Source organism: Oncorhynchus clarkii, chromosome 28, assembly GCF_045791955.1.
Source record: "Oncorhynchus clarkii lewisi isolate Uvic-CL-2024 chromosome 28, UVic_Ocla_1.0, whole genome shotgun sequence".
Taxonomy (NCBI): Eukaryota; Metazoa; Chordata; class Actinopteri; order Salmoniformes; family Salmonidae; genus Oncorhynchus; species Oncorhynchus clarkii.
In genome coordinates this window covers 32,570,848-32,711,333 of record NC_092174.1, presented here as the reverse complement: position 1 = coordinate 32,711,333, position 140,486 = coordinate 32,570,848, and the positions used below count along the sequence as shown (strand labels likewise).

General features: G+C 44.3%; 8 protein-coding genes and 1 pseudogene across 24 annotated transcripts; 5 read left to right on the top strand and 4 right to left on the bottom strand.

Annotated features, from left to right (window-relative positions):
- Positions 1-5,536: 5,536 nt before the first annotated feature.
- LOC139387506 (spalt-like transcription factor 2) lies at positions 5,537-10,872 on the bottom strand. The gene is made up of 2 exons (XM_071133768.1): positions 7,111-10,872; positions 5,537-6,751 (listed from the first exon to the last, which is right to left on the bottom strand). The coding sequence occupies exons 1-2, from the start codon at positions 10,552-10,554 to the stop codon at positions 6,404-6,406; spliced, it is 3,792 nt and encodes a 1,263-aa protein (XP_070989869.1). The 5' UTR covers positions 10,555-10,872; the 3' UTR covers positions 5,537-6,403.
- A 10,591-nt stretch (positions 10,873-21,463) lies between these two features.
- Positions 21,464-22,333, bottom strand: LOC139386755 (free fatty acid receptor 3-like). The gene has a single exon (XM_071132569.1). It carries the CDS (start codon positions 22,331-22,333, stop codon positions 21,464-21,466), a length of 870 nt encoding a protein of 289 aa, XP_070988670.1.
- Positions 22,334-30,643: 8,310 nt separating this feature from the next.
- LOC139387076 (tripartite motif containing 110) lies at positions 30,644-37,745 on the top strand. Of its 2 annotated transcripts, none has more exons than XM_071133063.1 (8): positions 30,644-30,715; positions 32,456-32,995; positions 33,086-33,181; positions 33,329-33,562; positions 34,360-34,382; positions 34,486-34,631; positions 35,395-35,666; positions 35,899-37,745. In XM_071133063.1, the coding sequence occupies exons 2-8, from the start codon at positions 32,498-32,500 to the stop codon at positions 36,166-36,168; spliced, it is 1,539 nt and encodes a 512-aa protein (XP_070989164.1). In that variant the 5' UTR covers positions 30,644-30,715; positions 32,456-32,497; the 3' UTR covers positions 36,169-37,745. The 2 variants fall into 2 exon arrangements, with proteins under 2 accessions (XP_070989164.1, XP_070989163.1); XM_071133062.1 differs by having other exon boundaries at positions 30,674-30,854.
- A 1,700-nt stretch (positions 37,746-39,445) lies between these two features.
- Positions 39,446-41,842, top strand: LOC139387077 (cerebellin-1-like; annotated as a pseudogene).
- Positions 41,843-46,771: 4,929 nt separating this feature from the next.
- LOC139387075 (uncharacterized) lies at positions 46,772-50,542 on the top strand. Its single transcript, XM_071133061.1, has 2 exons — positions 46,772-47,061; positions 47,862-50,542. Exons 1-2 carry the CDS (start codon positions 46,876-46,878, stop codon positions 49,560-49,562), a joined length of 1,887 nt encoding a protein of 628 aa, XP_070989162.1. The 5' UTR covers positions 46,772-46,875; the 3' UTR covers positions 49,563-50,542.
- A 1,255-nt stretch (positions 50,543-51,797) lies between these two features.
- LOC139386704 (chromodomain-helicase-DNA-binding protein 8-like) lies at positions 51,798-78,281 on the top strand. 3 transcript variants are annotated; one of them, XM_071132531.1, is made up of 39 exons: positions 51,798-51,908; positions 52,853-53,124; positions 53,209-54,273; positions 54,443-54,712; positions 54,840-54,950; positions 56,608-57,101; positions 57,199-57,313; positions 57,456-57,680; positions 57,790-57,858; positions 57,975-58,030; positions 58,185-58,302; positions 58,446-58,523; positions 58,670-58,807; positions 58,924-59,045; positions 59,120-59,363; positions 59,543-59,719; positions 59,904-60,146; positions 60,272-60,431; positions 60,660-60,870; positions 61,254-61,449; positions 61,567-61,737; positions 61,847-62,140; positions 62,238-62,458; positions 62,617-62,819; positions 63,243-63,399; positions 63,488-63,577; positions 63,694-63,797; positions 63,893-64,016; positions 64,133-64,208; positions 64,293-64,567; positions 65,938-66,170; positions 73,832-74,494; positions 74,579-74,691; positions 74,877-75,104; positions 75,323-75,418; positions 75,604-75,747; positions 75,868-75,978; positions 76,088-76,192; positions 77,215-78,281. In XM_071132531.1, the coding sequence occupies exons 3-39, from the start codon at positions 53,308-53,310 to the stop codon at positions 77,560-77,562; spliced, it is 7,749 nt and encodes a 2,582-aa protein (XP_070988632.1). In that variant the 5' UTR covers positions 51,798-51,908; positions 52,853-53,124; positions 53,209-53,307; the 3' UTR covers positions 77,563-78,281. The 3 variants fall into 3 exon arrangements, with proteins under 3 accessions (XP_070988632.1, XP_070988633.1, XP_070988631.1); XM_071132532.1 differs by having other exon boundaries at positions 51,809-51,908; positions 52,853-54,273; XM_071132530.1 differs by lacking the exon at positions 51,798-51,908 and having other exon boundaries at positions 52,887-53,124; positions 64,293-64,624.
- Positions 78,282-79,366: 1,085 nt separating this feature from the next.
- LOC139387023 (TOX high mobility group box family member 4-A-like) lies at positions 79,367-85,850 on the top strand. 12 transcript variants are annotated; one of them, XM_071132987.1, is made up of 9 exons: positions 79,367-79,456; positions 81,533-81,598; positions 81,739-82,032; positions 82,142-82,396; positions 82,538-82,888; positions 83,540-83,620; positions 83,795-84,565; positions 84,658-84,812; positions 84,963-85,850. In XM_071132987.1, the coding sequence occupies exons 1-9, from the start codon at positions 79,451-79,453 to the stop codon at positions 85,018-85,020; spliced, it is 2,037 nt and encodes a 678-aa protein (XP_070989088.1). In that variant the 5' UTR covers positions 79,367-79,450; the 3' UTR covers positions 85,021-85,850. The 12 variants fall into 12 exon arrangements, with proteins under 12 accessions (XP_070989088.1, XP_070989086.1, XP_070989087.1 ...); XM_071132985.1 differs by having other exon boundaries at positions 81,736-82,032; positions 84,963-85,847; XM_071132986.1 differs by having other exon boundaries at positions 79,374-79,456; positions 82,535-82,888; positions 84,963-85,844.
- Positions 85,851-100,534: 14,684 nt separating this feature from the next.
- On the bottom strand, positions 100,535-107,246 carry LOC139386525 (uncharacterized). Of its 3 annotated transcripts, none has more exons than XM_071132130.1 (5): positions 106,825-107,246; positions 105,893-106,032; positions 105,379-105,463; positions 104,772-105,250; positions 100,691-104,735 (listed from the first exon to the last, which is right to left on the bottom strand). In XM_071132130.1, the coding sequence occupies exons 1-5, from the start codon at positions 107,087-107,089 to the stop codon at positions 104,019-104,021; spliced, it is 1,686 nt and encodes a 561-aa protein (XP_070988231.1). In that variant the 5' UTR covers positions 107,090-107,246; the 3' UTR covers positions 100,691-104,018. The 3 variants fall into 3 exon arrangements, with proteins under 3 accessions (XP_070988230.1, XP_070988231.1, XP_070988232.1); XM_071132131.1 differs by having other exon boundaries at positions 100,691-104,699; positions 106,825-107,201; XM_071132129.1 differs by having other exon boundaries at positions 100,535-105,250; positions 106,825-107,209.
- A 642-nt stretch (positions 107,247-107,888) lies between these two features.
- On the bottom strand, positions 107,889-123,799 carry LOC139387237 (calsequestrin-1-like). The gene is made up of 11 exons (XM_071133340.1): positions 123,241-123,799; positions 115,793-115,886; positions 114,980-115,080; positions 114,705-114,816; positions 111,680-111,753; positions 111,442-111,572; positions 110,727-110,772; positions 109,673-109,727; positions 109,448-109,548; positions 109,243-109,317; positions 107,889-108,872 (listed from the first exon to the last, which is right to left on the bottom strand). The coding sequence occupies exons 1-11, from the start codon at positions 123,475-123,477 to the stop codon at positions 108,669-108,671; spliced, it is 1,230 nt and encodes a 409-aa protein (XP_070989441.1). The 5' UTR covers positions 123,478-123,799; the 3' UTR covers positions 107,889-108,668.
- Between the last annotated feature and the right edge of the window lie 16,687 nt (positions 123,800-140,486).

Sequence of the window (140,486 nt, the reverse complement as noted above, 5' to 3'; positions counted from 1 at the left end):
GAGCATAGTGTTGTGTACTGACTGCACTAGAGGGCTGGATTCTGTAGGATGCCTTCAGACCCACAGAGATCATTGCAGCGTGGTCTGCATTTTTCATGCTGTGGGCTGAAGTGGGCAGTTGTCCCACAAACTATTTGGAAACCGTCCTCTTTCTGCTCTGTATGTGTTAGCCTACCTATTGTATTAAAAGCACATCTTTTTCACATTATTCACACACTCAGAATATGCTGCTTGAATATTAGTAGCCTACCTCTCCTAGTTCGGCATGAGAGTTCAAGTGCAGTCCGTTACACTACCCTGGGGTGTTGTTGAGGCTACTGTAGACCTTCATTGCAAAACACTGTGTTTTAGTCAATTATTTGGTGACGTGAATAGACGTATTATAGTTTTATCAAAAGGATCACTTTTTTTTATGTTTCACTATTTACATTTTTGTGAAATTCACTGAGGAGGATGGTCCTCCCCTTCCTCCTCTGAGGAGCCTCCACTGCTGTAGGCCTTTATAAAGGGTTACTAGTTATTACTAGTTAGTAAGCATATATCACCAACACTGTCTACAGTCACACATGACATCATTCCATAAAAGTATCAATACATGAGATATGTTGTGTAAGGCAGCAGTAAACATGTCGTCGTCACTGTCGTCGTCACTGTTGTCGTCACTGTCGTTGTCCCCTCCAGGCCAATTAGTGACAATTATTCAAATTTATGTTGCGCGGATTAATGAGGGCGAGTAAAAACTCTAGTCTTTTTCCCCTGATGGAAATAAAAAATAAAAACAGAATGGGTGCAGCTTATAGGCCCTAATGGGAAACGTGTTGCTCATGTGAGGCTGCATATAGGCCTATGTACAAAATGTCATGACTGTAGCTCAAACGGTCCAGGAGATACGCTTTTTCAAAGTTTTCAGTTGATTACTATACTGCCCCCCTTGGGCCAATCAGTGTAATTGTGTATATACCTAATCTCTATAGGAAGGCGCATGATTCATCCAATTTCCCTCAAAATCGCAGTATGGGTGGGTAACTGCATACTTGGATTGTGTCTGAGAGTGGGTGTTTCAAAAGATCAACAGTGATGGGTGTAACATCAGTGGGTGGCTCAACAGGGTTGGGTGTAAGATCAGTGGGTGGCTCAACAGGGTTGGGTGTAAGATCAGTGGGTGGCTCAACAGGGTTGGGTGTAAGATCAGTGGGTGGCTCAACAGGATTAGGTGTAAGATCAGTGGGTGGCTCAACAGGGTTGGGTGTACGATCAGTGGGTGGCTCAACAGGGTTGGATGTAAGATCAGTGGTTGGCTCAACAGGGTTGGGTGTAAGATCAGTGGGTGGCTCAACAGGATTAGGTGTAAGATCAGTGGATGGCTCAACAGTGTTGGGTGTAAGATCAGTGGGTGGCTCAACAGGGTTGGGTGTATGATCAGTGGGTGGCTCAACAGGGTTGGGTGTAACATCAGTGGGTGGCTCAACAGGGTTGGGTGTAACATCAGTGGGTGGCTCAACAGGGTTGGATGTAAGATCAGCGCTCCAATATTTGGTTATATTAGAGATGTTTATTACTTTGTCCATGTGAAAAGTAGGGAATTAGCTAGGGAAACTGACAGAGAATGAGGCCAAGGTTAGCAAAAAGGTTAGGGTTAGGCTTAGCTAAAATGCGTATCAGTTTAGGATAATTAACATGGCAGGTTAGGAAAATTAACATTAACATTAGGAGATTGAGGTTAAGGTTAAGGAAATGGTTAGGGTTAGGCTCAGCTAAAATGCTAGCGTAGTCAACAATCGACTCGTCGTGTAGCTCAATCAGCCAAGCAAAACGGTCTTGAGCAGCAACAAATCTTCCCAACAAGCTGATTTGAGTTCCATAGACCCACTTCTGTTGAACCTCCCACTTTTGCAGACACATCCACTTTCAGACACACTCCATGTATGCAGTTACCCACAACACCAAAATCAGGGAAGGTGTGTCTTTGACATCACATGTGACTAACGAATGGTTGATTTCATCATTGGGGATAAAAAAAAAAATCTTATGTCTTTCACATTCTTTCTGAAACGTTTAGTAGTCTGGAGACATGCTCAAATGTCCTGTGATAGATGATTGTTGCTCCCAGTTGAATGACACATTTATCATCAGGCAGGCATGCACAAGGGGCCCGTTGATATTGGAAATGAACGAGGGGTTAGGTTTACCTCAGCCCAAATGGGGCAGTTAGTTCACTTGGTCAATCCAATAGGTTCTCTCATGTTGAAGACCTGGCTCAACACTGCCACGTTGTGGTCTTAACCAGTAATATGTTATGAAATATTACCAAACAAATTCAAACCTGAAGGTTTTGTTTAATGCTACTTTTTTTTTTTTTACATAGTTGATGTTTCATCGCCTGAAACCTCCAAGTCAAGTGACACATTCCAATAATACCTTGACAGCCATACTTTAGGGTTTTTCTATGGGCTGTTTTGTCCACCACTCCTTACTCCTTCCTCTATGTATGGTGTCTGGATCAATATCTAAAAGTGGACACTGCCACCTGCTGTACAGACATACTAATCCTTTCTACTTAGTATACGTGTCATTCATGTGGAGATCACTGATGCTTTACATGTTATATTTTAGTCATTTAGCAGACGCTCTTATCCACAGCGACTTACAGTTAGTGCATTCATCTTAAGATAGCTGGGTGAGACAACCACATATCACAGTCGTAGCAAGTACATTTTTCTTCAATACAGTTGTTATCAGCAAAGCCATGCCTTTTTGTAAGTGGTAAGATGAATGATCACTAGCTAAATCCACACAGATAGACAGCACACCCACAGAAATTTCAGTACCTTACTACGACTGTGATCTGTGGACGTCTCACCTAGGAGTCTTAGGGTGAATGAACTTACTGTAAGTCAGTCTGGATAAGAGCGTCTGCTAAATGACTTAAGTATAAAACATGTCAAAGGTTAATCTGTGTGTGCGCTCACACTCTTAAATGTTCATTCATTAATGCGTACACCTTGGCAATCATTTTAACCATCAGAACCCTCGTAGGTGTGCTCCAGTCGCTACAGTCTGTCTCGAGGCTAGTTTAACTGACAGTATGACATCCTAGACCTGGGAAATTATTTCAACTCTTTTAACAGGAGGGCCTATTGCTTTATAACAGTTTAAATCATCTTAATGCATATCATCATAATCACCCATTTTTTTTGTTGTTGTATATTTTTTTTTAAATCATCATAATGCATATTCTCTGCCTATATTTTCATAATAATAATAATATCTGCCATTTAGCAGACGCTTTTATCCAAAACGAAGGTCATGTGTGCATACATTGTCGCATAGGATATTGCCCCTCTAAACTTCAGTGTATTTATTGCGGTGATTATATGGGCGGCAGGTAGTCTGGAAGGTTGCTATTTCAACTCATGAAGCTGACAAGGTTAGTCTGTCGATGTGAGTTTAAGGAAGGCACATAACCCAGATTGCTCCGGGGTCGCCTTAATAATGGCTGAGTTGGCATAAAGCCAACATTCTCCTTTATGTTATTTTGACCACTCACTTCAGGTTTAACATTTTGTGGGCTCAAATCAAATCAAACTTTATTTGTCACATGTGCCAAATACAACAAGTGTAGACTTTACCGTGAAATGCTTACTTACAAACCCTTAACTAACAGCAGTTGGCCAAACGTCTCTATCCAGAGTGCAGTTCCTCCATCATGACAACAAGCCACTGTTTTTCCCTCTATGACTTTTGATTGATTCTTTAACTAGCTATTTGTCAAAACATTAAATGGAAAAATGCCTTCAACAAATTTCAAGACACTAAAAATGCTTCCATATGCAAAGTAATTTTCAACCTACGGTAGTTTGCTTCTGAATAAAAAAAAGGTTTATTTATGAACATATATTGACGAGTGTCAATTTGGCCAGTCTGAAATATGGCTTTTTCTTTGCAACTCTGCCTAGAAGGCCAGCTCCCGGAGTCACCGCTTCACTGTTGAAGTGAGACTGGTGTTTTGCGGGTACTATTTAATGAAGCTGCCAGTTGAGGACTTGTGAGGCGTCTGTTTCTCAAACTAGACACTCTAATGTACTTGTCCTCTTACTCAGTTGTGCACTGGGGCCTCCCACTCCTCTTTCTATTCTGGTTAGAGACCCTTGCGCTGTTCTGTGAAGGGAGTAGTACATAGCGTTGTACGAGATCTTCAGTTCCTTGGCAATGTCTTGCATGGAATAGCCTTCAATTCTCAGAACAAGAATAGAGTTTGACGAGTTTCAGAAGAAAGTTATTTGTTTCTAGCCATTTTGAGCCTGTAATCGAACCCACAAATGCTGATGCTCCAGATACTCACATATTCTAAAGAAGGCCAGTTGTATTGCTTCTTCAATCACAACAACAGTTTTCAGCTGTGCTAACATAATTGCAAAAGGGTTTTCTAATGATCAGTTAGCCTTTTAAAATGATAAACTTGGATGAGCTAACACAACGTGCCATTGGAACACAGGAGTGATGGTTGCTGATAATGGGCCTCTGTACGCCTATGTAGATATTCTATTAAAAATCATCCGTTTCCAGCTACAATAGTCATTTACAACATTACCAATGTCTACACTGTATTTCTGATAAATGTGATGTTATTTTAATGAACAAAACATTAGCTTTTCTTTCAAAAACAAGGTCATTTCTAACTGAGCCAAAACTTTTGAACGGTAGTGTACATTTTCCCTTTTGTGAGTGGTAAGATGAATGAGCATCAGCTAAACAGATCCACAAAGACTGCACACCCACATAATATTCAGTACCTTACTGTATGTGCCCACACTCCTAAATGTTAATTCATTGATGCTTACACCTTGGCAATCCTTTTAACCCTCAATGACCAGTGACCACAGTCTGAGCCATCAGCCCCCCTTTGACCTTTCTCACACACACCCTGCTCTTGTTGTCATCATGGCTGAGGGGATTAGGGTCTGAAGTGGGGACAGCTGGTCTCCCCCCCCCCCCTATTCCTCTTCCTCTTGGTTGATGTGACAGACACAGAGGAAGGCAGGAGTTTAATTGTGTTGAAAGAGAGCAGGGATTAATGACGCCTGTGTGTGAGGAAACCTGGCAAGGCCGAGGCAGTTAGAGGCTACACACTGCTGTGCCAACACACACGCACATAGGCACATACGTACACATATGTAGCGCGCTCACACACACAAACACACACCCACTTGCACAAAAAAATAGCCAAATGCACACTTACGATATGCACAAAACAGCTGTGTGCATCTGGCATGTTTGTGCATGTGCCATTGTTTTGGTGTCACTAACAGCAGTGTGTGACAAATAAACAAATATCAAAACAGCTCTACAGGAGAATGTAGAACAGGCACGATAGAGATCCAAAACAAATAAAACAGCTCTACAGGAGAATGTAGAACAGGCACGATAGAGATCCAAAACAAATAAAACAGCCACAGTCAACAACAACAACAAAAAAGAAGAGCTTTTTTGTCTTTTTTTATCCCTATTATTTCACAGGAATACACTGAAAGTACAACTCACAACAATATCAGACATGGACCTCTGATTTTTTGTTTTTTTGTTATAAAGATACAACATGAACCAAAGACAACGAGTTACAGAGAACGGACATCACTGTGAGACCAAACGACAATCAGCTTATTCAAAAGATCCAAAGGAAAATGGGTCACACAGGAAACTGTCTGTCCATTTCTTTCTCCACCTGGCACACCACAACACCCACTCCTCTGTGCTTCTCTGTAAATCAGCTGGAAGAAGAGTCTGGAGTATTCACAAGTTCAAAAGTAAACCCAGATGACATGAAAGATGAGGTTTTATACGGTAGTAGGATGAGAGACTGCATCTCCATAGACTGCCAGGGTTGAAGCTACCATGTCAAGTTTAGTTTAGTGACCCTTACCATTCTGTTTCACCTCCTTTTCCCTTTTATGTTTGAATGAAGGAATTGTTTATGTGAGAACAATATCACATCCTCTCTACCTTACCTTTTCCAATACATGTCTATATCTGAGTTGATATCTATCACATAAACAGTGAGTCAGACTGTTCAGGAAAATTAGCCCTAAATCTAGAGTAGAGCTCTTTGCCTAACAGAGCTCTCATTTTAGAGCCCAGCTCCAACTCTTATTGTCTTAACAGTGACTTCTGACCTCCTCAATCTTCCAATCCTGTAGTTATGTCATGTTTTTTGCATCCTTCAACTTTCTCCTCTTTTAAAAGAAAAGGCCAGGGTGGCCAACTTACAGTTATCACAAATTAACTAAGCAACTTACTCACAGACAACAAACCCGACAGACTACTCAACTGAATTTGGAAGCAATACAATACAAAAGTCCCTACGGTTTGACTCAAAGGTACAGCGAATGTCCATTGATAGCACCAATTACATTGACTCTAGAGTAGACCCTTCGTCAGACCCATCTTCTGAACCCCTTCCAGTGGTTGGTTCTTTCGACAGCTGGGATCTAACGGGAGATTTAGCCAATCGGGGCACCTCCCCATCCTCTCCTTGGCTACCACTGGCCGGGCCTTGTGCCGGGTCGTCTGCCGAGTCGTTGCTGGTGTTGAGGAAGGCTTGGTACTGGTTCCAGAAGCCCACATTGCTTCTGGTGGCCGGGGGGTTGGAGGACGTTGTCGGTGTGTTAGCAGGAAGTCGCTCAGAGGCCGAGCGACCGCTCCGTACAGGGGGACGTGGTGCCTTGACAACCCCTCCATGATGCTTCATGTGTCCCTGTGGATGAATATGAAAATAACAGATTGTTTAAGTGCCACTCCGACCAACCTCTGAGTCCCCCTGGCTGGAAATAACATTTATATCACAAACATTTAGCTTGACTGATTACCCTCAGTCTGGAAGGAGATTTGTCATCAGTGAATGTTTCAGGTAAATGTAACCTGATGCCTAACAAACAGATTAAAGTAGTTTTAGTAGTAATGTTGGGTTCATTGGTTGCAATGTTTTGGACATCTAATTAACAATTCCACAGATTAATAAATCACTTCAAAGCAGCTATCATGAAGTCTATAAACATAAGAGATGGCTAAGTTCTCTACCAACCCACACACCAATCAATACTTTCATCCTCTCACCTTCAGTCCACTGCGGCTGGCATACTCTTTCCCACACTCGGCACAGCTGTAGGTCTTCTTCTCAGGGCGAGACAGGGGAGGGGGGAGAGTGGTAGCCAAACTGATGGGAAAAGTGCTTTCCAGTTGGTCACTGGCACCACTCATCCCATCCTCCTTCCCATGGGAGCCGAGGTACGCCCCCTGACTCATCCTGGTGTAGGGTACATCTTTCTGAGGAACTTCCCTAGCCTCAGCATCGCTTGTGTCTGTGTTCTCTGATGGTGGTGCCATTCTCGGGTCCGTATCAGATACAAGAGCTTGGTCATGCTTTGGTGCTGCAGGTGGGGGGGTTTCAACCCTGTATTCCTCTGTGGGCTTGGGGGTTTGGAGTTTAGGGGGGTGCTCTAAGTCTGGTTTGGGTGCTGGGAGGGGTTTGGGGTGCTCTGGGCTAAGTACAGGGGTAAAGGAGGGGGCTGGGCTTGGGTGTGCTACCGGGGCACAGAGGGTTGGTGTGCTCAGTAGATCCTCCAGGTTTGATCTAGGGCCGGGGAGGAAGACATTGAGAGGAAGGGCATGCTGACCCAAAAGGCAGTCTGACATCATTAGACTGGACAAGGGGGTGGTTTTGGTAACACTGGAGGAAGTGGGAGCAGGGCCAAAGGTACTAATGGTTGAATCAAGGTGTTCAGCATGGTTGTCATCGTTGACTGGGGAGCCTGTATCTCCTAGAGGAGGGGGTGGGGAAGGCACACTGACAAACAGGACTGGGGGGTCTGCGCTGCCGGGCGGAGGGGTGTGTGAGGTGGCGTTTAGGAAGGAGTCAGGGGTGAGGTCAGAGGGAGGGATCAGGTCAGGGCTGGAGGAGTGAGATCTGTTAGGCTCCCAGACACACTTTGGTGATGTCACACTGACCGATACTGGGGCAGAGCCTCCCACTAGGGTTTGAAAGTGTGTGGATGCTGCTGAGCTCTTTGACTGGCTGCCTGAGGCTGCAGTGGAGCTCTCAGTGGAGACCTTGGGGGTGTCATTGGACTGTGGCTGGGACTGTGGCTGGGACTGTGACAGTGCCAGGGAATGGGTCTGGAGCTCAGAGATAGTGTCAGACTCTGCTGAGGCCTCTGACAGAGACTCTGCACCGCCCTCCGGTGGCAGCTGCCCTCCCAGGTGCATGCGAATGTGGTGCTGCAGCACCAGGGCATTTGTGAACTTGCGCTGGCACAGCGGGCAAGAGTTCTGGGCACGAGAGTTCGGCGGGCGGGCACGGTGTGTTGCCAGGTGGGACCGCAGGCTGCCCTTGGTGGAGAAGGAGCGTCCACACAGTTTACAGGGGAAGGGGCGCTCGCCCAGGTGGGTGGCCTGGTGCAGACGCAGTGCCCTGGGGCAGCTCAGCACACGCAGACACACCCCACACTGGTTGGAGGCCAGGGAGCCAGTGCTCATGATGCCAAGGCCTGGGAGCATGGCTCCTGCCAAGGCGCTGCCCCCATTTGCACTCATGCCCAGAGCGGCCACCATCTCCCTGGTGAAGTTGGAGACAGAGGTGGGGGCATGGGTGGAGGACGGTGGGGTTGCCATCACATAAGTGCTGGAGGTGCTGGCGCCCATGAGGCCGCTACTGAACAACCCAGTAGAGGCCATGCTGCTGTGGGAGGTCTCCCCTGAGGAGGAGGCCCAGGGAGAGGAGGTGGGAGGCTCCTTCTCCAGCTTCTCCACCAGCCGCTGCAGCTTGGAGGTGTCTGAGGTGGGGGTAGAGGCGGAGGGGGAGGAGGTGGAGGCGTGGGCTTTGGGGTAGTGGGAGAAGGGGAAGGAGAGCTGAGAGTGGGTGGAGGAGAGGTGGGAGGAGCCTTGGGCAGGGGGTGGAGGGCGGAGCAGGCCCAGGGCAGGGTGTTGGTGGGGGGAGCCAGAGGGGAAGAGGAGTTTAGGGAGGTGGGCCAACTGGGAGTAAGCAGAGTGCGACATCATGGGAGGGTGAGGGGGCGTGTTCTCATCAAAGCGTTGCTGCTTTGCCCCCTTGAAGAACCCAGCGATGGCAGAGGTGGACGAGGATGGGACAGAGAGGAGGGAGGAGGACGCAGAGGAGGAAGAGGAGGATGTGAGTGAGGAAGCAGCTGAGGATATGGATGCAGCAGCGGCTGCAGCAGCAGCTTGGTTGAGCCGCAGGAGGGAGTGGGCAGTGGAGATGAGGGCCAGGTCCACACTGGGGGGAAGGGGGAGAGAGGTGGGGGGAGCACTGGTGGATGCCCCAAGAGAGAAGCCCCCTCCGGCACCTCCCACCTCCATACCGTCTCCATACGGGTCATCCTCAGCCCGCCGTTTACGACGTCTCTGAGCCTGTGCTGCACTGATACTCAGTCCAATGCTGCTCATGGGCTGACCCTGGGGCTCAGACCCCCCCGCTGGTCCCATGCCCGGCCCAAACAGGGAAGGGGGGAGAAGGGAGAGCGAGAGCTCTGGGTTCTGCTCGCGGTGGCGGAGGAAATGCACCTTGAGGTTGCCGCGGGTGGTGAAGCGGCTGAGGCAGACAGGGCACTGGTAGGGTCTCTCGCCCGTGTGGGAGCGCAGGTGGATTTGCAGGGATGAGTCACTGCTGAACAGCTTCCCACAGAACCGACAGGCATGCTGGAGACGCCCCAGGGAGGAGGACGAGGACCCTGATGAGGAGACAGACAGGTGGGGCTCCTGAAAGGAGGGGGGTGCCATAGAGGCAGTGGTGGGCAGGGGTGGGGTGAGGAAGGACAGGCCACCGTGGCCGCTGGCTGAGGTGGTGTTGGGGGATTTCTCATGGAGGTAACGGGTAGGCAAGGCCAGGGAGAGGGCCAGGGGGTAGTTGGACGAGGCCATGGTAGAGATGGCTGAGGAGGCAGAGGAGGAAGAAGACGAGGAGGAAGGGCGGACACTGGTCCCAGGGTAAAGATAAGACCCTGTAGCCCCTCCTGCACCCTCCATCTGGGTCTTGTGTGGCCGCAGGACATGGGACAGGGGGTGGCTGGGCTTGGAGGGCTTGGAGGCAGGCTGGGGAGGGAGCAGGGAGGAGAAGCAGGCCAGGAGAGGAGCTACAGAGCTGGGAGGCTGGATGGGTGTAGGCTGGGGAGGACTGGAGGCCCTCTCACTGCCCTCCAGAGAGAGCTGGGGAAAAGGAGGCAGGAGGATCTGGGGCGCCTCCAGGCCACAGGAGGCCCCGCCCAGCCGCAGCACCTGCCTGCAGATCTCCTCCGTCATCTGCATCTGGTGGATCTGCCTCTGCTGCAGCACTCGCAGCTCATCCAGGATCACCGCAATGCTCAGGTGGGCACGGGGCGGGGCTGCAGAGGTAGCACCCGGGCTGGGGGAGGGTGTCACAGGGCTGGGAGGGCCCTCGGGCACAGGGCTGGGGCTACCAGGGTGGGGCGGGGGGCAGAGGGAGGCTGAGGAAGAGGATGAGGAAGTGGTAGTGGTGGCTGATACGCCCAGTTTGGGAGAGGCCATGATAGAGCGGGGAGGGTGGGTCTGACTGGAGGGCGATGTGGAGGTGTTGGGGAGGTGCAGGCCTGTCTGGGAGAAGAGGGAGGGGTGGGGGAAGTCAGGGGAGAGGGAGGACTGGGGGTCTGTGAAGGAGATGGGGCAGGAGGTGGGCTGGCAGGGGCAGCAGGAGAGGGGGGAGCCCTCACTGGGTAGAGAGCGGGTGTGAAGCCCCCAAAAGTAGGGATGTGGAGCCAGGGGTGGCTGGTAACTCTGAGGAGAGGAGGAAGATGATGAAGAAGAGGAATCTGTGGTCAGAGGAAAGGAGGATAACTTCACTGCCAACTGGTCATCTGAGAAAAGAAGAGAAAGCAGACAAGAGAGAGAAAGTTGACTTAGTTATTGTCTTACTGAGCATGACAGAGCTTTGCATCTACTTTACACACTGTTACCACGTTCACTTATATAAAACTCGGGGAAGTCTGCAGTGAGCACTACTCAGAATGCCCTTTTTGTGAGTGTTTTCCACAGGTCGACCTTATCACACTCTGATGATGGTCAGTGGATAGCACAGAAATGCAACTCTGGCAAATCATAGAGGTAACAACAACCAGATAGAAGAGAATGGCCCTCTTAAAATTTTGATTTTGCAAGTAGTGGCAGATAGGTAGAAGCACAACAGCTAAGGACTGAAGCCCTCAGATAACAACTATACATTATGAGACCATTCTGTCCAACTCCTGATCCAGATTTAATTTCACGTTGTTCTCTTCTCCATCACCTCATCCTCCAAACTCCCCCTCATTCATAATTCTCCAAACTCCCCCTCCCCTTCTCTTTCCTCTTCACTTCATTCTTTATCCTCTCCGTCTTCGTCTGCACCCCCCCCCCCCCCCCAACTTACACCATGAGCAGCCTACCTTGTTTCCACGGCAACACAGTACTGAGGACAATGGACCCTAAAACTGCTTACAACCCTGACCCCTGAAAAAGACATGGAAACCATACATAGACATGCACATGCACTCTATCACACACTACTCTCTCTCCTCTCTCTGTCTTTCTTTCTCTTTGTTCGTTTTGTCTTTCATCTCTTGGTGCACCCTTCCCCCATTACCCTGTAGGGTATCAGGGGTCAGGCTGTAATTGGCTGGCATACTTGACCTTACATTCTTTCTCTTAGATTCTGGGCAAGAGGTGGAGGCAAAATAAAACACACAGGCTACCAGACAAGAAAACAAACATACAATGAACAACCACACACACACACACACACATACATACTTGAAATTCATTATTTGAATCCACAAACACACACACACACCTTCATGTACAAACACAATATTACTACACCCTATCACTACAATGTTACTACACTATTAGACCCCACTAGCCCAGTGTGACTGGTCACAGCCCCACAAGCACATATAGACACACACACACACTTGGAGATTCACAATAGTTCTTGTGTATGTTCATACCTCACTACTCAACCACAAAGCCCAGATGGACAATGGGGTTGCATGCTATTGCAGTTACACCTTGTACAGCACATATCATGGTCATCAGTTCCTCTACCATCTCCCTCTCATTGCTAAATCTCCCAAAACGTGGAATTATAGAGTTGATGAGGGTTAAATAAATAAATAAAATCTTAAATACACTGTATTGCCTCTAAGTTCTCATGTCTTTTCTATTCTTTATCTGCCCACTAACTGGGTGGTCTGTGTCTCTGAGCCTGGCAATAGGAGGGCTGGTGAGGGGATTGATCAAAATAAGATCAGAAAACAGAAAACAACAACAGAAAACAACGACTCCTAAGACACCATAAATTAAATAGTATTACATTATTGCTTACATTAATAAAAGGAACATCAAAGCACCGCCATAACTTTAGATTTTGAACTGTCAGTGATGGAAGTCAACATTTTCAATCAAACTATCACAAAAACTGTCCAGATGACACGTAGAATATACTGCCTCTTTACGTTTATTTTATATGCATGTGCCACTACACAATCACTGTTACGTAGAGAAAATAAAGGCATTAACTACCCACCATACTAATAGCTACTGTATTCTATTGTTAACTTGCATATCAATAGTAGTCCATTTCTCACCATGCTCTAATATCTGAGAGGCTGAAGGGAGCGGGCTCATGAGCTGCTGAGGCCGTTTCTGTTTCCGACGAGACATGCTTCAGCTGCACATGGGCCAACAGAATGCTTTCATTTTTTCTCCCTGCACACTGAAAAAGTAGTTAACTAAATTGTCCGAATTAGAAGCGATGCGAGGGTGAATTTTCCGCCACAAATGTTCAACTCCGTTGGTGGCATCTTGGTGTAAAAGAGAACAACGTGTGAAGACTACAGTCATATGTGTCAATTTCCCTCAACAAGTCTTCTTTTCTAAAACTCACCGTTAGATCCTACCCCCCTCCTCCTCCTCCTCCTCCCACAAAACACACACGCACACAGTCCTCTTGTTCAACCACTACATTTGCATTCAAATGGCGAATGAACACTTCTTTTGAGCCATGACTCCCTCCTCACTACACTTGCCTCCTTCTAGTAACCCACCTCACCCACAAAAGCCATCACGTTCTGTCCTTCAGATAAACACAATCGTGAGTATCCCAAGTGCTGTCTTTGATTTCAATATATACAACAGTTTTGATTTCAGTATATTCTAAAGTTTTGATTTCAGTATATACAAAAGTTTTGATTTCAGTATAATTTCAGTATATACTAAAGTTTTGATTTCAGTATATACTAAAGTTTTGCGTCCCCATGTGCTACAATGTATAGTCCCTATACATTTGATGAAGAACAGACCAATTAATTTACACCTCTCCCTTGATTAGATGTTTCTCTTTATATTGTATACAACGTGTGTGTGTGTGTGTGCGCGCGCGCGAGTGTTTGGGTACAAGTAGGCCTACCCATAAAATAGCATCCTCCCTTCATTATGTCCTATTCAAGTAGGTGTATCCAGTCAATTGCTTGGAAAGGATGATTGGCGGACGGTGATTGGTGGAACCCCAACTTGGAATTCGAATGACCCCCCTACCAGCTTTCGGATGCACGAGCTCCATTAACAGGCCCCTGAATGAACAGGAATTCACAACAATGGGGCTAGGACACAGCTGAATGAGCATCACCCTCTGCGAGCCTCTCGAATACACAGGACCACTGACGCGACGCACAATGCTTCCTTTTCAAACTCGAGCTCTACTGCTTACCACGTGGAAAGGTAATGAAAAGGAGGGATAGCCAGATTGAGGGAAAAATATATATATTTTTTTACTGAACCTACCCGTACAATACATTTGGTCCCCTGTGAGTCAAATGTTCTCTAGCCACAACAAGCGGTAAATTACTGTACGTAATTTCAACTATACGATTATAGGCCTTGAGTCTTTACTGCTGGATGGAGGAACGTTACCACGCACGCATTTTATATCAAGCTATTTTTTTTAATTAGGCAAGTTCTTATTGACGGCCTAGGAACAGGAACTGCCTTGTTCAGGGGCAGAACGACAGCTTTTTACCTTGTCAGCTCGGGGATTCAATCTTGTAACCTTTCGGTTACTAGTCCAACGCTCTAACCACTGGGATACCTGCCTCCCCAATTGCATACACACAATATATAGGCTATACTGCAGGCCTGTTACACAATCGATTTGCAATGACGTTTACACAAAACAAACTGGAAACAAGACAATACGGTAAAGAAATGCCGGGCCTTAGGCATGGTTACCTACCATATAGGCTAAGCCCCAGTGGCCACATATGGGTACAAACTCAGTTCCCTGTGTTATACTTAAATTTATCACATAGGCCAACATGAAACACTTCCATAAATGTAAAGTGTACAGTAGGTCTAGGCTAGCCTATATTGTATCAAATGTGTGTTCATGATTGTGCGTAATTCTGCAAATGTTTGTACATGAAAAATGCGAATTCTTTGCTCTGATGATTTTGACCGTGTCCTCCTGGTCTGCACACAGGCCCGCACATCTTGGGCTGACATCGCCCCCAAATACACACAAACACAGGCTTCTGTGTTGCACCCTCTGCTGTTACCCCAAATCAGTTTTACTTAATAATTGAAAATCGATTGATAACATCAATCTTGTACATATCAAGAAATTCAATTATAATTTATCATTGTGGATTGTAGGCCTATACAAACATCTAAATATTAAAATAAGAAAGCCTGGTATTCACCAAGCCTATTTAAGTGTATCTATAAAATACACTCTTAGAAAAAAGGGTTCTTCGTCTGACCATAGGAGAACCTTTTTGGTTCCAGGTAGAACCCTCTGTAGAAATGATTCTACTTGGAACCCGAAAGGGTTCTACCTGAAACCAAAAGAGTTATACCGGGAACCAACATGTTTTATTTAAAGGGTTATCCTATGTAGACAGTCGAAGAACACATTTAGGTTCTAGTTAGCACCTTTTTTTTCTTAGTGTAGGTTTCCGAATCACAGTTGGCACCATATGCTTTGAGTCAATAACGATACAAAAAAATATATTTAGGGGCCTATTTGTCATAATAACCCACATTTGTAATCCTTGCCTCCCATAATTTGTGTATTGAAAAGGGAATTTATGGTTTGGATCAACGTGTCTATGCTGCAGGATAGTGATGTATGTCCTGATTTGACTGTTTGATATGGCCTACACATTCATTAGCCTTACATTTTAGAATTCCCTTTTCAGAGGCTTACGATATATTTAGACAGCGTTTTATAGCTAGAAAAATATTTATAAGGTTTATACAAAGAAACATTTCAATCTGTTGTCCGTGTTTCGCAAACTATTTCATTCTATTAAAACATCGCCTATTGTGCCAACAAAGCATTTGTGTTTTTCGTTCCATCGCACCGTGACATTTAAAGCAACGATCTAACATTTTCATACAAGTCCGAACAGCGCGATAACTTCTGCTGTCCCGCTACTGTACCGGCGACCTGTTGCCTGCCTGCGCGCGCACTGATCATAACAAGTTATGATTTCATAAATTATTATGACTGCCCTAAAATATCGCTACAAATTGCTCATATCCCTAGTTTTCGTCGTCGACATGAATAAGATAAAGGAAATTACTCACCGTGTATGAATAGATTATATTTGATAGTGGTTTACAAAATGATAAAATATGTTGGGCAATAGGCTACGTCGCCCAGTCGGGACATCAACATAGCCTTTTCCGGCATACAGCCACAAAGATGCGCAGTCGTCCCTTTGACAGCCGGGCGGAACACCGCATTGTTAAATTATTTATTTATATCGTCGCCGTGAATTGAGACTATTTGATATCGTAAATGTAGTCCATCAATTCATTGTTTTGACTGACCCAGAGAAACAGCCGGGGGAGGAGATAAGCTACTATGCGGTAACGAAAGGGAATTGGATTAGTGTTTCTGTCACCCTCCTCCCCTTCCCCATTCAACCCTCTTTGTAGACTATTTGGCGAGGGCGGCCTGCTTCTCGGCCTGCGTCTGTGGTCTCTGCGGCACTGACGGCTGTCTGTTTGGCGGTCTGTCCCTCCTATCCGGACACTCTCCCTTTATAATTAATGACATTCGTCGCCACCGTGACTTGGCCTAGGACACAGTCTGACCCTGACTAGACGAGCCTACCCACTGAGCATTTTTACCGCCTCGCATATTGCTCTGAAAACCACAAATGTATCGAATTAAATAATCTTCCCGTATTAGCCCATTGTGCAAATCCAGTGTAACACCCATGCACAATTTGGATAAGGCCCAGCCTACCCCTAGAAGTTACAATGGAGGAATGTTATTTTTCCACCTGGCTATCTTTTGTGGTCACATTATAATGGTCCTATGTGTCTCCTTAGAATAGAACCTTCTATTTTATTCTAAATGCATACATAGTAGGCTACATAGAGGAAATTCATTAGAGACAATGAAAATAATGCAGTAAGCCTACAGCAAAATATGCAGCACATTTAAATGGCAAATGAAGATGTTAACAATAGTCAGTGCCACTGCCTAACTTTTAGTAGTCAAAATATCATCCCACATCTCAGACAATTACAGGTCTATGAAAATATAATGCCCTTATTCAGGCTTTGGTCAGACATGTAGGTCTACTGAACACCCCACCAATGCAACTGTTATTATCAGGCTGTGTAGGCCAATATATTACTATTAAACCCAGTAGATAGTCTCGCATTGTGTTTTAGATGGTAGTCACACTTGCATGTTCAAGGTGGGTGTATTTGGTCTACACCAGCCAAGCCGCAGGCAGTAATTTATGAAATCTAAAACCTTCATGAAGAGGAATGTGTCCACTAGGTGGCTCACTAAAAATGAAAAACAAGATTGTGTTTCAGCCATTGAATGCATTGGGCACCTCAAGTGGGCTTCAGTGAAGGCAATACCTGCAGCAATGACTAGAAGGATGGCATGGGGTCGAGGGGGACACAAAGACAAGCCATTCACGGTAAGGCCTACCATGTTCAGGTGTTCCTCCACAGCTACCCTGCTCTTATCGTCCAGTATTGAGTACAAATCAATGAACAGGAGGAAGGCATCGGGGCCTGGGGGACTCAGAGACACACTGTGCACTATCTCTGTCATCACCAGTTCCAGGACCTCCACGGAGAGAAGGTCTTCCACCATCCTAGAGTTTCCACTACGGTGAGTTGCCACTTTCCCCCGACAACCCCCTGTCTCCTTACATTGTCCACGGTCTCGCTGTTGATTTCAGACTCAACTCGGGCAGGTATGGTGTTGCCTGCCAGACACTTATCAGCCCTTTTCTTACCCAGGAGAATGATCCGCATCTCTGGGAGGTGACTTGGGTCAGCATCTCTGTCTGTCCCAGGGAAACACAGTACTGCGGCTCCTCGGCTGTGGAGCGCACTTGAGGTCACTGTCAGGGCTGCAGAGTCTCTGGCCTCGTTTAAGGCACAGCTAAAGACTGGGCTGTTCAGAAAAGCTTTCCAAGGACCTTCTATGCTAATTCTGTTTGACAACACCTGTATATAGCTTTGATTGTTGTCTGCTTACAATGTTTTGTTTTTATTGGCACCCCTAAAGATTCTTATAAATAAAAGCAAACAAAATTACATTTGCATTAACATTAATACATTTGCATTACTTTTTTAAGTTAATCTCATTTTAAGGAAGTATACGGTATTGTGGCCTAGGGTTAGGTGTGAAACCTGTTATCGATATGGTCATACTCTACGTACCATACCACCAAAAATTGACTATGTCATGTATTTTAATTCTGAAGTTGCATAATGTTCTTTCTACATGTACAGTCTTACCATGATTTTCTGTGTACTTCGTTTGGTGAACATCATAGAGACATTATAATACAAGTAAAGGACTTTGTAGATCTGTAGGGCTGGCATATACAGTGGGGCAAAAAAGTATTTAGTCAGCCACAAATTGTGCAAGTTTTCCGACTTAAAAATATGAGAGAGGCCTGTATTTCCATCATAGGTACACTTCAACTATGACAGACAAAATGAGGGGGGAAAAATCCAGAAAATCACATTGTAGGATTTTTTATGAATTTATTTGCAAATTATGGTGGAAAATAAGTATTTGGTCACCTACAAACAAGCAAGATTTCTGGCTCTCAGACCTGTAACTTCTTCTTTAAGAGGCTCCTCTGTCCTCCACTCGTTACCTGTATTAATGGCACCTGTTTGAACTTGTTATCAGTATAAAAGACACCTGTCCACAACCTCAAACAGTCACACTCCAAACTTCACTATGGCCAAGACCAAAGAGCTGTCAAAGGACACCAGAAACAACATTGTAGACCTGCACCAGGCTGGGAAGACTGAATCTGCAATAGGTAAGCAGCTTGGTTTGAAGAAATCAACTGTGGGAGCAATTATTAGGAAATGGAAGACATACAAGACAACTGATAATCTCCCTCGTGGAAGATCTCACCCCGTGGGGTCAAAATGATCACAAGAACAGTGAGCAAAAATCCCAGAACCACACTGGGGGACCTAGTGAATGACCTGCAGAGAGCTGGGACCAAAGTAACAAAGCCTACCATCAGTAACACACTACGCCGCCTGGGACTCAAATCCTGCAGTGCCAGACGTGTCCCCTTGCGTACATGTCCAGGCCCGTCTGAAGTTTGCTAGAGAGCATTTGGATGATCCAGAAGAAGATTGGGAGAATGTCATATGGTCAGATGAAACCAAAATATAACTTTTTGGTAAAAACTCAACTCGTCGTGTTTGGGAGGACAAAGAATGCTGAGTTGCATCCAAAGAACACCATACCTACTGTGAAGCATGGGGGTGGAAACATCATGTTTTGGGGCTGTTTTTCTGCAAAGGGACCAGGACGACTGATCCGTGTAAAGGTAAGAATGAATGGGGCCATGTACAGTGCCTTGCGAAAGTATTCGGCCCCCTTGAACTTTGCGACCTTTTGCCACATTTCAGGCTTCAAACATAAAGATATAAAACTGTATTTTTTTGTGAAGAATCAACAACAAGTGGGACACAATCATGAAGTGGAACGACATTTATTGGATATTTCAAACTTTTTTAACAAATCAAAAACTGAAAAATTGGGCGTGCAAAATTATTCAGCCCCCTTAAGTTAATACTTTGTAGCGCCACCTTTTGCTGCGATTACAGCTGTGAGTCGCTTGGGGTATGTCTCTATCAGTTTTGCACATCGAGAGACTGACATTTTTTCCCATTCCTCCTTGCAAAACAGCTCGAGCTCAGTGAGGTTGGATGGAGAGCATTTGTGAACAGCAGTTTTCAGTTCTTTCCACAGATTCTCGATTGGATTCAGGTCTGGACTTTGACTTGGCCATTCTAACACCTGGATATGTTTATTTTTGAACCATTCCATTGTAGATTTTGCTTTATGTTTTGGATCATTGTCTTGTTGGAAGACAAATCTTCGTCCCAGTCTCAGGTCTTTTGCAGACTCCATCAGGTTTTCTTCCAGAATGGTCCTGTATTTGGCTCCATCCATCTTCCCATCAATTTTAACCATCTTCCCTGTCCCTGCTGAAGAAAAGCAGGCCCAAACCATGATGCTGCCACCACCATGTTTGACAGTGGGGATGGTGTGTTCAAGGTGATGAGCTGTGTTGCTTTTACGCCAAACATAACGTTTTGCATTGTTGCCAAAAAGTTCAATTTTGGTTTCATCTGACCACAGCACCTTCTTCCACATGTTTGGTGTGTCTCCCAGGTGGCTTGTGGCAAACTTTAAACAACATTTTTTATGGATATCTTTAAGAAATGGCTTTCTTCTTGCCACTCTTCCATAAAGGCCAGATTTGTGCAATATACGACTGATTGTTGTCCTATGGACAGAGTCTCCCACCTCAGCTGTAGATCTCTGCAGTTCATCCAGAGTGATCATGGGCCTCTTGGCTGCATCTCTGATCAGTCTTCTCCTTGTATGAGCTGAAAGTTTAGAGGGACGGCCAGGTCTTGGTAGATTTGCAGTGGTCTGATACTCCTTCCATTTCAATATTATCGCTTGCACAGTGCTCCTTGGGATGTTTAAAGCTTGGGAAATCTTTTTGTATCCAAATCCGGCTTTAAACTTCTTCACAACAGTATCTCGGACCTGCCTGGTGGTGTTCCTTGTTCTTCCTGATGCTCTCTGCGCTTTTAACGGACTTCTGAGACTATCACAGTGCAGGTGCATTTATACGGAGACTTGATTACACACAGGTGGATTGTATTTATCATCATTAGTCATTTAGGTCAACATTGGATCATTCAGAGATCCTCACTGAACTTCTGGAGAGAGTTTGCTGCACTGAAATTAAAAGGGCTGAATAATTTTGCACGCCCAATTTTTCAGTTTTTGATTTGTTAAAAAAGTTTGAAATATCCAATAAATGTCGTTCCACTTCATGATTGTGTCCCACTTGTTGTTGATTCTACACAAAAAAATACAGTTTTATATCTTTGTTTGAAGCCTGAAATGTGGCAAAAGGTCGCAAAGTTCAAGGGGGCCGAATACTTTTGCAAGGCACTGTATCATGAGATTTTGAGTGAAAACCTCCTTCCATCAGCAAGGGCATTGAAGATGAAACGTGGCTGGGTTTTTCAGCATTACAATGATCCCAAACACACTACAATGAAGGAGTGGCTTCGTAAGAAGCATTTCAAGGTCCTGGAGTGGCCTAGCCAGTCTCCAGATCTCAACCCCATAGAAAATCTTTGGAGGGAGTTGAAAGTCCGTGTTGCCCAGCAACAGCCCCAAAACATCACTGCTCTAGAGGAGATCTGCTTGGAGGAATGGGCCAAAATACCAGCAACAGTGTGTGAAAACCTTGTGAAGACTTACAGAAAACGTTTGACCTCTGTCATTGCCAACAAAGGGTATATAACAAAGTATTGAGAAACTTTTGTTATTGACCAAATACTTATTTTCCACCATAATTTGCATATCAATTCATTAAAAATCACTACAATGTGATTTTCTGGATTTTTTTTTCTCATTTTGTCTGTCATAGTTGAAGTATACTTATGATGAAAATTACAGGCCTCTCTCATCTTTTTAAGTGGGAGAACTTGCACAATTTGGTGGCTGACCTAAATACTTTTTTTGCCCCACTGTAGGTAGGTTCCATGTGACATATTGTATATTAACATTTCTGATAAATACTATAACAAGGTGACAGTAAATGTAAGTGTTTTTGTGATACAAAATAAATTTCTATTTTTGCAAATATGAAATGTTTTTTTTCTCTGCATAAGTTGGTGCAGTGCTGAGACACCAAGTACCAAGTACTGTAGAACTTGGTGCCCACAGAAATACAAAATAAATTAACCACACAAATATGAGAGGATAGGAAGGTACCATAGCAGAAAGCCATGTGAATTAAACATTGGACGTTTTCATTGCACAAAATAATGTTCTCAGACACGATCAACTGGCTAGTCATGGGCCAGTCTGTGTATCTCCCTGATCAGTCTGTCTACTGCTCCTGTTACCATCTCCCACATTGAGCAGCCTCCTGCAGCAGGGGAATGCATCCACAGTGTCTCTGAGGTCCCTCCTCATGAAGATGTAGAGGAAGCAGTCAGTGAGAGGGCTTAGGTACAACAAGGCACTGGTTATCACAGAGGACAGGTCCCTGACTGGGTCTGACACTGAGGGGGCATGGGGCTTGATGGAGTAGTACAGGTTCCTGATGCTGTACGGGAGGAAGAGGAGTGCATAACTGCCCAGGACCAGACCCAGAGTTCCCAGAATCCTTCTCCTTCTTTCTGCCCCCCTGAAAGCCATACTCCTGGAGAGGGCCCTCTGAGTGACCAAGAACAGCAACACCAGGAAAGGGGCAGGCAACAGGGAGATGGCAGAGAAAATCGTCAGTGAATACCGCATGTCGATCAAGAATATGTAATCAAAGGTAACGTAAACCAGTGCCAGTGCCCAGAGGCTCAGAGAGACCAGGATGGAGTTTTTGACTGAGCGTCGGAGGCGGTACCACAGAGGACAGACCACCACCATGTACCTCTCCAGGGAGATCAACAACATGAAGCCCAGGCTGGTGCAGAGGCCCAGACGAACAAAGATCCTTGACAGGCAGCGGGCCATCATGAAAGGCAAACATGTGGTGTCAAAGAACCTACTGAAAATGAAGACCAGCGTCATGGTGATCTGGAGAAGGTCTGAGATGAGCAGGTTGATCACGTAGACAGGAGCCACTCGGCCGGCTTTGACCAAACTGAACAGGGCATAACTGGCCAGGCAGACGGCAGGAAATCCTATGAGGAATATGATCCAGTCCACCACAATACCTATCATGTTTGCGTAGTAGGGTGGATCCAGACCACATGGAAAGGCAGTGGTGTCGTTAATGTCAATCATCTGATTACCGATGAGTAGTATTTTTTTTTTTTTTAAGCTAAAAAGTAGAGATATGTCCTTTCCTGGTAATTTGAGATGTATAGGTTAGAGTCCTTACTTGGTGATGGATGGAGCAGTGATCAGCTTTGAAGAGGGTGATTGTCTTACCCAACCCCTCTACAATTCCCTGTGAGAAGTGAAAATAATTGAAGTACAAAAAAGTTAAATTCTTCAACACTTTTCAATTACTGTTTTTGTTCATCTGTTGCTCCCATCTTGCCTCCCATCTAAGATGGTGAAACTCCTCCCTATATAATCCCTAGATGTTTTACTCTGTTTTACATGGTTATGTGCTTACCTAGTCTCTCCGCATCTGTCAATACTAGTCACGTTTTGTCCTCTCTCTCTAGACAACATTTAGTTATTAAGACTTATCCACATTCTGGGCAGAACCATTCCAGTACTTACCCTGCTGTCATTATTACATAGAAATATGCAAACCATGTTTACCATTTTAAGGTCAGTGCTAGAGAAGGAAGTCAGGGGACTGACATCACTCTGTCTGCTGTTCTGGTGTTTCTCTTCCTTCCTATCCATCTCGCTCAGTCAATAATAGGCTATCAGGTTAGACATATTTGTTTATATCCATTTTGTGCATACTGTAAAACAGTGACTGGTTGGCCTGACAAAATGATAACATATATAATGATGGCATAAGGCAGATGCCATAAAAACATAGATGATGAGCATATGCAAATAACAAAGGGTATATAAAGACAGCATGCTCACCCCTATTGTTGTCAACCATGTCACATTGTGGCCAAAAAGGCACAGCTCAAAGCTGAATAGTGAGCTTTGCAGTGAAATGTAAATATTTTAGTGCATTGGAAGTTTTAAAAAGCCTCTAAAGTTTGTCATTTCCACTTTGAAATTTCAGATGAAAAATGTATGACGGAAATAATGAAAAATGTATGTACGCCTACAAAACTGTCCATAAATAATAATCTACATAATAAATCACATTTCTTGTTGCTGCAAGATTATTTTCCTGTTTTAGCAAACTGTGCTCAAATTAAGATCCTACACCTGTAGTTGTAGAGCAACACAAATGTGGTCACTTATGCCGTCACACTCTCTCTTTCTCTCTCACTCTCTCGGTGCCTCTCAACAGGCTAAAGTGTTTTTCAGCTCATCTGAAAACTCAAGAAAAATAAATAAAGCTACCCACTCTGCACAAACTGGTTAAATCAACATTGTTTCAACTTCATTTTTCAAGGTATTTTGACGTGGAATCTACCTGGAAAATACATTGGATTTTGAGTGCAAAATTTCAACCACAGGATTATGTCATCATGGTAACCAATTTTCAACATAGACAAATCTTGTATAAAATATGTTGAATTTGTACCTTTTGAAACAATGTCAGATCTTCAACGTAATATCCACTATACAAAAAAACTATAGGCTGGGCAGCACCTCCTACTTAACTCTTTCTTGAACTGCACTGTTGGTTAAGGGCTTGTAAATAAGCATTTCACGGTAAGGTCTACTACACCTGTTCTATTCGGCACATGTGACAAATAAAGTTTGATTTGATTTATCTACAGCTATCCCTTCCCATCCAGGGTTTTAACCAAGCCCAGCCCAGCTTACAGTGGCTTGCGAAATTATTCACCCCCCCTTGGCATTTTTCCTATTTTGTTGCCTTACAACCTGGATCAATTAAATTAAAATTGATTTTTGGGGGGTTTGTATCATTTGATTTACACAACATGCCTACCATTTTGAAGATGCAAAATACTTTTTATTTTGAAATAAACAAGAAATAATACAAAAAAACAGAGCTTGAGCGTACCAGGGTAGCCTAGTGGTTAGAGCGTTGGACTAGTAACCGGAAGGTTGCAAGTTCAAACCCCTGAGCTGACATGGTACAAAATCTGTTGTTCTGCCTCTGAACAGGCAGTTAACCCACTGTTCCTAGGCCGTCATTGAAAATAAGAATTTGTTCTTCACTGACTTGCCTAGTTAAATAAATGTCAAAAAAATCAGTACTTTGTAGAGCCACCTTTTGCAGCAATTACAGCTGCAAGTCTCTTGGGGCATATCTCTATAAACTTGGCACATCTAGCCACTGGGATTTTTGCCCATTCTTAAAGGCAAAACTGCTCCAGCTCCTTCAATTTGGATGGGTTCCGCTGGTGTACAGCAATCTTCAAGTCATACTACAGATTCTTAATTGGATTGAGATATGGGCTTTGAGTAGGCCATTCCAAGACATTTAGATGTTTCCCCTTAAACCACTCGAGCGTTGCTTTAGCAGTATGCAAAGGGTCATTATCCTGCTGGAAGGTGAACCTTCATCCTAATCTCAAATCTCTGGAAGAGTGAAATGGGTTTCCCTCAAGAATTTCCCTGTATTTAGCACCATCCATCATTCCTTCAATTCTGACCAGTTTCCCAGTCCCTGCCGATGGAAAAACATTGGTGTTCTCGGGGTGATGAAAGGTGTTGGGTTTGCGCCAGACATAGAATTTTCCTTGATGGCCAAAAAGCTCAGTTTTAGTCTCATCTGACCAGAGTACCTCCTTCCATATATTTAGGGAGTCTCCCACATGCCTTTTGGCAAACACTAAATGTGTTTGCTTATTTTTTTTTCTTTATGCAATGGCTTTTTTTCTGGCCACACTTCCGTAAAGCCCAGTTCTGTGGAGTGTATGGCTTAAAGTGGTCCTATGGAAAGATACTACAATCTCCGCTGTGGAGCTTTGCAGCTCCTTCAGGGTTATCTTTGGTCTCTTTGTTGCCTCTCTGATTAATGCCCTCCTTGCCTGGTCTGTGAGTTTTGGTGGGCGGCCCTCTCTTGGCAGGTTTGTTGTGGTGCCATATTCTTTCAATTTTTTTATAATGGATTTAATGGTGCTCCATGGGATGTTCAAAGTTTCTGATATTTTTTTATAACCCAACCCTGGTCTGTACTTCTCTACAACTTTGTCCATGACCTGTTTGGAGAGCTCCTTGGTCTTCATGGTGCAGCTTGCTTGATGGTGCCCCTTGCTTAGTGGTGTTGCAGACTCTGGGGCCTTTCAGAACAGGTATATAAACTGAGATCATGTGACAGATCATGTGAAACTTAGATTGCACGCAGGTGGACTTTATTTATCTAATTATGTGACTTCTGAAGGTAATTGGTTGCACCAGATGTTATTGAGGGGCTTCATAGCAAAGGGGGTGAATACATACAGTGGGGCAAAAAAGTATTTAGTCAGCCACCAATTGTGCAAGTTCTCCCACTTAAAAAGATGAGAGAGGCTTGTAATTTTCATCATAAGTATACTTCAACTATGACAGACAAAATGAGAGAAAAATTCCAGAAAATCGCATTGTAGTATTTTTTATTAATTTATTTGCAAATTATGGTGGAAAATAAGTATTTGGTCAATAACAAAAGTTTATCTCAATACTTGGTTATATACCCTTTGTTGGCAGAGGTCAAACGTTTTCTGTAAGTCTTCACAAGGTTTTCACACACTGTTGCTGGTATTTTGGCCCATTCCTCCATGCAGATCTCCTCTAGAGCAGTGATGTTTTGGGGCTGTTGCTGGGCAACACGGACTTTCAACTCCCTCCAAAGATTTTCTATGGGGTTGAGATCTGGAGACTGGCTAGGCCACTCCAGGACCTTGAAATGCTTCTTACGAAGCCACTCCTTCGTTGCCCGGGCAGTGTGTTTGGGATCATTGTCATGCTGAAAGACCCAGCCATGTTTCATCTTCAATGCCCTTGCTGATGAATACATGGCCCCATTCATTCTCTCCTTTACACGGATCAGTCGTACTGGTCCCTTTGCAGAAAAACAGCCCCAAAACATGATGTTTCCACCCCCATGCTTCACAGTAGGTATGGTGTTCTTTGGATGCAACTCAGCATTCTTTGTCCTCCAAACACGACGAGTTGAGTTTTTACCAAAAAGTTATATTTTGGTTTCATCTGACCATATGACATTCTCCCAATCTTCTTCTGGATCATCCAAATGCTCTCTAGCAAACTTCAGACGGGCCTGGACATGTACTGGCTTAAGCAAGGGGACACGTCTGGCACTGCAGGATTTGAGTCCCTGGCGGCGTAGTGTGTTACTGATGGTAGGCTTTGTTACTTTAGTCCCAGCTCTCTGCAGGTCATTCACTAGGTCCATAGTGGAGTTTGAAGTGTGACTGTTTGAGGTTGTGGACAGGTATCTTTTATACTGATAACAAGTTCAAACGGGTGCTATTAATACAGGTAACGAGTGGAGGACAGAGGAGCCTCTTAAAAAATAAGTTACAGGTCTGTGAGAGCCAGAAATCTTGCTTGTTTGTAGGTGACCAAATACTTATTTTCCACCATAATTTGCAAATAAATTCATTAAAAATCCTACAATGTGATTTTCTGATTTTGTCTGTCATAGTTGAAGTGTACCTATAATGAAAATTACAGGCCTCTCATCTTTTTAAGTGGGAGAACTTGCACAATTGGTGGCTGACTAAATACTTTTTTGCCCCACTGTATGCACGCACCACTAACGTTTTTTATTTATTTTTTGAAACAAGTCATTTTTTTCATTTCACTTCACCAATTTGGACTATTTTGTGTGTGTCCATTACATGAAATGCAAATAAAAATCTATTTAAATTATTGGTTGTAATGCAACAAAATAGGAAAAAGCCCAAGGGGGATGAATCTTTTGCAAGGCACTGTAGCTGTGATATTTTTCACTGACTATAACCAATGCGCTATCGGGATGATGACTGTTGAGAAATATCCACTTAATACTGTTGATTCACTGTTGCTATCAAAGTCATTACAAAGGGTAGGTTCAACAAAGCAAATTAAATGTCATCATACATTATCAATCATGTATTGTATCATCAATAGCTGCCCACTGCACTGAGGCTAGGTAACATGGTCACCACTGATAAATCCATGATAATTGAAAATTTCAATAATCATTTCTCAACGACTGGCCAGGCCTTCCTCTTGACTACTCCAACCCCGCAGCTACTCGCCCAAGCCTCCCCAGCTTCTCCCTCACCCAAATCCAGACAGCAGATGTTCTGAAAGAGCTGCAATACCTGGACCTGTACAAATCAGCTAGGCTAGACAATCTGGACCCTCTCTTTCTAAAACTATCAGCCGCCATTGTTGCAACCCCTATTACCAGCCTGTTTAACCTCTCTTTCGTATCGTCCGAGATCCCTAAAGATTGGAAAGCTGCCGCGGTCATCCCGCTCTTCTAAAGTCTTCGAAAGCCAAGTTAATAAACAGATCACTGACCATTTCGAATCCCACCGTACCTTCTCCGCTGTGCAATCCTGTTCCGAGCCGGTCACGGGTGAACCTCAGCCACGCTCAAGGTACTAAACAATATCATAACTGCCATCGATAAAAGACAGTACTGTGCAGCCGTCTTCATCGACCTGGCCAAGGCTTTCGACTCTGTCAATCACCGTAATCTTATCGGCAGACTCAATAGACTTGGTTTTTCTAATGACTGCCTCACCTGGTTCACCAACTACTTTGCAGACAGAGTTCAGTGTGTCAAATCGGAGGGCATGTTGTCCGGACCTCTGGCAGTCTCTATGGGGGTACCACAGGGTTCAATTCTCGGGCCGACTCTTTTCTCTGTATATATCAATGATGTCGCTCTTGCTGCGGGCGATTCCCTGATCCACCTCTACACCATTCTGTATACTTCTGCCCCTTCCATGGACACTGTGCTAACTAACCTCCGAACAAGCTTCAATGCCATACAACACTCCTTCTGTGGCCTCCAACTGCTCTTAAACGCTAGTAAAACCAAATGCATGCTTTTCAACCGTTCGCTGCCCGCACCAGCCCGCCCGACTAGCATCACCACCCTGAACAGTTCCGACCTAGAATATGTGGACAACTATAAATACCTAGGTGTCTGGCTAGACTGTAAACTCTCCTTCCAGACTCGTATTAAACATCTCCAATCAAACATCAAATCTAGAATCGGCTTTCTATTTCGCAACAAAGCCTCCTTCACTCACGCCGCCAAACTTATCCTATCCAGACTATCCTACCGATCCTCGACTTCGGCGATGTCATCTACAAAATAGCTTCCAACACTCTACTCAGCAAACTGGATGAGGTCTATCACAGTGCCATCCGTTTTGTTACCAAATCACCTTATACTACCCACCACTGTGACCTGTATGCCCTAGTCGGCTGGCCCTCGCTACATATTCGTTGCCAGACCCACTGGCTCCAGGTCATCTATAAGTCTATGCTAGGTAAAGCTCCGCCTTATCTCAGTTCACTGGTCACGATAACAACACCCACCCGTAGCACACGTTCCAGCAGGTATATCTCACTGATCATCCCCAAAGCCAACACCTAATTTGGCCGCCTTTCCTTCCAGTTCTTTGCTGCCAGTGACTGGAACTAATTTTAAAAATCGCTGAAGTTGGAGACTTTTATTCCCTCACCAACTTTAAACATCAACTATTTGTGCAGCTAAATGATCGCTGCAGCTGTACATAGATTGGGTGGACTATTTACAGATGGACTATCTACCTCATCCCCATACTGTTTTTATTTACTTTTCTGCTCTTTTGCACACAAGTATCTCTACTTGCACATCATCATCTGTTTATTTATCACTCCAGTGTTAATCTGCTAAATTGTAACTATTTGCTCCTATGGCCTATTTATTGCCTACCTCCTCATGCCTTTTGCACACACTGTATATAGACTTTATTTGTTCTACTGTGTCATTGATTTGTTTATTGTGTTATTGGCTTGTTTATTGTTTACTCCATGTGTAACTCTGTGTTGTTGTCTGTGTCACACTGCTTTGCTTTATCTTGGCCAGGTCGCAGTTGCAAATGAGAACTTGTCAACTAGCCTACCTGGTTAAATAAAAGGTGAAATAATTGTTTTACTTTTTTAAAATCAATGATGCTATTTAAGCCTATATAGCATTTGGGAAGTCTTCAACAGCTATTGTTTACATTCAGTCCAGGATTCAACTAAAAATATACAATACATATAGGCCAAGGGTTTCAAGCTTTGGTTAATTTCAAATGGAATCTACAAGTTAATAATAAATATGTTGGATTCACATCTCCACCTCAAAAATTAAATCTAAATGAAAGAATAGGATTAAATCAAATCAAACTGTATTTAAAGGACATTTAAAATTTGATTTGATTTAGTCCTGTTCTTTGACCTAGATTTTTGGTTGAAATGGAGACATGAATCCAACATATCAATTATTAATATGCAGACAAACTGGAATTAAAGCCAGACTCAGTGGCACAGATGGAGCTATCCAAGCAGCAGAAACATCTCCTTCAAATGTTGATATTTGGTAGTGTTGACAACCAAACACAATTCAATATCACTTTTGCAATACTGTAAATAGCCTATTAACACATTTTATTGTGACTTTGGGACTATAAGGTTCTATCTGCGCAAAGCATAGTTCTGAGATATTGAGCATCAAAGTTTTCACATCCCAGATGTCAAAAATATTTTGTCCTGAATTCTTCTTTCTTAAAATTAGTAAGACATCAATTGCCACATTTTGAGCTTAATGTAACAATAAATGTATTCTTATGTAACCATAGAAAGTGTGAATGTTCTGGAAATCTTCACAATTGCTATAATAATCTGCACAGAATCTCAAAACGTCATTGATCACTTGCAGCATGTATTTACTTAAATGTAATCTCAATTGCAATCCAGGTCATTTGGTTGTGGTATTAGATGAAGCATAGTGATAACACATTAGCTTGTTCTAAAAATAAGCAAAATATCTGGTATAACTTCATTCTAATGGAAAATCAATGCCAGATAAAAAAACAAATTAAAAAGTCACCTAAATGTGTTATCTGACATTTTCCATTGGAATTTGGTTGTGCTTTTAGATGGTTGAAAGCATAGCGATGACACATTTTCCATTGGAATTTGGTTGTGCTTTTAGATGGTTGAAAGCGTAGCGATGACACATTGAGAATTCAACAAACTTTTGGCTGTTTTTTTGAGTGGGTGAAAATAGGCTGGAATCTCATTGATCAAGGTATCTACCGAATATTACCCAATTATTTACGTTTACTTCATAGCGCTGCAGATGCAGGAAAGGAGATGAGAAGAGGAAGCCTCCTTAGAGACTTGAGATGGAAACTCGCTCTCTGAGTTGGTCATGTGACTCTGTGCTCTCAGAGGTCAGTCCCTCTGCTTAAACAGACATAGGTATGGGATTAACCGGTTTCTACACACATTGACAGGAAAACACCTAACGATGGCCACACTCTGACAGCCTTGGGACACAAACAGGTAGGGGGAATCTATACTGAATAATCAGAAGAAAGAACGAAGAGTTTCATCAGAATGTGTATAGGACAGTCGTAAACCGGAAAGCAGGATCACATAGGCAGGCAGGCCGGTAGTCCCGATTGTGGCGATGCCTTCCATTGTGAGTAGATTGCCACACACATTTACATATATTTTTTAAAAAAAAGTAAACGTCCCATGTCTGTCACGAATGTTGAATACAATTATATTTGAATTTACCGATTATCCATGGGGTTGGTCCTCCAGTGGGTCGATATTTGAGACAAAATATCCACAGGAAGTATTATTAAACCTACTTCAAAATGCGGGTCTCTGTGTGTGGCAATGAAGATTTGTTTGCTCACGGCCTACGGCACGTGCACAAGACGAAAGTACATGCATGCATACCAACGAAAGTCTTGCAGGTGTTTACGTGGTTTTAAGCATGTGCCGGGTGATATACATTTCAATGCCAGTACCAGCACTCTAAAAAGTCGGGTAAATAATACTTTCCTGTGGATATTTGGTCTAACAAAAATTACCCACCGAAGGACCAACTGCACAGACAACCAGTAGAGTAAAATCTAATTAAATGTTATTCAGCATTCTGGCTTGTAAGGAAACTTTCCATGTTTCTGGAGTGGTTTGTTTCAGGCTGTATACCAAGAATTGGTATCTCAGTCACATTTTTTAGGCAAGCAGGCGGGCAGGGAGGATGATCCCTTGATCCCTCCATTGCGACAGACAGGGATTGGGATGAGCATCAGGTCAGTGTTACAACTCCATAGGATGAGAATAAACTCTGTGATACAGGTTATACCAGTTCAATACAGAATTAACAGACCTGTCTGCCACCAAATAATATTTACAAATATATATATATTTCACCTTTATTTAACCAGGTAGGCTAGTTGAGAACAAGTTCTCATTTACAACTGCGACCTGGCCAAGATAAAGCATAGCAGTGTGAACAGACAACACAGAGTTGCACATGGAGTAAACAATTAACAAGTCAATAACACAGTAGAAAAAAAGAGAGTCAATATACATTGTGTGCAAAAGGCATGAGGAGGTAGGTGAATAATTACAATTTTGCAGATTAACACTGGAGTGATAAATGATCAGATGGTCATGTACAGGTAGAGATACTGGTGTGCAAAAGAGCAGAAAAGTAAATAAATATAAACAGTATGGGGATGAGTTAGGTCAAATTGGGTGGGCTATTTACCGATAGACTATGTACAGCTGCAGCGATTGGTGGGAGATCTTGAGGTGTTCTATCAATTGAGGACAATGGCCGAAGACCTTATAAACAGACTTAATGGTTGATTAGTAGGCAGATAAAGAGGCCGGTGTAGAGGACTACACACAGACTGAACAGGCTCTGTTCCTAATTCCTAGTATTCGTTTTTACATAAGTGACTTTGGTGTGAACACTCTTTAGAAAAAAGGATTCCAAAGGGGTTCTTTGGCTGTGTTTTGTTTGTTTGTTTATTTTGAATTATAAATGCTTGAGTATGGGGACAGCCAAAAACACTAGGGTTCTAGATAGCTCATTTTTTAAAAGAGTGTACTGTAAACGTACCTGTCCTCAGGACTCGACTCACCGCTTCTAACGGTCATCATGTGGCTTCTAAGAACTGTGGCTTGAAAATAAAATGTTGGGAATTAAGATGATTTCAACTGCTCATTATTTTTGACAACTTGACACAAATGTTGACATTGATGTTTTTGTTTACAAAGGTGCCTTTTCCTTTTTGTGTTCCTGTTGACAAAACGGTTGTCATGGCGTCCCTGGAGGAGGAGTTGACGTGTTCAGTGTGCCGCGACGTCTTCAGCCAGGCCCAGCCCTTGCCGTGCGGCCACAGCTTCTGCCCAGCATGTGTGCGAGACGCCTGGGGCCACGGGGAGGCGGGGGTCAGGGGTCGCTTCACCTGCGCACAGTGTCAGGAGGAACAGGGGGTTGTGGCGTGTGACTGCTGCCCCCCCGTGGGGGATGGGGACCAGTCTGGGAACGCTGCGGCGGTGAAGACCTGTCTGCGCTGTGAGGTGTCTCTGTGTGCCGAGCACCTGAAGCCCCACCTGGAGCGGCCCGCCTTCAAGACACACTTGCTAGTGGAACCTCTGGGAGACCTGTCCCACCGCAGGTGTCCTGCCCATGAGGAGATGTTCCGCTACTACTGTGCAGACGAGCGGGTGTACGTGTGTGCAGACTGTTTATTGGAGGGTGGCCACACACAGCACCGGGTTAAAGGACTGAGAAAGGTGGAGGAGGACCTGAAGGTCAGTTAGCGATGTACTTACTTACTGTACTTACAGCTGTTGTTATATTGTGGCTTTAACAGTTCTAAATCTGTGTGTATGTTTCCATAGGTCATCCTCCAGAGTCTTCTCCAGAAAGCAGATGAGAAGCTGAATAAAGGTGAACAGATCCTCCAAGAGCACCGGAACACTGACCGCACTATAACAGTAAGTAACCACACACTGTATGCTTATAGCAGTCCATCAATTTACTGTTCGTGCTTATGTTAGTCTATCCGGCCTTCTATTCTGCCCTGACGTTGGGTCTTGTTATGACCTTAGTCTTTGGTGGTGGTGGTTGTTGTCCGCCTGCAGGACTTGTCTGTGGCAGATGACTCCCAGGTGGAGCGTATGGGTATAGCCCTGCAGCTGCAGGTGGAGAGGCTGGTGCTGGCCCTGAGGGAGAGCACCAGGAAAGAGAGGCAGCAGGCCGTGGATCGCCTCCAGAACAACTGCAGCAGGGTTCGAGAGGACCTGAGCCAGACCCGGGACATCCACCACTACCTGGGCTCCTTGCTGGAGGAGACAGACCCCTTCCTGCTCATCTGGGTGAAATGTTTATTAATAACCCTTTTACCAGTTACCAATATGACGAGAGGGGAGAGGGTTTGAAGGAGCCAATTGGTATCTGGGGATGATTTGGGGACCATGGTAGTAAGAGGAGCCAGTTTGGGAATTCAGCTAGGCTAGTGGAGTTAACACCCCTACTTTTGGGATAAGTTCCATGGGATTATTTGTGACTACTCCAGAGTCAGTTTTACAATATGCCAATACATATCCAACCTCACAGTAACCATTTCAGGCAGTTATTCTCTGTGTGTTAGACACAACCTTTGAATAATGTCCAACAAACCAAATAGATCAAAGCCATCATCTCAAACCACCAGATTCCATACAGTACGTCACTATTCTGGTAATCATTCTAAATCTCAACATTCACCTTTGTACTGTACTGCAATGTTTTAACCACCTACTGTATTTATTTATGAGACAGCATCTGTTGTATACTACATAACGGAGGATTTAAACTAATCTGTTTACCTCCCTGTCCATCTGGGGGAGATTCACTGGGCCATTTGTGCAGGATTTGTACGATGGCATTAAAGGCTTTGTGCTTCAATTCATTACCGTCAATGAATGTCTATTTTCTTGATGGAACATTTGATTAACTTTATTAAAGGAATAGTTAAGGATTTTGACAATGAGGCCCTTTATCTACTAACCCCGGAGACTCTGGAGAAGTAGATAAAAGTCTTCATTGCCAAAATCCCAAACTATCCCTTTAACAGTTTTGTGTTATTGTCTTATAACAGTCCTTGACTCCTGTTCTTTTGTTCTGTCCACAGGCATTTCAATCTGATGACTCAAGGTAAATAAAAAATAGACATTCATTAGTATGATATTGTGTGTGTTTGTTTGTGTTTTTGAGTATAATATGATTTATGTCTAACCTGCGGTGCTATGTGTAACAGGCTGCTTGCGGACCTGAACTGTCCCTTGTTCACTCCTGACTCCCTCAGCCTGGACAGGAAGTATATTATGGAGGATATCGAGAGCAAGTACAGAGAGTTCATCACCGAGACACTGCGCTGTCTCACCGAACTCAAGAGGGAGCTCTGTGAGTGCACAGGCCAAACCTTCAACCCATATATTTGAGATGGGAGGAATTCAGGATGTTTATTCATTCATATATTTGTTTCCCTCTGCTTCGTACAGTGCATTCTGAAAGTATTCAGTCCTGTTTACTTTTTCCACATTTTAAAATGGATCAAATAGTGTTTTATCCTCTACACACAATACCCCATAATGACAGAGCAAAAACAGGTATTTCAAATCCCCCCCCCTTTGGTAGTGATTACAGCCTTGAATCTTCTTGGGTATGACGCTTCAAGCTGGGGACTTTCAATGCTGCAGAGAATGTTTTTGGTACGCTTCGAGATCTGTGCCTCTACACAATCCTGTCTCTGAGCTCTATGGACAATTCCTTTTGGCTTGGTTTTTGCTCTGAAAAGCATTGTCAACTTTGGGACCTTTATATAGACAGGTGTGTGCCTTTCCAAATCATGTCCCATCAATTAAATTTACCGCAGGTGGACTCCCAAGTTGTAGAAACATCTCAAGGATGATCAAATGGAAACAGGAGGCACCTCAGCTCAATTTCGAGTCTTATAGCAAAGGGTCTAAATACTTGTAAATAAGGAATTTGTTATTTTTATTTTTAATACATTTGCTAGAATTTCTAAACCTGTTTTCGCTTTGTCATTATGGGGTATTGTGTGTTCATTGATGAAGAAAAACTATTTAACGTGACAAAATGTGGAAAAAGTCAAGGGGTCTAAATATTTTTCGAATGCACTGTATGTCTGTTTCTGTTTCCATAGTAACAAGTCCGTTGACTCTGGACACTAACTCTGCCCATCCTCTCCTGAGCATTTCGGACGGCCTGCGGTCAGCCATGCGGGTCAAACAGCGCCTTCCGTGTGCCACTCACCCTGACCGCTTTGACCACTGGGCTCAAGTCCTGACCGTCCAGACCTTCTCCTCAGGAACCCATTACTGGGAGCTGGAGGCAGAGGGCTTCTGGGACATTGCGGTGTCCTACCGGAGCATCGGGCGGAAAGGGAAGGAGGGCACTGCCTTTGGAAATAACAAGGTATATTATCATCACCCATCTTCTACATATGGTCTTTAATAATAGGAACAGTTGTGGTAATAAGAGTAGTATTAGATATTAGTTTATTTGATGGTGGTAGCCAAGCCTTTTTGAATTTCTTTGTAAACTGATTGAGGAAGTTAATTGGTCTATTTAAATACAACTGACATCACGAGAGATTAGTTGGTTTCTGTATCGACTGCTAGATGATGGATGAGGTTTTGACTTGCAGATGTCTTGGAGCCTGACGCAGCAGCATGACAGGAAGCTGGCTGCCTGGCACAACCGCAGGAAGACCCGCCTTTCCAGCCGGATGTCAGGAAACCGTGTGGGTGTGGCCCTGGATTATGGCATAGGCACAATCACCTTCTCAGAGGTGGGGCCTTCCAACACCCTGACCCACTTGCACACCTTCAGCACCTCCTTCAACCAGCCTGTGTGCCTAGGGTTTGGCCTCTACAAGGCTGAGCTCCACAGCAGAATCTCTATAGTGAGGGTGTGAGGAATCATTCGAGACCAGAGAATAAAAATGATATTTCTATAGCTGGGACACCTTCGGGGTGGGCCTCAGGGATGGAGACTTTGTGGGAGGTTTCTTTCTGGAACATCTCCCAGGATCTCATGAGGGATTGGAATATGAACAAAAGAGCTTGTGTGAGCATGAATAATTGTAAGACTATATTCTTACAGCACTCAGGACTTGAAATACTGTGAACTATGACTTTGAATCAGTAAGGAATGGATGTGTATGTCTTTTGTCACAGTTTAGGGGTATTTGAAAGACCCAAGTAACTTGGACCCAAGGCAGAGTTTTTTTTGATCAAATACATCCAAACTACAGGACAATATTCTTAAAGAATTAGAAAAGTACACATTCAGTTGATAGTTCTAGATTATTGTGGTGTAACAGCTATGGGGTCCCATTCCCTTTCACAAGTTTGTTTAGACAATTTTTTTTATGCATACAATAATCAATATGCGTTCTATGTGGCACCCATGTACCAAGCTAAATACCATAAATTATGTTGTTAAGAAAAGGTGGAAGGTATGTGGACTGAACCATATTGTAATATAGATTACAAAATCATTAGGCATTAGAAGCTTTCACAAAAGTTAAATTACACTGTGTACAAAACATCATGAACACCTTCCTAATATTGAGTTTCACCTCCTTTTGCCTCCTCAGAACAGCCTCAATTTGTCGGGCATGGACTCTACAAGGTGTCGAAAGCGTTCCACAGGGATGCTGGCCCATGTTGACTCCAATGCTTCCCACAGTTGTCATGTTTTGCTAGATGTCCTTTGGGTGGTGGACCATTTTTTTATACACACAGGAAACTGAAAAACCCAGCAGGGTTGCAGTTCTTGACACACAAACTGTTGCGCCTGGCACCTACTACCATACCCTGTTCAAAGGCACTTAAATATTTTGTATTGCCGATTCACACTTTGAATGGCACATATACACAATCCATGTCTCAATTGTCTCAAGGCTTACAAATCCTTCTTTATCCCGTCTCCTCCTTTTCGTCTACACTGATTGAAGTGACAGCAATAATGGATCATAGACTGAGCAGGTGAATCTAAGTGAAGGCTATGTCATGAAAAGAGCATGTGTTCCTAATGTTTTGTACACTCCTTTTACGTAGGCTATTATATTGAAAAGTATTCACTTGAAGATGGTCAAGGTATGACCTTCAACAAAATAACCTTCAATATTGAAACATCTCAGATGCAATACTTTCACTGGCACTTTTCATTTTTAGAGAAAAAACGAGAGAGAGTGCGAGAGAGAGCCGTGGGTCCTCTGACATGGCTAATTAGATGCCTGTTTCAAAGGGAGGTGTCTGATACTGTAGAATGGGAGAACAGAGAAGAGAGATGTTACGAGGAATGTGTTGCTAATACTCCATCTCTAAGGACAAATTACTGACTTCAACTGACCTGGAAAGCAAGGAGGACACCTTTCAAACTGAAACAGGTGATATCATCATCTCTTTTTTTTATTATTAACATAAACCTAGACTCCAGGATTGTATTACAGTACTCAGTGAATAAATGCCTAGTTTTGCAAATCCCTACATTGCTTGTGTTTAAAATCTCGGATCATTCAGGAAAACTGTGTCCGTGTGAGGGAGTGCGTGGGTGTTTGAAGGGCGAGTGTAAGGTTGTTTTAAAAGGTTGTTTATAACAGGTTAATCACTAAAGTCAAAGAGTGTGACCATCAGAGATGTCCGTGTCTTTTTACACTTGAATTTACAAAATGTAGAGAGATTATTTTAGGAAAGGGAATCACATAAACAGAGTATAAAGTCTAAAATGTTGTTCTACGTGTAACTGCCAAAATAAAGGAAACACCAATTTAGTGTCTTAATAGGGCGTTGGGCTACGATGAGTTGCCAAAACATGTGCCTTGGCAAAGATTCTACAAGTGTTGGAGGGATGCGATATCATTATTCCACAAGAAATTCCATAATTTGGTGTTTTGTTGATGGTGGTGGAAAAAGCTGTCTCAGGGGCCGCTCCAGAATCTCCTGTAACACTCTCCCATAAGATTGTGTGACTGAGACGGCCAAGGCATATCGTGAAACATCAGCAAGTTAAGCAGTCTTCGTCACTAAAGCCACTGCCAAACGTGCACCAACAATCACCCCTCTTTCAAAGTCACTTGAGATCTCTTCTCGCCATGGTAGCCAAAATAATGGGCAACTGGGCCTGCCCAGCATTTTTATACATGACCCTAAACTTGATGGGTTGTTAATTCCACACCTGTGTGGAAGCACCTGCTTTCAATATATTTTGAATTCTTCATTTACTCAAGTGTTTCCTTTATTTGGGCATTTACCTCTATGTATACTATCAATACTGGATTAAGTGCCATCTTCTCTGTGTGATATACAGTAACCATATATTTAGTTGTGAAAAGATAAACACCTGAGGAATTAAGTGAGTAAATGAAAGAGAAGGACAGAGACACTAAGTGATAACATGGTGGGTGAGAGGAGGAGGGGGGCATGTTGAACATCAGGAGGGAGTTGCTCCCTCACTCACTCTTTCTTTCTCACTATCTCCTGGATTGTACATCCTCCCCTGCTCCCCCACTAACAATATTCTCCTCTTCATCCTCCTCTTCATCAGCTTTTCTGGTAGCCAATGCCAAGATTCCTCACAGGTGCCCTATCTTTACCTTTCTCAATTTATCCCTCCTCCCTCCCTTTTTCATTCTCTCCCTCAGGTCTTGTGCAATGATGAAGTAGATTGGAACACACCCAAATGTCTATTTGTCCTTGCCATCCTGCCCCCTACTGCCGCAGTTGCAAACAAGCACATAATCCACAGGAGAGACATCGGTGAGAACAGAGTGAGAGAGAGAGAGAGGAAGGGAAGGACAGACAGACAGACAGATAGTGTGGGTGGGAAATAGAGGAAGCGACTGCATGTGTTCTGAATTTGGCTCTTGCTGCTGAACACTAATAACCCCAAAACCTCCTGGTTGTCAGTCCTACCTGTTGACTCACCTCTGTTTCTATTACTGGGAGAATTCCTACATAGGGTCTACACTAGGTGGGATAAGAGACTGCTGTCTTAGATCAGGGTGTTCGACCAAGTTCAACCAATTGAGGACCAAGTTCAACCAGCAAAGGACAGAATATCTATTGATTTATAAGTCGTACACCTCTTTTGCTTGAGCATGTGTATCTATAGCATGTGTCTCTAAGTAACATTCCTCCATAATTGAATCAATCACAGATTTACATTCAAAACTGCCAATTAAAAGCATGTATCCCAGGCTGGTTCATCCTTCCAACTTCGAGCCCACGGTGCTGCTGCTCCTATGGGGGCCTCTAGGGGCTCAGGCCCAGAATGACACAGAGCCTATCGTCCTAAAAGGGAAGTGTTTGGTAATCTGTGACTCCACTCCCAACTCTGAGCCAGCGGGAAATGCCCTGGGCATGTCAGTACGCTCAGGCACGGGCTGGGTGGCCTTCTCTGCCACCCGCCAGACCAACCATGAGCCCACAGCCATGAGCACCGCATCATGATCATCTACTTCGACCAGGTGAACAAATGCAAAGAAACATTGACCATATAAAGTATCACATCAGCAGGTGAAGTTGACTCATTCTGTTTCTGATTAATGAATTTCCTTTTGTTGTTGATTGATTTCTCTTTGATTGATCATTGATGAATGATTGATTTCTATACCTTGTAAAAAAACATGAGATGGCGCACATCCAGATACAATTATTGTATGTAGAGGTGCTGACTAACGGCGAATAAACTATAAGCTATAAAATAAAGAGAGTCGCACACTACATAAACTCAGGAAAAAAGAAACGTCTCTTTTTCAGGACCCTGTCTTTCAAAGATAATTTGTAAAAATCCAAATAACTTCACAGATCTTCATTGTAAAGGGTTTAAATACTGTTTCCCATGCTTGTTTCCCATGCTTGTTCAATGAACCATAAACAATTAATGAACAACACCTGTAGAACGTTCGTTAAGACACTAACAGCTTACAAACCGTAGGCAATTAAGGTCACAGTTATGAAAACTTAGGACACTAAAGAGACCTTTCTACAGACCCAGGGTTCCTGCTAATCTGCGTGAAGGTGCCTTAGGCATGCTGCAAGGAGGTATAAGGACTGCAAATATGGCCAGGAAAATAAATTGCAATGTTCGTAATGTGAGACTCCTAAGACAGCGCTACAGGGAGACAGGACAGACAGCTGATCATCCTCACAGTGGCAGACCACGTGAACAACACCTGCACAGGATTGGTACATCCGAACATCACACCTGCGGGACAGGTACAGGATGGCAACAACAACTGCCCGAGTTACATCAGGAACGCACAATCCCTCCATCAGTGCTCAGACTGTCCGCAATAGGCCGAGAGAGGCTGGACTGAGGGCTTGTAGGCTTGTTGTAAGGCAGGTCCTCACCAGACATCACCGGCAACAACGTCGCCTATGGGCACAAACCCACCGTCGCTGGACCAGACAGGACTGGCAAAAAGTGCTCTTCACTGACAAGTCACGGTTTTGTCTCACCAGGGGTGATGGTTTATCGTCGAAGGAATGAGCGTTACACCGAGGCCTGTACTCTGGAGCGGGATCGATTTGGAGGGGGAGTGTCCGTCATGGTCTGGGGCGGTGTGTTACAGGGAAGACATCCTCCTCCCTCGTGGTACCCTATCTGCAGGCTCATCCTGACATGACCCTCCAGCTTGACAATGCCACCAGCCATACTGCTCGTTCTGTGCAGGATTTCCTGCAAGACAGGAATGTCAGTGTTCTGCCATGGCCAGCAAAGAGCCCGGATCTCAATCACATTGAGCACGTCTGGGACCTGTTGGATCGGAGGGTGAGGGCTAGGGCCATTCCCCCCAGAAATATCCAGTAACTTGCAGTTGCCTTGGTGGAAGAGTGGGGTAACATCTCACAGCAAGAACTGGCAAATCTGGTGAAGTCTATGAAGAGGAGATGCACTGCAGTACTTAATGCAGCTGGTGGCCACACCAGATACTGACTGTTACTTTTGATTTTGACCCCTCCCCCACCCTTGTTCAGGCAAACATTATTCAATTTATGTTAGTCACATGTCTGTGGAAGTTTCAGTTTATAAACTCCCAGTAAATTATTGGGTAAATCACCAACGTTTCGGCATCACTGTGCCTTCTTCAGGGTGATTTCTATACCACCACTCCCCATCTCTCTTATTCTCCTGTATTAATTCTCTCCCTTTCTCTTCTTACCTCAGATCCTGGTGAATGTGGGAAATCACTTTGACCAGGAGAGCAGTGTCTTCCTAGCCCCCAGGAGGGGAGTCTACAGCTTTAACTGCCATGTTGTGAAGGCCTATAACAAACTATCCAAGTGAGATACACACCACGCATACATCATATGTAGCAATCACACATGTCTCACATACGGTTAGTTATTTGGCATTGAGACTCTGTGGTTCTTCTTCCCCAGGTTAGTTTGATGGTGAATGGGTGGCCAATGATCTCAGCCTTCGCTGGGGACCAGAATGTGACGCGGGAGGCAGCCACCATCGCAGGCCTGGTGATCATGGAGAGGGGAGACGAGACCTACCTCAAACTGGAGAGGGGAACCCTGATGGGTGGCTGGAAGTATTACACCTCCTCCGCCTTCTTGGTTTTTCCCTTATAGGGAGACAGTCAGCAGGAGGGAGAGGAGGACAGAGGGAAAGAACAGAGGGAAATACGGAGTGAAAGAGTGATACGGTGGGAAAACGGTGCGACTGAGAAAGAGATAGGATTTCACGTCTAAGAGAGGCAATTATAGATGAAAGATGGAGCGAAACAGAAAGACGTAATGAACATTGACAGCTGTGGGTATGTGAATTGTCTCATACCGTGTCCAGTTTATATGTAACTTGTCCTGTAGGATGGAGGACTGAGAGACTATTTTTGTTCAGATACCAGAGTTGATGATGAGCAGTATCTGCAATAAATGTGTATCTTTTTCATTTTCAATTTTAAAAGTAATAAGATAAGTAAATCCTGTAGCCCTTAAAACATGGCAAGACCTGAATACAACATTCGATTGACATTTAGATCTCTGGTATTTTTACCTGTCAATCTGGCCAGCCCCATGGTTTCCTGTTTTGTTTAACCTGTTTTTCTTGTGAAGGATTATATTCCCTATTGGCATGTATGTGTTTTGCAGAGTGCATACTTCTTATGAAGATTTTAAAAAGTCATATTAAAATTAATATATACATTAGCTCTTTAGAAGTCTTTCGAACTACTATGTGAATTAGATTATTATTTTTGTTTTATGCATGTTACATTAGGTTACAGAGTATTAATATTCACTCTTGTGTGCTTCATTGAACCAATATCATGACAGCTGTTTGTAAATATAGCTCTCACCACCAGAGTTGGCATGGTGGCAGGGCATTGGCAAGTGTGGAGAGCATTAGCATAGTGAATAACGGATACTCCTCATAGGGCTAACAGTCATGCACAAACAGATGGAGGCTTTGGCGAGGACACAAGCACGTCCTAGCCGGACTCCTGTGGATCAAGTGTGGTGTGCTGTCACAACTAGTCAGTCACGCTTCCCTAGTTAGGGGTTCAGCAGCTAAGCTGGTGAAACCCTATTGTATTTGTTAGCGTTTATTATTATTATTATTAGGGGTTCAGCAAGCATAGGCTGCTAAAGACCCATTTTTATTATTCCAGTTCATTATTATAATGTATACTTCCATGAGATGGTAATGCCTACAAAGGTGCAACTTAACATGAAAAGTAAAGTCCTGTGTGCCACACCCTCTCTTGCAATCCCACGCCAATTGGCCAGATGGTGGCACTATAACAAGCGATTAAAATACAAACTTTGGAAGCTCACGCCCCTCACAACGTGACCTACGGTCATGAAATTCGGTACATAGGTCTCTTTCCTCACAAGAAACACCTTTTCCTCAAGGACCCATAATGTCCGCCATGTTGTATTTCCTGCCATTTAGAATTTTGTGAAGAGCACTTAAAATTCTACTACTCTGGCACCGAATGACCAATCTAAAAGTAACTTGATACATGTCATGTATTGGCCAAGGTCTCTGAAAGCAACATTTTTCAACCTATGCAAGCACATTCAGATCAACCCCACAGTGGCGCTATAATTGGCACATGTTTATATCACTTGATCTGTTTGACCGAGTGATGAAATTTAGCACACAAGCTCAGGGACATGCTAACCTCTAACGCATGGTTTAGTTTGGTTTCAAGCTCTTTGCTCATAGTGGCCATATTGTTTGAGCTAGAGTCTTGGAAAATGTTGCGTGGGTACATGCTGTAGATGCTATGTACCAAATTTGATGCTGATCAGTCCAGCGGTCCTCAATATCATTGAAAATGTTCCAAAATACCTCAAAAGCATATTATATTGCATGATCAGTTTGATTTTGAGTTCTGATATTTGTCAAGTGTGATAAATAGTACAGAAGTAACTTGTCATAGGGAAATCCGTAAACATTTTCCTGATGGTGGCACAGTGGACGCACAGCTGAACCCCGGCAACAGAGCTTGCAGCATTAATTATTATTCCTCTACTTCTGTAAAGCCAAATTAAAATGCAAATTCCTGTGAGATTATAAGGCCTAATGCCTAGGAGGATGCAACCTGGTATGATGGTAAAGGTCCAAGGGCCACACCCTCCCCTGCAATGTCTTCCCAATCGGCCACATGGTAGTGCTATAACAATCGATTTAACATGCAAACTTTGACCCTTACCCCGTTTGACCTAGTCATGAAATTCGGTACGTAGGTCCCGCTCCTCACAATGAACAAATTTGCCTCAAGGACCCATAAGGTCTGCCATGATGGATTTTCCGCCATTTTTATTTTGTGAAAAATACTTAAAAAGCTTCTCCTCTGGCACCGAATGACCGATCTGTATGTAACTTCATATGTGGCATCTATGTACAAAGTTCTCCCAACACAACATTTTCCAGACTAGTACCAAAGACAACATGGCCGCTATTGACCAGTAAGCATTCACATGGGCGTGGTCTGTCACATAATTGCATATATATATCAGTCACGGATATTCATATTGTAACAAAACTTGGTACACATGTTCCAAACACTGTGAAGACTCAACATATTTAAGCACATCGACCACACAGTGGCACTATAAAGGGCACATGATTAAGATTAAAACAGGGACGGGAAACTCCAGTCGTCAGGGGCTGAAGAGATGTCACACTTTTTCCTCATCCTTACCAAACACAGCATATTAAAGTAATTGCATTCTAAAGTGAAGATCATGATTAGTTGATTATTGGAATCAGGTGTGTTAGCTAGGGCTGGGGCAAAAGAGTGACACCAATCAGGCCCCTGAGGACTGGAGTTGCCCATAACTGCTTTGAAATGTCATTGGAGACAGACTATTGAGTTTTTGTCCCCCCAAAAATGTGTGCCTTTTAGCTAACCCTAACTATTCTACTAACTCTTTAGCTACCCTCCAAGCTCATCATTAAGATCGGGGCCCTGGGTCTGAACCCCGCACTGTGCAACTGGGTCCTGGACTTCCTTACGGGTCTCCCCCAGGTGGTGAAGGTAGGGAACAACACCTCCACTTCGCTGATCCTCAACACAGGGGCCCAACAAAGGTGCGTGCTCAGCCCCCTCCTGTACTCCCTGTTCACACATGACTGCATGGCCACACACGCCTCCAACTCAATCATCAAGTTGCAGACAACACAACAGTAATAGGCATGATTACCAACAATGACAAGACAGCCTACAGAAAGGAGGTGAGGGCCCTGGGAGTTTGGTGCCAGGAAAATAACCTCTCACTCAATGTCGACAAAACAAAGAAGCTGATCGTGGACTTCAGGAAACAGCAGAGGGAGCACGCCCCTATTCACATCGACGGGACTGCAGTGGAAAGCTTCAAGTTCCTCGGCGTACACATCACTGACGATCTGAAATGGTCCACCCACACACACGTGGTGAAGAAAGCGCAACAACGCCTCTTCAACCTCAGGAGGCTGAAGAAATGTGACTTGGCACCTAAAACCCTCACAAACTTTTACAGATGCACAGTTGAGAGCATCCTGTCGGGCTGTATCACCGCCTGGTACGGCAACTGCACCGCCCTCAATCGCAGCGCTCAATCGCAGCGCTCTCCAGAGGATGGTGCGGTCTGCCCAATGCATCACCGGGGGAAAAATACCTGCCCTCCAGGACACCTACACCACCCGATGTCACAGGAAGACCAAAAAGATCATCAAGGACAACAACCACCCGAGCCACTGCCTGTTCACCCCACTATCATCCAGAAGGCGAAGTCAGTACGTACAGTTGCATCAAAGCTGGGTCAGAGACTGAAAATAGCTTCTATCTTAAGGCCATCATACTGTTAAATAGCCATCACTAGGTGGCTTCCACCCAGTTACATAACCCTGCACTTTGGAGGCTGCTGCCTCATATTGTGACGAACCTCCCACTCTGTCTGCCGTATTCTGTCTTTGTTCTTGTTTCCTTATTAGGATGCCGGTGGGCGGAGTTGGGAGGGTCGTCAGCTTCATGGGAAACACCTGGGCCAGGTGTCTCCCAGGATAAATAGACCTCTTCCACATTCATGGAAGAGACTCTCTCCATGCAGACACCTTTGTAGATTGTGTTGTGGTTCTTGGTGGCTGTTTGTTTGTTTTGGCACCTTTCAACACCCTGCATTATCACAATAATGCATGCAAAACACTCACTTACACTATTGATTACTGATTACACACATCATTGTATATTTTCCTTAGTTGCTTTAGTTAATAAATATATATTTTGTTACTCCTTATCTCCACGTTGTATCCCTTTGTTACGGGCTTTGAGCCGGTTCGTGACAAGATACATAGACTTGAAATCACTGGCCACTTTAATAATGTTTTCATATTTTTTGCTTTACTCATCTCATATGTATATACTGTATTCTATTCTACTGTATTTTAGTCTATGCCACTCCAACATTGTTCATCCTAATATTTATATAATTCTTAATTCCATTCTTTTACTTTTAGGTTGTGTATATTATGTGCATTTTTGTGAATTGTTAGATATTACTGCACTGTCAGAGCTAGAAACACAAGCATTTTTCTACACCCACAATAACATCTGCTAAACATATGTATGTGACAAATAAAATAAAATGTGATTTGAACCTGCTGCATAAATTCTCTTAAATCTACAACCTTTGGGGTGGCAGGTAGCCTAGTGGTTAGTGTTGGGCCAGTAACTGAAAGGTTGCTGGATCAAATCCGTGAGCAGACAAGATAAAAAAAAATCTGTCATTCTGCCCCTAAACAAGGCAGTTAACCCACTGATTTGTTCTTCTTGACTTGCCTAGATAAAAAAAAAAAACGAAAAGTTATATTTGACAAAATATGTATCCCTTCTAGAAAAAAAACTCACTATTGGGGAAGTAATTATACCCAGGTGCCACATCAATATCATCTCCTAAATTGTGATCTTACACGACTGTAATAAAGACCATTTGGAACAAAGCCACAAACAAACAGGGGGCTGGGTTACTTCGGTAGAAAGTAACCAATGGTAGTAACGCATTACAAGTAATCCGGATTACGTGGTTACGTAATCAGACTACCGCAGTGTGCTTTGTCTGTTTCCACAAATTGCTGTCTCGCTCTAAATGCAACACATTGTACGGATAAATTGTTAAAAATGGATACCAGTATGGATACCGGTACTCTTGCCACATCGTTCCACGTATGGCGATATCGACAACATTTTATTTTCAAGGAAGTAAAAGACAAGAATATAATCGTTCAATGTGTTCTATGCAAACCCAAAATCCGCATGCTGTCTACCTCCAAGAACTCGACATCAAATCTGAAGAAACATTTAGAGGTTAGTAAATGCTTTCAATTAACATGTTGTATGGCGTGTTAAAAACGCAGATTAAAAAAAATGTAACCAAAGCCCGTATCAACTTTATATACCAGCTGTGGCCTAGCTACTACTCTGCTACCATCTCTTTCCCAATAAAGAATGAAGGCTTCGCTGTGTTTTGATTGGGTGGCGGTGTATTTCGTCCAGCCCATAATACAGAGATTTCATTGGTTCCCTCATGCGTCGACATACCCCCCATATACAATAACACGATCAGACAAAAAAGTATATTGGAAATGTAATTCGAACATTCTTAAGCATTGCAATGCGTTGTCATTTTCACCTACTGAAAAATAACAACAAAAAAAACAGCAACCACAAAGACATTTGTGAAGGGGTGTGCTTCTCAATAGAGTAGCCATGTCCAAGAGCATCACATTTGTTCATTTGCTGACTGACTGATATATTTTGTGACTTGGCTAAGATTGTGTTTTGCATACAAATAAAGAAAGAAAAGAGTGAAAGTAAAGGGATCTTGATAGTTTCACATAGCCTGTCTCGTCCTATAAGTAAAGCTGGAGAGGACCGAGGATGCCACTTAAGACTTGAGATGCATGAGATGTATATCATATGGGTAAACGGGATTCTACTGGTGGTCAGTGTTTATGTGTGTTTTTACCTGCAGAAGCAATTGCACAAGGATGGGCTCTGTGTATATTGCAATAAATAGGTTGGGCAAATATTTTGGGCATTACAAATATAACAGATGTTCTGATATGTATGCTTCTGTATTAATGCATTTTATTTTTGTATTTCAGAGAAAGCATCCCAGCATGTATCTAAAGTCCCCTAAAGTTGAGATGAATGGACCAAATGGACCAACCACCTCAGATTCTCCTAAGGAGCCAAAGTACAAGAAATCCAAGCTGGAAAGCCTAGTCCATCAAATGACATCACAGCCAAAAGTGAACGCCCTGGTCTTCAACTTCATGGTGGATGATGTCCAATCGCTGTCTGTCTTGGAACAGCCTGCGTTCAGGAAGCTGATTGAGGGTTTAAGTGGAGGGAAGATGTCCATGACCCGAAATACATTTATCAATAGAATTGAGATGGCATTCTCCAAAATGAAGGATAAACTAAAGGAAAATCTGGACAGTGTACAATCAGTGTGCACTACAGCGGATATCTGGACAGCCCACAACAGAAGCTACATTGGGATGACATGTCATTGGATTGAGAAGAATGAGCTGGAGAGGAAGTCTGCTGCACTTGCCTGTGCCAGAATACGGGGCGCACACACATTTGATACAATTGCAGCCAAGATAAACGAGATTCATGTGGCCTACAATATTGAAAACAAACTTCAGGCTACTGTCACTGATAATGGCAGCAACTTCGTCAAAGTCTTTAAAGAGTTTTCAAAGGGGGACAATGAAAATGATGAAGATGACAATGTTGAATTTGAGGACGTGGGCACCATTCTTGATGGAGCAGATGAGGCCATGCACCTCTTTCTGCTGCCGCACCAGAAATGTGCATCACACGCATTGAATCTGATTGCCTCCCATGACCTAGCGCAAGCTCTATCACAGGGAGAAACTGCCCAAGTGTACTACAGCGCAATGGCCAAGTGTTCTGTAGTATGGAACAGAGTCCACCAATCCCCATTGACTATAGCAGCAGTGGAGGACATAGAGAAAATGAAATTGACTGCTCCTTGTGAGAGTCGCTGGAATTCTGAATACTGTGCAGTGGAAAAGATGGTTTCTCTCCCTGAAACAAAACTAATGGATGTTTGTGACAGCCTGGGGGTCCCAAGACTGCTATCTTACGAGATAGCATTTTTAAAAGAATATGTAGATGTCTTCAAGCCACTTGCTTTTGCACTGGACCTCTTCCAAGGAGAGCAAAAATGTTTTCTTGGACTGGTCATACCTACGGTACTCACATTGAAGAAAAAGCTATGTGAGAAGAAAACTCTTACACTCTATCTCTTCGACGTAATCAACCCTGTTCTAGAAGCAATAGATTCCCGCTTCAAACAGCTGTTTGCTAGTCTGGATGCAAAAATGGCAACAGCAACTACTCCACAATTTCGTTTGTGGTGGCTACCAGAAGCTGAGAGAGAAGACATGCATTTGATGCTAGTAGCTGAGGCGACCCCAATGGAGCTGACTGATGGTGCACCAATCGGCAGCGACGACATGCAGTCAGAAGATGAATTCTTCAGTTTCGGACCTGGGACCGGCAACAGTGACACAGAAGAGGAAGTCCGGAGGTACCTAGAGGGAACCAGCAAAAATCTCAGCTGCCTGAAATACTTCCCAAGAGTAAGAAATCTGTTCCTCAAATTCAACACCATCCTACCCTCAAGTGCTCCTGTGGAGCGCCTCTTCAGTCATAATGGGAACATTCTCACCCCCCAAAGGAATGGTCTGACTGATGATCAGTTTGAGCAAGTTCTCCTTTTGCGTTACAACAGCAAAATATGCACACAGGACAAAATATTCCCTGAATGAAAAAGGAATGGGATTTTTCTCACAGATTATGTATTAGAGGTGTATTCTTGGTTGTGTTTGTTAAGCTGTTTAAAACTAATCAAAGGCCGTGCGCACTGAGGTTTAAACAGAGATTTATGTTTGAAAAATGTTTGTCTGCGTGACATATTATTATACTCAACCAAAATATAAATGCAACATGTAAAGTGTTGGTCCCATTTTTCTTGAGCTGAAATAAAATCCCAGAAATGTTCCATAAACACAAAAAGCTTATTTCTCTCAAAATTTGTGCATAGATTGGTTTACATCCCTGTTAGTGCGCATTTCTCCTTTGCCAAGATAATCCAGCCACCTGACAGGTGTGGCACATCAATAAGCTAATGAAATAGCATAATCATTACACAGGTGCACATTTTGCTGGGGAGAGTAAAAGGTCTCTAAAATGTGCAGTTTTGTCACACAACACAATGTTGCAGGTTTTGAGAGAGCGTGCAATTGGCATGCTGACTGCAGGAATGCCCAACAGAGCTGTTACCATTTAATAGAATGTTCATGGCTGTGCTCCTGCCCAGTAATGTGAAATCCATAGATGAGGGCCTAATGAATTGATTTCAATTGACTGATTTCCTTCTATGAACTGTAACTCAGTAAAATCTTTGAAATTGTTGCATGTTGCGTTTATTTTTTTGTTCAGTGTATATATGTATGTATGTATATATTCTGAATATTGAGTTATGTACTAGTTGTTAAATGTGAACATAGTCTACTAGTTGTTAAACGTGAATGTTTACTTAATTATACTTGTCAGAACATTGAGTGTTATTTACTAGTTGTTAAACGTGACAATCTACTTTTCTTTACTACTTTGCTTAAAAAAAATGTACTCAAGGCTAATAGCCTACTTTTTACATGAGTACATTTGAAAATGAGTAACAAAAATTAAATGTAACGTGTTTATTTGTGCTTTTATTAAACATGGGGGTACCTTAAATATTTTAAAAGATGTAATGTAATTTGTATCAAGAAGTGGCAAAACTCCAGTAAATTTGACAAAATTCACAGGTTTTCCAGAAATCCTGGTTTGAGGATTACAGATATCCTGTTATTCCTTCCTGATTCCAACCAGGATTTCTGGAAAACAATGGCATTTGGGCAAAGTTGCTGGATTTTTGCAACTCCAGTATCCAGTAACTGATTTTCTGTGCTCCTACATGGCTTTGGAGACCCCAAACAGAGGAACAGGTTCACACTCACAGTTTACACACACTATCACCTCTAGGTGGCAATGTTGAGTGTGTGTGTACTGTGAGTGTGAACCTGTTCCTCTGTTTGGAGGTCTCCAAAGCCATGTAGGAACACTGAAAATCCGTTACTGGATACTAGGGCTGTAAAAATACAGTAACTGTTGGCAAGCTATCTTTCATTTAGCAGGCCACTTTTACTATAATGTACCAGTTCAGTTTGTGTGTACCAGGAAAATAAAAACGCAAGACAATACCCAGTTTCAACTTAAATAGAGAGCACCATACAGAAAATCATCTACTTGGAGCATAATGGGGCAAAGGTGAGATGAGGGCATCTCATCAGGTGGCAGTTAATGGACAACTGGGCATTTGAAATAATTGAGGTGAGGTGTCATATATTCCTCTGCTGCCAGTGATTTTGTTAGTGAATCCAGTGCTAATAATAATGTATTTGATGGATGCACCTTCTAGAGACCATCACCACATAAGCCTCAAGGTTCATTTCAGTTTTGATTTAGTGTACAGAAATAATATAATTAAGAACATTTTAAAATAAGCACTGCATCTCTGGTCTGGGCACAGCTAAAATTTTGAGTGAATAGTTATATAATTGAATCAACATGGTCACCTTTTGAAGAGACTGAAAATATAAGAGGTGAAATTGTATTATTGCCTGGATGGTTAGCAAAACATTCCCCATTATTATATACATTATGCAGGTAATAAGACATATCTTTACTTCTTATTCAAGTTATACTTTCAGTAAACTGGTGGTTACGCGTTTGTTTGGATGTTTGACAGCAAAATGCAACGTGTTGGACCTCTGAGCCAAATTGTCCCAACTAGGCCGCATTTATTGTTTTCTCAACCTAACTATGTCTATTACTGTCTCCCGCCCAGTATTCCGTTCATTATATGATGGACAGCAGTATTAAGCCAATGGTATGTTAGAATCCTGCCGGTTTGTGTAAATTCAGACCAATGATAGTTAAGCAGATGGGATTCGATGGGCACACGTTCAACGTTTTCGCTGGCAAGAACGTTAGTTCCTGCTCTTTGCTGGCCGTTTCCTGTAATCGTACAGTGTTGTGAGACGGAGAAAGCCATGTGTGTCGATGGAAAGGTACTTTTAGCACCCCTAAATTATAACTGAGAGTCGGGGCAGTGGATAGTATGGTTATTAGGGGATATTTTTTCTGATGAACAGACGCAGTCCAACCCAAATAGTATTGCGGCCTTACCCGTGTCTGATCGTAGACAGACTATGGTTATTGTGGCACGTTGCCTTTGGTTTGGTCCGGTTTGTTGATGAGATTGAAATAGTGGATGGTAACGTTATGCAGTAAATTATGGAGATGCTGCTACCTATTGACTGACCTATTATATAGTACCGTTTTTCTATACCATTTAAAATAGATCTATCCCAAAACAGCCTCATCCAATGCAAATAGCAATTTAATGCTAACGTTATATCTGTACTGAAGCGGGTTTGCGGATAGCAACACGGTCGGAAAGAATCCATGTTATCCTAGACGGATGTTTTTCGCCCACTTGCCATATAAACTATTACTTTCCATACAAACACTGCTCGTAAAATAGTCTATGATCACAATGAAGGCATGTTTGATTGAAGGAAAAACAAACTACTAGTTAGTGTTTGTTGTTGTTATAGCTAGCTAGCATCGATGGATCAACTTATGATTCCGGGAAACGGTAAACAATACGGGAATGACGATATAGATAGCTTTTCAGAACCCCTACTTGAAGCTGCATGCATCGATTGTTTTCGTATTATTGAAACAAAGCTTTTATGTTATACTATTTTCACCAAAATCATGAAAATACGTCAGCAACAGGGCCCCTGATACGTTAGTTAGCTTACTAACTACATTACGAACTAGCTTACGTTACTAGCTAACTAGACACCACATGACAACTCAGACAATTTCATCCCACCAAGAGCAGCGAGAGTCATGGCACACTTTGCCTGCTACTTTCAGTAGGTATATTGGAATAGTGATTTTCCCTGGTTAAGCTAACCCCTTATCTTCTCTCTGTCTTCTTTAGGAAAGAGACATCAGCGAATGATCTCTCAGATGGGGATCATTGCACACAGAGAGAAGTAGGCACTGAAAACAAGGAAGAGGAAAGGGGTGAGGAAGAGGTGGAAAAAATAGTGCGGTTCTCCTCTTCCCCGAACCTCTTTCTCTGGTATCTAGCTTAAATGTAGATTTTTTTTCCCCCCGCCATCTACACTACCCAAATATGTCATTAGAGAATACACAGACAAAGCCCACGTAAATTGTCTGCACAGGACTGAAACCTCAGAATCCATTTTAGTAAGTGATTGATGTTTTGATAGAAATGTGTTTTGGTTATCTAATCACAGAAGGATATTTATGATCTTTTTGTTTTTCCGATAGTTTTTTTTTAGGACATACTGGTCAGATCTACGGTTTCCCTATCTTTCTGACTGAGAGCAAGGCTGTTTTGTTCTCTATATCTTCTGTGGACTGGGAAAAATGGCAGACCCCATCATGGACCTCTTTGATGACACGCCACTGTTTAACCTGGATGCCCTGCCAGACGATGCCTTCACAGACCCCGTGGAGGAGGCTCTGAAACTGGCTCTGGGGCATGTGGACCCCCCCTCTGAACCAACCCCAGACCTCTCCACCCCAGCGCTCAGCATACCAGTGGCAGCTCCAACCATCTCAGACCCAGTACCTGTGCAGCAGCCGGCCCCAGTCCCGGTTGCCCTCCCTCAGACTGTTTCAATAGCTACAACAGTACCTCAGACAACACTCTCTGTAGCCAGTAACACCAGTGGGGCTGCCACAGTCCTGCTGAGCTCACCTCTGACTGTCAATAGCTCTACTGGCACCACACAACAATTCACCACACAGCAGCTTACACAGATTGCACAGCAGCTTACTCCTCAGCAGCTAGCTGCCATCACCCAGCAGGCCGGAGGCCAGGGAGGTGCCAAGATCGTCATCCTGAAAGGACCTGGGGGGCAAGCACAGCTGCTGCAGACTGTTGCTGGGACAGGCTCCCAAGCGGGGAAGGTCACCTTTGCCAGGGTACTGTCTGGAACCCAACTCAGGCCCGGCATGCAGATACTGTCTGGAGGAGCGGTCCTGAACCAAGCGTCTCCTGGGCAGGGACAGGTGAAGGTGGGAACTGGGGTACAGAGGCTGGTTCAGTCGCCCAACGGACCCCTGAAGCAGGTACAGTTGATCTCCATTCCTCAGGGCCAGTCCCAAAGTCAGACTCAAACTGTCCAGGTGCAGATACCGCAAGCCCAGCTTGCCCAAGCCCAGGCTCAAGTGCAGCTCCAGACCCAAGGACAGGCAACGCAAATCCAGCTACAGCCCCAGACACAGGTGCAGCTGCAGTCTGCCATGCAGACACAGGTCACCGCTGCTGCTACAGGCACCACTACAGTCCGACCACAAGGGGTCACCCTCACTACAGTACCACAACAGGTAAGATTGCCCTCTGAGCTCAACTTGGCCTAACCATCAGGATTGTCAAATACTATGTTTTCAGTAGTCAGTAACCTCCATTAACCAGGGCTCTTCACCTCAGGTCTCAAGATTGCACATTTCTAACTAAATTAGCATCTTCTAATTGATCATTTCTCTCTCCTCTCAGGGTGAAGCCAAGAGGATCACCCTGGTGCTGCAGCAGCCTCAGGGTGGTGCGGCCCAGGGGGGTGCTGTGACAGTCGGTGGGTCGGGTCAGCTGCAGCAGGGCCAGCAGCAGAGGCTGGTGTTGGGTAATCTCCCAGGGAAGCTGGTCCTCCAGGGGGGTCAGCTGGCTGCTCTCACCCAGGCAAGGGCAGGGCAGACGGGGACACAGCCTAAAGTGCTCACCATCCAGCTGCAAGTGCAGCAGCAACCCAACCAACAGGGGGGACCCAAGGTAAGGAGGAGGAGGAGTGGCTTGAATTAGTCATTAGGAAATTCTCCACTCTCAGTTAACTAATCAGAAATACTGACCTGTTCTATGAAGACTTTGATCTGTAACTAGAATATGGTCTGTCCTGCAGTTTCAGCTGGTGTCCGGAGGGCAAGGTAGTAGCCCACAGGTTGTTCAGATCTCCCAGGGTCAAGGTGGACAGAGACTAGCCGTGCCCCTCAAACTGCTGCTGCAACCACAGGTATACATACATACATACCAGTCAAAAGTTTGGACACACCTGCTCATTCAAAGGTTTTTCTTTATTTTTTTACAATATTTTACTATTTTCATTGTAGAATAATATTGAAGACATCAAAACTATGAAATAACACATGGAATCATGTAGTAACCAAAAAAGTGTTACACAAATCAAAATATATTTTATATTTGAGAATCTTCAAAGTAGCCACCCTTTGCCTTGACAGCTTTGCTCACTCTTGGCATTCTCTCAACCAGCTTCACTTGGAAGGCTTTTTCAACAGTCTTGAAGGAGTTCCCACATATATTGAGCAGTTGTTGGTTGCCTTCCCTTCACTCTGTGGTCCAACTCATCCCAAACCATCTCAATTGGGTTGAGGTTGGGTGATTGTGGAGGCCAGGTCATCTGATGCAGCACTCATCACTCTCCTTCTTGGACAAATAGCCTTTACACAGCCTGGAGGTGTGTGTTGGGTCATTGACCTGTTGAAAAACAAATGATAGTCCCTCTAAGTGCAAACCAGATGGGATGGAGTATCGCTGCAGAATGCTGTGGTAGCCATTCTGGTTAAGTGTGGTTTGAATTCTAAATAAATCACTGACAGTGTCACCAGCAAAGCACCATCACGCCACCACCTCACTGCTTCTCGGTGGGAACTACACATGCCGAGATCATCCGTTCACCTACTCTGCGTTTCACAAAGACACAGCGGTTGGAAGCAGAAATCTCAAATTTGGACTCAACAGACCAAAGGAGAGATTTCCACCTGTTTAATGTCCATTGCTTGTGTTTCTTGGCTCAAGCATGTTTCTTCTTATTGGTGTTCTTTTAGTGGTTTCTTCAGCAATTTGACCATGAAGGCGTGATTCACACAGTATCCTCTGAACAGTTGATGTTGAGATGTGTCTGTTACTTGAACTCTGTGAAGCATTTATTTGGGCTTCAGTTTCTGAGACTGTTAACTCTAATGAATGTATCCTCTGCAGCAGAGGTAACTCTGGGTCTTCCTTTCCTGTTGCAGTCCTCATGAGAGCCAGTTATATCATAGCGCTTGATGGTTTTTGCTACTGTACTTGAAGAAATGTTCAAAGTTCTTGAAATGTTCCGGATTGACTGACATTCATGTCTTAATGTAATGATGGAGTGTTGTTACTCTTTGCTTATTTTAGCTGTTCTTGACATAATATGGACTTGTTTTTTTACCAAATAGGGCTATCTTCTGTTTACCAACCCTACCTTGTCACAACACAACTGATTGGCTCAAACGCAAAGGAAAGAAATTCCACAAATTAACTTTTAACAAGGCACACCTGTTAATTTAAATGCATTCTAGGTGAAGCTGGTTGAGAGAATGCCAAGCGTGTGCAAAGCTGTCATCAAGGCAAAGGGTGGCTACTTTGAAGAATCTCAAATATAAAATATATTTTGATTTGTGTAACACTTTTTTGGTTACTATATGATTCCAAATTGTACAAATAGAGAAAAATCCTTGAATGAGTAGGTGTATCCACATTTTTGACTGGTACTGTATATACACACACGTCTACATGATAGATGTATCGAGTTGCAAATCTCACTTGTCAGACCTTACACGTTCAGGTTATTTTGCCTCTTAACGACTTAAGAGGTATCTATATATATATATATATCTCCACAGACAAATGCCACCTCGACAGCAGGCAGAGCTGTCTCCGTAGTGAAGGTCATCAACACCTCAGCTGCTGGCTCCGCCCCTTCCACCACCACCACTATGTCGTCACCAGGGATACGGCTAGCCAAGGCCCAGGAGCCTGTACGTCGTTTGGAGACCCTGTGCAAGCAGGAGAAGGCCAACCGTATTGTGGCTGAGGCCATTGCCAGGGCCAAGGCCCGGGGAGAGAGGAACATTCCACGAGTCCTCAACCAGGACGAACTGCCTGCCGGACAAAAGGCTGCTGACCAAGGGGCAGCTGCAACGACCACTGGCACACCTGGAGCCAAGAAGAAGGGAGGAGGGAGTAAGAAGAAGAGCCCAGCGGCGGCAGCAGGGAAGGGCGGGGCTGGTGCAGAAAAGAAGGGCAAAGCCAAGGCAGCAGGTGGGGCTGCTGGTGGGACACCTGGAGGGGCGGCTGGTACCGGCTGCAGCAAGAGCAAAAGCAAGGCAAAGATCAAGTAAGTTGTGATGTTCTCATTCTGTCTTTTTTGGGGGGTGTTGTATCTATTTCTCCAATTAATTCTCGTTCTCATCCTCCCCTGTCTATCGCCCCAGTACAATCACTCTAGTGGGGGGTAAGAAGAGGAAGAGGAATGCCTCCTCAGACCATTCTGATGGGGAGTTGAGCCCCGCCTCTCCCTCTAAGGCCCTGGATGAGGACATGCTTGCGGTGAGTCACGTCCCTCCTACTGACACACACTTACACACAACCCCCCCTCCTCCCATAATACGTACAGTACTGCACTGGATGTTTGTCAAGACTTCCTGACCGATGTCTGACTTTTTTCCATGTCATCTCCCTCTTCCACCAGAAGAGACGTTCTAACCGTCAGGTGAAGAGGAAGAAATACACTGAGGATCTGGACATCAAAATCACTGACGACGAGGACGAACCGGAGGAGGACGTGGACGTAACCACCACGACGGCGGCGGTGGCGTCCATTACCGGAGGAGCAACGGGGCAGCTGATGGGAGAGCAGCTCAAACAGGAGCTGCAGTTGGATGGGGACAGCCTTTCCAGCATGCAGTTCTTTGTGGTGAGTGGGAGATTTTGATCAGGTTTGAGCTGTTCTGTTGAGTGAGTGTTGGTTGGTTATCTTATCACCTGTACATGACAGTTGTATAACACATGTATATGTATCACAGGAAAACCCCAACGAGGAAGATGCAGCAATTGTTGACAAAGTTTTGTCCATGAGGTTAACTAAAAAGGAGGTGAGTGTGCTTACTGTGCTTTTTTTCTGTTGATTGTTAGTATTTGGGGATTTTGCTAATTTAAGAAGTTGCAAATCATTATGTATCATGTTTGTTCCTCTCTTCATATTTTAAAGGTGTCTCCAGGACATTACATCAATGCTGAGGAATTTTTTGTCAAATATAAGAACTAGTAAGTCTCACTCTTTCCTGAGGATATCTATTGACTAAAATGTCGGTTTGAGATCCATGAAATTGTTTGTGGAGCATCCAAGATCAACAGTGCATGGGGAGTGTCTTCCTTTACATCCATGGCTGACCCCTGACCCCCCTGTTATCTCTCTCAGCTCCTACATGCACTGTGAGTGGGCCACTCTGGAGCAGCTGGAGAGAGACAAGAGGATCCATCAGAAGCTCAAGAGATTCAAGGCCAAACATGCACAGATGAGACACCTCTTACAGGAGGTAAGGGAATAACATGGCCTCTTTCACAGAAACATTTTGGTAACCCTCCAATTGTGAAGTAGGTGGGTATGTGTATAGAGGTGTAACTTTAGGGATTCACTGTGTTTTTTTGTGTCTTATCCTCTCTGTGCTCCTGTCTTTAGGAAGAGGAGCCCTTTAACCCAGATTATGTGGAGGTGGACCGGATCCTGGATGAGTCCAACAGTGTGGACAATGGAGAGGTGAGAGAAGTCAATGACTGAATTCTGATCTCTAAAGGACAAGTCTTAATCTGTTCTTGTAAACCATGAATTAAAACCATGAATTGATCTCATTGTGAAAATTCTGGGTTAGGATTATTTGTCTAAGTGTGTATTGTATCTTCCAGCCGGTGGTGTATTACCTGGTGAAGTGGTGTTCTCTGCCCTATGAAGATGCTACCTGGGAGCTAAGAGAGGATGTGGACGAGGGCAAGGTGGAGGAGTTCAGGAAGATCCAAGACCGCCAACCTCAACTCAAGAGAACGGTGCGTGTGGGTATTCACTAGTCGTGTGTGTTCACAATGTTCCATGTGAGTAGTGCCACTGCTTTAATCCAATATGTCATCATTCCACAGTCTAAACCATTCACTCCTCTCATTAGCCCCGACCCCAAGCAGCTGCATGGAAGAAGCTGGAGGAATTCAGAGAGTACAAGAGTGGGAACGTACTCCGAGAATACCAGCTAGAAGGAGTCAACTGGCTGCTCTTCAATTGGTACAACAGGTACTAATGTTTCTTTTATTGAATGCATTTCACATCCCATTCTATCCGTATTAACACATCCTCTCGCCCTACAGACAGAACTGTATCCTGGCAGATGAGATGGGTCTAGGGAAGACCATCCAGTCCATCTCTCTGCTGTCCGAGGTGTTTGGTGCCGGAGTCCAGGGCCCCTTCCTGGTCATCGCTCCTCTCTCTACCATCACCAACTGGGAGAGGGAGTTTGCCACCTGGACTGACATGAACGCCATCGTCTACCACGGCAGCCTGGCCAGCAGGCAGATGATCCAGCAGTACGAGATGTACTGCAAGGATGACAAGGTGTGTGTGTCGCATTCTGTTTGTGTAACCTTAGAACAGAAGAATGGATTACAGTGGTTGCAGTGCTAGTGTTGTTGTGCAGTAGGAACTGTCGGAAGACAATGATTCTCTCGTGTTCAGATAATTTGATTCTTGGTATATCGACATCTAGTTCCTCTAACTAGAGTGTTGTATTACAGGATCATCTGATCCCAGGGGCGTATAAGTTTGATGCCTTGATCACCACGTTTGAGATGATTCTGTCCGACTGCCCTGAGCTGAGGGAGATCTCCTGGCGCTGTGTGATCATTGACGAGGCTCACCGCCTCAAGAACCGCAACTGCAAGCTGCTGGACAGTCTCAAGATGCTGGACTTGGTGAGTAATCAGGGGATAGATAGTCTAAGGGACAGGGTGACACATGTATTGTGATGTGACAACATTTTGGTCTTGTTTAAAAAGAGGCATAATAACACCCTCTCTACCTCTTTTTCTCTCTGTTCATCTCCTTGTCTTCCTCCTCCACTCTCTATTCCACTCCCCTGTCCTCCCTGGTTCTCAGGAGCATAAGGTGCTTCTAACTGGTACCCCCCTCCAGAACACAGTGGAGGAACTCTTCAGTCTGCTGCACTTCCTGGAGCCAGCTCAGTTTTCATCAGAGTCTGAATTCCTTCGTGACTTTGGAGACCTCAAAACGGAGGAGCAGGTCCAGAAGCTCCAGGCCATTCTGAAGCCTATGATGCTGCGCAGACTCAAAGAGGACGTGGAGAAGAACTTGGCGCCAAAACAGGAGACCATCATTGAGGTAAGATTTGACACTCAAAATTAATAATATTGCACCATATAACCAAGGTGACCTTGTATATGCATAGCAGAATGTTTTTCTTAATGGACCATAACCATCAAGCTAATACAACCTTATTTACACAGGTGGAGCTGACAGATGTGCAGAAGAAATACTACCGAGCCATCCTAGAGAGGAACTTCAGTTTCCTCAGCATGGGAGCCACCAGCAACAGCAACGTGCCCAATCTGCTCAACACCATGATGGAGCTACGCAAGTGCTGCAACCACCCCTACCTTATTACTGGTACCTTACACCACAACAACACTTCAATACTCTTCCTCCTCCAAAAACAATAACCCCAACAGCGACTCTTAATGGAGCTAGCCTGCAGTCACTTGATGCTTACCACAGCATCTGTTGACCTAACATCACTCCAACTGTTCATCTGTATACGCCACTGTCTCCATACCTTTCCCAGGATGCAATGGTATACAATGGGATAGTAACCCCCCTTCTGTCTGTTCTGTCCAGGGGCAGAGGAGAAGATTGTGGCTGAGCTGAGGGATGTTTACAACCCCGTGGCCCCAGACTTTCACCTACAGGCGCTGGTGAGATCCGCAGGCAAGCTGGTCCTGCTGGACAAACTGCTGCCTCGCTTGAAGGCCGGGGGACACAAGGTGCTCATCTTCTCCCAGATGGTGCGCTGCCTGGACATCCTGGAGGACTACCTCATCAACAAGAGGTATGAGTACAGCACAACACATCACTGGGGCCAAGCTTCCTGCCATCCAGGACCTATATACTAGGCGTGTCAGAGGAAGGCCCAAAAAATGGTCAAAGACTCCGGTTACCCAAGTCAGACTGTTCAGTAAGCATTTCATGATAAGGTTGTATTCGGCTTAGGTGACAAATAAAATTAGATTTATGACGGTCTAGATCGACTGCCTGCCTCATCAACGGGTATGGGCATGTTGAAAACAATAGGTTTTGCTAGTAAGTTTTGTTTTACTACATTATCAGTCTGTGGTAGTAGACTAGGATGTGGGTCATTTTAAAAGTAGACAGACTGGATGTGAAGAGTAATCTAGATGAGTAAGAAGTTGTCTTTATTAACGTTCTGCCTAGATACCTGTACGAGCGTATTGATGGCAGAGTGAGAGGGAACCTGCGTCAGGCAGCCATTGACCGCTTCAGCAAACCAGACTCGGACCGTTTTGTCTTCCTGTTGTGTACACGGGCTGGAGGTCTGGGCATCAACCTGACTGCTGCTGACACCTGCGTCATCTTTGACTCCGACTGGAACCCTCAAAACGACCTGCAGGTAATGTCTGATCTCCCGCTTTTGTGTCGGGTTCCTTCCAATGTTTCGTCCTAGTACCCTTACCACACTGTACAAATGGCATTCTATTGATGTACAAATCCTGCCTTCTCCCAACAGGCTCAGGCGCGGTGTCACCGTATCGGCCAGTCCAAGGCGGTGAAGGTGTACCGTCTGATCACCAGGAACTCTTATGAGAGGGAGATGCTAGACAAGGCCAGCCTCAAACTGGGTTTGGACCGGGCTGTACTGCAGAGCATGAGCGGTAACAAGGAGAGCAATGTCAACGGAGTAAGGAGGTCCAAGCTGTTGTTTACTTAATATGGAGTTTCTTTTGTTGGTCTGCTGTTTGTTTAGATGCTAACTGGTTAATGTCCACCCTGTTCCACCTGTTTCGTAGCAAATCCAGCAGTTCTCCAAGAAGGAGATCGAGGACCTCCTGAGGAAGGGGGCGTACGCTGCCATTATGGACGAGGAGGACGAGGGCTCCAAGTTCTGTGAGGAGGACATTGACCAGATTCTCCAGAGGAGAGCCACCACCATCACCATTGAGAGCGAGGGCAAAGGCTCCACCTTCTCCAAGGCCAGCTTCGTGGCTACCGAGAACAGGACCGACATCGCCCTGGACGACCCCGAGTTCTGGCAGAAGTGGGCCAAGAGGGCAGACATAGACTTTGATTCCATGAATAGGAAGGTAATGCTGACGTCTCAGGCGTGTGTATGTTTACTCTGTGCTTGTTTTTTGTGAGAAAAGCTCATTTTCCTTATGTTTTCTCATACCATCCCTGTAGAACACCCTGGTGATTGACACGCCCAGGGTGAGGAAGCAGACCCGTCAGTTTGCCACCCTGAGGGGCGAGGGTGGGGAGATATCTGACCCCGATAGCGACGACGAGTACCCGCCCGCCAATTCCCGGCAGTCCCGGTCCTCTAGGCGCTCCGAGCGCCACACTGGAAACGGCTACGGCCGCACCGACTGCTTCCGCGTGGAGAAACATCTGCTTGTTTACGGGTAGGGGTATTTGGCTAGGGCCTGGAGTTTTTTACATTTTCTGGACAGGTGTAGTTATAATACATATGATAGTGAAGTTGTTACCAGAGTTTCTAATAAAGTAAGCTCCATGCTATTGTGTTGAGCCTCCTTTCTCACTCTGTGACCTGTTTGTCCAGGTGGGGGCGCTGGAGGGACATCCTGTCTCATGCACGCTGTAAGCGGCGTCTCGGGGAGCGAGACGTGGAGACTATCTGCAGGGTCATCCTGGTCTTCTGCTTGCTGCATTACCGTGGAGACGAGAACATTAAGAGCTTCATCTGGGAGCTCATCACCCCGCCAGAGAACGGCCGGGAACCCCACACACTCCTCAACCACTCTGGTACGTACTGAACCCCACACACTCCTCAACCACTCTGGTACGTACTGAACCCCACACACTCCTCAACCACTCTGGTACGTACTGAACCCCACACACTCCTCAACCACTCTGGTACGGACTGAACCCCACGCACTCCTCAACCACACTGGTACGGACTGAACCCCACGCACTCCTCAACCACTCTGGTACGGACTGAACCCCACACATTCTTCAACCACACTGGTACGGACTGAACCCCACACACTCCTCAACCACTCTGGTACGGACTGAACCTCACGCACTCCTCAACCACTCTGGTATGGACCGAACCCATTGTCTAAATATTTCTTGCTGTTTTGGATAACTTTGTTAATATATTTTCTCTCACTTTAGCGTTGCCTTCCAGGGTCCTGTGTATATGTTTCAATGTGTTTCTATGTCTAGGTTTGTCCATCCCTGTTCCTCGGGGCAGGAAGGGGAAGAGAGTGAAGGCTCAGAGCTCTTTTGATGTTCAGAAGGTGGAGTGGATCCGCAAGTACAACCCCGACTCCCTGCTTCTGGATGACAGCTACCGCAAACATCTCAAGCACCAGTGCAACAAGTCAGTGTGTATTCACCCTCAACCTCTATAGAGAGTACTGAAGTGTTTGTGCTCAGTGTCAGAGCATTAACCCTTTTCTCGTCATCAGGGTGTTGCTGAGAGTACGTATGCTGTACTACCTGAGACAGGAAGTTATTGGAGAACATGCTGATTCTGTGCTGAGAGGAGCTGATGCCAGGTCTCAACCTATTAAAAATCCTTGTTATCTGCTATACACATGCCCACACACATACATCTACACACGCACACACACTCTCAGGTGTATACTGAATCCATCTGTCTGTGTCCTCGTAGGGATATTGACATCTGGATGCCTGAGATGGAGCAGCTTGAGGTGCCATCAGGTTGGTGGGATACAGAGGCAGACCGCTCCCTCCTCGTCGGAGTTTTCAAACATGGTGTGTGTGAATGTGAAAAAGTATTTAGGAGTTTGTTTAGGAACGTGGTGTTTAGTGAGTGTGTTTTGTAGTAACTCCACAGTGTGTTGCTCCAGGGTATGAGATGTACACTACTATGCGTGCCGACGACTGTCTCTGTTTCCTGGAGAGAGCTGGTCGCCCTGACGACCAGGCCATTGATGCTGAGCAGCACTCTGCAGACGCAGAGCTTGGAGACGGGTGAGTTACACTGGCTAACCTTATTAGCACCTCACCAAACAACCCGCTAACTATATATTACAGAATTATTTCGAGCTGGCCTCGGCACCATTAACTTGAAAAAACAATTCCCCCAGAGGAGACGATGACAAGTATTCTGAAGACCCGGAGTTCAAGCCTGCGTTAAGGCACACCAAAGACCTATACGAGGAGGTGTGAATCACTGCTTATTATTCTCATTGATTTGATTTTGGTTGTAGAATATTGTTGACATTAATGATAATCTCTCTCCCCCAGGCTGACTCCTTGAACATGGATGATGATATCTGTGTCGAGGACAAGGCATTGCCTGTTAAAACCAAGGGGCCGCCCTCTGGCCAGTCCGGAGCCTGTGAGTGGCCAACCAGCTCATCACTTACCGCGCGGCTCCGTCGTCTAATCACGGCATACCAGCGCAGCTACAGGAGAGAGCAGCTGAAGGTGGAGGCAGCAGAGAAGGGCGACCGTAGGCGCAGGAGGTGTGAGCAGGCCAGTAAACTGAAGGAGATTGCACGCCAGGAACGCCAACAGAGGTACCAACTACTACCCTCAACTATTAACTCTGCAAGCATATGTGTCCTGAAACTGAGGTACAGTTGTTGATATGTTTGTTTAATGTCTCTGTATGGTGTAAGGGACAGTTTGAAATTTACTGGGATTGGGGGTCCAGAATAGCGGAAGGTTTTATAGCCGAATGTTACCTGCTTGCATGCTCCTCCCCTATCAATACTTCCCTTATGTACTACACTTCTCAGCATGCTTATACAGTCAACTCTATTCTGCCCTCTGTCCAATGTGACAATAGTGGTAGGTGGATTGTTTGTCCAAATCTGCAATAGGTTAACTAGCAATCATATCAAACATAAAAACCAATTTTCAATATAAATCCACAAGAACATAGAGGACAAGTTGATGGGCAGTGGAGAGCCATTGTGCATGAAAGAACAGATGTGACATGCAGCTCAAAGGTCTCCTATTGATCTTGTTAAGGTTATACAAATGTAATATACTGATTTTGTAGATTCTTAAAGTTGATTTGGATATTATATTTATGGGACATTATGGGACAACTCAATAGATGCTTGTAGTCAGCCTGAAGTAAAAACTTCTAAAGGTAAGATAGCTATAGTTTATCGGCTCTATAAAATCAGCAATGCGTGCTTATAGTCATTTTCAATGATTTTCCCCAAAAACCTTCCCAATTTAAATGTTTACTGCAAAGTAGCAGAATGATACGGATCAAATCATGATAAATCATGATGATTTATATCAATCGGGTGCACATTTGTTTGGTATACTCTGCCATGTGCAGTACAGAAACACTGTACTATGGCTGGGACATGCTTTCAATGGTGCGATCAACCATCACAATCCTCGCTATATGAGCCATGATACAGTTCCTACAAAGTGGGTTAACTCTATTGGCACGATGTAAGGAAGTGACCCGGTTTCATGTCCTGCCGTTTACTAAATTTTTTTATTTTTCTTTATTTAACTAGGCAGGTCAGTTGAGAACAAATTCTTATTTTCAATGATGGCCTAGGAACAGTGGGTTAACTGCCTTGTTCAGGGGCAGAACGACATATTTGTATTTGGATTCGAACTTGCAACCTTTCGATTACTAGTCCGACGCTCTAACCACAAGGCTACTGGTCTAACAACAAGGCTATTGGTTGTGTGTGGTGCATTGGCACAACCTGTTGGTGGAAAATGTGTTGCATATAAATATAACGTAAATAGCGTCAATGTTAAATCAAAGAGAGTGAGATTATTATTTTTTTTACAGTACAAAGGGAGGGTCATGTGAATTTCGAACTGTCCCTAACCGTACATTCTGGTATAAGATTGAGAGAGTTTTTAGTGTTTCACTACTTTAACCATCAGTCTTTTGTCTCCTTGCTAGGTGGACCCGTAGAGAGGAGTGTGACTTCTACCGTGTGGTGTCCACATTCGGTGTGGAGCGAATAAAGAAAGAGGCAGATACCCCAGAGGGGGAAGAGGCTGAACTGGAATGGGCTCGCTTCCGGACATTTGCCCGTCTAGAAAAGAAGACTGACGAGAGTCTGAGCCGCTACTTCCGCTGCTTCATGGCTATGTGCCGGAGGGTGTGCAACCTGCGGCCCGCCTCCGGAGAAGGTCAGAACTACATCAAATGTTATTACAGTCAAGGTGTTGATAAAGTGTGTAGTCACTAAAAGGTAGACTCAGCAAAATGACGTTGCCACGAGCCGCACCGCATATATTGAGATGTGCAAGGTGCAAGACTTCGCTCTCACACCGTCACAAACAATATCTACGCATGTGCACAGGTTCACTTCACTCTGTACGGCGTGGTAGCCACGGGATCCAAACAGCAGAGAAGTTGAGCCTTGCGCTTCAACGCTCTTAGTTATTGTTTAAATTCAGCCACTGTGCTGTTTACTTTCTGCATCAATGTCAAATCGTTGAGTCTACCTTTTTAAATCAGTCAAATACACTGAACAAAACTATAAACGTAACATGTAAAATGTTGGTTTCATGAGCTGAAATAGAAGATCCCAGACATTTTTCAAAAAGCTTATTTCTCTGAAATGTTGTGCACAAATGTGTTTACATTCCTGTTAGTGAGCATTTTTCTTTTGCCAAGATAATCCATCCACCTGACAGGTGTGGCATATCAAGAAGCTGATTAAACAGTGATCATTACACAGATGCACCTTGTGCTGGGGACAATAAAAGGCCACTCTAAAATGTGCAGCTTTGTCAAACACAATGCCACAGATGTCTCAAGTTTTGAGGCAATTGGCAGCCACCTGGACAGCTGATGAAACTAGGTTTGCACAACCGAAGAATTTCTGCACAAACTGTCAGAAACCGTCTCAGGGAAGCTCATCTGCGTGCCAGGGTCTTAACCTGACTGCAGTTCGCTGTCGTAACTGAATTAAGTGGGCAAATGCTCACCTTCTATGGCCACTGGCACGCTGGAGAAGTGTGCTCTTCACAGATGAATCCCGGCTTCAACTGTCGCGGGCAGATGGCAGACAGCGTGTATGGCGTCGTGTGGGCGAGTGGTATGCTGACGTAAACATTGGGGTTATGGTATGGGCAGGCATAAGCTACTGACAACAAACACTTTTTATCAATGGCAATTTGAATGCACAGAGATACCGTGACGAGGTCCGGAGACACCTTGTCTTGTCATTCATCCGCCTCCACCTCATGTTTCAGCATGATAATGCACGGCCCCATGTCGCAAGGGTCTGTACACAATTCCTGGAAGCTGAACATTTTCCAGATCTTCCATGGACTGAATACTCACCAGACATGTCACCCGTTGTTATTTTTTACTGCTGCTCTTTAATTACTTGTTACTTTTATCTCTTTTTCTTATCCATATTTTTTAAAACTGCACTGTAGGTTAGGGGCTTGTAAGTAAGCATTTCACTGTAAGGTCTACCTACACCTGTTGTATTCGGCGCATGTGACTAATAAAATTTGATTTGATTGAGCACATTTGGAATGCTCTGGATTGACGTGTGTGGCAGCCTGTTCCAGTTCCCGCCAATACCCAGCATTTCCGCACGGCCATTGAAGAGGAGTGGGACTAGGGCTGTTAAGGTGACTGTAATAATGCCACGACGGCAGTCAAATTTCACGTGACTGTTTAGTCATGGTAATTGGGCTTCTCCAAGCTCTGATGCTGCTGATGGTCATTAGTAGCCCACCAAACTTGCTAATTGCCTGGTACTTAGCACTCTATGGTCTCTAATCACTATAACATCAATGCAAATCTTTTCGAAAATCTAATCAAACACTTCCTGAGAGCTAATGTTGCATAACATTTTCTATAGGCTATGCAATTTCTTGAGAAGACAGTGGTGCACTCAATTAAAAGGATCCCATCACCTTTTTAGAGTCTATGCCTACTATATTTAAATCTCAACTTTTCTAATATTAAGCACATTGCTTCTCTTTACAATATGAGTATAGCCTACCTGGCTGGCATAAACATTGACCACGGGAAAAGCGTCCTCCATTCACAATTTAAGTGCATAGATGACATTTTATAGAAATGTTTTCCCCTGCCCTGTTTGGAGACGGGTGCATGATAATGATCCATTCTAAATCAAAACAAATTTCACACTTTTATATGATTTAGTACAAAGATCAGATGAAATCAGGAATAGTCTGATGGGTGATAACATTAGCCTATCACTTGTGAATGATGACCAGCTTGGGTGCAGTAGCAAGAAACAGCGCATGCCATTTTCTTTTTTACTTTTTCAAATCGTAGTCGCACACCTCATGTAGCCTAGCCCAAATGCCTATAAGGTTTGTATCACAACTGAAGTATCCAAATAACTTCTTTTAAAATTAAGCACATCCGCTTTAAAATGAGTGTAGAGCCTAATTGGCATACATACGTAGCGTGTGAGTTTCAAGTTTAGGGGAGAATTTTCACCATAAAAAGGCACCTTTTTTAATAATAAAGGCATTACATGCATAATTGCATTTCCAGTCACTTTTGAGAATAGTGTTTTCCAGCTAATTGATTTTGGAATTTTCTCGCTTATAGCCTACTGCTGTGTGCGCATTGCTGCGCTTATGTGAAGAAATAAACTATTAGGCTATCAAAAATGTTCAACTAAACGTTCTGATCTGTTGCGTCAGCCTAATTGAGTATAAAAGTTTTTATGCTAGTGGTTGTATTAATTTGGGCTCTATCGCATCCCATAACTGTCCGACTATGTTTGGAATATATATTTCTCACACAGGATAGAGTAGGTCAACTATTGTACTATTTATTTATTTATTTTATTTGACCTTTATTCAACCAGGTAGGCCAGTTGAGATTCTCATTTACAACTGCGACCTGGCCAAGGTAAAACAAAGCAGTATGACAAAACAACAACAGAGTTACACAAACAAAAGTACAGTCAATAACACAATAGAATAATCTAATCTATGTACAGTCGTGGCCAAAAGTTTTGAGAATGACACAAATTAATTTCCACAAAGTTTGTGGCTTCAGTGTCTTTAGATATTTTGTCAGATGTTACTATGGAATACTGAAGTATAATTACAAGCATTTCATAAGTGTCAAAGGCTTTTATTGACAATTACATGAAGTTGATGCAAAGAGTCAATATTTGCAGTGTTGACCCTTCTTTTTCAAGGCCTCTAATCTGCCCTGGCATGCTGTCAATTACATATACATACCTGACTGATGGCAGCCCATTCTTGCATAATCAATGCTTGGGAATTTGTCAGAATTTGTGGGTTTTTGTTTGTCCACCTGCCTCTTGAGGATTGACCACAAATTCTCAATGGGATTAAGGTCTGGGGAGTTTCCTGGCCATGGACCCAAAATATTGATGTTTTGTTCCGCGAGCCACTTAGTTATCACTTTTGCCTTATGGCAAGGTGCTCCATCATGCTGGAAAAGGCATTGTTAGTCACAACTGTTCCCGGATGGTTGGGAGAAGTTACTCTCAGAGGATGTGTTGGTACCATTCTTTATTCATGGCTGTGTTCTTAGGTAAAATTGTGAGTGAGCCCACTCCCTTGGCTGAGAAGCAACCCCACACATGAATGGTCTCAGGATGCTTTACTGTTGGCATGACACAGGACTGATGGCAGCTCTCACCTTGTCTTCTCCGGACAAGTTTTTTTCCAGATGCCCCAAACAATCGGAAAGGGGATTCATCAGAGAAAATGACTTTAGCCCAGTCCTCAGCAGTCCAATCCCTGTACCTTTTGCAGAATATCAGTCTGTCCCTGATGTTTTTCCTGGAGAGAAGTGGCTTCTTTGCTGCCCTTCTTGACACCAGGCCATCCTCCAGAAGTCTTTGCCTCACTGTGCGTGCAGATGCACTCACACCTGCCTGCTGCCATTCCTGAGCAAGCTCTGTACTGGTGGTGCCCCGATCCCGCAGCTGAATCAACATTAGGAGACGGTTCTGGCACTTGCTGGACTTTCTTGGGTGCCCTGAAGCCGCCTTCACAACATTTGAACTGCTCTCCTTGAGGTTCTTGATGATCCGATTTAATGGTTGATTTAGGTGCAATCTTACTGGCAGCAATATCCTTGCCTGTGAAGCCCTTATTGTGCAAAGCAATTATGACAGCACATGTTTCCTTGCAGGTAACCATGGAACACAGAGAAAGAACAATGATTCCAAGCACCACCGTCCTTTTGAAGCTGCCAGTCTGTTATTCGAACTCAATCAGCATGACAGAGTGATCTCCGGCCTTGTCCTCGTCAACACTCACACCTGTGTTAATGAGAGAATCACTGACATGATGTCATCTGGTCCTTTTGTGGCAGTGCTGAAATGCAGTGGAAATGTATTTTTGGGATTCAGTTAATTTGCATGACAAAGAGGGACTTTGCAATTAATTACAATTCATCTGATCACTCTTCATAACCTTCTGGAGTATATGCAAATTGCCATCATACAAACTGAGGCAACAGACATTGACACAAATATTAATTTTCATTCTCAAAACTTTTGGCCATGACGACAGTGTGTGTGCAAATGTAGAAGAGTAGGGAGGTACAATTTAGCATTAACACTGGAATGACAGATGTTCAGATGATGATGATGATGATGATGATGATGTGCAAGTAGAGAATAGAGATACTGGGGTGCAAAAGAGCAAGAGGATAAGTAACAAAATGGGGATGAGGTAGTTGGGTGTGCTATTTACAGATGGGTTGTGTACAGGTACAGTAAGCTGCTCTGACAGCTGATGATTAAAGTTAGAGAGGGAGATCTAAGACTCCAGCTTCAGTGGTTTTTGCAATTTGTTCCAGTCAATGGCAGCAGAGAACTGGAAGGAAAGGTGGCCAAAGGAAGTGTTGGCTTTGGGGGTGACCAGTGAAATATACCTGCTGGTGGGTGTTGCTATGGTGACCAGTGAGCTGAGAAGGCAGGGCTTTACCTAGCAGAGACCTATAGATGACCTGGAGCCAGTGGGTTTGGTGACGAATATGTAGTGAGGACCAGCCTAAGAGAGCGTATATGTCGCAGTGGTGGGTAGTATATGGGGCTTTGGTGACAAAACGGATGGCACTGTGATGGACTACATCCAATTTGCTGAGTAGACTGTTGGAGGCTATTTTGTAAATGACATCGCCGAAGTCAAGGATCGGTAGGATAGTCAGTTTTAGGAGGGTATGTTGGCAGCGAAATAGGAAGCCGATTTCTATATTTAATTTTGGATTGGAGATGCTTAATGTGTCTGGAAGGAGAGTTTACAGTCTAACCAGACACCTAGGTATTTGTAGTTGTCCACATATTCTAAGTCAGAACCGTCCAGCGTAGTGATGCTAGTCGGGCAGGAGGGTGCAGGCAGCAATCGGTTGAAGAGCATGCACTTAGTGTTTATTGCATTTAAAAGCAGTTGGAGGCCTCGGAAGGAGTGTTGTATGGCATTGAAGCTCATTTGGAGGTTTGTTAGCACAGTGTCCAAAGAAAGGCCAGATGTATACAGAATGGTGTCGTCTGTGTAGAGGTGGATCAGAGAATCACCAGCAGCAAGAGCGACATCATTGATATATACAGAAAAAAGAGTCGGCCCGAAAATTGAACCCTGTGGCACCCTCATAGAGACAGAGGTCCGGACAACAAGCCCTCCGATTTGACACACTGAACTGTATCTGAGAAGTAGTTAGTCAACCAGGCAAGGCAGTCATTAGAGAAATCAAGGCTGTTGAGTCTGCCGATAAGAATACGGTGATTGACAGATTCGAAAGCTTTGGCCAGGTCGATGATGACGGTTATGATATCGTTTAGGACCTTGAGCGTGGCTGAGGTGCACCCATGACCAGCTCAGAAACCAGATTGCAAGTTGATGCAGGGGGTGCTGAGATGTTGGTAGGGGTAGCTAGGTGGAAAGCATGGCCAGCTGTAGAAAAATTGTTTTTGAAATGATCAATTATCGTAGTTTTATCAGTGGTGACAATGTTTTCTACTGTCAGTGCAGTGGGCAGCTGGGTGGAGGTACTCTTATTCTCCATGGACTTTAATGTCCCAAAACTTTTTGGAATCAGTGCTACAGGATGCACATTTCTGTTAGAAAAAGCTAGCCTTAGCTTTTCTAACTGACTGAGTGTATTGGGTCCTGACTTCCCTGAAAAGTTGCATATCGCAGGGGGCTATTCGATGCTAATTCAGAACGCCACAGGATGTTTTTGTGCTGGTCAAGGGCAGTCAAGTCTGGGATGAACCAAGGGCTATATCTGTTCTTAGTTCTACATCTTTTTAATGGGATGGAGAGGAAAGATGGAAAGCACTTTTAAAGAGCAATCAGGCATCCTGGTTGCTCTTGGTACTATGGTGAATATTAGATTGACATAGGCTAGTGCTTTTGCTGTTCTTTTGGCCTACTCATCTTGTTGGCTGACAAAGTAAATGTGGACCGTTCTTCCAATATCTTTAATATGCACCTCGGAATTGAATAAGGACGCACGCAGTTGCATCCCTGATGTGTCTGTCTTCACTTGTAGCATTTGAGAAATACCCTATCACGTGACGGGCATTGTCTAATGAGAATTTAGCTATTTGAGAGAGCCATGTGAGTGAGAGGTGCTTCGGCGCATGCAGCCAGGAGAAAGGAATTCTAATTTATATTCATCCCAAGGACACAACGGCCACTGGCTGCAAAAGGCACATTTTTTTTTTTTAAGGGGCATTACGTCCACACAAAGGTTGATGCTGCCGGGAAATTCAAGGCATTATCAATTGCTTGTCAAATTGTGAATTAGAATCTGAAGTGTGTGCAGCACGAGGAAAAACCAAAGCAGAGCTCATGCCTTTTTCATGTGACTTTTTTCAAATCATTGTTAGTTGCTTCATGCAGCCTTCGAATGTAATAGAAATCTAAACATATAGCCCAACGTTTGTATCACAACTAAAGTTGCATAAATAATTCTAAATTAAGCATATAGGAGGACCTGTTTCTTTGTTTCCGTTCAACACGCAATAGCTGCATATTGCAAAAATCGTTTGGAGAAAATATACTTGTATTTTATTATGCTATGTTCAATTGTATTCTTCATATTATAAAATAATGCCACAGAATTCTATGCAAATATTTTCTGCTAAATGAACGAGTGTAGCCTACAGCCATATGGCATAGCCAGATCCGAGCATAACATTAGAACAACTGAGTATTCTGTTCTTCTGAAATAGACTGCATTTTCTTCATATCATGTTTCTTTAGACCTGTCTAAAATAATGGATTTATTGTGAAGGTGTAGACTATATTACATGGATCTATTCGACTTTTTAAAATGTAGATGTTCCGAAGGTCTGCATCAGTGGTTTGTAGGCTGTGTGTGGAAGTCAGGAGATGCTAAATGTGTTTGTTAATTAACGGTCAATTACCGTGAAAACGGCAGTTATTTGCTTGACTATCACCGGCTGACAAAATGTCATGATCGCCACATCCCTAAGTGGGACAGCATTCCACAGGCTACAATCAACAGCCTGCTCAACTCTGTGTGAAGGAGATGTCACGCTGCATGAAGCAAATGGTCACACCAGATACTGACTGGTTTTCTGATCCATGCACTTCTTGTTTTTTTCCTGTGACCAACAGATGCATATTAGTATTCCGAGTCATGTGAAATCCATAGATTAAGGCCTAATGAATTGATTTCAATTGGCTAATTTCCTTGTATGAACTTTAACTCAGTAAAATCTTTGAAATTATTGCATGTTGCGTTTTTATATTTTTGTTCAATGTATGGTGTTTAATTTTTTGGTAGATCTGAAGAGAGACAGGTCCCTAACCCCTCTCTCCGTCCCCAGACCCTTCAGAGCTGGGCCAGTCTCTGGCCCCAATCACTGAGGAGCGAGCCTCTCGCACCCTGTACCGCATCAGCCTGCTGCGCCGTCTCCGTGAGCACGTCCTGCCTCACCCTTCCCTGGAGGAGCTCCTCCTGCTGGCCCCGCCCAGCTCCGAGCTGCCTGCCTGGTGGAGCACTCCAGCCCATGACCGGGAGCTCATGCTGGGTTCCGCCCTCCACGGCGTCAGCCGCACTGAGCTCTCGGTCTTCCTCGACCCGCAGTTCTCATTCAGCCAGGCCCGCCACGACTACCTCGAGAACCAGCAGAACCAGCCCGCCCCCGCCAATCCCCTCCTCCAACCACAGGCAGAGGAGGGCTCAGTCGTCAAAGAAGAGGAGGGTCTGGACAAGGAGTCCCGCATCCTTGGAGCCTCTGAGGCTCTCGGCCACTCAGATACCCAGATCACACACCTCTCCCGTCCTGATGGGAAGGGCCGAGCCCGGACCGGCTTGGGATGGAAGAAGAGCAGGGGGAGAGGGCCGAGAAGTGGAGGAAATAAAGGAGAAAGAAGTGTAGGAGGGATTTCCGATTCCGGTTCTGACTCTGATTCTGGCTCGTCTACCTCCTCCCAGCGATCAGGCAGCTCTGACGACAGTGGCGACAGTGAAACAGAGAGGGAAAGAGGTGAGTGGGGACTGAGTGATATCGAAGTGTGAGGATTGAGATAAGACAACACACATTGATGGGTTTTTTTTATTCTGTTTTTAGCTGCTTTGAAGATGGAGGAAGATGGGGAGAACAGCTTGCTCTCAATGACTCCATCTCAAGATGGTGCGCCACCAGAGTCCCTTACCGACCCATTCAGGGTTGATTGGCCCAAGGTATGTAGGTTGGGGACATGTACAGTCTGCAACTATAGAGTATGGATGGATCCAGATATGTGGATGATGTTCTGGTTGCTTGCACATTAGTACTTCAAATACAGTATTAACAGGAAGTTGAATATGAACTGTACAGTAGAAGGGATTGTTGTTTTGGTGGAGTGATTGGCTGGTTTCTCCCTCAGGACCGTGTGTTGATAAACCGGCTGGACAGCCTCTGTACCCTGGTGCTGTCTGGGCAGTGGCCAACAGGGCGGCGCTATGCCTCTGATGCCCAGCTCAACCCAGGCTCTGACGACCTAGGGGCAGGGGATGAGCTCAGCTTTGCACGGCTCATGCGGAAAGGCAACAGCACGCCCGGTGGAGAAGGAGCAGACGGACAGGAATCTGAGTTCACCGTCAAACTCCTGAAGGTGAGATGAGAGGAACACAGAAAAGTTTAATCAATTCTGGTGCTGGGGGACCCACAGAGTGGTCAGTATTTTGTTCTAGCCCAGTAATAACACCTGATTCAGCTTTTTAGGCCATTGAAGTGCATTGGGATAAAGCTTATTTTACTGAGGTACAGATGGAATGACTAAATTGTCTGTCTTTCTCCATCCCCTTTTTTTTTAACTTCCTACTCTCTTAGGAGGAGGGGCTGAAGCTGACCTTCTCTAAGCATGCCTTGATGTCCAATGGGTCAGGGGGAGAGGGGAGCGGACGCAGGAAGCATAGGGACCAAGAAGTACACATATATACAATACTAGTGCACATTGTCATAGTCCGAGGTTAAGACTGCTCATAATACACAGATGTGCAGACAAAGAAACAAACTCGCAAAAACTGACTAAACAAACTCTGAAATCTACGTACTCAAACATTCATGTAATGTTTGCATTTATCATGCCTCATTCATAATCTTCCACCTAGTTGTCAGATCCAGACGGAGCGGTCCCGGTGGTCGATGCCATGACGGGCACAGTGCTGAGTGGGGAGCGAGCCCCTCGCCGCAGAGACCTGCCCAACTGGCTGAAAGAGAACCCAGACTATGAGGTGGAGGGAGACATGTTGGAGGTAGATTTACCTGGAAGAGTATGTCCATGTCTCAATTGAGGCTCTGGCCAGAAGTGCTGCACTTTGTGAGAAATACAGTATCATTTGAGATTTTCACAGTGTCCCGCCCCCCCCCTCTAGCTCCTTGTGAACCAGAAGAGGAGGAGGAGGAGGAAGAAGAGGACTGAGAAGACCGCAGCACTGTTGGGCAGTGAGAAGGTTAAGATCATTGATATGAGGACAGGAAAGAAGGTGAGAAATGGCAAAGGATGAATTACATGGGTGCATTGGGATCCTCGGTCAAATATTTATTTGTGGATGTTGATTGCTTAAGGGTGGATTTTCTTTCCCTTTTATTCAGGTTGGGGCTACGTATGGACCTATGCTGCAGGATCTGAGGGCGTTTCTGGAGGAGAACCCTGACTGTGCAGTGGCACCAGAATGGGCTGAGATGGTCCAGAGCTCTGTGAGTACCCTTAACTTATTTACAGCACACGTTAGGGCTGGGCGATATGGCCAAAATCTCCTATCCTGATATAGGTCATTTCAAATCCTGATAACGATACATATCACGATATAGCACATTTTCTGTAAATTCAATGAATAAATAGTTTATATAAAATGACCACATGTAAAGGCCTATTTCTAATTAAATGTTTTATTATTATAAATAAAAGGTACTTACTCATATTTGATTATTTCTCCTTTTATTTAGAACCTAAGCATGTAACAAAATATGAAATATTAATGTATAAAATCTAAAGGTAAATAGAAAACATTTAAACTATAGTTCAACTATATATATATTTTTTTGGGGGGCTTGCCTGTTTTGCATGTGATTTTGGCATTAATTAGTCTTGTCAATTTGGTACCTTGGGTCGAGTGTTAGCACCAACTCACGAAACCCCCGTTTCTCAGCCGTATATATTGGGGCCGTGTCTTTGCAGATGTTCTCTCCTTCCAGCTGTTTTGAGCACTCGACTATACTTTTTTGGGTCTCGTCCGTAGACTCTCTGTACTGTTTCACATGATTCTTGCGTAGGTGGTAAAAGATGTTAGTGGTTTGAGCCTGTTGTCTGGACCGGCCTGGGGCATATTTTGCAGAGGACGGTTTTCTGGTCCGTGCCAGACTTCGTACCCAAACCACGTCCATACAACCGAAGTAGCCCCACTTTTAGGTACGAGCTCTGTCTCCGTGCTCTGTGTCACATTCACTCTCCTCCATGTTTGTGTTGCAAATTTCCTTCCACAAGTGAACACAAAGTGTTGTCCAATTGACAAAAAATATTGCCGTAAAGAGTGATTTGCGACACAATGAAATAAACGATAGAGTATAATATGAAACGATAGAAAACATCTATCGTCACACGATATATATCGTCATATCGCCCAGCCCTAGCACACATCAAGTTCAGTGAATCAGTTCTGCTTCACATTGTAAAATATTTCCAAAAACTGATCCTGGTTCACTCCATTTTGTCCTTCCAGGGCTTTCTGCCAGACAGCCTCTTCCACCGGCTCCTCTCTGCACGCTCTGTCATCCCCAAGAGAGTCCGCCGCCGCCACCACCACCACCATGCCCCTCAGCCTGCCCCGCTGGAGGACCCAGTCCTGGGCGGAGGTGTAGAAGAGACCCTGGTCTCAGACGGGGCCTACATGATGGAGGACGAAGACTTGGAGAATTCCCCTTTCCTGACTCAAGCTTTTGATGTTAAGATGGAAGGCGGCAACAGCTTGTCACAAGGCGGATACGAGAGTTCTGACAGGGAGGCCCTTTTGGACGACGTCATCATGGCTCAGAAGGACTCAGACTCTTCCTCCAGCTCAGAGGATTGACCAAGCCCATTTAGTCTGATATAGTCCCAGAAAAATCATGTTATTTTCCCTTTCATGTTATTGCTCATTGTTTATTTTTATCATGATATATATATTGAATTTTGGATGAATTTGGTTTTTGTTCTTCTTACTCACTTGGTTTATGTAGATTTTTGGAAAGGACCAGGTTTGCACCCAACTCTTTCCATTCCCTTCATTCATGATATTCCCCCTCCCTCCATGACCATCCCCTTTGGCACCCTCTACCACACAGTGAGTCCACACCCAACTCTGTTTCTCAACCCACTGCTCCTCTTCTCCCTCAAACCCATTCCCAGTCTCAGCTTTAAGGGGAGCCCTGCTGTGAAGGCATTTGATCAAAGAACCTCCTAGCTAGTCCTCCAGTATAACTGGACGAGAGGACATGCGTACTGAGAAGACCAGAACTTTGCTCCCATGATGCCTGAGTCTGATGTCATAGGCCATTTCTGATCCCTGTTGAGTCAGTGAACTTGAAGGGGTCCAATTTGTGATGTACATTTTTTCTGGTAGGGTAAAGGTGGTGGTGGGGGGGTACCGGTATATAAATTACTGATCCAGTGCTAGGAAGATGGGTGTATTGTACAATGTAGAACTGGTCAGTTGTGTGCTATGGTGCAAAGATGACCACGATGAGTTAATATTCTTGTTTTATGACCTGAATGTATCTGTGATATGAATAACAATCTACAGTGAAAGCAGCCAAGTCCTCTTGTCCTTGTGTATTTGTGTGAAATAGCTGAACACATGCTGTCAAGAAAAAGCTGTTTTTTCAGGCATTTTCCCTGTTCACTTACAATCTTGAGTTTTAAAAAGGATTAAATGAAGATGTATATTTGGGAAAATCCCAAATGCCCCAGGTCGCTGGTTTTCAGGGTTCTGACCGGAAGCGACTTTTTCGTATGCAGGTAAGGAGAATTTATGCAGCAGGTTAGAATAATTAAGGTGGCAGGTTGAGACTTCGGTTAAGGTTGGTGCTTTGTTAACCTACTCCTTCTAGTCACAGGCGTTTTTCAGGGGACACGAACAGTGTAAAGTTGCAATACCAGATATCCATCAAGTGGACATGTGCTCTGACATAAACAAGCATGGTGCTGGTCACAATCTATTTACGTTTATAAGTGGTCACCGGAAAGCAGTCTAAAGCTACGAGTTGAATCTGGCGTACCTTATCTGGTGCCTATACTGGAGTGAATTTTCTCCTGCCTTTCAAGCGCCAATTAGACTTTTTGAGATGTCTTTAGTGTGAGCGCGCTGCCATGTTTCTTCAATTCTATCAACGAAAATGCTATCAATTACCCGCGACCGGCATTGATTGCATAACTGGTTTTCGTTCTATATGGCTTTATAACAAACCCACTATCTCTCCATCTCAGAAGGTGGCCCTCGCGGGCCAGCCCACCAGCTCGGGCCATCCGGCACGGTTCTTCCCCCGGACGACTAGTTCTCGCCGCACCGAGTGACACTGATATGCTTCGGGCTCCAATTCATGTGCTATAGTTGCAAGTACTGGTATGTATTAGCTCTACTGAATATTCACCCACCCATTAACGTTATATTGAATTATGTTGGGCAATATTGGTTGGGGTTACTTTAAATGGGCAACTCGTTCTTCAAGATGACAATGAAAATAGTATATATATTTTTGAACAACCCCCCTTATTGTTATATTTTACTTAATTTGATTGTGAGTTGTGTGTTGTAAATAGCATTCTTATGGTATGTTTTGTTATCAAATACATTATTACCGATGATAACCAGTAAATAAGGCCAACGGAATCTAAGTGACGTCATTTCCCCGAATCAAGGAAACCCGGAAACCAAGTATCAACAATTAATTAGAAAATAAGTGGACCGATGTAGTGCGAGGATGGAGGTAAGAGAGAGGATAAGAAGCGTAGGAATTTGTAAAAATGTTTTTACTGAAGATTGAGTGTGATTAAGTCTACTGAACGCCTTGATATTTTGTACCGTCTTTCCACTTTTAATAGCCTTCAGTCTATGCTAAGAATTAGCCACGCCAGGTAGCTTGTTAACCAAAACTTCCCCAACACTCATTTTTGACACGTCCATCATGCTGGTTGTCATTTGTAAAGCTGATAAACAACTATCACAGCTATTATCACACCACGTTTTTACTATGACAATATTTAGCTAAGTACAGTAGTTATAGCCTCCCTGTAAACAAGGGTGTATTCATTACGCCTATACTTAGGCAAAACTTTTTCGAAACCTATTCAGTCTGTTGGTGTAAATTAGGTGGTTTCCAGTTTCCACTATCACACCAATCCATTCCTTGATAATCCACGAGGGGGTGTACAGTCCTCTCTTAGGACAATGGTGACATAATTCCAAATTGACCTCTCTCCCAACTTCCTAGACATGTTGGATAGGTCTCAGCAGAGTTATATATCGACGTCCAGTAGAGTGAGATTTGACGATAGACGTTCCAGCGATATTTCCATCAAACTATTTAATGAGAGTCCTGTCTGCTATCAAGAGCCTCGAGTCACTTACTCACTGGACAATGGGTGAAATACCACAGTGTACAATCGCAGCAGCAAGATTGGTGACCTGTTGCCACAAGAAAAGGGCAATTATTTAATCTTTACCTAAATACTTATTTGTTTATTTCGCCCTTTTGTACTTTAACTATTTGCACATCATTACAACACTATATAGACACATGACATTTGAAATGTATTTTTCTTTTGGAACTTGTGAGCGTAATGTTTACTGTACATTTTTGTTTATTTCACTTGCTTTTGCAATGTTTACATGTTTCCCATGCTAATGTGGCCATTTAAATTTATACTTTTGAGTAGATGGGAAATGTATGCGTCGGCAGTGTGCGGAGCATTCTGGAACAAGGAGAGCTCTCCTTCAATTAGTGAATAGCAGTCAATTGGGCACTAGCTCAAAAACCAAACATTAGCAATCATTTCGTCAAGAAGTACAACAATGCAAATATTTTCCGACATATAAATAACTATATAAATAACTTGTTCTCTGTGATATCCTATAGCTTTGGAATCGTAACATTACGTACGTTCGTGGAAAATAAGCATGTTTCTCGAAACCCTGATTTTGAGAAGCGATGGCGTGGCGATTAGCTTTGCAACCGTGTTGACGCAGCATGACAACGTGAACGCGATTGGTCTACAGGCTGCTTGGTGATGCGTTATACGTTCAATTCATTGACCAATGGGATTCCTTTCTCCTCTTTCTAATATATCTGCCTAAAATTAGTGGTCGAGCTTGCTGAGTAGGGACCGAATGAACCCTATCAACGTGATTTTGACACATTGCTTATAGCTAGCTAAATATCATACGGGCACATTTAGGTTCTTATGGGGAACAAAGATTGTTCCCATAATTAGTTAAATAACAGCAAACGTGAGCTAAATCGGAATGATACCCTGGAAGCTATCATTAGCATTGTTGGCTAGCCTGCCAGCTAGTTAAGTACTTTAAATTAATTTCGTCATACTTAATTAGCTCTCTGATAATGCTGAACAAATCCTTTACTTGCAATGTAATTTTGTAAATCAAAGTTACCTAGCTAACATTTATCAGCTTACATATATTGATGTACAGCTAGTGGTTAGCAAGCTAGCACACCAATTAAAGTGAGGCGATTGAGTCGTCTCCTTTGGCATGATGGTGCTCTCTAGCTAGTTTGGAGTTCTTATTATAGCTCAGTGGCTAGGAGACTGCATCACAAAGAGCTCACCACTCTTGGTTGTTAAATTGTACAATTTTGATTGGTCTGTCACGATGGATCTTCATTTTTACTCTGACCTCTCTGATGGCACCGATCAGAATGCCGACCAGGAGTTCTTGGAAGCACAGGGTTATAATGGATACGACCCAGTTAACAAGGTATGGGGCCTATTTCTAAACAAAAAAGAGAGACTATTCACACAACATGAAAACAATGTGTGTTTTGCAGTTTCCGGGAGGCAGTGATACTTACCTCACCATCTCTGGGGCAGGTCATCCTTTTCTCTCCTCTGAGGTGGGTGTCATGATCCTCAAAGCCTGCACACATTCCGCAATGCGTATTATTCACATTGTGCAGTGTATTCACACCGAAAATGTTCATGTAATCGATTTGTCCCATTAACAGTTGTCCTTCTCCTTCTCTCTGTTTAGCAGACATTCCATACCCCCAGTCTTGGAGATGAAGTGTTTGAGATCCCTCCCATCTCCCTGGACCAGGACTCGGCCCTCAGTGTGGGGGACGAGGTGTCCCATTTTGGGGAACTATCGGGGGGAGCAGGGGGTCCTTCTGGGGTTGGAAGCCTGGCGAGGAATGCTGTGGTGGGGGGCAATGACCCCTCCTTTGCCTCCACCTATGTGAACCCAAACTCTCAGGGCCTGGAGCACCTGAGTCTTAGGGTGATGAGCCAGTCTGGAGGGGGGGCCCTGCTCAGCTCAACACTAGGGGTGGTAAGTGGTGTACTTATGAATACTACTAGAAGACTTTCTGCATCAATATTGTATTTTTCAAATTGTAATCCTTTAAGACTTGTGAAAACTCCTGTCTTTGTCTCTCTAGGAACTTGGCCACTCCATTGGCTCCCATTTCAGCAGCTCCTCTCCAATGACCATTGATGTCCCACTTGGTGACATGAATCATGGCCTATTGGGACACAATCAGCTAACCACTATTGATCAATCAGAGTTGAGTGCCCAGCTTGGGCTTGGTCTTCATGGCGGGAACATTCTGTCCCGTTCCAAGTCCCCTGACCAGCTGTCTGCCACGCCTTCTCCAGCAGGCTCCCTCCAGGATGATGACATGGATGACTTCAGGGTGAGTGTCTGTTTGTATGTTTATTTATATGTATAGGACTTGTTGGTTTGTCATGTGTTGCTGAAGTCTTGCTAAGTCAACTGATCTGGCCTTGTATCTTTCCCTGTCTCTCTGTCCACTGGTCCCACTGTCACCCAGAAGAGTGTGCTGGTTGACTCTCCAATGTCCCTGTCGGTCTCCCCTGCAATTCTCTCCCACCTCTCCACCATGCCAGGCTCTGCCCCCATGCTCTCCTCCTCCATCTCCCCTGCATTAGTGAGGCGCGGCGGGGGAAAGCCGGCCATGGTGGCCGCTACGGCAGGGCCTGGAGGAGGGAAGAAGGGAAAGAAGAAGAAAGACCCCAACGAGCCCCAGAAACCCGTCTCTGCGTACGCCCTGTTCTTCAGGGACACCCAGGCTGCCATCAAGGGCCAGAACCCCAATGCCACATTTGGAGAGGTGTCCAAGATCGTAGCCTCCATGTGGGACAGCCTTGGGGAAGAGCAGAAACAGGTATACAATACACACTTTTACTAAAAGATATACCGTAAAACTTCAATGAATAGCCCAGGTGCTTATTTAAAGGGGTGGCAGGTAGCCTAGTGGTTAGAGCGTTGGGCCAGTAACTGAAAGGTTGCTGGATCGAATCCCGAGCTGACACACATTCTGCCCCTGAACAAGGCTGTTAACCCACTGCTCCCCAGTAGGCCGTCATTGTAAATAAAATACAAATTCTTAACTGACTTGCCTAATTAAATAAAGGTTAAATAACAAAAATGTAAAATGTATTAGTCTATTTTCTAAACGCTTATTCGTTGAGCCGAGCATGTCAAACCACACAGCTGTCTGATCCATGGCAATGATGTTGCTTTCCTTTATCATCTTTTGCTAATCTTTACGTTACACACTGCAGGAAACTCGTAAACAATTCATTTGAACCCGGCGTTTATTTGAAACAGGAATTTATTTGTTGAAATGACGGGGCTGATGCCTGGCTATTAAAAGGGACAGGCGGCTATTTGAGACTGCGTTTCATTGAAGTTTTACGGGACACTTAAAACAATTAAAGGACATTGTGGATAAAATGATATACTGTAATTCATGTAAACAGGATTGGTGTTTACTCTTGTATCATCTACATAATAAACCCTCCATCACTATTAGGTGTATAAGAGGAAGACGGAAGCAGCAAAAAATGAGTATTTGAAGGCATTAGCAGCTTACAGAGCCAATCAGCTCTCACAGGTAAAATCTCTAGGCCTGTCTTTGCTTAGAAATCGTGTGACTGTAGCCATGACAATGTTATATTGAAAATATTGTCATTTCTCAAATGTAATATACTCTAATCTCACCAATTCTCTATATATATATATATATATATATATATATAATATTATTTTTTTCCTGTGTTCTCTTTAGCCCTCTATTGAGATGATGGACACGGCCTCTTCACCACCACCTCCAGTGCCTGAGCCAGTGAATGTGGCCCTCCTGGCTCCCACCCGCCCCTCCCGCCTCCCCCAGCACAACCCTGACCAGAATACCATCACCAACATCTGCACCTCCAACATCATTCTGGACGTCCCCCAGGTCACCACACGCTCCCGCACAGGGGCTCACAAGCCCCTCACCCTGGGCCCCACAGCCACCCCGACCCTGATCCCAAACATCACAGCCACCCTGACCCCCACCATCACCAAGATCATCATCTCCAAACAGATGCTCCAGGCTGGGGCTCAGCTCCACCAGATCCCCACCTCCATGGTGACTGTGCTCCCTGGCGGTGTGCGCACCCTGCTGCCCTCAGCCCCACGCCAGCCCCCACCTCTGCAGCAGATGCAGCATGCCCCTCCTCCCCCGCGGCTCCAGCAGATGGTACACTCCCCAGCCCCGCCTCCCCTCCAGGCCAAGCCCAGAGGAAGTGCTGGACCTGGGATTCCTGTGTCCATCACCGCGACACCTCCCCCTCCACTACAGATCACGATAGTCCCTGCTTCTTTGCAAGCAGACGCATCCTTGCCCATTATTGTTACGACAACCGCAACCGCCAACTCAATTTGTGTCACCAATTCCACTGTACCTACATCTGCTTACTCCACCCCTACAGTGGCTCTGCAATTGGCAAAGTCCACTGACTTGACGCAAAGTGCAGATGAGGATGCGGTTACGGAAGAGTTCACGTCAGGAGAGGTAGGCTGAGGTTTTTCTTTGTAAATTGACCCAATGTGCATGTTAAATATGCTTGGTGTTTCAATCATCAACTTTTCCCTATTTTTCTTCAGATGGAAATGGAGTTCAATGTGTCTCCAGGTGCCACTGATGTGGCTTCTGGCCCTCTGACTACGTGTGTGCGTGCAGGATGCACCAATCCTGCAATAGAGAGCACGGACTGGGACAAGGAGTACTGCAGCAATGAATGTGTCGCTACTCACTGCAGGTGTGTGGGTTTGTGTTTAAATGTATGTGTTCCTTTATTTCTGTGAGGAAGGTTGATGTTGTTTTTGGGACATTTAAATGAAAGTGGTGTTGGAGTAGAAAAGGGAACATGTTAACTGACTTAAACACTTGTCTCCTTTCTCTCCTTCAGGGATATCTTCATGGCCTGGTGCTCCATCAGGAATCACAACACCATGGTTGTCAAGTAAAGACCAGCATTACCCAGACAAAGGGAGGAATGTGTCTTGTTGGGTTGGGGGATAACAGGCCTACGGTAGACCAATTGGGGCGAGAGGAAAAGAAGTTCGGAGGGGAAAAGAAAAGCACAGTGTACCACGAAGCGATCCATTGGAAATCATTTATGAACATTACACATGGGATTCATTTACAAATTCATGGGTAGTTGAGACAGTGGCCGAGATGTTTTTATGTTTTATTGTTTGGACGTGCATACCTTTTAACAGGTCTAGTCACACTGATAGTGTTAGAAGAGGATGTAGCCCATTTGAAGGGACCTAAAGTCATAGTGGGATTCCAAAGGGTTCTATTCCAGAGGGTACATTGGGACATAGTGCCACTAGTTGTGACAAAGCTCCATTTGATAGGTTCATTGAAATCAGGTTTGACAGAGAGAAATTAGGATACAAGATTTTTTTGTGATCCATGGCAGCCGAAAGCTTAATGAAGTGTGCTATCTTAACTATTTGGATAAACATATATTTGATACCCACCTTTTTTTTTTGTTGGGTTGCCTTTAGGTCCTTGAAAAACATTTGTCAGTGTCTCTTTTTAGAGAAACAGAATCAGGAAAATACAAAACATTTCAGTGAAACTGAATGTGATTTGGAGTAGTGTATCATACAATTCTCTTGTTTTCTTTTTACATTTAATTTAGTGGCCTCTAGGGCCAATACTCGTACTTTTTCATTACTGTGAAGGAAATGTTCACTGTGTCCGTGGTGAGTAAACATCAGCAGAAATCAAGGTCAATTTGTTATTACATTTTTAATAAAAGAGCGATGAAGATATGGAGCTCAAACTCTGGTCTCATTTATTGTGAGTAGCGGTGAATAGTGTGTTTCAGTGCTAAAGGGGATGCTTCAATCAAATCAGACAACAGACAGCATTTCAGTAAGTCATTTCTGAGCCTCACTGTATAATGCATTTCCTTAATACATCCTTTACAATAGACAATAAGCAATAGTTAAATACACCGATATTTGTACATAAACAAAACATTAAATCAAAATACTATGGAGTCATGTCAACATTGTAATATACAAGAAACCTGAGACAACGGTACATTTGGTTCAGTGCTTGGTGAATAGTGTCATAAACCTCATTTACACCTTGTGCTAACGTGTTCTGTGATCTGATCAAGGTTTGTCGCTTGTATTATTATTATTAAAATGTATCTCTTATCCTTCCGCTGTGTCCACATTGTGACCAGATTAGCTGGTGTATCCCTGTATGCAAAATATTTTACAGATATTCTTTCAAAATCATGCATTTCTTTTAAGACAATCGCTTACAGTATGCCATTAGTCCAGCGCTTCCCAAACTCAGTCCCGGGGACCCCAATGGGTGCACAATTAGCTTTTTGCCCTAGCACTACACAACTGATTCAAATAATCAAGTTTTGATTATTTGAATCAGCTGTGTAGTGCTAGGGCAAAAAGCTCATTGGGGTCCCCAGGACTGAGTTTGGGGAACACTGCATTAGTCAATGGTGCTTCCTGTCACCAATTTTAAAGGCCTGTATAATGATTTAAATGGTTTGACAATCATGATATGTTTACACTTGATATCGATGGGCTCCCGACTGGCGTAGCGGTCTAAGGCACTGCATCTCAGTGCAAGAGGCGTCATTACAGTTCCAGGCTGAATCACATCTGGCAGTGATTGGGAGTCCCATAGGGCGGTGCACATTTGGCCAGGGTAGGCATTCATTGTAAATAAGAATTTGTTCTTAACTGACTAGGCTAGTTAAAATGAAGGTTAAATAAAATATCCAGACAATGGGTTCTTGACTACCTCTGGAGGTTGTCAGGAAGATCAGATCACAATGTGTCTTATCTACACCGCTCTAAAAATGTGAGCACAATCAGAATGTGGGCAAGATCAGGACAAAGGGCACATGTTAGCACCAAGTAGAGGCAGGGCTAAAGTAGGACCACTACCGGGTCTCTATAATTGTGACTCTACTGGGAGGCTATATGCGGTAGAGGCCGAATCGAAGTCACAGTCTGGCTGAGCTGAGCCTTGAACTGGTGTAGCTGGGTCAGTTTCATACCCACTTGAGAAAAAGTGATGGTTCCCTTCCCAAAGTCTACCACCACTGTCAATCTGTTGCTCTTCAGGGAATTGGCGATCTCCCTCTTCATGTTGTGGTAGGCAAACCGATTGCCCTTGTGTGTGATGTTCCATGATTCATTTTTTAGGCCAAAAGTGAGGCCCTCAGTCGCCTAGCATTAAATGCTCTGGTAGGACACAACTATATCCCAGTAGCTCACGGCCTCCACCTCCCAGTAATGTCTCCCAGAGGAGTAGCACTGGGTGGTGAGAACCTCAGGTGCTTTGTCAAAGTGGGGGAGGGACAGTTTCTAACCCCACTCTCCACAGACTGGAGGTCAGTGGAGGAAAAGGTACCCAATTCTCATACTTGAGTAAAAGTAAAGTTACCTGAATAGAAATGACTCAAGTAGAGGTGAAAGTCACCCAGGAAAATACTACTTGAGTAAAAGTCTAGAAGTATTTGGTTTTAAATATATTTAAGTATCAAAAGTAAATGTTGCTAAAATATACCTAAGTATCAAAAGTAAAAGTAAGAATAATTGAAAATTCCTTATATTAAGCAAACCTGATGGCACCATTTTCTTGGTTTAAAAAAAAATATACAGATAGCCAGGGTCACTCCAACACTCAGACATTTAAAAACAAAGCATTTGTGTTTAGTGGGTCCGCCAGATCAGATGCAATAGGGATTACCAGGGATGTTTTCTTGATAAGTGTGTGAATTGGACCATTTTCTGTCCTGCTAAGCATTCAAAATGAGTACTTTTGGGTGTCAGGGAAAATGTATGGAGTAAAAAGTACATCATTTTCTTTAGGAATGTAGTGAAGTAAAAGTTGTCAAAATATAAATAGTGAAGTACAGATACCCCCAAAAATTACTTAAGTAGTACTTTAAAGTATTTTTACTACTGGCGGTCCAGGGGCACATTGAGAAAATGACTGGCTGAGTCTATGTCCAGATTCAAGGCACCTAAGAAGACAAATGGACACAGATCAGTGACAAACACTGATTACGTTGGGCTCCTCTGATGTCTGCATTTCTGTGGCCCTTTGGTGAATTTTAAACCATGAATTCTGTAAATAACTACATCACATCTCTTATTACCATACAGTAATGTGGCAGGTAGCCTAGTGGTTAGAGAGGTGAGCCTGGAACGGGAGGGTTGCTAGTTTGAATCCTGGGACGGACAGGAAAGATTTGGTGGGAAGTGAGCTGGCAAACTGAGGATTGCTGGTATAAAATCCTAGATGCCATTTCCTGCCATTGTGCCCTTGAGCAAGGCACTTAATCCCCCACAACAACAGCTCCCTGGGTGCCCCCCTCACTGCCAAAAAAACCCTGTGTGTGTCTTTCATGGGGGGTTGGAAGTCAAATTTTGGTTGGACCTTAATTGACCAGGGGCCTGTTGCACAAAAGTAGAATTAAGACATCCGGGATAAATGACTCAGCTGAGCTCAATGAAGCCAAAACATGTGCGTCCAGGCTTAATTGGTTGCACAAAGACCAAGCCAGGATGAGCAGACACGGATTCATTAAGCCAGGTGAAACCAATCCTGGATAGGTGCGCGCTCACGGCTCACTCAAATAGACCCCGCCACAGATCACAGATTAACTGATTTACCATGGCAACTAGAGCCGCGTACTTTTCCCCGTCGGAAGCACAAATCCTCATGGAGGCATACGAGGAGGTAAAATATATAATTAAGAAGAAAGGCAACACCGCCACAGTGATAAAGCAAAGAGAAAAAGCGTGGCAAAGTATTGCAGACCGCCTGAATGCGTAAGTAGTGCACAATTACACACTCACCGCTCCGCTGAAACATCACAATTACAATTCAAATATTTAATTCACATCTCCAAAAATGCAGTTGTACTGTAATTATGAAACGGTTAATTTTTTTTTATTGAAATGCACTGCAGATATGAGTGAAATTGTGTAAAGTAACTCCATCACACTGTATAAAGCTATGATAAAATTTTTGATATTTTTACTGAAAACAAGACAAAAATACCAAGTAATTTTTTGCAGTGTGACTCCATTAAGTGTGTGTGTGTGTGTGTGTGTAGATTAAACATGAACGGGCCAAAACGGACATGGCAGCAGGTCAAAATCAAATACAAGAACATTCTGCAGAATGGTATGGTCCCTGACTAATATTTAACAAAGCACAAGCATATATTGTACCCAGAAGGTGCCTGCTCACACATTGTCTGTACTGTTTTAGCAGTGAAAAAGAATACCCACAGACAAGGCACGGGTGGTGGGTCACCAAAGGCTGACCTTACCCCAGCAGAGGACATGGCCTTGGAGCTAAATAAAGGCAGGCCCGTCTTAGAGGGGATCCCTGGGGGGAAAGAGACGAGCATAGGTTCCTCCCAAGATGCCACCCGCTTCATTCAAGGTATGTCCTTCCATCTCTACATGGGATACAACCACATTCATATTGAATCAATTTGGACTGTCTGACTTTGGTTTACCTATTGCCTTGCAGTGTCTGGCAGCACTGTGTTCCTGTTAGAGCCACCAGCACAAGCACCAGACGATGCTGATCCAGTGAGTACTCCATCAAAGGCATACTGTAGGCCTGGCATGTCTTGTCTACTAGCTTCAATATGAATCCGATTAAATGTGATAGGGTGAAGGCCCCAGTGCAGCAGCAACAGCACATGATGGAGACGATGATGAGGAGGAGACCATCTCTCTGGATTCCAGAAGGCATGAGGTATCATGTTAAGACTGTGAAAGTACTATTTACTCTACAATGGTGAGGAGTCCTCATCAAAATCAAAAAATCTAATTTCTTTTACAGGACCCAGATGCTATACAGTGGGAAAACCAGCCTGGCAACATAGTGCGTATTAATAAAAGGACACCACATCCTGCCAAATTCCAGCTGCGCTAATTGTATTGTGTTCACAGAGCTCACAAGCTATCAGAAAGTTGTATGGCAACCACCTCCGGTGCCAAATAGAACTGGCAGACATAGACATTCAGTACAAGAAGAAAAAGATGGAAAATCTTGCACTGGAGTTCGAAATAAAAAAGAGGACAATTAGGAAACTGGACCTTGAAATAAAAAAACTTGAGAGGGAGGTGAGATATGCCTTCAATGTACACTGTATGCTAACTGTAACACAAATGTATTAATCATTATTTTTCTTTCCTCCCCCAGCTCCAAGAAGATGACACAGCTCAAAATAAAAATTAGGTATATTCTCGTAAAGTCAAGTGAGCCATGACATATGAGCTCTTATTGTGAGCACACAGGACGGTGGCATCTTTCTAAGGTTTTTTTTATTTTCCCAGCAATCAGTACAACCAAGTCATCGTTATAAGGCATCGCCCTCTTTTGCCCACCCCCCCCAGCACCAGGTGTGGCCACTAGCCTATATGAAGGCCCAAAATTGTGTGTTCCTTTCTGCTCTGACAATGGCATGCCCATTCGTGCGAGATGTGGTGGATGAAGAAGCACTTGTGCTGAGGAGAGCCTTCAGGTGAGAAAGGGTCTTCAGGGACCGGTTGGACCCACTGGCCTTCCCTGATGACCATCTATATGAAAGATACAGGTTTTCTGCAGATGGCATCAGGTATCTATGCAGACTACTGGGTCCCAGGATTAAGCACCGCACTGCACGGAGCCATGCACTGAGTGTGGAGCAAATGGTTTGTGTGGCCTTGCGCTTTTTTGCTAGTGGAGCCTTCCTGTACTCAGTGGGGGATGCAGAACAGCTGAACAAGGCCACAATTTGCCGCACAATAAGGAGTGTGTGTCTGGCTATCAAAGCATTAGCAGATGTCTTCATCTCCTTCCCTGGCCACAGAAGACTCTGTGACATCAAAGAGGAGTTCTATAGGATTGCAGGTAAGAGGATCTACAAATTACAGGACAACTGTTAACACATAGTAGGATACTCATTACTTTGTGTGACAGGTTTCCCCAATGTCATTGGTGCAGTGGACTGCACACACATAAGGATAAAAGCCCCCTCAGGTGCCCATGAGGCCGATTTTGTGAATAGGAAATCCTTTCACAGCATTAATGTTCAGGTGAACATAACTTTTTGATATTGTCCATTGACGAACACTCTGCATTGCCAGTGATGTGCATTGATTGGTGTAATATTCCTCATCTTATGATTTCAGATGGTCTGCAATGCTGACTGTGTGATCAGCAATGTTGTGGCAAAATGGCCTGGCTCAGTCCATGACTCCAGAATCTTTCGGGCCTCTGAAATCTATCAGTGCCTATCACAAGGTAAGCCACACAACCCCTATTTATAACCATCATGGCTGTGTCAAGAATATCACTGTGTTTATGAGGTAGTAATGATGAGATTTTGTGTTGACAGGTGAATTCTCTGGTGTGTTGCTGGGAGACAGGGGGTATGGCTGCCAGCCTTTTCTCCTGACACCTTTCACAGACCCCCAGGAAGCACAGCAGGCCTACAACCATGCCCATGCCAGGACCAGGGCCAGAGTTGAAATGACCTTTGGCCTCCTGAAGGCACGCTTTCACTGCCTTCACAAATTAAGGGTCAGCCCTGTTAGGGCATGTGATATTACTGTGGCTTGTGCTGTCCTTCACAATGTGGCCTGCCTGAGGAAGGAGAGGGCCCCCAGAGTGCCACCAGCCATGGACTGGGACAATCCGGCAATCTTACCTGATGACGACAGTGGTCGGCTGCTGAGGGACCAATATGTGTTGAATTATTTTAGTTAGTATGTGTGCTTTCAATTTTGGTTAAATATGTCCTGCGGTGGCAGAGGAATTTGGGTTTTTTTGGGTTCGTTTTTTGACGAATTTGGCCTCTTATGATGTTTGTGCGGTATACTGTGTGTAATACAAGGCTGCAGGGAGGCTACTGCATCCATTCATTTGTCTGTTCAGTTGATGTGTATGGATTTGTCCTGCATTTATTTTAGTGTGCAGACATGCAGGGTGTGTTATACACATTCAAAGGTCTGTATATGTATCATTTTGTATAATATGCTTAGATTCTGTGCTTTCCATCTTGTAGAGTCACTGTGACTTCAGTTTTGAAAGGAGCTGATGGTTTACCTGCTTTGTTTTGTCCTTATTCAATAAAGGAACATAATGTTACACATTGTGTTTTTATATTCATATGGAATGTGTATTTGTTTATATGACAGAGTACTAGGGCCACACTGAAGAAAAAGGATAAAGTCATAAATTTATGAGGCTGGTTCTTTCTGCAGAAAAGCTACATATTGTTTTTACAGTTTTGATACTTATGACAATGTGATACTTAATATTCTGGCACATCAGCATGTCTTTGTTTACTGAAGTACAATTTCACGAAATGCCCCACATCTGTCATTTTAACAACTGTCCTCCTTTAAAACAACTGGTTACAATATTATGACTTGTGTTTTTTCCCCTCTGTGGCCCTAATATTCTAGCATTTTATATATAGCCTTATAGTCTATGGGAAACTGTAAATTATCTAATGATAGCAACATCTAAAAATCATTTTTTATCCAAAATCATTGAAATTAATGATCACAAACGTTTAAATAACAGTGGGTCTAGTTATATGTGATAACAATGTATAGTGAGCAGTGAAATAACTATTGGTTTCCATTTGTGGTGACTGCTGACTGACATTAGGGATGAGATTAAATAGATCCTGGAATTTAGCCTGGTCTGGAGCAGGCTAGCTCCACAGAATAAATCTCCATGGTAATTTATACCATAACATATCCTCCTGCCCCCTATCCATCTTTAGTGCAACCGGATTACGGATCAATTGAGCCAGGATCACCAAGATATCCTGGCTTAATCCCTTATCCTAGTTTTGTGCAACAGGCCCCAGTAAAGTGATCTTAATCTTAAACAAATAATCTTAAACAAGTAATAAAGTAGACATTGTGGAAGAGAGTCTGCCGTTTCTTCAGTGTATCTGTGAAATTCTGATTTTAAACAGAGGAACTATAGGCTACGATGTAGGAAAAAAAAATCATCAGACAGACACAAACACCTACACATAGCTGCACACACATCTGTGCACACACTCAGGCATACAGGCACACGCTCACACATACACCTAGCCGAAGTCCAAGTGTATGCAGGTCAATGATTGACAATGTTATTTAAGGTAGGTAAGAGAGCAATGACTCCTGATGATGCAAGAATGCTATATTCAAATTCAAGACCATAATAGAGAACAATGAACCAGAGGCACAGCAGCACCACAGTAACTGTTCATGCTGGAGTCATTGGTATTAGAGGTCCGCCTCTGTGCACAAAAAAAGAAAACTATGAATCTCAAAATAAATCAAAAACACTAAAAGCATTAGAGGGAGTATACACTGAACAAAAATAGAAATGCAACATGTAGTGTTGGCTCCATGTTTCATGAGCTGAAATAAAAGATCCCAGAAATGTTCCATTCTAACAAAAAGCATATTCGTTCTCAAATGTTGTGCACAAATTTGTTTACATCCCTGTTAGTGAGCATTTCTCAATTTCAAAGATAATCCATTCACCAAGAAGCTGATTAAACAGCATCATCATTACACAGGTGCACCTTGTGCTGGGGACAATAAAAGGCCACTAAAATGTGCAGTTTTGTCAGACCATGTGTGTGGGGTTGTGTGGGTGAGCAATTTGCTGATGTCAATGTTGTGAACAGAGTGCCCCATGGTGACGGTGGAGTTATGGTATGGGCAGGCATAAGCTATTGACAATGAACACAATTGTATTTTATTGATGGCAATTTGAATGCACAGTGATAGCGTGAGGAGAACCTGAGGCCACATATTGCAAGGATCTGTACACAATTCCTGGAAGCTGAAAATGTCCCAGTTCTTCCATGGCCTGCATACCCACCAGACATGTCACCCATTGAGCACGTTTGGGATGCTCTGGATCGACGTGTAGGACAGCGTGTTCCAGCAACTTCGCACAGCCATTGAAGAGTGAGGCAACATTCCAATCAACAGCCTGATTATACTGTGCCAATCACTCTGCCTAGGCAGAGTATCTGGGTGGAGTATCATTCTCTGTTTAATATATTATGTATTTTAAGCACATGACCAAACTAATTTCCCCCTGGGATAATAACATTGATCTAATCTGATCTAATCTCAAGTATGTGACATGATTCTTAGATTAAGGCTAGAAGAGCCTGTTTGTGTTTGCTCTCTTTTTTCTCCAACAAACCCAGGGATTTCTACCGTGCATACCTGCCTGGAAGTGTACTCCTTTTATGAGAAAGTCACCGCCCCTTACTCCACCACACCACATTTATTCTTGTTGAAATATGGTAACAGAATTTGTTTTGTTAACACACAGTCAGTTTTCTCCCCAGAACATTGGACGTCAAGACGATGAGGTTCATCTGATTCTTGTCCAGACATGGAGCAGTAGTATCTCAGCACCTCATCCTCATGCTCAGGGTACCTCCTCTTGCTCAGGTCTGTAACGGCTTTCTTCTATCTCCTCTTCTGATGAAGAGGTAGAACAAGGATCGGACCAAAATGCAGCGTGTAGATTGCGATCCATGTTTTAATGAACAAATGTAAAACACGAATCAATACAAACACTACAAAATAAAGAACGTAATGAACGTAACGAAAACCTAAACAGCCTATCTGGTGAAAACACATAGACAGGAACAATCACCCACAAACACACAGTGAAACCCAGGCTACCTAAATATGGTTCCCAATCAGAGACAATGACGAACACCTGCCTCTGATTGAGAACCATATCAGGCCGAACATAGAACTGGACAAACTAGACATGTAACATAGAATGCCCACTCAGATCACACCCTGACCAACCAAAACATAGAAATATACAAAGTAAACTATGGTCAGGGTGTGACAGTACCCCCCCCCCAAGGTGCGGACTCCGGCCGCAAAACCTGAACCTATAGGCGAGGGTCTGGGTGGGCATCTGTCCGCGGTGGCGGCTCTGGCGCTGGACGTGGACCCCACTCCATAATAGTTTTAGTCCACCTCCTTAGCGTCCCTAGATAGGTTACCCTCCTAAATGACAGCTCGGGACAGAGGGGCAGCTCGGGACAGAGGTAGCTCGGGACAGATGGGTAGCTTAGCACTGAGAGGAAGCTCAGCACTGAGAGGAAGCTCAGCACTGAGAGGAAGCTCAGCACTGAGAGGAAGCCCAGGCAGGTAGTTGGATCTAGCAGATCCTGGCTGACTGGAGAATCTGGAAGAGTCTGGTCGACTGGCAGATCTGGAAGAGTCTGGTCGACTGGCAGATCTGGAAGAGTCTGGTCGACTGGCAGCTCTGGCTGCTCCATGCTGACTGGCTGCTCCATGCTGACTGACAGCTCTGGCTGCTCCATGCTGACTGGCAGCTCTGGATGCTCCATGCTGACTGGCAGCTCTGGCTGCTCCATGCTGACTGGCTGCTCTGGCTGCTCCATGCTGACTGGCTGCTCCATGCTGACTGACAGCTCTGGCTGCTCCATGCTGACTGGCAGCTCTGGCTGCTCCATGCTGACTGGCGGCCCTGGCTGCTCCATGCTGACTGGCGGCCCTGGCTGCTCCATGCTGACTGGCGGCTCTGGCTGCTCCATGCTAACTGGCAGCTCTGGCGGCTCCTTGCAGACTGGCAGCTCTGGCGGCTCCGTGCAAACTGGCAGCTTTGGCGGCATCCTGCAGACTGGCAGCTCTGGCAGCTCCTTGCAGACTGGCAGCTCCTTGCAGACTGGCAGCTCTATGCAGACTGGCAGCTCCATGCAGACTGGCAGCTCCTTGCAGACTGGCAGCTCCTTGCAGACTGGCAGCTCCTTGCAGACTGGCAGCTCCGAACAGGCGGGAGACTCCGGCAACGCTGTAGAGGCGGAAAGCTCTGACAGCGCTAAACAGGCGGGAGACTCCGACAGCGCTGAAGAGGAGGGAGGCTCTGGCAGCGCTGGACAGGCGAGGCGCACTGTAGGCCTGATGCGTGGTGCTGGCACTGGTGGTACTGGGCCGAGGACACGCACAGGAAGCCTGGTGCGGGGAGCTGCTACCGGAGGGCTGGGGTGTGGAGGTGGTACTGGAAAGACCGGACCGTGCAGGCGCACTGGAGCTCTTGAGCACCGAGCCTGCCCAACCTTACCTGGTTGAATGCTCACGGTCGCCCTGCCAGTGCGGCGAGGTGGAATAGCCCGCACTGGGCTATGCAGGCGAACCGGAGACACCGAGCGCAAGGCTGGTGCCATGTAAGCCGGCCCAAGGAGACGCACTGGGGACCAGCTGCGTAGAGCCGGCTTCATGGCATTAGGCTCAACGCTCAATCTAGCCCGGCCGACACGCGGAGCTGGTATGTACCGCACTGGGCTATGCACCCGAACTGGAGACACCGTGCGCACCACTGCATAACACGGTGCCTGTCCGGTCTCTCTAGCCCCCCGGTAAGCACAGGGAGTCTGCCCAGGTCTCCTACCTGGCGTAGCCATACTCCCTGTTAGCCCCCCCCCAATAAATTTTTGGGGCTGCCTCTCAGGCTTCCATCCGCTACGTCGTGCTGCCTCCTCATATCTGCGCCTCTCAGCTTTCGCCGCCTCCAGTTCTTCTTTGGGGCGGCGATATTCTCCTGGCTGAGCCCAGGGTCCTCTTCCTTCTAATTCGTCCTCCCATGTCCATACCTCCTCTTTGGGCTGCTCCTGTTGCCTCTTCTCCTGCTGCACCTTTGGGCGGCTACACTCCCCTGGTTTAGCCCAGGGTCCTCTCCTGTCCAGGATTTCCTCCCATGTCCAGAAATCCTTATTGCGCATCTCCTCGCGCTGCTCATGCCTGTTGACACGCTGCTTGGTCCTTTTGTGGTGGGTGATTCTGTAACGGCTTTCTTCTATCTCCTCTTCTGATGAAGAGGTAGAACAAGGATCGGACCAAAATGCAGCGTGTAGATTGCGATCCATGTTTTAATGAACAAATGTAAAACACGAATCAATACAAACACTACAAAATAAAGAACGTAATGAACGTAACGAAAACCTAAACAGCCTATCTGGTGAAAACACATAGACAGGAACAATCACCCACAAACACACAGTGAAACCCAGGCTACCTAAATATGGTTCCCAATCAGAGACAATGACGAACACCTGCCTCTGATTGAGAACCATATCAGGCCGAACATAGAACTGGACAAACTAGACATGTAACATAGAATGCCCACTCAGATCACACCCTGACCAACCAAAACATAGAAATATACAAAGTAAACTATGGTCAGGGTGTGACAAGGTCTCCTAGGGGTTTGACCAGATGATGTCCCAAGTAGGCAGGGAGCTGCAGGTGATGCTGGACATGCTCCTGCCACAGCTGTTTCCACTCTGTTTCTCCGGACAACAGTCACAATACACACTTAGTCCTCTTAGCCTTCAATTAAATCAGAAATCAATCAATTAAACCTGTAATATGTAATTTTTTGGGCAACCCAACCAATTTCACATAGAAATACGGGTTATAGATCTGTCATTCGCATTGAAAGCAAGTCTAAGAAGCTGTAGAGCTGTTCTACAGTGGCTTTGGAAATTATTCAGATCCTTGACTTTTTCCACATTTTGTTACATTACAGCCTTATTCTAAATAAATGAAAAAATCCTCAGCATTTTACACACAATACCCCATAATGACAAAGCGAAAACAGTTTTTTTTGCAAATAAAAATAAAATAGAAAAACCTTATTTACACAAGTATTCAGACCCTTTGCTATGAGACTCGAAATTGAGCTCAGGTGCATTCTGTTTCCATTGATCATCCTTGAGATGCTTCTACAACTTGGAGTCCACCTGTGGTAAATTCAATTGATTGGACATGATTTGACACACCTGTTTAAATAAGTTGACAGTGCATGTCAGAGCAAAACCAAGCAATGAGGTCGATTGTGTCGAGGCACAGATCTGGGGAAGGTTACCAAAAAATGTCTGCAGTATTTAAGGTCCCCAAGAACACAGTGGCCTCCATCATTTTTAATATAAGAAATTTGGAACCACCAAGACTCTTCCTAGGGCTGGCTGCCCGGCCAAACTGAGCAATCGGGGAGAAGGACCTTGGTCAGGGAGGTGACTAAGAATCCGATGGTCACTCTGACAGAGCTCTAGAGTTCCTCTGTAGAGATGAGAGAACCTTCCAGAAGGACAACCATCTCTGCAGCACTCCACCAATCAGGCCTTTATGGTAGAGTGGCCAGATGGAAGCCACTCCTCAGAAAAAGGCACCTAAAGACTCTCAGACCATGAGAAACAAGATTCTCTGGTCTCATGAAACCAAGATGGAACTCTTGGGCCTGAATGCCAAGTGTCACTTCTGGAGGAAACCTGGTACCATCCCTACAGTGAAGCATGGTGGTGGCAGCATCATGCTGTGGGGATGTTTTTCAGCGGCAAGGACTGGGAGACTTGTCAGGATCGAGGCAAAGATGAACGGAGCAAAGCACAAAGAGATCCTTGATGAAACCATGATCCAGAGCGCTCAGGACCTCAGACTGGGGCATAGGTTCACCTTCCAACAGGACAACGACAAGTCTCTGAATGTCCTTGAATGGCCCAGCCAGAGCCCAGATTTGAACCAGATCAAACATCTCTGGATAGACCTGAAAATAGCTGTGCAGCTACGCTCCCCATCCAACCCAACAGAGCTTGAGAGGATCTGCAGAGAAGAATGTGAAAAACTCCCCAAATACAGGTGACTTGAGGCTGTAATCGCTGACAAAGGTGCTTCAACAAAGTACTGAGTAAAGGGTCTGAATACTTATGTAAATGTACTATCAGTGTATGGTAATTTTTTAAATATAAATTAGCAGCATTTTCTAAAATACTGTTTTTGCTTTGTCATTATGGGGTATTGTGTGTAGATTGATGAGTGGGGGGGAAAGCAATGTTATCAATTTTAGGATAAGGCTGTAACCTAACAAAATGTGGTCTGAAAGGGGTTTTAATACTTTCCGAAGGTACTGTATGTGCACTATTTCTATGATTCCCGTTCTGAAGCTTCGTTTTTGCGTCTTTTACTTTCGGTTTATGTACATCAACGAGCTGACAATACAATATTTTTGGTTATGGAAAATATATTTCACAGCAGTTTAGATGGTACAATGATTGTCTACACTTTACTTGCTTATTTTGTCACACAAACTGAAATTTGGCAAACTATTACAATTTTAGCAACCAGGAAATGGCGGAGCGATTTCTACATAGTGCATCTTTAATCAAATGGATAGTCATGACACAGTCATACCAAGGCAACCAAATCAATCCAGTGACAGATATATCAAGACACAAGACAGAAGTATTGGCAAAAGTAATAAACCAGAACAGTGAACAAAGAGAGGAGCACCTTCAGGTTTTCTCTTTAGCCCTCTGTGATGTTAGCCAGTGGTAGCATAGCATTCCTGGACCCCAATGATGGCCCCGCAGTATGAGCAGTGGAAGGGCATATCCGAGGCGAAGTCTATCACGCCCTCCAGACACACCATACAGTAGCTGTGCCCACAGGGCAGCTGGCGCCAGTCCTTATGTCCTGGCACACTGGGCATATCAGCATCACCTCCAGCTGGGTTCTCCTTGAGGGAGGAATGGTACATTTATTGTCCATCTTGCTCCCTTCCTGTTGTTCAAAGACGATTGGAGCAGAAGGCAGAAATGTGGAGTGTAATCCCAGAGGGTTTAAGGAAAGGAAGTCTCTCTGCAGTCTGCTGTGGGTGGAGTTCAAAGTTGCCTGTTTCAATGGTAGCCACATGCTGAAGTGAATGGCATGTTAACACAGTAGGTAATGAGTGCTGGGAAGGTCTGTGCAACTAAATCAAACAAAATAACCTCCCTATAAGGTCGTCCGTGAGTCCTTGCCTGTGTGTATTTCTCTGGGAGAGTCTCAGTTGGATACTCCTCACATCCTCTGTCCTTGCCTCCTTCTAAAAACCAATTGGAGAAGGTCCGAGTGGAGAGACCTCTGCCTTTCTCATCCAATGAGTTTTGAAGAGGCGGGGAGAGAGGACGCAAGGAGTGTGAAATTGAGATTCTCCCTCTCTCGGTGTGCAATTCAAGCATTCAAAACTGAAAGCAAAGCTCACTCATATGTTGCAAAATGCATGACACTGGCTGTATTTCTGTATTTCGAAAGTAATACATCTTGAAAACTTATCGCTGACATACAAAACATTGGGACTATATCAACAATGAACTAATGAAACAAATACCTAAAGATCGTTTTTGGGTGGAATTTTAACCCTTACTATTTTAAACTTCAACGGGGTAGGGATGTCCCAAGGAAACCGGATAGCAAGGACCAGTTATGACATCTTTGCGGCTGGAATTTTTTAATATGCTATAAAATAGAATATGCTACTGTAACATACATGAACTTTTGGAACAAAGGGAACAGAGACTGACACATCAGAAGTGTCTGGTTGTGTGAATGTTTAAAAGTCATTAGTCAAACCAAAAATACAGGTGATGTCTTTTATTGCCAGAAAAGGGGCCAACTTGTGGCTGTGATTGTGTAACAATCAGGAATTCCCACAAGATTACTACAGTACTTACCAAAATCCATATAATAAAACACAGACCTTTGATTAGTATTTTCACGCAGATTACAAAAACTATTTTCCAGTAAAACATTTTTTTTTTTAATTGGATCACAGATTACAGTATTTTGGGTTAGAATTGAATACAATTAGTTGACAAAGAAAGCTATGAAGTAATATATTTCTTATATCTTCAGAAAATAAACCAGAGACATCAGCTATAATTGCATAATACATACGAAATAACTTCTCACTACACATTAAAAGGAAACATCATACTTCCCTTTTTGAACTAAGTCATGTGTTTTTAGAGAAACTTCCCTACTTCTATAAAGGAAAAAGTAAGGAGGATGTTTACCTGACAAACACAGCAGTACAGATAAAAAAGAATGAGAGAAAGTTGCTGCATTACTAAAGTATTTGGCATAATGGTTTAGTAAGAGTTAGAGATAAAAGTATCAAACTTCACACCCATCTCTAAAACAATTTATAAACAAAGATACAAAGGAACAATCTGTTGGTATTTACAACAAAGTGATGATATGTATCATGAACACAGATCGTGGTCTGAAAATACTCAAACTAATCTCAGCCCAGATCCCTTGTGTTTTGTCCAACGAAATACAGTGTAAAGACCTAGAGACAGTTTTCCAGACCCAGATTAAAGGAATCATTTTGGCATTGAAGTCTCATCTACTTCCCCAGAGTTAGATGAACTGATGGATACCATTTTTACGTCTCTGCATATACAGTTGAAGTCAGAAGTTTACATACACCATAGCCAAATACATTTAAACTCAGTTTATCACAACTCCTGACATTAAATCCTAGTAAAAGTCTTAGGTCAGTTAGGATCAACACTTCATTTTAAGAATGTGAAATGTCAGGATAATAGTAGAGAACTATTTCTTTCAGATTTGATTTGTTTCATCACATTCCCAGTGGGTCAGAAGTTTACATACACTCAATTAGTATTTGGTAGCATTGCTTTTAAATTGTTTAACTTCTGTCAAACGTTTCAGGTAGCCTTCCACAAGCTTCCTACAAATTTTGGCCCATTCCTCCTGACAGAGCTGGTGTAACCGAGTCAGGATTGTTGGCTTCCTTGATCGCACAATTTTTCTATAGGATTGAGGTCAAGGCTTTGTGATGGCCACTCCAATACCTTGACTTTGTTGTCCTTAAGCCATTTTGCTACAACTTTGGAAGTTTGCTTGGGTTCATTGTCCATTTGGAAGACCCATTTGCAACCAAGCTTTAACTTCCTGACTGATGTCTTGAGATGTTGCTTCAATATATCCACATAATTTTCCTTCCTCACGATGCCATTTATTCTGTGAAGTGCACACGTCCCTCTTGCAGCAAAGCACCCCCACAACATGTTGCTGCCACCCCCTGTGCTTCACGGTTGGGATGGCGTTCTTCGGCTTGCAGGCACCCCCTTTTTCCTCCAAACATAATGATAGTCATTATGGCCAAACAGTTCTATTTTTGTTTCATCAGACCAGAGGACATGTCTCCAAAAAGTACGATCTTTGTCCCCATGTGAAGTTGCAAACCGTAGTCTGGCTTTTTTATGGCGATTTAGGAGCAGTGGCTTCTTCCTTGCTGAGCGGCCTTTTTATGTTCGATATAGGACTCGTTTTACTGTGGATATAGATACTTTTGTACCCGTTTCCTCCAGCATCTTCACAAGGTCCTTTGCTGTTGTTCTGGGATTGATTTGCACTTTCGCACCAAAGTACGTTCATCTCCTTCCTGAGCGGTATGACGGCTGCGTGGATCCATGGTGTTTATACTTGAGTACTATCGTTTGTACAGATGAACGTGGTACCTTCAGGCGTCTAGAAGTTGCTCCCAAGGATGAACCAGACTTGTGGAGGTCTACAATTTTTTCCTGAGGTCTTGGCTTATTTCTTTTGATTTTCCCATGATGTCAAGTAAAGAGGCACAGAGTTTGAAGGTAGGCCTTGAAATACATTCACATGTACACCTCTAATTGACTCAAATTATGTCAATTAGCCTATCAGAAACGTCTAAAGTCATGACATTTTCTGGAATTTTTTTAAATGCAGTCAACTTAGTATATGTACATTTCTGACCCACTGGAATTGTGATACAGTGAATTATAAGTGAAATAATCTGTCTGAAAACAATTGTTGGAAAAATTACTTGTCATGCACAAAGTATATATCCTAACTGACTATAGTTTGTTAATAATAAATTTGTGGAGTGGTTGACAAACTAGTTTTAATGACTCCAACCTAAGTGTCAACTTCTGACTTCAACTGTGTATACAAAATGATGTGGACATCCCTTCAAATCAGTGGATTTGGCTATTTCAGCCACACGTGTATAAAATCAAGAACACCGCCATGCAATCTCAATAGACAAACATTGGCAGTAGAATGGCCTTACTGAAGAGCTCAGTGACTTTCAACATGGTACCATCATAGGATGCCACCTTTCCAGCAAGTCAACTTGTCAAATTTCTGCCGTACTAGAGCTGCCCCGGTCAACTATATGTTCTTATATTATGAAGGAAACATCTAGGAGCAACAACGGCTCAGCCGCGAAGTGGTAGGCCACACAAGCTCACAGAATGGGACCGCCGAAGCACGTAAAAATCACCTGTTCTCAGTTGCAACACTCACTACAGAGTTCCAAACTGCATCTGGAAGCAACGTCAGCACAATAACTGTTAGTCGGGAGCTTCACGAAATGGGTTTCCATGGCCGAGCAGCCGCACACAAGCCTAAGATCACCATGCGCAATGCCAAGCGTTGGCTGGAGTGGTGTAAAGCTCGCCACCATTGGACTCTGGAGCTGTGGAACCGCGTTCTCTGTAGTGATGAATCAAGCTTCACCATCTGGCAGTCCGACAGACGAATGTGGGTTTGGCGGATGCCAGGAGAACGCTACCTGCCCCAATGCATAGTGCCAACTGTAAAGTTTGACCATCTCATTCCGATATCAACGAGCAGGTGTCCACATACTTTTGGTCATGTAGTGTAGTTTCGCCAAAATCATCATTCATTGCCAAAATCCCGAAGAGTCTCTTTAAGCCTAGTCCAGCATGCGCAATAGAAAAACTCCATTGAAATAACTTTTTGGTTTAAAATTAAGCATAATCTGTGTCTGGAAAACAGGCCCTTACCGTATTAGAACATTATGGCTGTCAACAACATCAGTGTCCACTGAAGCTTACACTCTGATGATCATTCTGGACAATCCAAACCTGATTGCAATTTACCATCATAGCACCTTATCAAAAATAACCAACATGGTTGGTTATAATGAGGAATGGACATTCAGTAGTTTCAGTTAGAGGTAGGACAGTTTTGTAAGGTGGCCTACAAAAGGCTGCTCATGCTTTTAGAACAGTTGTCTTTAGCCGGAAAATGTGCTATTTCGCTGTCGCTCCCAAGTGATCAATGCTGTGTTTCTCAAGATTCCGGAAGATTCTGAAGCTCTTGGAGCAGAAGGAGCAGGTGAAAGGTCTCTCACCAGTGTGAAAGCGCAGATGAGCCTTCAGATTGTCCCTGAGACGAAAGCTCTTCCCACACTGGGGGCAGCTGTGAGGTCTCTGCCCTGTATGGAACCGTTCGTGCCTGCGGAGGCTTTTCCGCAGGGCGAACGTTTTGGAGCACTGGGAGCAGGAGTAGGGCTTCTCACCGGTGTGGAAGCGTTCATGCCTCCTCAGGATCTTCCTGCGCTTGAAGCGCTTCCCACAGATCTTGCAGCCATGGGCGCGGCTTGAGGAGAGGACCCCTTGCAGCCGCCAGACACCGTTCCCACACTGAGTGAAGCAGCAGAGGCGTCGGCCCGTGTGGAGGCCTTGGTGGGTCTTGAGGTCCTTTGGCATGGGGAACCTCTTGTTGTCATGACATTTGCTACCATTAGCCTTCTTCCCTCCAGAGTTATTTCTTCCGGGCACCAAAAGCAGGTTCACCAGCTGGACAGAGCAAGGCCTCGTCAACTTCTGCTCCAAGGAGGTCTGGTCCAGCTTGAAGTCCACCTTCTTCTTTGTCTGGTCCAGCTTGAAGTCCACCTTCTTCTTCTTTGTCTGGTCCAGCTTGAAGTCCACCTTCTTCTTCTTTGTCTGGTCCAGCTTGAAGTCCACCTTCTTCTTATTTGTCTGGTCCAGCTTGAAGTCCACCTTCTTCTTCTTTGTCTGGTCCAGCTTGAAGTTCACCTTCTTCTTCTTTGTCTGGTCCAGCTTGAAGTTCACCTTCTTCTTCTTTGTCTGGTCCAGCTTGAAATCCACCTTCTTTTTCTGGTCCAGCTTGACATCCACCTTTTTCTTCATTAGAGCAGAGGGAGCGTTTGTTACACCCATAAATTTCAACTTACTCTTAGCCTGTACAGGAACCAAAGCCCCATCTGAGGAGGATGGGCTGTAGACCGTTCCTTTGGCGGTGCTGTAACTGGCCTGCTGGGGCTCCATCTGGGTAGGCTTTTCTTTACATGTAGGCTGTCGTGTTATGTCCTCCTCTGCCTTTGGGACCATTTGGCAGATTACTTTAGTCTCACATTCTATGTTGATTCCATTCTCAGTTTCTGTCTTGAGGGGCTGGGGTTTCTGCTTAGTTGGGGAGCTTTGAACAGGAACATAAAGGTGGATTGGATCCACAGTGGCTGGAGGACAGAAAATAAAATAGTTGTTAAATAGTACCCTCAACCCTTTATATACAAAGGGTTTATAGCAAATATATTTCAGTGTCTATAGCTTCACTAATACCTCCTAGAATAAATGTGATTTTTACCAGAATAGATCACTTGGTCTTCTTCTGTCTCAGTGGTTGTTGAAGATTTTGTTTCCAGACTAATCCCTTCCACCATCTCCACAACCTGATGACAGATGACAAGCCAAAAAGACAACTACTTAGGTTCTGTAATACAGGTGTCAGCTAATCAAATTAGCTTGAAGCCTACAAGTCAAAAGGGCATTCGTCCTAGTAACAAACAACAAACACATCTTATGGTTCACAATGAAGCCCTTTATCTACTTACCCACAGTCAGATGAACTCGTGGATACTATTTTTATGTCTCTACATCCAGCATGAAGGAGGTTTGAGGTAGTTTTGTGAGCCAATGCTAATCAGCATTAGCACAATGACTGGAAGTCTATGGTAACAGCTAGCATGCTAGTTAGCAACTTCCTTCAAAATGCACATAAAGACTTAAATTATACGAGTTCATCTGACTCGTAGGAAGTAGATAAAGGACTTCATTGCCAAAATCACAATGTATCCCTTTAACCCAAACAACTCACTGACCTTCTCTTCTAGAACAGAGCACTTGAGTTCAGCAGGCTGATTAGCCTTCAGCAGGGGGATACGATGTGCAGGACCCTCCTCCTCATTGCTCCCATTCAAAGAACCACTGCCTCCCTCCAAGGACAAGCACTGTTTTGGGTCTGGAGAATGCATGGGAAAGGGGAGGGGTAGAAAGCAAAGCACACAAACATTCAATTTGTTAGACAGCATGGTGCAGATCAGTACTGACAATAATAAAAATAAAGAGATTAAACAAATCAGTAATTGTGTACTTCTTTGTTATTTTTTGCCTCCAAAATGTTGTTTGTTGACATAAGTCATAAAAAGTCATACAATTGTTTATTTTATTAAGGATTTCAACAGTCACATTCAGAGAGAAAGATGATAAGAGTCATAAGGCATACTAAACCGTGTGTATTTACTCAAATTTGGAAAGAACACGATTGTATACTTGCTTCAAAGTATCCAGAATAATTGTTTTGTTGAGATTGTGAACAACGTTTCACTGCACTCTCTGCAGAGCAACAATGTTTGCTACAGGACAATGAGACCCGATGTTTTAATTTTAAAAATGTATGCCAAACAAAAACCATTGACTTCAAACCATACAACTCTATGCACAATGGCTACTTTGAACAATTTACACAGTAAATACATCAACTGTGCAGATGCAGTCTGGTAACAGAATTATGGTAAAATGTGTGTTTTCATTCTGTTACCCAACTTCTTCCTGTAAATGTGTTTTTGTAAAATTGCCAGTGGAAATTCTTAAAATTAGTATTTGTGCATTGAGTTGTATGGTTTTCTAAACTTTGAAATCAATGTTTTTTGTTTGGTATACATGTTAATCTGGAAAACATAGAATTTCTGCGTAAATCCGTTACCATGGATTTACCAGTGTAATGAAGTACTACTAACGTTAGCTAACATACTTTCATGTAGCTCTAAGGACGTTGTTGTTTCCTCATCCACTTGAACTCCGATACTGCGAAGACATTTTTTGCCAGACTTTTTTACAGCGTCCACTGTTTGCAAGGTTTCATTTTGTTCACTCCGCCCTTCAATGAGAATAGTGGTTCCCGAAGCAAGGAAGCGACTCTCGAACAGTTTCGTTATTTCCACCACCGCCACCTTTGCAAGTGAATCCAAAACAGACGCAATCTGGGTTTCAAAATTCACATCGTCGGAAACAGACATGGTGACAGCTAATAGTGAGCGCGCGGTAAGAAATCTAACTAAAATCGAACAAATGTTAAAACCAAAAAGCTTAACATGGCGAGATATTAAACTGTGTTTATCATCAACCACATGGTCTGAGAAACCGGGGGCGTGTCTCTGACGTTGAATGAAAAAAAAGTACGTTTCCACAAGTTACCACAGCCACAAAGTATATCGTAAAAATAAATTAACTTTTCATTTAAGGTTAGGCATAAGGTTAGCAGTGTGGTTAAGGTTAGGTTTAAAATCACATTTTAAGAAGATAAATTGTAGAAATGGGCGGGTTTTAGTATTTGGTGGCTGTGCTAACTAGTGACGACTACACGTACGCTTAGCGTCTTGTGCCAAATACATTCTATTTCCGGGGAAAGCGTGGTGCGTAATATGGTAATATCTCATTATGTAAATGACGGAAAATAAAATAATGCTAACAGTGAGAGATAATTGTTGTTATTATCTTATCTGAGTTTTATGGTACACACACACAGTATTGTACAACTAACTAAATTCTATTTTCCCTAACTCCTAAATCTAACCCATACTCTTACCCTAGCATAACCTTAACCCATAAACCTAACTCTAAAATGAACCCTGGCTCCTAACACTAATTCTAACCTTAACCTTAAACCCTAGAAATAGCATTTGACCTTGTGGGAACTAACAAAATGTCCCCAGTTGGTCAAATGTATGTTTGTTTACTATTCTTGTGGGGACTTCTGGTCCCCACAAGAATAGTTAAACATGTCCACACACACACAATAATCCAGATCACAAGTCGTTTTCAAATCTTTTTCCAAGCTGTCATTTATTTTAAGCCTTTACAGTATGTTTAAGTTTTCTTGTTTAAAAAAAAATGAATACTGTTGTTATATTTCTTTGTCAGTAGAAAACATCCATGTGATTTACAGCACATTTCAGTGCACAAGAAGAAAAAAAGCTTACCAACTAAAGTTACAATAATTCAACAGAGTAGGTTGGTATGACCCATGACCTGTATGTAGGAAAAGCCTGCTTGCACCCTTGGATTTGACAAGTTAGGAGAGGGGTGAACATTTAATCTGGAGAAAATAAAACCAAAATAAAATACATTCAGACGACAAGTTTACAGATGGACTACGACTTAAAATGCATCCACAAAGTAGCCCCTCTATTTGTTTGAAATATAAAAATCAGAAGCATCAGGTGTTTTAAGATTTAGTGCTAATGAATATCCAATAGTTGTATTTTGAAAGTATTCTTTTCACAATTTATTTTTTGTATCCTTTTCATATTGTATGGATGGCAAAGTTACAGGTGTGGTGTGAATAAAAAAATGGGGCTCTGAGAAAGTACTGTCTTTTATGGATTCAAAGCAAAGTGAAAAAAATTAAACAATATTTTGACAAGATGCTCTGAGCAAGGATGTTGAAAACATGAGGATGTCCATATGAGCGGACATATTTAACTTAATGAAGTGTTACAACAGAGGACAAGTTGAGGAAGGGGATGATGTGATTGGACAATTCTATTATATTGGCCAGATTTAGACATAGGCCAGTGAAATGATGAGATCAACAATTTACTCATCATCATCATCATCATCATCATCATCATCATCATCATCATCATCATCGTCGTCGTCGTCTTCATCATCATCGTCGTCATCATCATCATCGTCATCTGGATCAATTTCATCTGAAAGAACATCTTCAATCCATTCCTCAAGCTCATCTGCGCTTGGTAGGTCGTCATCATTGTCGATCTCCATCCATACACTGTCAGCCTATAGAGAGACAAAAAGCAATTCAGTGCCAAAGATAGACTATTGAATTTTTTTAATGCTAGTGGAACCATAGAAACATAATTAATAGAACGGGCGTCCCCATTCAAGTCAGTGAAAGCATAATGGGTGCACTGCCGGCCATTGCGAGTGTACCCATAGCAGCAAAGCAGGAAATGTACCCATCAATCTGTGCTGTAATTTGTTGAATCTACTGAACAACACATTGACATTACAAAAAAATACATTCAGAGTGTACGCATGAGTTTACCAGTTAAACTGCCAGCGTTAGAGGTTCCAAGCCTGTTCTATTCATTCTATTTCTATGTGTAGAACCTCATGACTCCTCATACATGACAGAAACATTACTCACATCTTCAACATCCACAACACCAATCTGGGGAGAGCCCAGGTCAATTCCAAAGGTCTTCTCCCAGTATGGGACAAGCTAAAGAGGATGGATAATATTCCAGGAAGAAATCAACAGCAATCAGAATCTCATATCACTATCCCCGATATTTCATGTGGGAAATTGGATAGATGGATTATATTGTATTGATAAGTGACCATGATTTTACCAGCGGGAAGTCATCTGGATCAATCCAGACAATGCTGAGGTTGGGATTATCATTGTGCTCCTCTGCTACTTCCTTTAGGATTTCCAGGAACTCAAAACCATCTTGGAAGTCAAAGGTCAAGTGTCAAATGTACATAAAGCCTTATGAAACCCCTCTTGCTGACAATGGTTCCCTCCTCCCCCACCCAGCCCTATTGACTCGTTAGCCTCCCCTTTGGTTCTGTACCTGGATCATCCTCTTCTGCGAATGCAATGATGTGCTCACCATCGATGTCATCCTCCTAAGAAAAGACAGACTCCTTAAACGTACTAACACCAGGTAAGAAAACTGGGATGAGGAATATAGACTACCTACAAGTCTATTTCCATCCTTGTTTGCACATTTAGGCCACATAAATACACTGATCAAAAATATAAGCACAACATGTAAAATGTTGGTCCCATGTTTCATGAGCTGAAAAAAAATCCCAGAAATGTTTCATACGCACAAAAAGCGTATTTCTCTCAAATGTTGTGCACAAATTTGTCTACATCCCTATTAGTGATAATTTCTCCTTTGCCAAGATAATCCATCCACTTGACAGATGTGGCATATCATGAAGCTGATTAAACAGCAGGATCATTACACAGGTGCACCTTGTGCTGGGGACAATAAAAGGTCACTTTAGAATGTGCAGTTTTGTCACACAAAACAATGCCACAGATGTCTCAAGTTTTGAGGGAGCATGCAATTGCCATGCTGACTGCAGGAATATCCACCAGAGCTGTTGCCAGAGAATGTAATGTTAATTTATCTACCATACACTGCCTCCAACGTCGTTTTAGAGAATTTGGCACTTCGTCCAACCGGCTTCAAAACTGCAGACCACGTGTAACCACGTCAGCCCAGGAGCTCCACATCTGGCTTGTCTGTAATAAAGCTCTTTTGTGGGGAAAAACATATTGTGATTGTTTGAGCCTGGCTCCCTATGCCATCCGAGGCCGCCCCATGGCTGCACCCCTATCCAGTCATGTGAAATACATAGATTAGGGCCTAATGAATTTATTTCAATTGACTGATTTCCTTATATGAACTGTAACTCAGTAAAATCTTTGAAATTGTTCCATGTTGCGTTTATATTTTTGTTCAGCATGTTGCATTTATATTTTTGTTCAGCATGTTGCGTTTACATTTTTGTTCAGTATACTTAATAAAAAATTGGGGAGGCATGCTTACTAAGAAGACATCATCCATTTTGTTTTGTAGGGTGATTTTTATGGTAATAGTTGGTATAGCTTACCCAGATCTCATACATGTTATCAGGCTCCATCTTCCTCAGGGTTGGTCTATAAAGAAATAGGACGTCAGATATTTATTTATTGTTCATTGAGCAAGGTTACACTTTTTAAACTTTGTGTCTTACTTTAATGGGAATAGCCAGTTAAGAGTAATTAACACAATACTTAGCATATTTATATGTTTTCCCTTTCTGTAATACACATGACTTCCAGAGACCTATTTGCAACACTCATTTGTGTACGGGTTGATGGTCACTAGACTTGTTACTGACTGTTATGGATTGTTCTCATATCGTTTGATAGGGATTGACGCCGGAGCTTCTCAAGGTACAAGGAACAAGGACACACTGATTAGTATTGTATTGATGACATTATGAACACTGTGATTCTGTAGCAGAAAAGTTACTGTATTTTGTTTTGACTTTGTACAAGCCTCTTGGGCTGATGTTTAAAGAACATTTAGTACTGTTCGATTAGAATGTAAAGGGGCCCGTCTCCAACAGTCCCGATTATAATTTTTTTCTGGAGGTGTCTCCCAGTTGCAACTGTTGATTTTGATTGATATTATCAACGACTGCCCTCCTTTTGGTTCCCCTGAAAATTCCCTTTACACCTAGTTATAGGGTTTTACAAGTCAAATCACAAAGCCAGGAAAGAACACCTGACCCATCTCATTATGTATATTGCCATTCTGGCCACTGTGGCCATGAATCTCACCTGTCGTGATCCTCGATGTACTCGACAAGCTCCTCCTCTGTGTAGGGCTTTCCGGGGATAACTATGGGTTCATCTATAAAGGGTTCATAGAAGTCCACCTCATTCACCTTCAGGCCCAGATCCTTGGCAACCTGGAATACAGAGGATTGAATTGAAGGAACAATGGGATACTTTTAAAGGAGATTAGAGCTCCAGTGTAATTTTGAGGATGTAGTTGTTAGTGGGTACGGTTCTTCACCTTGGGAGTGAATGTAGCGAAGAACTTGATGTGTGGATGGAACTCCTCAGCCGCGTCCACATAGGCCAAATAATCTGAAATGTTATAGGCATCTGTTGAGACCTTAGTAAAATCTAGATTTTTTTGTTGACAAATACACTGTTAATACACTGTTTTATCCATAAAAGGTACACATAACTTATAATATACAATAAAAACACAGAAATAAAATGTTTTAAATAAACTGGGATATGCTTAACACCCCGACAGTCCTACAATCTGAGCTATATGCCCTCAATCTCACACAAATCATCAAAGAACCCACCAGGTACAACCCTAAATCTGTAAACAAGGGCACCCTCATAGACGTTATCCTGACCAACTGGCCCTCCAAATACAACTCTGCTGTCTTCAACCAGGATCTCAGCAATCACTGCCTCATTGCCTGTATCCGCTACGGGTCCACAGTCAAACGACCACCCTTCATCACTGTCAAACGCTCCATAAAACACTTCTGCGAGCAGGCCTTTCTAATCGACCTGGCCCGGGTATCCTGGAAGGATATTGACCTCATCCCGTCAGTTGAGGATGCCTGGTCATTCTTTAAAAGTAACTTCCTCACCATCTTAGATAAGCATGCTCCGTTCAAAAATTGCAGAACTAAGAACAGATATAGCCCTTGGTTCACTCCAGACCTGACTGCCTCGACCAGCACAAAAACATCCTGTGGCGGACTGCAATAGCATCGAATAGTCCCCAGAATATGCAACTGTTCAGGGAAGTCAGGAACCAATACACGCAGTCAGTCAGGAAAGCAAAGGCCAGCTTCTTCAAGCAGAAATTTGCATCTTGTAGCTCTAACTCCAAAAAGTTCTGGGACACTGTAAAGTCCATGGAGAACAAGAGCACCTCCTCCCAGCTGCCCACTGCACTGAGGCTAGGTAACACGGTCACCACTGATAAATCCATGATAATCGAAAACTTCAACAAGCATTTCTCAATGGCTGGCCATGCCTTCCTCCTGGCTACTCCAACAGCTCCCCCCCCCCCCCCCCCCCCCCCCCCCCCCGCAGCTACTCGCCCAAGCCTCCCCAGCTTCTCCTTCACCCAAATCCAGATAACAGATGTTCTGAAAGAGCTGCAAAACCTGGACCCGTACAAATCAGCTGGGCTTGACAATCTGGACCCTCTATTTCTGAAACTATCCGCCGCCATTGTCGCAACCCCTATTACCAGCCAGTTCAACCTCTCTTTCATATCGTCTGAGATCCCCAAGGATTGGAAAGCTGCCGCAGTCCGCAGTCATCCCCCTCTTCAAAGGGGGAGACACCCTGGACCCAAACTGTTACAGACCTATATCCATCCTTCCCTGCAAATCTAAGGTCTTCGAAAGCCAAGTCAACAAACAGATCACTGACCATCTCGAATCCCACCGTACCTTCTCCACTTGTGCAATCTGGTTTCCGAGCCGGTCACAGGTGCACCTCAGCCACGCTATCATAACCGCCATCGATAAAATACATTACTGTGCAGCCTTCTTCATCGACCTGGCCAAGGCTTTCGACTCTGTCAATCACCATATTCTTATCGGCAGACTCAGTAGCCTCGGTTTTCTAATGACAGCCTTGCCTGGTTCACCAACTACTTTGCAGACAGAGTTCAGTGTGTCAAATCGGAGGGCATGTTGTCCGGTCCTCTGGCAGGCTCTATGGGGGTGCCACAGGGTTCAATTCTCGGGCCGACTCTTTTCTCTGTATATATCAATGATGTTGCTCTTGCTGCGGGCGATTCCCTGATCCACCTCTATGCAGACGACACCATTCTGTATACTTCTGGCCCTTCCTTGGACACTGTGCTATCTAACCTCCAAACGAGCTTCAATGCCATACAACACTCCTTCCGTGGCCCCCAACTGCTCTTAAACGATAGTAAAACCAAATGCATGCTTTTCAACCGTTCGCTGCCTGCACCCGCACGCCCGACTAGCATCACCACCCTGGATGGTTCCGACCTAGAATATCTATAAGTACCTAGGTGTCTGGCTAGACTGTAATCTCTCCTTCCAGACTCATATCAAACATATCCAATCTAAAATCAAATCTAGAGTCGGCTTTCTATTCCGCAACAAAGCCTCCTTCACTCACGCCTCCAAACTTACCCTAGTAAAACTGACTATCCTACCGATCCTCGACTTCGGTGATGTCATCTACAAAATAGCTTCCAATACCCTACTCAGCAAACTGGATGCAGTTTATCACAGTGCCATCCGTTTTGTTACTAAAGCACCTTATACCACCCACCACTGCGACCTGTATGCTCTAGTCGGCTGGCCCTCGCTAAATATACAGACCCACTGGCTCCAGGTCATCTACAAGTCCATGCTAGGTAAAGCTCCACCTTATCTCAGTTTACTGGTCACGATGGCAACACCCACCCGTAGCACGCGCTCCAGCAAGTGTATCTCACTGATCATCCCTAAAGCCAACACCTCATTTGGCCGCCTTTCATTCCAGTTCTCTGCTGCCTGTGACTGGAACGAATTGCAAAAATCGCTGAAGTTGGAGACTTTTATCTCCCTCACCAACTTCAAACATCTGCTATCTGAGCAGCTAACCGATCACTGCAGCTGTACATAGTCCATCGGTAAATAGCCCACCCAATTTACCTACCTTATCCCCATACTGTTTTTATTTATTTACTTTTCTGCTCTTTTTCACACCAGTATCTCTACCTGCACATGACCATCTGATCATTTATCACTCCAGTGTTAATCTGCTAAATTGTAATTATTCGCCTACCTCCTCATGCCTTTTGCACAGAATGTATATAGACTCTTTTTTTTCCTTTTTTTTTCTACTGTGTTATTGACTTGTTAATTGTTTACTCCATGTGTAACTCTGTGTTGTTGTCTGTTCACACTGCTATGCTTTATCTTGGCCAGGTCGCAGTTGTAAATGAGAACTTGTTCTCAACTAGCCTACCTGGTTAAATAAAGGTGAAATAAAATAAAAATAAAATAAATAAATAATACATGATATATTCTTACGTTCAGACTTTTCGCTCTTAAAGTAGCCAACCAGTTTGATATCCTCCTCAATGTTATGGAAACCTTTAACCTCCGAATCGTTCTCAATGATCTCAACTGGGTCTTCAAGAACCTTGAACAGAGTAAAAGAAGGATGGATGGAGAGAGGAAGATCATGGTGGGGGAAAAGAGAGTGAAACAGTACAGAATATATTAGTAGTTGATAAATAGTCTGTTTCCTACAAATTGCAGCCAGGTAAAAGAGAGCATAAATAGATTACATTACTCTCACATACATCATAGATGAACTCCACAATTGTGTCTGCAGCAAGCTCCCCATCGTACTCAATGATCTCGTTCTCGGTGAAAATGTAGATGCTGTCGGCCTCCTCAAGTCCTGAGGAGACAACAGAATTTCAACTCGGGGCTTACATATCCAGTCATACCCGGGAATCCACTAGAGGTCAGGCTTGCTCATAGGTTGCCTGAGCACAGTGACACAAGATGTGCATCTCAAAAGTGTAGTGGCTTCTCCTTGTTTCCTTTACTTCATCATCACTGAGGTGAGATAATTAAAAAGGTGATGTCTCAGTGGGCAATGGGTGTCCAGCATATTGCTTTCTCCTATAATATATTTCCTAATTCTGGGAGAGTGTAAGTCTCAGTGACCCCTTCCTTCAAAATAACCTTTTTGAAAAACAGTACTCTGCAAAACTGTCATCGTAAGAGTGAGGTATCTTAGTCAGCAGCCTGTCGAAGTGTGACCCGCACAGCAGCTCGTGCACATAAACAAGTAGAAATGGGAAATAGTGTTCTGCAGCGCTTTCCACAGGGGAAATTATCTACATTGATAGTTGCAGAGGAAGGAGGCAAGACAAGGAGAGGAATCCATGTATGACTATTGAGATGCATCCATTGAGACCGGTCAAGCAGTTTACTCCACTGAGCACATACCTGGTCAGTGGTGATGTCTAGATTAGATTGTGACACTTTGACAAATGGATCATGTTTGAAGATGGTGACAATTTCACCATAACTGGCCTCAGAACTATAAATAATCCTGTGAATCTTGAATATCTGTAATAGTGTCTATTTCTGTGCGTATTTACCTAGTTTCTTAGCAACAACACTGCCCTTCTTCTCATCAACAAGGCCAAATCCAATATCCTCATCGTCAAGGTCATCAAGTACCTGAGCTGCAAGCTGTGAAAAAAAAAACACTTTCACATAACTGAAAACACAGTGGCAGCCTTATGCCTGAGCAGGAATATCTTCTGTATAATGTACGAAGAATTTATAAGGAATTTTGGGGAGTTTGTTTTTAAGTTTATTTATGAGTATTCTGTAAGGAAATTGATGTGCATTCACTTCACCCTCAGCTTTGTGGGTTTGCTGGAGGGACAGGTGTCATTCTCAGTGCACTGTGTACGCACTAAAGCAAACAGAAATGTTGTTGTTTTATTTCACACATTTTCATTCAGTTCCTCCACCATAAAAGCTTGGGACTCAGAGCGCTGTCCATGCACTTTCTAAATCTGTGTGAAACTTGACCCTTATAACTGACAACCGGCTCAACCAACGATGTTGCCACATCCGTGGCCTGCTTATGGAGGGGGTGGGATAACAGTTCTGCTGACTGCGTTGGGGTAACTGGGTGCTTGGATAGCAACAGGTGCAACCCTGCTTTCACATATCTCTTCTAGCACTTCATCAAGGAGGTGCAGGCACCCAAACATACATACACAGAGACACACAGACTGACATGAAGGATAAGTTATCAGTGCTTCTGTGCAGTTAATTTTATTGCACAGCAAAATCCCATAACCAGGCTGTCATGTTCCACACCATGGTAATGATGATAGCTGGCACTGATGGTAGGCCTAAAGATCCTAGCCAGAAACCACAGGATGCAAGCAAAAGTGGCCCTTGCTTTATGTCTTGGTGTGCAGTTTGATATTATGTACCTTTTGAGGGAATGTTTGTTTGTGATTAACTGTAAAACAGTGGCCCAAATGTCAGAGGTGAATTATTATACTGTATTATAATAGCAGGCTGTCCCAGGAAAGCTGATTTTCAGCTAAAGTCCCCACTATTTACTTGTCAGATTAATAGGTTTTTCCTCGTAGACACTTCCCACTGTGTACAAACTGGTTTAAACAAATTTGTTTCCATGTCATTTCAACAAAAATTTCAATCTGATGACGTTGAATCAACGTGGAAAATTGCATGAATTTAGGGACTTTTTGTATTTTTTTCACCCAACCTAAATTCAATGACATGGTTTGACTTTTTGGTGTTTTCACTTTGAATTCATGTTAGATGACAACTCAATCAAATATGAATCAAAACTACACGCTGAACTGACATCTGTGCCCAGTGAGCTATGTGTCCATATTTGTCATGGGGGGAGTGGTATTCATATGAAGAGGTTCTAAGGGGGTCAGGATCTAGATCGGCCTGTTAAATAGATTGAGGGCTAAACTCAGCTAAAGGCTTTTAGCCAAACAGACTACTACAGCTATATAAGGTTGCTGTTTGGGGGCATGAGTTGTGAAGCGGGCAGGTTTGTTGCCTGAGTGCAAGGGGAGAGTTCGCTTCGTGACAAATCAGGGAAGGGAGGAGGGAGGAGCACATACTGTACATCTAAATGAGATGACATGCTATCCTCATCTATCTCATTGCCTGACCTAGATTATACCATAGAAATAGAATGAATAGAATGGGTGTCTCCATTCAAGTCGATGATGGCATAATGGGTGGACTGGCATCAATTCATGAGATAGCCCACTGCAAAGGACATGAGGCCCAGCCTTTCATAAATATGTGGGACTGACTCATAAACGATATGTAAAATCTGATATGGACAGTGTTGTATAACAGTCTCATCGGTTGTTCCCTACAAATGCTGTTTTGAATTCAAAATAAATTCTACCTACACACTGAAGAAGGCTGAAGAAGGCTGTATGCTATCCCTGATGTAGTGAATTTTTTCTCTCAAAATGAAGTAAGTTTTATGAGACATATTTTTGAGTGCAGACCCATTACACCTTTTGTTTGTCCTAATTTGCAGGTTTTTTACCAAGCTTCTGGGAGAGCGCGATGGTTCTCTTTTGATTAGCCATTGAGAGTGTACCCATAGCAGCAAAGCAGGAAGAAAAAGCAGGAAGTGTACCCATCAATCTGTGCTGCGATTTGTTGAATCAACTCAACTGACACTACAAAAAAATTAATTCCATTCCATGAGCCACATCCGTTAGCATCATTTGAATGCAGTGGAGGCTCCTCAGATGAAGAAGAGGAGGACCATCCTCCTCAGTGAATTTCATAAAAATAGTGAAACATAAAAAAAAGTTAACATTTTTAGATAAAACCGTATGCATGTCACCAAATAATTGATTAAACACACTGTTTTGCAATTAAGGTCTACAGTAGCCTCAACAGTACTCTCTGGGGTAGCTCCATGGTGTAGCTGGAGGACAACTAGTTTCCTTCCTCCTCTGGGTACATTGACTTCAATACAAATAGCAGCATAGCAGCAAAGCTGGAAGAAAAAGCAGGAAGTGTACCCATCAATCTGTGCTGCGATTTGTTGAATCAACTCAACTGACACTACAAAAAAATGAATTCCATTCCATGAGCCACATCAGTTAGCATCATTTGAATGCAGTGGAGGCTCCTCAGATGAAGAAGAGGAGGACAATCCTCCTCAGTGAATTTCATAAAAATAGTGAAACATAAAAAAAAAGTTAACATTTTTAGATAAAACCGTATGCATGTCACCAAATAATTGATTAAACACACTGTTTTGCAATTAAGGTCTACAGTAGCCTCAACAGTACTCTCTGGGGTAGCTCCATGGTGTAGCTGGAGGACAACTAGTTTCCTTCCTCCTCTGGGTACATTGACTTCAATACAAAACCTAGGAGGCTCATGGTTCTCACCATCTTCCATAGACTAACACAGTAATTATGACAACTTCCAGAGGACGTCCTCCAACATATCAGAGTTCTTGCAGCATGAACTGACATGTTGTCCACCCAATCAAATGATCAGAGAACAAATCTGAAAGCATAAGCTACAGCTACCTAGCACTGCAGTGCATAAAATGGGATGAGTAGGTGACTCAAATAGAGAGTGACAATAGTTGAACAGTTTTGAATAAATAAATATTCAAAATGAAGGAGACGCAAGAGATAGAGAGAGAGCTAGCTATATTTTGTTGTATACATTTTTCCACTTCAAGATGCACTATGTAGAAGTCGCTCTGCCATTTCCTTCTTGCTAAAATTCTAATAGTTCACTTAATTTCAGTTTGTAACAAAACAAGTATAGTGTAGAGAATCATTGTACCATCTAAACTGCTGTGAAATAGTTAGCTAGCTAGCTAGGTTAGCCTACTGAGACACACGGCTCAAACAGAGGGATGCTATGTTAACTAGCTATGGCTTTCCAACACTGGAACTCTTCCAAGTCAAGGTAAACTTTTGGTTTTATTAATCTATTCCCACAGGAGCCTGTATCGCTTGCTGTACACTGTACTGCATGATTGTATCGGGTTTACTAACACGTTAGTTTTAGTAGCTATGGTGACAATGATGTAGGCCAGCATTTCCCAAACTCAGTCCCTGGGAGCCCAAGGGTTGCATGTTTGTTTTTTTTCCCCTAGCACTGCACAGCTGATTCAAATGACCAAAGCTTGATGATTAGTTGATTATTTGAATCAACTGTGTAGTGCTAGAGTAAAAACCAAAACGTGCACCCCTTGGGGTCCCGAGGACTGAGTTTGGGAAACCCTGATGTAAGCTGTGTGTAGCGGTTATGGTATGAAGGTTTGGCTTAGAAAGTTTTTTTTTGCCTGGTCACAGAATAGCGTATAGCTGCGAGAAGGAATTATACAATGAGCAAAGAGATCATGCTGTTTGTATGTGGCTGTTATGAAAGTGAGCTGTGGTTGGGGGTGATCATGGGTGTATTCCTTTCACCGATTCTGTAAAAATTAATCTTAAATGGAAGCAAACGGAACAGACTGCCGATAAACATACCTGAACTTGTTCAATAGAAACTCTTGTTTGCAACTGTTTGGACTAATGATTACACCCTAGATCAGCTAGATGCAGGCAAGAGTGTAAGGTGGTATTGAATAGGCACACAATGTGCTTGCTTTTTTTTGCTGCATAACATCTCTCTCTCTCTCTCTCTCTCTCGCTCTCTCTCTCTCTCTCTCTCTTTCTCTCTCTCTTTCTCTCTCTCGCTCTCTCTCTCTCTCTCTCTCTCTCTCTCTCTCTCTCTCTCTCTCTCTCTCTCTCTCTCTCTCTCTCTCTCGCTCTCTCTCTCTCTCTCTCTCTCTCGCTCTCTCTCTCTCTCTCTCTCTCTCTCTCTCTCTCTCCAATAGACCAAAACAGAGTGCAGAGTGCACATTAATTTCACATAATGTCATGGCACTACTACCTTTCAAATAGCAACACAGCACTTTAGGATACACAAACATCCACAACAGCAGCACTCGATAAATATAGACCCAGAGCCACACCAGCCAAGGACTATTTTGGCAAGGTGCTGGTGACGCTCAAGTCTCTAGGATCCGCTGACAGGTACAGTACTGCAGCCGTTTGTCAGTCATCCCAGTCCAGTCAGCCGACACCGCAGTACTGGGGCCTGAACCTCCTGGTCTAGGCCTCGATGTCCCATAACATACAGAGGAGGGGGCAGGCAAGCATTCTCAGATGATGATTAATATATCATTAATCAAAACACCCTGCTGAGTAGACATATGTCTCTCACACACACGGACCTACATACATGCACACATGTCAGACCTACATACATGCACACACACGGACCTACATACATGCACACACACGGACCTACATACATGCACACATGTCGGACCTACATACATACATACATACATGCACACATGTACTCCTATACACCCACATGCACACACGCAAGTGGATATGTTCGTTTCCTGAAGCGTTTGTTTCCAACCTGGGAACCTGGTCATGGCCAAATTCTACAGTAGACTTTGGTATGTTTGTTCGTGATTCGTTTTCCAGGTGATTAAATGAGTAAACGAAAACCATACAACTCCTTAAGAGGCACCAGTCCCAAAATAGCTCTTCAGGCTTTCAGAGCTGTGTTGTGTTTCTCTTCAGGGAATCCTGGAAGTTGTAGTCCAAAGTGGTTCAATTGTAGTCCTAAGAATTTGGGCCAGTCCTGGCAGAGCTGGATTTGAGAGGATTAGCTCATTGGCCATCTGAAGAGCATTTATATTTCTTTATAAACCACCAGTCATTCACACCCATTTGTCTTCAATTTCAGGCCATCCAGGGGTACCTATGGGTTTCACTGCTGAATGAGATAGCCTTTGTGCCTCCTGAGAGGGCTACTGATTTCACTGGAGATCAAGAACCGGTATCCCCTTTCAAGGGTGAGAGAGTGCAGGGGTTTAAGATTGAAATCACACAATGTACACATTCTTGACATCCATATTGTGAATGAATGAGGAAGAGCTGCACATCTCTCACTGAACGTATGGAATTGTGTTGACAGTAGGCCTATGTGGAGTTCTCTAAGTAACAGATTTACAATGGAGTGGTGTAGCCATTGAAATAGAATGTACACATTTTATTTCTATGGGTGAATTTTTCTTCTATGTACGGAGCTGTAGTCTGAAGCAGACCTACGGTGTAACTCTGTCAGACACTGTTGAAATGAGGTGATGACTCGTCTAAATGATCATGCTATGGATGTAACCCTCTCACCAGGCTGAACGGGACTGTTCTGCAGCTGAACGTCTTGAGTGACAGGATGGAGCTTTAACCTTTGACCTTTAGCCTATCGTGAGGGGTTATTGGGATGGCATGTTGGCTGGTAGGAAGGCCAGTTGGAAATCAGGGAGAAGAAAAAGGGCAGTTGAGTGTGTGATGGATGTAGCGAGGGGCGTACTTCAAAGAACAGGGTTACATAAACAGAAACACACAACACACCCATGGTGACACACACATATCAACATGGACATATGACCATTTACACACACATATGGATTTACTCCGCACACCCTATTACAATCAATACAAGAAATGTAGGACATTTCTGATAGAAGTTAGAAAGTTAGAAAATATTATCCTTATGGATTGTAAAATCAGATCAGTCAACGAGCTGATGACTTGGGGTCCTGCTACTTCTGTCCATGTCATGTTTGAGTCATAAATGGTCGACAGTACAGATAGCAGGTCGAACACCTGCTATCTGTACTGTCAACCATTTGCCAGGACTGGTGATGGGATCCCGTGTCCTCACGACTCAGCACTTTGCATGTGAAGAATGCTGTCTCACACCCCCTCCATGCCACAGGCACGTGACAAATGTTTTTGTCTCAGTTGTCAGTATTTCTTATGTCTCTGCACTAATTCCTGCCCCACGCCATTCCTTAAAGACAGACCCATCCCTGCCATCTCCCATTTCATCTAAGACCACAAAATCACGAGTCAGTCTTAAAACAATACACCCCAGGGATATTTCCAGCAACCCAGAGATTTCTGGAACAGCAGGTGAGTCAACACAGTACCCCTACAGTCCCCTCCAGGCACTAGCGCTTATTTGGCAATTTATCAGCTGATTATTAATTTATGTTACTATCTCATGTCTGCCTTTACCCTGATGACCACATTCATTCACTAAAATGCCTTTCAAATTCAGTAAACTATCCAATCCATGCAATAGTGGGACCCTTGCAGCTTTTGCTTCTTATATATTGCCTTGAACATCTTAATTTAATCATTGTCTCTGTTGTGGCATGTTTCAAAGGCCACATTTGAGTTGCCTTACCCTTAACAACAACACTTAGTTACCTGTAAATACTGTCTGTATCCACGTAGCCCCTTAATACACACTATCATGCCTCATCCAGTTGATTCATTATAGCAGTGATGGTGCATCCCTACCCAGGCACTGTGTGTCCCACTTCTAACTCCCAGTTACCCATCCCCTCTCCTCACCATCCCCCACTCAGTTGCCCGAGTCCTTCCAGTCGCCTGACCCAATCCTCTCAGTCCCCTGACCCAGTCATTTAATTGGGGAGGACAGGTTGGTGGTAATGGCTGGAGCGGAATCAGTAGAACGGTATCAAATACATCAAACACATGGTTTGATGCCATTCTAGCCGCTCTGTTCCAGCCATTATTATGAGCCGTTTTCCCCTCAGCAGCCTCCACTGGTCCTCCCAGTCCCCTGACCGTCCTCCCAGTCCCCTGACCCAGTCCTCCCAGTCCCCTGACCCAGTCCTCCTAGTCCCCTGACCCAGTTCTCCCAGCCTCCTGTCCCCTGACCCAGTCCTCACAGTCCCCTGACCCAGTCCTCCTAGTCCCCTGACCCAGTCCTCCCAGCCCCCTGACCAAGTCCTCCAAGAACCCCTTAATTTCCTAGACCCATGACCCAGTCCTCCCACCCCCCTGACCCAGTCCTCCCAGTCCCCTGACCCAGTCCTCCCAGCCTCCTGTCACCTGACCCAGACCTCCTAGTCCCCTGACCAAGTCCTCCTTGCCCCGTGACCCACCTCCAGGGCCAGTTCCTCGATTTCAAACTGTTTCTGGGCAACGGCATCGGATCCGGGATGCTCATGGTAGTACAGAACCATCACATCATGCGTCTTCATCACAGACTTGTAGTTCTTGGTAGTCAGCTCGATGACCCGGTCCATCCCATCGTACTCAGGGAAGTCCAAACCCTGTTCACCCCATGACAGTCCCCCGCAAGACAGAAGGACTGCCATAAGCACCCAGCTCCAATTCATGTTTCTTTGCTTATTTGGAAATTAATTGTAGTTTCAGTGAGTTAAAATTTAAATAATTTCTTAAAAATGAGGAAGGACTTCCGATCCCCACCACCCAGAGCAGAGCAAGACCAACTCCTCACACGTGGAGCTGGAAACAGGGCAGAGAGAGCAAGAGGGGGTGGGCTCAATTATGGATGTGTGTGTGTGTGTGTGTGTGTGTGTGTGTGTGTGTGTGTGTGTGTGTGTGTGTGTGTGTGTGTGTGTGTGTGTGTGTGTGTGTGTGTGTGTGTGTGTGTGTGTGTGTGTGTGTGTGTGTGTGTGTGCTAGTTTTCATGGGTGTGTGTCTGCATCTGCGTGTTTGTGTGTTGGGTTAAAAGAAGGCGGAGTCAGAGAGGAATAACAGACTGCCCCCACCTCTCCTTCAGTGAAGAAGAGGACGGTGGGAGACAGAGGCGATGGTTTCAAATAGAAAGAGCAAGAGATCGATTGACAGCCCATTGGAAAAATGAAGACAGACTAGGAATGATGGGCGGGGGGATGGGCACAGATAGTCCTGGAACACTTTCCCCATACTTAGTTTTGATGGATTCCGATCCTGGCAACACAAAAAAAATAGATTTAGGATGATGAGGGGACATGTTGGGAGGGGTGCTGGTTTAGTTTACTGCTCTTGCAATGCCCGGTGCTAGAATGTGGCACAAGGTCACACAGGGACAGGGGGACAGGGGCGAGAGATGAGAGTGACGCTTCTGGTTTGGTTTCACTAGAGTTACAGTACATAGGTCAGTTGGCCTGCCCTAGGGGATATCAGTCTTCACTCAATGGTAGCAGACATAGTTTTACCATTGTGAAAGCATTTTCATTTGTTTGCGCTCTCTGAATTTGTTGATTTGCAAGTGTGTGTCTGTGTGTGTGTGTTGCCTGTGATATAACTTTACAAATTGAAAGGGGAAAAGTGAATTATAAATAAAAGTCTGCTACATGATCTCCCCCTCTGTATTCAGTGACAAGCAGTGCTAATTCCTGTTTAGTCACCCCCACCCCACCGGCTCTTGTAGAGGGAAATGAGGGGGAGAGGGATGTAGAGATGGGATATGTGTACTGTAAGGGGACAAGGTGACAAGGGGAGTGTTGACTGAGATGACAAGCATATTTGGTGTCATTGACTGTAGAAAATGTATGTTTGCTTAACCCATGGCCTGTTGTGTTTCATTTGTCTCTGTATCGGAGAGAAAGAGAGGGAGAGTGTTTAGTGAGGAGCTGTCATATTAATACTTACACAATACGACTTTTGTAAGCATTATGTATTTCAAACAACTGTGGAGTCCTATCCTAATGTGTCTTTGTGGGTGTTAGTTGTACAGGAGAAAAACAATAGTTTAGCTACATGGGCCAAGTGTGGTTGATGCGTAAACTCATGCAACTGAAACGCACTGCCTACTCTTAGGCAACAGCAGCCTCTAGTGGTGTAATATGGCATGGCAGCAAATATGTGCAGTAATTTGGAGCAAAGCAGCCTCTCAGGATCGCTAGTTTCTCCAGCCTATGGACTGTTTTGAAATTATTGCTTTGATTGATTGATGTTTTGATACGTTTGGCACATATACCATTGTGTTGTAAACAGAAACTGAAGACTTGGATTTAATTTAAGAATCTTTATTTTGGTCAGCAATTAACATAGAACAGATCAAAATTGGTTAAACAATTTAAAAAAAATATATATATATATATATATATACACAGTATATCTCAAAAGTGAGTACACACCTCACATTTTTGTAAATATTTGAGTGTATCTTTTCATGTGACAACACTGAAGAAATGACACTTTGCTACAATGTAAAGTAGTGAGTGTACAGCTTGTATAACAGTGTAAATTTGCTGTCCCCTCAAAATAACTCAACACACAGCCATTAATGTCTAAACCGCTGGCCACAAAAGTGAGTACACCCCTAAGTGAAAATGTCCAAATTGGGCCCAAACTGTCAATATTTTGTGTGGCCACCATCATTTTCCAGCACTGCCTTAACCCTCTTGGGCATGGAGTTCACCAGAGCTTCACAGGTTGCCACTGGAGTCCTCTTCCACTCCTACATGACGACATCACGGAGCTGAAGGATGTTAGAGACCTTGCACTCTTCCATCTTCCGTTTGAGGACGTCCCACATATGCTCAATAGGGTTTAGATCTGGAGACATGCTTGGCCAGTCCATCACCTTTACCCTCAGATTCTTTAGCAAGGCAGTGGTCGTCTTGGAGGTGTGTTTGGGGTCGTTATCATGTTGGAATACTGCCCTGCGGCCCAGTCTCTGAAGGGAGGGGATCATGCTCTGCTTCAGTATGTACATGTTGGCATTCATGGTTCCCTCAATGAACTGTAGCTCCCCAGTGCCGGCAGCACTCATGCAGCCCCAGACCATGACACTCCCACCACCATGCTTGACTGTAGGCAAGACACACTTGTCTTTGTACTCCTCACCTGGTTTCCGCCACACACGCTTGACACCATCTGAACCAAATAAGTTTATTGGTCTCATCAGACCACAGGACATGGTTCCAGTAATCCATGTCCTTAGTCTGCTTGTCTTCAGCAAACTGTTTGCAGGCGTTCTTGTGCATCATCTTTTGAAGAGGCATCCTTCTGGGACGACAGCCATGCAGACCAATTTGATGCAGTGTACAGAGTATGGTCTGAGCACTGACAGGCTGACCCCCCACCCCTTCAACCTCTGCAGCAATGCTGGCAGCACTCATACGTCTATTTCCCAAAGACAACCTCTGGATATGACGCTGAGCACGTGCACTCAACTTTTTTGGTCGACCATGGCGAGGCCTGTTCTGAGTGGAACCTGTCCAGTTAAACCGCTGTATGGTCTTGGCCACTGTGCTGCAGCTCAGTTTCAGGGTCTTGGCAATCTTCTTATAGCCCAGGCCATCTTTATGTAGAGCAACAATTCTTTTTTTCAGATCCTCAGAGAGTTCTTTGCCATGAAGTGCCATGTTGAACTTCCAGTGACCAGTCAGTATGAGGGAGTGTGAGAGCGATGACACCAAACACACCTGCTCCCCATTCACACCTGAGACCTTGTAACACTAACGAGTCACATGACACCGGGCAGGGAAAATGGCTAATTGGGCCCAATTTGGACATTTTCACTTAGGGGTGTACTCACTTTTGTTGCCAGCGGTTTAGATATTAATGGCTGTGTGTTGAGTTATTTTGAGGGGACAGCAAATTTACACTGTTATACAAGCTGTACACTCACTACTTTACATTGTAGCAAAGTGTCATTTCTTCAGAGTTGTCACATGAAAAGATATACTCAAATATTTACAAAAATGTGAGGGATGTACTCCCTTTTGTGATATACTGTATATGCACAGGACCAGTCAAAAGTTTGGGCACACCTCCTCATTCAAAGGTTTTTCTTTATTTTAACTATTTTCTACATCAAAACTATGAAATAACACACATTTTTCTACAATGTAGAAAATAGTAAAAATATAGAAAAATCCTGGAATGAGTAGGTGTTTCCAAACTTTTGACTGGTACTATATATATATATATATCTAGCAATACAATATCTAGCAATACAATAAACAGGTGGGGCTCTGTCCCACCTACCCTGAATGACTGTTCGCCACCAAAACTTAACAAGAACTTGCACTTGACTTGCAGATGTTGTCATAGGTGCAATGAAATGCTAATGTTTCAAGCTCCAACAATGGAACAATATCTAGCAATACAATTACAATACACCCATAATCTAAAATATATTTTTTTAAAGAACAAAAAATGTAAACATCAGAACGAGCAATATCAGAAGGAGCAAAGTCAGAATTCTGATTTATTTTAATTTGAAGTATAATGTTTTTAAATTGCATTTATTTGCATCCTCATTAGCCAACCCCAATGGAATCCAAATATACAGTGCATTCAGAAAGGATTCAGATTCCTTGACTTTTTCCACATTTTGTTACATAACAGCTTTCATCTAAAAATTATTAAATTGTTTTTTTCCCCTTAACACATTTACATAAGTATTCAGACCCTTTACGCACTACTCTGCTGAAGCACCTTTGGCAGCGATTACATTGTCCAGTCTTCTTGGGTATGACTCTACAAGCTTGGCACACCTGTATTTGGGGAGTATCTCCCATTCTTCTCTGCAGATCCTCTCAAGCTCTGTCCGGTTGGATGGGTAGTGTCGCTGCACAGCTATTTTCAGGTCTCTCCAGATATGTTCGATCAGGTTCAAGACCGGGCTCTGGCGAGGACATTCAGAGACTTGCCCCGAAGCCACACCTGCGTTGTCTCGGCTGTGTGCTTAAGGTCGTTGTCCTGTTGGAAGGTGAACCTTCGCCCCCAGTCTGAGGTCCTGAGCGCTCTGGAGCAGGTTTTCATCAAGGATCTCTCTGCTCATTTTTTCTGTTAATCTTTCCCTCGATCCTGACTAGTCTCCCAGTCCCTGCTTCCGAAAAACATCCCCACAGCATGATGCTGCCACCACCATGTTTCACCATAGGGATGGTGCCAGGTTTCCTCCAGATGTTAAGCTTGGCATACAGGCCAAATAGTTCCATTTCGGTTTCTTCAGACCAGAGAATCTTGTTTCTCATGGTCTGAGAGTCCCTTAGGTGCCTGTTGGCAAACTCCAAGAGTGCTGTCATGGGCCTTTTACTGAGGAGTGACTTCCGTCTGGCCACCCTACCATCAAGGCCTGATTGGTGGAGTGCTGCAGAGATGTTTTTTTTCCGGTCACAACTTGTAGACTTGTTTACGTGTTTACGTGCTGCTGTGAGGTTTGTTGCTAACGTTTCTTTGCTACCTGCCAACTTTACGGTTTTTACTTTTTAATTACCATTTTATTTTTATTTTTTCCCTCGCTCAACTTTTTCATTCAACTTTTTCACCCTGGACGCTTTATCTGGACATAGTTCTTTACGACCTCCACCAGCCAAAGCTACAGTAAATAGTAACATTAACATTATGCCTTCTAACGGCAGTCGCTGTACTCATAATATACAGGAGAACGATCGGCTTATAGCGATGATAGCCATGCTGCAAGCCCAGCTTCAGACACAATCGTTAGGCAAGGGTAATTTAAGTGTAGGAAAGGATGAAACAACGTCTGTGCCATCAATAAGTACAGATCGTAGTAAAAATCCCCTCGCACATTCCCCGCAACCAGACAATGTACTCATGGCTTCTGGGAGGAAATGCTGTAGGAATGCTCAACCGTTGTCGCTCATTCAGTCGACAGAAACTTTCAACCGGTTCTCCCCATTAAGCAACAAGTCGGAGTCAGGAGCCTTCTCTAGTCTCTCCTCCACCCGTTACGGGGTCTGAGACGCCGAAGCCTCCAACCATTAGCTCTGACAAATTGAACACCCTAGTCATTGGCGACTCCATTACCCGTAGGATTAGATTTAAAAATAATCTTCCAGCGACCACACACTGTTTACCAGGGGGCAGGGCTACCGACGTGAAGGCTAATCTGAAGATGGTGCTGGCTAAGGCTAAACCTGGCGAGGGTAGATGGTATAGGGATATTGTTATCCACGTCGGCACCAACGATGTTGGATGAAACATTCAGAGGTCACCAAGCGCAACATAGCTTCAGTGTGTAAATCGTCTAGAAAGATGTGTCGCATCGAGTAATTGTCTCTGGCCCCCTCCCAGTTAGGGGGAGTGATGAGCTCTACAGCAGTCTCACAACCCAATCACTGGTTGAAAACTGTTTTCTGCCCCTCCCAAAAGATAGAATTTATAGATAAGGCCCTCTTTCTGGGACACACCTACAAACAATACCGAGCCTGGCCTGCTGAACGGACTCCATCCTAGCTGGAGGGGTGCTCTCATCTATGAACATAGACAGGGCTCTAACTCCTCTAGCTCCACAATAAGATAGGGTGCAGGCCAGGCAGCAGGCTGTTAGCCACCCTGCCAGCTTAGTGTAGTCAGCTCAGCTACCCCCATTGAGACCGTGTCTGTGCCTCGATATAGGTTGGGCAAAATTAAACATGGCGGTGTTCGCTTTAACAATCTCACTGGAATAAAGAGAGAGGTTGTGATATCTCACATCTCAAAATAGGGCTACTTAATGTTAGATCCCTCACTTCCAAGGAAGTTATAGTCGGTCAACTAATCACTGATCATAATCTTGATGTGATTGGCCTGACTGAAACATGGCTTAAGCCTGATGAATTTACTGTGTTAAATGAGGCCTCTCCTCCAGGTTATACGTGTGACCGTATCCCCTAGGCATCCCAATAGCAAATTTCAATTTACCCCCCAAAAATGACTGCGTTTTCATCTTTTGAGCTTCTAGTCATGAAATGTATACAGCCTACTCAATCACTCTTTATATCTACTGTTTTACAAGCCTCCGGGGCCATATACAGCGTTCCTCACTGAGTTCCCTGAATTCCTATCGGACCTTGTAGTCATGGCAGATAATATTCACATTTTTGGTGACTTTAATATTCACATGGAAAAGTCCACAGACCTACTCCAAAAGGCTTTCGGAGCCATCATCGACTCAGTGGGTTTTGTCCAACATGTCTCCGGACCTACTCACTGCCACAGTCATACTCTGGACCTAGTTTTGTCCGTGGAATAAATATTGTGGATCTTAATGTTTTTATCATAATCCTGGACTATCGGACCACCATTTAATTACATTTGCAATCGCAACAAATAATCTGCTCAGACCCCAAACCAAGGATCATCAAAAGCCGTGCTATAAATTCTCGGACAACACAAAGATTCCTAGATGCCCTTCCAGACTCCGTCCACCTACCCAAGGATGTCAGAATACAACAATCGGTTAACCACCTAACTGAGGAACTAAATTTAACCTTGCATAATACCCTAGATGCAGTCGCACCCTTAAAAACAAAAAACATTTGTCATAAGAAACTAGCTCCCTGGTATACAGAAAATACCGGAGCCCTAAAGCAAGCTTCCAGAAAATTGGAACGGAAATGGCGCTACACCAAACTGGAAGTCTTCCGACTGGCTTGGAAAGACAGTACGGTGCAGTATCGAAGAGCACTCACTGCTGCTCGATCATCCTATTTTTTCAAATTAATTGAGGAGAATAAGAACACCCCCCCCAAATTTGATACTGTCGCAAAGCTAACTAAAAAACAGCATTCCCCAAGAGAGGATGGCTTTCACTTCAGCAGTGATAAACTTATTTGACGAAAATATCATGATCATTAGATAGCAAATTACGGACTCCGCTTTAAAGCTCAGTTGTCCTGAGTCTACACAACACTGCCAGGACCTAGGATCAAGGGAGAAACTCAAGTTTTTTAATACTATATCTCTTGACACATTGATGAAAATAGTCTTGGCCTCTTAACCTTCAGGTTGCATACAGGACCCTATTCCAACTAAACTACTGAAAGAGCTGCTTCCTGTGCTTGGCCCTCCTATTTTGAACATAATAAATGGCTCCCTATCTACCAGATGTGTACCAAACTCACTAAAAGTGGCAGTAATAAAGCCTCTCTTGAAAAAAACAAACCTTGACCCAGAAAATATAAAAGACTATCAGCCCAAATCGAATCTCCCATTCCTCTCAACAATGTTAGAAAAAGCTGTTGTGCAGCAACTCACTGCCTTCCTGAAGACAAACAATGTATACGAAATGCTTCAGTCTGGTTTTAGACCCCATCATAGCACTGAGACTGCACTTGTGAAAGTGATATATTACTTTTTAATCATCATCAGACCAAGGCTCTGCATCTGTCCTCGTGCTCCTAGACCTTAGTGCTGATTTTGACACCATCGATCTCCACATTATTTTGGAGAGATTGGAAACCCAAATTGGTCTACACGGACAAGTTCTGGCCTGGTTTAGCTCTTATCTGTCGGAAAGATATCCGTTTGTCTCTGTGGATGGTTTGTCTTCGGACAAATCAACTTTGAATTTCGGTGTTCCTCAAGGTTCAATTTAAAGACCACTATTGTTTTCACTATATATTTTACCTCTTGGTGATGTCATTCGGACATTCGAAAATTAAAACTTTCACTGCTATGCGGACGATACACAGCTGTACATTTCGATGAAACATGGTGAAGCCCCAAAATTGCCCTCCCTGGAAGCCTGCGTTTCAGACATAAGGAAGTGGATGGCGTCAAATGTTTTATTTTTAAACTTGAACAAAACAGAGATGCTAGTTCTAGGTCCCAAGAACCAAAGAGATCTTCTGTTGGATCTGACAATTAATCTTGATTTATCTCAAATAAAACTGCGGCGTTACTCTGGACCCTGATTTCTCTTTTGACGAACATATCAAGAATATTTCAAGGACAGCTTTTTTCCTTCTTCGTGACATTGCAAAAATAAGAAACTTTCTGTCCAAAAAACAGAAAAATGCTTTTGTCACTTCTAGATTAGACTACTGCAATGCTCTACTTTCCGGCTACCCGGATAAAGCACTAAATAAACTTCAGTTATTGCTAAACTTGGCTGATAGAATCTTGACTAGAACCAAAGAATTTGATCATATTACTCCAGTGTTAGCCTCTCTATACTGGCTTCCTGTTAAGGCTAGGGCTGATTTCAAGGTTTTACTACTAACCTACAAAGCATTACATGGGTTTTTTCCTACCCATCTTTCTGATTTGATCCTGCTGTACATACCTACCTACACATACACCACGGTCACAAGACGCAAGCCTCCTTATTGTCCCTAGAATTTCTAAGCAAACAGCTGGAGGCAGGGCTTTCTCCTATAGAGCTCCATTTTTATGGAATGGTCTGCCTATCCATGTGAGAGACGCAGACTCTGTCTCAACCTTTAAGTCTTTATTGCAGACTCATCTCTTCAGTAAGTCCAATGATTGAGTGTAGTCTGGCCTAGGGATGTGAACGGAAAGGCACTGGAGCGACGAACCGCCCTTGCTGTCTCTGCCTGGCTGGTTCCCCTCTCTCCACTGGGATTATCTGCCTCTAACCCTATTACAGGGGCTGAGTCACTGGCTTACTGGTGCTCTTCCATGCCGTCCTTAGGAGGGGTGTGTCACTTGAGTGGGTTGAGTCACTGACGTGACCTTCCTGTCCAAGTTGGTGCCCACCTCGGGTTCTTGCCATGGGGGAGATCTTTGTGGGCCTTGTCTCAGGGTAGTAGGTTGGTGGTTGAAGATATCCCTCTAGAGGAGTGGGGGCTGTGCTTTGGCAAAGTGGGTGGGTTTATATCCTGCCTGTTTGGACAGGGCCACATTGTCTCCCGAACCCTCCTGTCTCAGCCTCCAGTATTTATGCTGCAATAGTTTGTGTCGGGGGGCTAGGATCAGTCTGTTATATCTGGAGTATTTCTCCCGTCTTATCCGGTGTCCTGTGTGAATTGAAGTATGCTCCCTCTAATTCTCTCTTTTTCTCTTTCCCCTCTCTCTCTTTCTCTCTCTTTATCTCTTGTCTCAGAGCCTTGCTGTCCCCAGTCCACCTGGCCGTGCTGTTGCTCCAGTGCAAATCAAATCAAATCAAATTATATTTGTCACATACACATGGTTAGCAGATTCCCATCAATTTCCATTATTAAAGTGGCTGGAGTTGAGTTAGTATGTTGGCAGCAGCCACTCAATGTTAGTGGTGGCTGTTTAACAGTCTGATGGCCTTGAGATAGAAGCTGTTTTTCAGTCTCTCGGTCCCTGCTTTGATGCACCTGTACTGACCTCGCCTTCTGGATGATAGCGGGGTGAACAGGCAGTGCTCGAGTGGTTGTTGTCCTTGATGATCTTTATGGCCTTCCTGTGACATCGGGTGGTGTAGGGTGTCCTGGAGGGCAGGTAGTTTGCCCCTGGTGATGCGTTGTGCAGACTTCAACAGCTTCAACTGTTCTGCCTGCGGCTATGGAACCCTGACCTGTTCACTGGACATGTGATAACGTGCATCTCGGTGAGAGGTGTAGGAGTCAGGTGCAGGAGAGCAGGGATGTCTGAGAAGCGTGTTTAATCATATAGTCCCTCAATACAAAAATGGCACAGACGAAAATACAAAAACTACGCTCTCGATACTCAGACGTTCCTCCGTGCAAACGCATGGAGTGTATCCGTGAAAACAACAAACATCAAAAATACAATCGAGCGCAATACACACAAGTCTAATCCCGCACGAACTAAAGCAGGCAACAGGTACCCTATATACACACAGAAATAAACACAAATTAAACCAGGTGTGAAAAGAATCACAGACAAAACACACAGAAAAGGAAAAAGGGATCGGTGGTGGCAAGTAAACCGGCGACGCCGACCGCCGAGCGCCACCCGAACAGGGAGAGGAGTTACCTTCGGTAGAAGTCGTGACAGTACCCCCCCCTAATGAGCGGCTCCCGCAGCGCGCCGACGCCGGCCTTGAGGACGACCCGGAGGACAGGGCGCAGGGCGATCCGGATGGAGGCGGTGAAACTCCCTTAGCATAGGTGGATCCAGTACGTCCTCCACCGGCACCCAGCATCTCGCCTCCGGACCGTACCCCTCCCAATCCACGAGGTACTGAAGGCCCCCCACCCGACGCCTCGAGTCCAGTATGGACCGAACTGCATATGCCGGTGCCCCCCTGATGTCCAGTGGGGGCGGATGGACCTCCCACACCTCATCTTCTTGAAGCGGACCAGCCACCACCGGCCTGAGGAGAGATACATGAAACGAGGGATTAATACGGTAATAAGGGGGTAGCTGTAACCTATAACACACCTAGTATATTCTCCTCAGGACTTTAAACGGCCCCACAAACCGCGGATCCAGCTTCCGGCAGGGCAGGTGGAGGGGCAAGTTTCGGGTTGAGAGCCAGACCCGGCCCCCCGGTCCGAACACCGGGGCCTCGCTGCGGTGGCGGTCAGCACTGGCCTGCTGCCCTTCGGCCCGTTTAAGGTACCCGTGGGCGGCGTCCCAGGTCTCCCTTGAGCGTCTCACCCAATCGTCCACCACAGGAGCCTCGGTCTGGCTCTGATGCCATGGTACCAGACCCGGCTGATAACCCAACACACATTGGAAGGGCGACAGGTTCGTAGAGGAGTGGCGGAGGGACTTCTGGGCCATCTCTGCCCAGGGTGTACTTCGCCCACTCCCCTGGCCGATCCTGGCAATATGACCGCAGAAATCTACCCACATCCTGGTTCACTCTCTCCACCTGCCCATTACTCTCGGGGTGACCGAGAGTAAGGCTGACCGAGACCCCCAAACGTTCCATGAACGCCTTCCACACCTTGGACGTAAACTGGGGACCTCGATCAGAAACAATGTCCTCAGGCACCCCGTGGTGCCGGAAGACGTGAGTAAACAGGGCCTCCGCAGTCTGTAGGGCTGTAGGGAGACCGGGCAAAGGGAGGAGACGACAGGACTTAGAAAACCGATCCACAACGACCAGGATCGTGGTGTTGCCCTGTGACGGTGGCAGATCGGTCAAGAAGTCAACCGACAGGTGTGACCAAGGCCGCTGTGGAAAGGTAAGGGGTTGTAACTTCCCTCTGGGCAGGTGCCTAGGAGCCTTGCACTGAGCGCACACCGAGCAGGAGGCCACATAATCCCTCACGTCCTTGGCTAAAGTGGACCACCAGTACTTCCCACTAAGACATCACACCGTCCTACCGATCCCCGGGTGACCAGAGGAGGGGAACGTGTGAGCCCACCAAATTAGCCTGTCTCTATACCCGTCCAGCTGGACACTGTGGTGGAGTAGGCTAAACACGCGATGCTCGTTCGATGTCTGCGTCCACCTCCCACCTCACAGGTGCCACTAGACAAGAGGCCGGGAGGATGGGCGCAGGATCGATGGCCCGCTCCTCCGTATCACATAGTCGGGACAGTGCGTCTGCCTTAGTGTTCTGGGAGCCTGGTCTATAGGAGATGGTAAACCTAAATCGGGTGAAAAACATGGCCCACCTTGCCTGACGAGGGTTCAGTCTTCTCGCTGCCCGAATGTACTCTAGATTACGATGGTCAGTCCAGATGAGAAAAGGGTGTTGAGCCTCATCAAGCCAATGTCTCCACACCTTCAGGGCCCTGAAAACAGCCAGCAGCTCCCGATCTCCACATCATAGTTTCGCTCCGCCGGGCTGAGCTTAGGAGAACATAAAGCACAGGGGCGGAGCTTCGGTGGCGTGCCCGAGCGCTGTGAGAGCACAGCTCCAACCCCAGCCTCGGACGCGTCCACCTCCACTATGAATGCCATCAGCCGACCATCCCAGACGCAACGGCTCCCCCTTCAGCAGTGACATAATGGGTGCAGCCACCTGCCCAAAACCCCGGATCAACCTCCGGTAGTAATTGGCAAACCCTAAAAACCGCTGCACCTCCTTTACCATGGTTGGAGTCGGCCAATTACGCACGGCTGCAATGTTGTCACACTCCATCACCAACCCCAATGTGGAAATGCGATACCCAAGGAAGGAGACGGCCTGTTGGAAGAACAAGCATTTCTCAGCCTTGACGTACAGGTCATGCTCCAACAGTCGCCCAAGTACCTTGCGCACCAGAGAAACATGCGCGGGCGTGTAGCGGAATAGACCAGAATATCATCGATGTAAACCACCACACCCTGCCCGTGCAGGTCCCTGAGAATCTCGTCTACAAAAGATTAGAAGACTGCAGGAGCATTCTTCAACCCGTACGGCATGACGAGGAACTCATAATGTCCGGATGTGGTACTAAACGCTGTCTTCCACTCATCTCCCTTCCGGATACGCACCAAGTTATATGCACTCCTGAGATCCAGTTTTGTGAAAAAAACGTGCTCTGTGAAATGACTCAATCGCCATGGCAATGAGAGGTAGCGGGTAACTATACCCCACCGTGATGGAATTTAGACCTCTATAGTCAATGCACGGATGCAGCCCTCCCTCCTTTTTCTTCACAAAAAAGAAACTTGAGGAGGCAGGTGAGATGGAGGGCCGAATGTACCCCTGCCCCAGAGATTTAGATATTTATGTCTCCATAGCCACCGATACACGTGACTCCTGGGAAGTGCAGCGCCTACCAGGAGATTTATCGCACAATCCCCTCGTCGATGAGGTGGTAATTGGGTCACCCTCTTTTTACAGAAGGCGATAGCCAAATCGGCATATTCTGAGGGAATGCGCACGGTGGAGACTTGGTCTAGACTCTCCACCGTTGTAGCACCGATGGAAACTCCTACACACCTGCCTGAGCACTCTTCTGACCACCCCTTTAGAGCCCTCTGTTGCCACCAAATCCTGGGGTTGTGACGGGCCAACCAGGACCACCGGAAATGCAGGAGAATCAATTAGGAAGAGACTAATTCTCTCCTCATGATCCTCCTCAGTGACCATGCCCAGTGGAGCCGTGGCTTCCCTGACTAGCCGTGCCCCTAATGGTCGGCTATCTAAGGCGTGCACTGGGAAGGGTTTATCAAGCTGAACAAGGGTGATCCCTAACCTGTGCGCTAAACCGCGGTCAATAAAATTCCCTGCCGCACCTGAATCTACTAGCGCCTTGTGCCGGGAAAGAGGGGAAAATTCAGGAAAAACAATCAATACATACATATGACCAACAGGGGGCTCTGGGTGAGCCTGGTGTCGACTCAATGAGGTGTCAATGAGCAGTGCTCGGCCTGGCGTCACGACTCCCTGTAGGACCTCCCCCAGCACCGGTCAGCAGTGTGCCCTCTTCGACCACAGCTGGCACAGGAAAGGCCCCCTCCTCCTGTTGCCCTCGCTGCAGCACCTCCGAGCTCCATGGGCGTTGGAGGGGAGGAGCTGGGGGATGGAACTGACAGAACCCGATCTGGACGTCCGCGGGTCGCCAGCAAGTTGTCCAACCGAATGGACATGTCGATCAACTGGTCCAAGGAGAGGGTGGTGTCTCTACAGGCCAGCTCCCTACGGACGTCCTCACACAAACTACACCTATAGTGATCGATCAAGGCCCTGTCGTTCCATCCCACGCCAGCACAGTCCTGACCACTCCTCTTCTCCTGCCTCAGATGGAACAGTCGTTCACCCGCCACTCGGCCCTCAGGTGGGTGATCGAACACGGCCCGAAAGCGGCAGGTGAACTCTGAGTAGTGGTCCCTCGCCGAGTCAGGATCATTCCATACCGCGTTGGCCCACTCCAGGGCTTTACCTGAGAGGCAGGAAACGAGGGCGTTCACGCTCTCACCTCCCGAAGGAGCCGGATGAGCGGTCGCCAGGTATAAGTACATCTGGAGTAAGAACCCCTGGCACCCGGCTGCCGTCCCATCGTACTCCCTCGGGATTGCGAGTCGAATCCCACTGTACCCAGGCAATGAAGGAGAGGGCAGTGGTACTGGTTGGGGTGTGGCTGATGGAGGTGTGGGAAGGCCACCTCTCTCCCATCTTTCCATCGTCGCCATCACCTGATCCATGGCAGTCCCCAGCCGGTGTAACACTGCCTTGTGGTGTTGAACTCGCTCCTCCACGGACCCTGGGAGTGCGTCCGCTCCTGCTGACTCCATAGATTTGGTGCGGGATTCTGTGATAACGTGGGTCTCGGTGAGAGGTGTAGGAGTCAGGCGCAGGAGAGCAGGGATGTCTGAGAAGCGTGTTTAATCATATAGTCCACCAATACAAAAATGGTACAGACGAAAATACAAAAACTACGCTCTCGATACTCAGTAACCGTGAAAACAACAAACATCAAATACAATCGAGCGCAATACACACAAGTCTAATCCCGCACAAACTAAAGCAGGCAACAGGTACCCTATATACACACAGAAATAAACGCATATGAAACCAGGTGTGAAAAGAATCAAAGACAAAACAAACAGAAAAGGAAAAAGGGATCGGTGGCGGCTAGCGCCGAGCACCGTCAGAACAGGGAGAGGAGTTACCTTCGGTAGAAGTCGTGACAGGACATGATACTTTGTCCCGGACCTACTGTTTTGGACCCTCTCTCTACCGCACCTGCTGTCTCTAACTCTAAATGAGTTAGCCAACTGACAACTGAAAAGCCAACTGACATTTACTCCTGAGGTGTTGACCTGTTGCACCCTCTACAACCACTGTGATTATTATTATCTGACCCTGCAGGTCATCTATGAACGTTTGAACATCTTGGCCATGTTCTGTTTTAATCAGGTGGCCAGTCCTCAGAGCCTGGTCCCTCTCTAGGTTTCTTCCTAGGTTCTGGCCTTTTTAGGGAGTTTTTCCAAGCCACCGTGCTTCTACATCTGCATTGCTCACTGTTTAGGTTTTAGGCTGGGTTTCTGTACAGCTAAATTTTCCAAACCTGTTTTTGCTTTGTCATTATGGGGTATTTTGTGTAGATTGATGATGAAAATATTTATTTTATCAATTTTAGAATAAGGCTGTAACATAACAAAATGTTGATAAAGGGCAGGGGTCTGAATACTTTCCGAATGCACTCTATATGAATGTGAATAGTGTGCATGGAAAGTATATTAATAGAAAAGGTGTATGCAGCATTAGCTACATAGGATGAGCCATGACTAGAATACAGTATATGAAGTGGTAAAGCAGTATTTAAATGTTATTGAAGTTACCAGTGTTCAATGAAGAGCTCCAAAAGTATTGGGACAATGACACATGTTTTGTTGTTTACATATACGTGAATTGGTCTCAATACTTTTGGTCCCATAAAATGGGGGGAACTATGTACGCAAAGTGCTGTAATTCATAAATGGTTCACCCAATATGGATGGAAACATCCTCAAATTAAAGCTGACAGTCTGCACTTTAACCTCATAGTCATTGTATAATTTAAAATCCAAAGTGCCGGAGTACAGAGCCGAAACAACAAAAACTGTGTCACTTTCCCAATACTTTTAGAGCTCACTAAACAGTTTAAGTCGAAAGTTTACATACACTTCGGTTGGAGTCATTAAAACTAGTTTTTCAACCACTTCACAAATGTATTGTTAACAAACTATAGTTTTGGCAAGTTGGTTAGGACATCTAGTTTGTGTATGACACAAGTCATTTTTCCAACAATTGTTTACAGACAGATTATTTCACTTATAATTCACTGTATCACAATTCCAATGGGTCAGAAGTTTACATACACTAAGTTGACTGTGCCTTTAAACAGCTTGGAAAATTCTAGAAAAGGATGTCATGGCTTTAAAGCTTCTGATAGGCTAATTGACATCATTTGAGTCAATTGGAGGTGTACCTGTGGATGTATTTCAAGGCCAACCTTCAAACTCAGTGCCTCTTCACTTGACATCATGGGAAAATCAAAATAAATCAGCCAAGACCTCAGGAAAAAAATTGTAGACCTCCACCAGTCTGGTTCACCCTTGGGAGCAATTTCCAAATGCCTGAAGGTACCACGTTCATCTGTACAAACAATAGTATGCAACTATAAATATGGGACCACGCAGCCGTCATACCGCTCAGGAAAGAGACGTGTTCTGTCTCTCAGAGATGAACATACTTTGGTGCGAAAAGTGCAAATCAATCCCAGAACAACAGCAAAGGACCTTGTGAAGATGCTGGAGGAAACCGGTGCAAAAGTATCTTTATACACAGTAAAACGAGTCCTATATCGACATAAGCTGCAAGGCCGCTCAGCAAGGAAGAAGCCACTGGTCCAAAACCACCATAAAAAAAGCCAGACTACAGTTTGCAACTACACATGGGGACAAAGGTTGTACTTTTTGGAGAAGTGTCCTCTGGTCTGTTGGAACAAAAATAGAACTGTTTGACCATAATGACCATCGTTATGTTTGGAGGAAAAAGTCAAAAAACTGCAAGTCAAAAAACACCATCACAACCGTGAAGCATGGGGGCAGCAGCATCATGTTGTGGGGGTACTTTGCTGCAGGAGGGACTGGTGCACTTCACAAAATAGATGGCATCATGAGGGAGGAAAATTATGTGGATATATTGAAGCAACATCTCAAGACATCAGTCAGGAAGTTAAAAGCTTGATCGCAAATGGGTCTTCCAAATGCACAATGACCCCAAGCATACTTCCAAAGTTGTAGCAAAATACCTTAAGGACAACAAAGTCAAGGTATTGGAGTGGCCATCACAAAGCCCTGACCTCAATCCCATAGAACATTTGTGGG

Bases quoted from the DNA above. Each gene is read 5' to 3' on its own strand.
- LOC139387506 (XM_071133768.1), bottom strand. From the start codon at position 10,554: ATGGCCTCTCCCAAACTGGGCGTATCAGCCACCACTACCACTTCCTCA. The intron at 6,752-7,110 runs GTGAGAGGATGA...ATTCATCCACAG, and splicing joins CCAGCCGCAGTGGACTGAAG to GGACACATGAAGCATCATGG.
- LOC139386755 (XM_071132569.1), bottom strand. From the start codon at position 22,333: ATGATAGGTATTGTGGTGGACTGGATCATATTCCTCATAGGATTTCCT.
- LOC139387076 (XM_071133062.1), top strand. The intron at 33,182-33,328 runs GTAAGTAACCAC...GTCCGCCTGCAG, and splicing joins ACACTGACCGCACTATAACA to GACTTGTCTGTGGCAGATGA. The intron at 33,563-34,359 runs GTGAAATGTTTA...TTCTGTCCACAG, and splicing joins ACCCCTTCCTGCTCATCTGG to GCATTTCAATCTGATGACTC.
- LOC139387075 (XM_071133061.1), top strand. From the start codon at position 46,876: ATGGATACCAGTATGGATACCGGTACTCTTGCCACATCGTTCCACGTA. The intron at 47,062-47,861 runs GTTAGTAAATGC...TTTGTATTTCAG, and splicing joins ATCTGAAGAAACATTTAGAG to AGAAAGCATCCCAGCATGTA.
- LOC139386704 (XM_071132530.1), top strand. From the start codon at position 53,308: ATGGCAGACCCCATCATGGACCTCTTTGATGACACGCCACTGTTTAAC. The intron at 54,951-56,607 runs GTATACATACAT...ATATCTCCACAG, and splicing joins AACTGCTGCTGCAACCACAG to ACAAATGCCACCTCGACAGC. The intron at 57,859-57,974 runs GTGAGTGTGCTT...CATATTTTAAAG, and splicing joins TGAGGTTAACTAAAAAGGAG to GTGTCTCCAGGACATTACAT.
- LOC139387023 (XM_071132975.1), top strand. From the start codon at position 80,057: ATGAGAGTCCTGTCTGCTATCAAGAGCCTCGAGTCACTTACTCACTGG. The intron at 80,174-81,532 runs GCAATTATTTAA...TGTGTTTTGCAG, and splicing joins CCTGTTGCCACAAGAAAAGG to TTTCCGGGAGGCAGTGATAC. The intron at 84,813-84,962 runs GTGTGTGGGTTT...TCTCTCCTTCAG, and splicing joins TGTGTCGCTACTCACTGCAG to GGATATCTTCATGGCCTGGT.
- LOC139386525 (XM_071132129.1), bottom strand. From the start codon at position 107,089: ATGTCTGTTTCCGACGATGTGAATTTTGAAACCCAGATTGCGTCTGTT. The intron at 106,033-106,824 runs GTATGTTAGCTA...TGCATTCTCCAG, and splicing joins GTCCTTAGAGCTACATGAAA to ACCCAAAACAGTGCTTGTCC. The intron at 105,464-105,892 runs GTCAGTGAGTTG...ATCTGTCATCAG, and splicing joins GCTCTGTTCTAGAAGAGAAG to GTTGTGGAGATGGTGGAAGG.
- LOC139387237 (XM_071133340.1), bottom strand. From the start codon at position 123,477: ATGAATTGGAGCTGGGTGCTTATGGCAGTCCTTCTGTCTTGCGGGGGA. The intron at 114,817-114,979 runs GTATGTGAGAGT...ACTCTGTTCAAG, and splicing joins TTGTGGAGTTCATCTATGAT to GTTCTTGAAGACCCAGTTGA. The intron at 110,773-111,441 runs GTGAGATTCATG...ATTTCTTTATAG, and splicing joins TACATCGAGGATCACGACAG to ACCAACCCTGAGGAAGATGG.